The sequence below is a fragment of the Cryptomeria japonica genome, chromosome 2 (genome assembly GCF_030272615.1).
Source record: "Cryptomeria japonica chromosome 2, Sugi_1.0, whole genome shotgun sequence".
NCBI classification, from domain to species: Eukaryota; Viridiplantae; Streptophyta; class Pinopsida; order Cupressales; family Cupressaceae; genus Cryptomeria; species Cryptomeria japonica.
The window spans coordinates 175,467,059-175,611,237 of NC_081406.1; the positions used below are offsets into that span (position 1 = coordinate 175,467,059).

Genomic DNA, 144,179 nt, shown 5'->3' on the forward strand with positions numbered 1-144,179 from the left:
GAATTGAGTTTACACTTAGGAAATTTACCCACAAAATTATTAAGCATTGTAGGCATTTTCATATGAACCCTTTTAGGATATTAACACATTAGTTATAATTATAAAATATTTAGCAATTTTTTAACATAAAAACATCACATAGAAAATAAAGAACGAGAGAGATAGAAGGAAAATCAAGCAAACGAAAGAGAATGACATATACATACCTTGAAAAAAAATTATATAGATGTATTATTTAGCAACAATAAAATGCACTACAATACAATATTAGGCTCATGCCTCTATAGAGATCAACATCATCTTCCTCTAGTAGAAATACGAGATTGCAACGTTACAAAAACACCTCTTATGTCCTCTAACCCATGCCTCCAATATATAGACTTAAGGGATCCCAAAGAACCACCAAAAAGAAATACTATGGGCCCAAACTAGATCCAAAAATGTTATGGTATGAATTCTCAAACCCCTCACATGTGTGGAGACATTCATGAATAGAAAATGACTCATCCAAAAACACTTTTGATTTTCATTATGTAACTCCAAAACACTCCCTTGTGAAGCACTCATTACATCCCATGCTCAACTAATCATATAAAATGCCCTTACAAGTCCATTATGCTACCCTTTTATCAAGAGTATTATGTGCCATACCATATCTTTGTCATAGGTGTTCTTGCACATTCTTTATTACAAGATTTTCTTTAATAAACTTATTTACACACATAAATGCAAAAATAAATAAATAAATTACACATGGCAGAATGGCTAAGGAATAAAATTAATATCCCATTTTATGAGGACACATAAAATAATAAATAATTTATTATTTCAAACTTTAAGACTTGCAAGGTCTTTTAACACACCTAATCTGAATAGACCTTTTAGTTAAATTTTGGCTTTCACTGTAAACAATATTTCTACAATACACTACATATATTTATCCCTAGAATGCTTAAAATTTGTTCTAGTAGTAGATCGTTAGACTAGGGGTGACAACATTTGTGATTCTACTATTTATAATATTTAATTTGTGCAAAAAAATTGTAACAATTTCATTGTAGCCAAGTCTGAAGGTAGATAGAGATAATATTTGGCTACACTTTAGTGTCGAGATGAAATCTTATGCATTAGAAATTAATGCTTAATAAATGACGTAACGACTACTGTCTTGTTCCATTCTAATAAATGGCCAATCGACTAGAATTAAAAATTAATGTTTCTTTGATAGTGGTTATTGTAAAATTTAATGAAAAATAACCATCTCCACATAAAATGACAAACACATTTAAGAGTTATGAAAGAAACATGACCCTACTTTTTGTTTTTTAAATAACTAGACTACTTCCAAATGTATAACAACAACTTTTATTTGTTTCATTTAATTTTCACCACATATCTTAAGCTTGAACACATCTTACTTTTAATTCAAATTTTATACATTACATCAAATATCGTTTTTGAAATAGTTGGCACAAATTTTCTAGAATCCATAATATATTTACATAATGCTAAAAAGAAAACACATAATTTTTTCTAGAAACATTTTCTAAATAAATTCATTTTTAAAATGTCACTTTTGAATTTAATAGATCCATTATTTAAAAGAACATTGAATTAAAAAAAATTGAACCAAACATTGTGTTAAAAAATAAATCAAATATTATCGAGTTAAATCCCTCAGATAACAGATTATAAAACGAAATCAGATTATCTCCTACCGCAAATATATCTAAACTAATAATAAATAAAAAATAAATAATAATTTTATCTTTATCTCGTTCTGAATTCAATGTTTTTTATAAAGTAATATGTATCATGATATTCTGGACAATGAGAGAAGACGAGCATCTGAATATCTTCAAATCATCGATAGATTTTTTTTAAAATAAAACAATAGATTTTTTTTTAAATAAAACAAAAATTTCCTCGTTTACATTCCCAGAAGCCAATATCTGATTTAACTTTTCGATTTCAAGTAATTGTCTATTTGAACAAATCACCATATTCTAACGGTAACAGATTCCTAGTTTTTGGATTTTGGGCATTAATATTATATACCGCCAGCCCAACGCTACTCTTGGAGACCACTCTCTAAATTTGGATGCCTAGGACGGACTGAACGACGCCAGTTTGTCAGAAAGCTGCTCTAAATTGGGTGACTAACAAAAACGGGAACAACAAAGCCAGGGGCTACCAAACTCCCAACTATAAATTCCGAGCTTATCTTTGACCGCGGGTGAGGATCTATGATAGTCAGCAGCTTGTGCGGGGCGTCGAACTCGTGACGTATTCGAGCTTAAAGCTGCAGCTATTTCTTCGTTAGAACCCTTGGATGGCATAAAATTTTTAGGGCCTGCAACGAGAAAAATGATGTCCAAGGGTTTTTTTGGGTGGTCGCCACCGCACATACAGCCATTAACGCCTGTTTCAGAGGTCTCGGAGCCGCCTGAGTCGCCGTTGCCGAATTTTGTGGAGGGTGCACAGATCCCTGACGATGATGAGGGCCTCATTGATTTCACTGAAGAAGAAATGGACCCTCCCCCTGCGGCTGTGCCTTTCTTAAGGCTTTTTGCGCACGCCTCTGCCTTTGATTGGTTTCTTATGGTCCTCGGTTCACTGGTAAGTTTGTTTTCTAATTTAACATCTCTGTAAGCATTTTTTATATAATAAAATTGCACAGAGAAAGGTAGAAATAGCTTAATCTGCCATCTACTGACTTTTTTTTCTTTTCTTTTTTTCAAAAATAAAATGGAATTGAGGTTTTCTTGCTTGGTTTAAATCAACAGACCGGAAGCATCTTAAATTTCGCCTTACTTTTGTTTTTGGTATCAAATGTTATGAAGGTTCCTTTGGTTTAGTTAAATTTAGGCTTCTGTCGTTTGGTACGATGATTGAGATTTTTTGGTTTGGTTGGTATTGAGAGACGCAGAAGCATCTTAATCTACTGCTTGACCATCTCTTATAATTTTTTTGTAAAAGGAATTTGGAGCTTGTTTGGTTTGGTTGAATTGAGAAATGCAGACACAGCTTAAACTGCATGTCATATTCGTTTTATTAATGAAAAGGCATTTAGGCCTATTTGATTTGGTTGAATTGAGACACAGAAGCAGCTTAATCTACTACTTGGGCATCACTTATAATTTTTTCTGTGAAGGGAAATTGAAGCTTGTTTGGTTTGGTTGAGTTGAGAGATGTAGAAACAACTTAATCTGCCATTTTATCATCTCTTATGTATTTAGATGTTTTTGGTTTGGTAAAATCAAGAGACACAGACACATCTTTGGCTGCATCTCTTATGAAAAAGCATTAAGACAACTTAGGTTTGGCTAAATTGAGGTTTCTATGGCTACGTATGGTTCAGGGACATAGACACAGCTTAATCTGCATATCTTATACGTTGAGGCTTTTTGGTTTGGCTGAATTGAGATATGCAGAAACATATTAATTTGCTGCTTTATCATCTCATATGCATTTTGTTATGAAATTGCATTGAGGCCTCTTTGGCTTGATTTACTTAAGTGAGGCAGAAACAGTTTGGTCTGCAATTTAATCACCTCTTACACATTAAAAGGCGTTGATGCCTTTCTGGTTTGGTATGATTGAGAGATACATCAGATGCATATTTATGAGATTTTTAACTCATTTTGACAGGATACCATTTTTTACAGATCTCCATTTTCTTTATGAGCTATTTGTTGTAGGTAATACTTTTATTATTCAATTTTATACCATCTACATCTTTTTGTTAAAAATTTATCGAGGCCTCTTTGGATTGGTTTGATGGAGAGATGCACAAGCAGCTTATTCTGCTACTCAGTTACCATTTACTATTTTTTAAAACAAAAGGCAAGGAGTTTTCCTTGGTCGTGTAGAGTTTAGAGATGCATTGGAAAGCCTTTTTTGACATTTATAACACAATCTGGTAGGATACAATTTTGTACCAAATCTTGGTGGTTTTAATGAAACTACCTATTATGATATATTGAGTTTTTATGACTCACTTTTGTACCACCTCTTACATTTTTTATAGAAAAAATGATTCTTTGGTTTGTCACCATTGAGAGGCACAAACAGTATGCATTCTAATAAATAGGTATTGAGGCTTATTCAGTTTGAATGACTGAGAGATGCATTGTAAAGCCACACCTGACATTCTTAAATCAATTTGGCAGGATAATTATTTAGAGCCAGTTGTAGTAGATTGTGTTCTTTCTGATTCAATTTTCTAGGAACTCTTATATTTTTTATGTTAAAAATTATTGACAATTCTTTGGTTTGGTACTGTTGAGAGGCACAATGCAATTTTCTAGGAACCTAGCTATTTTTTATGCTTTTTTAGTAAAAAATTATTTAGGCTTTCTTTGGTTCAATACAATTAAGAGAGTTATTATATATAGCCACTTTCAAGATTTTTAACTTAATTTGGCAAGACACAATTTTGTACTTAGTATTTGTGTTTTTATGAGCTAATGAGCTAGTTGTATCAAGTTGTGTTTTTATGATTCAAAAATATACTATCATATGTTTAATTGAATGTTATTGAAGCTTCTTTGATTTTGTCATCATTGAAGGACATAGATGAAGCTTACCCTCCTTCCTAACTATTGCTTATGCTTTAATATATAAAAAGGCATTGAGGCATTTTTGATTTGGGACAATTGAGAGATTCATTATAAAGTTGCTCTGAAATGGTTAATTGAGAGATTCATTATAAAGTTGCTTTGAATGGTTAACTCAATTTGTCATGATACAATTCTGTACAAATTTTGTTCTTTATGAGCTAGTTGTAGTAGGTTGTGTTTTTTATGATTCAATTTTATACTCTCTTATAATGTTTTTATTAAAAGGTATTGAAGCTTCTTGGTTTTGGTATCATTGTGAGGCTTAGAAACAACTTACTCTTCTACCTAACTTCTTATGTTTTTTTAATAAAATGGTATTGAGGCCTATTTGGTTTTATACAATTGAGAGATTATTATAAATGCACTTTTGAGATTCTTCACTCTAATTTGGCAAGATACTTGTACTGAATCTTTGTGTTATTTATCATTTTTGTAATAGGTTTTGTTTTTATGGCTCAATTTAATATGATCTCTTACAAATTTTTTAATTAAAAGGCATGAAATTTTCTTTGGTTTGATACCATTGAGAGATAAAGATGCAACTTACTCTCCTTAACCATTTCTTATGCATTTGTTACAAGTTAGGGGTTTGGGTTTTAAGATATGTTTCTATGACAATTTTTTTGGAGTTGGGTTTGTTTTGGGTATGTTTGTACAAATAACATATAAAACCCATAAATATATGCATATTTTCAGCTTAAAATAAGAATTAGGTTTAGAGTACCACATAACATGTATACAATAAATAAAATTATTTTATAATTTAAAATTACTTCTTCATTGCCAAATTTTCAAACTTGAATTCTATGATAGATATTCATTGTTCGATATTAAAATAATAAAATCAACAATCAACATCATATGGGGTTTCATAAAGAGCATTATTATTATTATCATCATCATTCACATTTAATGATGTACGTAGTTTAGAAGAACCTCAAGGAGTTCTATTGGCATTTACACTAAAAGTATGCTAGCTTTTTCACTCCTCAAAAAATGAAGATTGTTGGGCTACAAAAAGCATTGAAAATAGCTTGTTTTGGCTTTTACATCTCGCAACTTCCTTGCCCCTTCTAGTCATTTTGTTTGTGCTAAAGAAGACATAAGCTAGAATGTGCGTAAACTAACCTGAGAAATTCTCTTGACCACCAAGACTTATTCAAACCAAAATGACTTAAGGTTCTTTGCTATCATCTCCCAATGCTCATGTGGATTGTCACAAGAAGACAGTGGAGTGTTTAGATGACCTTGGCAGAGAAGTGGAGATTGTTGGAGTTCAAAGACCAATATCCCTACGTATGATCTCTGCTATGCAACTTAAGCGGTGCATGATTCTTTGGTTTGGTACTGTTGAGAGGCACAATGCAATTTTCTAGGAACCTAGCTATTTTTTATGCTTTTTTAGTAAAAAATTATTTAGGCTTTCTTTGGTTCAATACAATTAAGAGAGTTATTATATATAGCCACTTTCAAGATTTTTAACTTAATTTGGCGAGACACAATTTTGTACTTAGTATTTGTGTTTTTATGAGCTAATGAGCTAGTTGTATCAAGTTGTGTTTTTATGATTCAAAAATATACTATCATATGTTTAATTGAATGTTATTGAAGCTTCTTTGATTTTGTCATCATTGAAGGACATAGATGAAGCTTACCCTCCTTCCTAACTATTGCTTATGCTTTAATATATAAAAAGGCATTGAGGCATTTTTGATTTGGGACAATTGAGAGATTCATTATAAAGTTGCTCTGAAATGGTTAATTGAGAGATTCATTATAAAGTTGCTTTGAATGGTTAACTCAATTTGTCATGATACAATTCTGTACAAATTTTGTTCTTTATGAGCTAGTTGTTGTAGGGAAGAGTTTAGCAAATGCTAGCTTGTACCCTTCATTGACTTTCAAATCTTTTTTATGGTGCAATCCTCCTTGGCAAAAGAAAGAATCTCAATGCTTTAGTATTTTGGATGCAATGCAAAGGCAAGATGTAATGGGGTGGTCATTTTGTTCCATCACTCAACAATACTTTGTGCAATTGTTTGAAGGATCTTCCCTTAGAATCTTGCTCATTCTCATTTAAGATGGTCTTCATCTTATCAATTATTGAGTTGATGCCATCATATACCTCTTGCAAGCATGACTTATATTGGGACTTGTTGATGTGTTTTTTAGGACACTTGGAACATAGAATAAAATTCTAAGTATTCTATACTCTCTTGAACAAAGAAACCTCACATGCTAAATAATATGATCAAGTTAGACAACTCCAAGGTTTACAATGCGAACAATGCAACTTTATGCTTGGGATAGACTCAGTGATGTATGATGTGATATTGCTGGAATCGCAAGGGACTTACGTTTATGAACATTGCTGGACTGTGGAATCCAACTCAACTTGGAAAATAAAAGACAAAAGAGAAATGGTTAGGGAATTTAATCTAGTCCTAAGAACAATGATGATATTGGATGATACTTTGATAGACAAATTCCTTCTGATCAAGCCTTGCTTCGTCACGATAACAACAACTATGCAAAATTGATGCAATCTTCTAAGGAAATGGAAGATTTTTACACTATGAAAACATCATCCAAATACCCAATGCTGGCGCAACTTGAACAAGTATCCACAATCGAACTTAGCACAATAATGAGGTTCAGGCTAACTTTACATTGTAGCTTACTATCAGCAAGCCACAAAAAGTATGAAGCAAGGGATTCATCACATATCATTGCATTTCTCCTTTAAGATCAATGAACTTAACTAAATTTGAGAAGCAACAAGAAACCATGCAAATTGTAGAAATAACACAAAGATCCATCATAGCATCAATGAAATCAAGTATTTATTTCAACAAGTCTTGGCAACAATCTCTAGTTTCCTCCTCCTACTCTATTGCTACTTCTAAGTGCTAATTATTAACTATTAACCTTTACAAATGAGAGGACTGAGCCTTATATAGAGGACTCATTACAATTCAAATGCTCATATTGATTCAAGGTCAATGACCGGGATTACAAAACCAAACCCTAATTAGGGTTAGTTACAACCAACTCGCTTTAACCAATGAGAATTCTACATTTTGGTGGACACATATCCTACATTGAATGTGGACCAATGAGAAAAGAAGGTAGGTAAGATAAACAATATTTGACGAAGTGACACATGTCACTTGCTCCTCCATTTGATGAATTAGGCTCACTAAACTTGGACATGTTGACTTGGAATCTCTTGATTGGTGTGGTGATGAATAGGATGCCACCTTATCACTCCTCGTGTAGATCATCACAAAGTGTTTGTGATCGAGGCATATCTCTTGATACTCAACATTATCCATTTGCTTGATGTGATGGAGTTTATTCCCAAATTGTATCATCATTGTGATCAAGCTGACTTTCTAACTTTGCTTAACTCTTCTGAAACTATCTAGCTTAATCACCCTTGAATTTCAATCCTCTTGGCATTTGGGAATCCACCTCTTTGGGTAGCATTTCAATCCCTGATCTCGAATCCTTTCACTTTGGAATGTATAGCTAGTCTTGAAATTTCCTTGATGTACTGACTTTAATCTTGGATTTCCGGAGGAAATTCAAGATTGTTGCAAAATATCCTTCATTGTAGAGTAATGTCTTGAACTTGAACGCTATGAATTTGATCATCTTCTATACCATTCTTGAAGTGTGAATCTTGTCCTTGCATGCATTATTAACTTGAAGTCTTCATGTTGTTGAGTCTTGATGCATCATCCTTCATCTTCTTGAACTCCTTGGCATCACCCTTGATTGTGATGCACAACCTCATCCCTTGCCTTGCAAATCTTGGTGCTCCCCTTCTATGATTAGGGTGGAATTGCCATTTAGTCTTGCAACTGTGCTCCTCTTGTATGAATTTTGCATGACACTGGTGAGATTGCACCCTCCTTGGGTGGGATTGCAAGCTTGTTGTTCAATTGCGCCCATACTTAGGTAGATTTTCTTGCTTCCATATTGGGGTGCATTTAATCTTGATTAAGTTTTGTGAGCAAGTTGTAGATTATACTTTTGTGATTTTTTACCAATTTGTACCAAATCTTTGTGCTTTATGGGCATGTTGTAGGTTATGCTTTTGATAGTTTTAGCCTAATTTGGTGGGAGACAATTTTTACCAATTCTATGTGCTTGTTATTTGCTTCTTGTGCTAGATTGTACTTTTGATATTTTGAATGTGATTTGGAAGGATATAATTCTATACTAAATATTTTTGTATTTGTGGGCTAGTTGTAATAATCAATGCTTTCAAGAGTTCGAATGTAATTTAGTAGCATATATTTTTGTTTGGATAATTTTTTTGCAAGCTAGTTCTAGTAAATTGTACTATTATAACCTTGTTACCATTTTGATTTTCCAAACAGGCTGCTGCTGCGCACGGTGCTGCTCTAGTCGTTTATCTTCACTTTTTTGGACAGATCATTGATTTGTTCACTCTTCTCGGCCCTCCCTTTGAAAGACATGAACTGTATCACAATTTTACCAAGGTTTTTCTCTTCTAAGATCCATTTGAAGCTATTTTTTTCCCTTCTATTTTCTTTACAATTCAAAGTAATACGTTGCATAACACTATAGCTATAGGTGAGATGAATTTATATCTGAATGCCTGTGTATATATATACAATTTCTTATAATGAAATGTAGTGTTTTGAACAATCTACCCAATTTAAATTTATTCCTATCTATAATTTCCAGCTGTCCTACTTGTGTATGGATTTGATTAAAAAATAAAAATAGTTAATCTGCTGTCATTAATGCCCTTACCATTTCTTCCTTGCTTAGAGAAATTGCCTCCAATTTCTATAAATAAATCACAAGTATTGTGTAGCTGTCAAGATGAACCAAGAGAGGATGGGATCTGGCAGGATATGCAGTGCATGCAAAACCACAAACAGTGACAATGCACTTCCTCGATGGATACAATCTGAATGTGCACAGAAAATTGTCATATGAAGATCAGAGTTCTAGAAATTGATGCTTTACATGGTGGATGTCTGTATCAAAGATTCAAAAGAGATGGTATTATGCTGTCAAAAGTGTTGAATCTTGTCATTGATGTCAATAATAGGAGTTTTGAAAGCATAGTTTTTGGTTGCCCTCCTTGCTTAAGAAGGAAATAAACAGAGGCAATGAAGCAAGAGGAGAGGATGCTAATCCTGAGAATGTGAAGAGTCCAAGTTAGAGTTTTGACGAAGTTCACTTAGAATCAGGAGCCATTGTTAATTGAGGAGGCAAATGATATTGGAGTTATAATCAGTTTGTTGAATTTCAAACTAGCCTGAGGAAGAGGAATGGAGATTGTAGTTTGAACGATAGGATGAGGTTCAACATGGCGTACATGGCTTTGACCTATGGATTCAACCATTGGAAGAAAAAGCCTAGTGGTCAAAACAATATCTTCATCATTGATCATGTGGCTATCTGGGGAGTGCGCAATGCTTCATTATCCATTTCCTTGATGTTTGTAGGAAATGAAGTAACAACATGGTTGTGTAAATGAAGTCAAGTCACGAGGTGGAACCATTGTAAGGTTACCCCTATTGTTCAATCAATAGTTGGAAAATGCTCATTATTTGCTTCACAAGATGGATCTGAAATACATTTTGTTGTCCTTGTTGATCATGAAGCTCTTGGTTAAGTTTTCCATGGGAACTTTGAGGGCTTGTTGAGCTATTCATTGCAACTGAGAGATCAGATTGACAGAAAATTGGCCAGCAGAAAATTTGCCAGAAATTCTACAACAGACTTCTAAAAACAGAGGTCTGAACTGTAAGAGATTTGGGGTACCAAATGTACTATTGTTGTATTAAAAGGTGAAGGATGAAGTTGCTACCCACGATGGAATCAGTTTGCAGAAATTTCAAATTTGAAAACAAAAAGAAAATTTCAAAAATGGGAAGGGCTTGATCATTAGCCTCTTGTACTATCTGCTATTACTCTATTTCTGAATATCTTCTTATGTAAGAGAAGCATGCAATATAAGTTAAAATTCTACCTTGCTTTTTAATGATTTTAATTATCTATCCACTTCAAATTATTCCTGTCCACCTTTGAATTTGTTTTTATCCGCCCTATCCTTCTATTCCAACTATTCCAACTATTCCAACTATTCTACTTGTATTACTATATATCACTATGTTTATATTACTAACTACATTAGACATCCTTATTAAAGGTGTAACGGAGGAAGGCTATCATAATTTTTTTAAGTGTCTTTGCCATTTGAAAAGTTTTGCCGTAAGATAGTCCCATGAAAACACAAAATTTTGTTACCCTGCTACAGTTTTATTTAATTTTCATCTCTTCTAAGACCTCTCTAAAATTCAGTTTGGTTTTATTTATATATATTTTAGCAATGAATGTTTGCTAGTTTCATCATTTCTTGAATAGTCCCCTAAGTTGTGAATAACTCAAGGGTTTCACACAATAGTCTCATGGAGGGTGCCAGGGTTTCAAGTGTTGGTGTTGAAAATAAGCCACACCCGGACCGACGATGGACTGGTCCAAGAGGGGCCAATAGCTCAGTGGTAGAGCACTCCAGCAGCGTATGGAAGGTCCTAGGTTCGAGTCCTAGCTGGTCCATGTCTCAACATGGTATCAGAGCCAGGTCTAGGCTAGGAGCCCCAAGCACACGAGAGGTGTGGCTTAAGGGGGGTGTTGGTGTTGAAAATAAGCCACACCTGGACCGACGATGGACTGGTCCAAGAGGGGCCAGTAGCTCAGTGGTAGAGCACTCCAGCAGCGTATGGAAGGTCCTAGGTTCGAGTCCTAGCTGGTCCATGTCTCAACATCAGGTGTTGCTACATTTTTAGCTATTTAATTGAGAGTTTTTAAACAAGTGATGTTTGCAAACTACATCATTTTGTAAATAATCCCCCAAGCTGTGTATAATGTATACTGTCAGGTCTAACTCCATGGTCTCATTGATGGGGGTTTAGGCCTATCATAGTTTCTCAACTGGTACTTCAAAGAAAAGTTTGAACCATTTGCAGCAAGAATGTCCCAGGAACACTTGAAGTTTGAGGTTTTGCCATAGTATCTGAAATATCTAATACTGCCATGTTGCAGAGTTCTTGTGAAAAATTCACCATAGACAGGCTGCTGTTTGGAGCTTCCACAGTCAATTTTGATTAGATTGTTAATTTGGGATTTTGATTTCTCTATATTAAGTCTTTTCTATGATGATCAATTTCCATCTGGGGTATCTCTTAGAAATGTTGTTTCAAATTTGTACCCATTAGGATATGTTCTCATGACCAGCGTGGCTGTAAAGTGGGGTTGGCTTTTTAATTTCAACCACCCTAGGAGGCATTTGACTAGAATTATACTTGGCCAATTACTCCCAGCATCACTGCTTTCCCAGAAGTCCAAGATTTGTGAAAATGGTGATTTAACATGCAACATACCTGTCTTAAATTTATTGGAAAAATTCAAAATGCCTTTTCAGTGGAAGTGAGTGAGATTCCAAAAGATGAAAAAACAACAATAATGTTATAGATAGGTGAATCTTCAATTTTCTTTATTTAAAAATAAATCTGAATTGATTGTAAATAGTTTGAAAACTAAGAATAACTTTCATGATATCGACAAAAAACCAAAGTTAGAGCAATATTGCAATAACATTACTTCAATGTGGGGATTTGAACTTGAACCCCTCCTTGTATGAATGCACTGCTTGACCACTCCAACAGAACATGAGACTTCTCTAGAGTGTTTTTGCAACCGTTCTAAGATTAATATAGACTATCAATTTAGTGAACTTAGTAAAAGGTAGATACTATTAGAGTAATATTAGTATATTTCTTATTTAATGGTCAATGTACTTCAGTTAATTTTAGCTAGTTTCTATTTCTGCATTTTGTTCATGATTGTTTTGTTTAGAAACATCGTCTTTGTAATTCTTTTAAATGGGGCTTTATTCTCCATCGTAAATACATCAATTACCATGGTATTAGAGCCATTTAAATCTTTTTTTGGCAATTTTTTTTTTCAAATAAAATTTGTGGGATATCCTAAATTTTTTGAAAGAATATTTTAGAAGTTTTTTGGTTTGATTTTTTTACAATAAAAATCAATGTTTTTCGAGTGGAAATCGCGGACGTGGGTTTCTGAAAATCGAGGGTTTTCTCTGTGGAAATCACGGATTTCCAATCATGTTCAAGGGTTTCTTGTTGACAATCGCGGGTCTGCGATCGCAGAAGGAGTTGTGTAGGGTTGTGTTATGGTGGTCTGAATATCATGTGGACTTTGCAATAGTTGCGACATTTTTTTTTGCTGTGCTTTTTTGTTTTCCCTGCAAATCTATGCGTTTGTAGTTTGTGGTCGCGTGTTGAAAGTCACGACAGGATTTTTCAAGGCTGATTGAAGGTTTTTTCTTCATTTTTAGCCGTGACAGGACGATTTTTCCTTGCGACCTTCGTCAGGTTTTGCGATGGGTTTTTTGAAGGTTTTCCAGTGTTATCCCCGTAACTTGGCTGTTGGTATTACAATCATGTGTTGCTTGCTGTTTAATCCTAGGGTTTTTAAACTGCGATCCAAGGGACAAATTTTTGGTGATGATTTCTGTGCACCCAATCTAGGGTTTCTTGCAATTTGAGTACCTATACTTGCGGCTAGGGTTTTCACAACCCATGGAATTTTAATTTTTATTGGAACTTCATTCTACATGCATCTTTTTGACTAATTTTTGGTACAAAAATCAAGGTTTTCTTCTCAGAGCAGCACCTCAAGATTTGTGCCTTGAAGTTAATGCTAGGGTTTTGACTGATTTTTTACCATAAAAATCAGCTGTGTTCGTTGTTGCTGCAGTGTTACCTTGTTTTTCATGCATTGGAATGCAGGAGGGATGGCGTCTTTGACCAATTTTATGTTGGAAAATGATCAATGTTTCAATGACAAAAAATACAACACATGGAAAAAGCGCATGCTCACAATCTTTGAATACCGATGTCTAGACCGGATTGTTCTGGGTAAGATTGCTCGTCCTTCAGCGGCAGGAAACGACCAGTACAAGTACGATCAGCGTAATTGGGAAGCAGTATTGGTCGCAAGATGGAGGAAGAAGACATGGTGGTGATCATTCTCAAGTGTTTACCATGCTCATATGAACATTTTATTGAGACGCTCAACAATACATGCACAAATGTTGACCTCAAGTTTCCTAAACTGTGCAATAAACTTCTACAACAAGAAAGGTGGAAACAACAATTTGGGAGCGACAATGAATCATCATCTGCAAAACAAGCCTTTACTGCCAAAGCCAAGGGCAAAGGCAAAGGCAGAGGCAAGTCCTTTCAGCCAAAAGGGCAGAGCAAACCTGAGAGAAGCTCCAAGAAGGTTATCACATGTCACTACTGTAGTAAGCTTGGCTACATGAAGAAGTAGTTCCACAAACGGTTGGTTGACGAGCAATCCATCCAGGGAGGGTCTTAGCAGAAGGCCCTTGTTGCAGAGCACAATGAGCAAAAGGAGTATGCTCTTTACGCTTTTATGGCGAAAAGACCAGCAAACCAACTTAAATCATTTGCCGGGTACATTGATTCTGGAGCTTCTCAACATTTCACACACAAAAGAGATTGTTTCATGGAGTACACGGCTTGCTCCAATTCAATGATCTTTGGAGGAGGTGTAGAGTATGGTTGTCGGCAAGGGCAACGTTTAGATAACATCTGGTGGGAGGAATCTCATATTCATTAACTTATACTATGTTCTAGGCATGGAGCTTAATCTGCTGTCTATTAGTTAGATGATGCGACATTGTCCAAAGTTGGATGTCATCTTCAGTGCACACAAATGCCACATCATTGATAAGGAGTCCAAAATGACAATTGCTATTGGCCTTGAGGATCATGGATTGTACAGATTGATTGATACTGACGAGTCTTAGGAGGTTGCAATGGTTGTGAAGAATTCTTCCATAAGCACTCTTTGGCGTCAATGGTATGGGCACCTCAACATATCATATCTCTCACAGTTGGCTTGAGAGAATTTGGTAGAAGGCTTACCTGACACTCAGCAACAAACACATGGTGTGTCTGGAGCTTGCCAAGTAGCGAAGCAACATCTCACTCCATTCTCCGATGGACAAGCTTAGAGAGCATCCAAGGTATTCCAGTTGGTTCATGCAGATGTTTGTGGACCAATGAATACGACATCGATCACTCATGCTAGGTATTTTCTTCTATTCGTAGATGATTTTAGTAGAAAAATGTGGGTATTTTTTTCTAAAAGCAAAATCAAATGTCTTTAATGAATTTCTGAAGTTTAAAGCATTAGTTGAAAAAGAATCAGGTCATCAGAGTGTAACTTTTAGCTTAGATAATGGGGGTGAGTTTTGTTCCACTGAAGTCACAAACTTTTGTGCTCAAAATGGCATCAAGCATCGATTCACCACACCCTATAGCCCTCAGCAAAATGTTGTTGTTGAGTGGAGGGACCGAACCATAACAAAGATAGCTTGGTGTATGATTGAAAACAAGAATGTGCCTAAGAAATTTTGGGCTGAAGTAGTCTACACTACAGTATACCTTCTAAATTGGTCTCCCACATAATCTGGGAGAAACCAAAAATCTAAGGCCTAAGAAAGTTGGATTCTAAGAGTTAGAAGTTGATGCTTACAAGCTACAGTGACAATCTAAGGCCTATCGGCTGATTGATGTGGACATTGACTATCTCACATTCGATAGAGATGTGGTTTTCGATGAAGATAGTGGGCTGTTTCAGCTCACTTCTTCCATCTAGCAACCTGAAGATCAACCTCTGCAGGAAATTGATATAGGTGTTAGGCTTCCACTAGCTTCACTTGAAGGAAGGGATTTTAATTATTTTGAACCTGAAGTTGTGGAATCACCAAGGCATGATATTGTACCGCCAGAGTTCCCTTAGGATAACCTAGATCAACGTCCAAATGAGTTTATTCTAGGCAGCCCAAGTCATGTTTCTACACCTGATTTGGAAGAAGATGGTTTTGCTCTCCATCCTAAGTGGTGGGAAAAGCTTATTGGCGATGTGCGTGATGATGAGCTTGTTGAGGGTAGATCTTCTAGAGCCAAGATCAAGAAGAAGAACATAGTCAACTTTGCTCTTATGGTGAATATTCAGTGTGTTTTTGAGCCCCATACTTATTCAGAGGCAAAAGGATCACCTGAATGGGAAAAGGCCATGGAAGTTGAATATCATAGTCTTCAGAACAATAACACTTGGGTTTTGTCAGATCTTCCACCTGGAAAGAAACCCATTGGCTGCAAATGGGTCTATAAAGTGAAGTAAAAAGCCGATGGAACACTTGATATATACAAAGCTTGGTTGGTGGCTAAAATCTTCTCACAGAAAGGAGTTGACTATGAGGAAACCTTTCCTTCCACAACAAAGACGAGCACCATCCGACGAGTTCTAGCCATAGCAGCTCAGTCTGGCTGGAAAGTCCATCAGATGGATGTAAAGAGTGCCTTCCTCAATGGTGGTTTGGAGGAAGAGGTTTATATGACCCTTCCTCAAGGTTTCAAGGTTGCAGGCAAAGAGCACTAGATATGTAGACTGGTAAAGGCTCTTTATGGTCTAAAACAAGCCCCCAAGGCATGGTACATTAAAATTGATCAATACTTGGTTGAATAGGGATTTTAGAGAAGTCCTTTAGATCCCAATTTGTATGTCAAGTGTGCTGGTAATGACACCGCTTTTTCTTGTCATCTATGTTGATGATATCATCAATACTAGTAGTGGAGAACACTTGCTTGAGCAAATCAAACTGAAGTTGTGTTAGGTGTTTGATATGACAGATTTGGGACTTTCGTATTATTGTCTCGGTGTAGAGGTTTGGTAGACAGGTGGCAACATTTTCATCTCTCAATCAAAGTATGCCAGGAGTTTACTGGAGAAGTTCAGGATGCAAGATTGCAATCCTTTATCTACACCTATGGAGAAAGAGCTGAAACTATCAGCCAAATTAGATTCACCTGTGGAGAATGGTCAGCATTCAGGCAACTAGTTGGCAGCCTTATCTACCTTATGACCACTAGAGCCGATCGCAGTCATGCTGTGAGCTACATATCTCGTTTCATGACAACCCCTAAAGCAAAACATTGGGTTGCAGATCATGTACTGAGATATGTGAAAGGGACACTTGACTTTGGCATTCTATATAGCAGAAGCAAAGATCCTCGACTGATTGGTTTTATAGACTCAGTTTGGGCAGGTTCTGTTGATGACAGGAAGTCTACTTCTAGGCATGTCTTCAGTCTTGGCACAGATGCAGTCACATGGACCAAAAATAAGAAGCACGTAGTAGCTTTGTCTTTGATAGAAGAAGAGTATGCATGTGAGTCAGTTTGGCTTCAGTGGATGCTTTTTGACATGAAAATGTCTCAAAAGTAGGGCCTTCACCCTTGAATTGTGACAATCAGGGGTTGCTAAAACTTGCCAAAAATCTATCTTCTGCTAGTGAACCAAACATGTGGAGCTTAATTGTCATTTCATTCATCAGCTTGTTGAAGATGGAACTGTGGTCTTGTAGTATGTTCCTACTGTGGACTAGACTGCAAACATTCTCACCAAGTCTCTGAGCTCGGATAAGTTTGTAAAATTTAGGGGGAAACTTGGTGTAGTTGATAGAATGACCATTAAGGGAGGGTATTAGAGTAATATTAGTGTATTTCTTATTTAATGGTCACTTAATGTACTTTAGTTAATTTAGCTAGTTTCTATTTTTGCATTTTGTTCATGATTGTTTCGTTTAGAAACATAGTCTTTGTAATTCCTTTAAATGGAGCGTTCTTCTCCATTGTAAATACATCAATCAATTACCATTTCAAATACAAACACAGAGTAGTTAGGACCTAGTTTCAAAAGTATAGAAAGAGCTAATTGATCATCTTTTTTCACTATTGCACATTCTTTCAATTGCAAACTTAGTGATTTGAACTTGGTGAAGAAGTCCTCTAGGGTGTCAAAGGAATTGGGACTCAAACTAATGAGTTCATTCTCCAACTCATGACCTCTCATTTTCATTTACCTTCCCAAAGAGTTTTTCTAATGCAAGCCAAACATCATTGGATGTTTTTGAGGCTTTAACATGAAAGAGGAGGTTGGGAGATATATTAAGATAGAAAAATCAAAAGGCTTGATCACATTTGTTAAACCATTTTTTTTTAGCTTCATCAGTTGTAGGCTCTTTTTCTGTGCCCATTGTTACCATATGGAACCCTTTATTTTTTAACACAAGTTGTGCTTTTGATTTCCAATTATAATAATTAATGGTTGTTAAAGGTGTGTGATGGATTTATTTGAATCCATGCTTGAAAAAATGAAAAAACTGAAGGAAATGTTTCGGAAGTGCACAAAACACAATATAGGAACATTCCCTTGATTCGGTTTGATATTCCCTCCCTTGAACTTGAAACTCTATAATTTTAGGGTACATTCCAATGCTGCTCATAGAACATTCAAAGACTTGTCAGATGTAAAAAAAAACATTCAAAGACTTGTCAGATGTAAAAAAAAACTATGATTGAAACAATTTGGTGCCCATCACAACATGCAACAACAAATAAACACACCAATCACAACATGCAACAACAAGCTGAAACAAATGAGTCGCAAAAAGGCATGCAGCCTTGGATCAAAGAAATTGTCCAAAAAGCATGTGGCCTTGGATGTTGGACTTGTGGATTGGGGTCAACTCATGACCTTTTCAAAAAAAGGTTCATGGTTAGCAAAAATCTCATGCCTCTTTCTGTTTGGGTGTACCCGTTTTTTGGGCTATCACATACAATATCAAAGACAACGTGACGACATGCACAATGAGATTTCAATGACTATTTGGATTGGCTTGGAATAACAATTGTCTTACCCTCAAATAGTAGTTGAATGGCTTGCAACAAGTCATTAATATATACACACCTTTTTTACCTTTTGATTTGCTGTTTTACCTGCTGCACTCTATGAATAGTGCCACACTCATTCAACATGGATGCATCCAACATGGGTTGGTCTCACCTTTGTTTGTTCATGGATTCGTGCCTACGAACAAGGTTTTGTGCCTTGCAATAGAGAATTAGGTGCCTTTCAAATAGGATTTTGGGCCTCATGCCCTCTCAATGAATCCGTTTGTGGCTTTTAAACACAAGATTCTACCCTTCCCAGAACAAATATCCCCTTTTAGACAACGAATCACACCCTTCTAGATTACAAGTAACCAAGTAACCAAGTGCCCTTCAATTGTCTCATGACCTCACAATTGCAGTTTACAAGTAACCAACGTAGATCTATAGCATCATTTGCCTCCCAATTGGGTTTTAACACTGGAAAATTGATGCTGTTCTCCCTTGCATGGTCTTCAACATTTGTAGACTGGCTGCGAAAAAGCCTTGATACACAACAAAATTGATCGGGCTTGAAATAAGGCTTGAATCGCCCTCTTCCCTATAGATCAGCTTTGATAGGTCTTCTACATGAGATGCACCACGACCTCTCTACCCCACTTGGAATGCTAGTTGATGGAATCACTAGTATGGCTTGCTTGAAGTGCGGCCATCTCATATTGTAATATTCTTACAAACAGTTAATAATTTGGTTCGACCTTCTATCATGCCCTTACAAATGAATACAATAGATCCCAACTTATCTAGACTCCTTTAATATAAAACCTGGGCGCTAGAGATTAATAAGAGCCGACCCTAAGCTGGGGTTTTCCTTCAAGATGTCATCCCTTATATTGAAGAGAAAATTAATCTATTTTGGCCGGCCCCCTTCATTGCAATATAGAGAACATGTATTTGGTCGACTCGACCAACTTTTTTTAATTTGTCTTTTTGGCTAGGTATATATGAAGGTGAAATTTGCATCTTATGGAATTGTTGATGTGTATTTTGTACACTATCAAACACATAATAAAATACCCAAGGGTACCTTATCCTCTCTTGAGTAAAGCCTCTGATTGCTGAAGATATCGTAGAAAAGGATCAATCAGGATGACTCCAAGGTTCTTCGTTGTAGGATCTCTACGTGTGGATAAGCTCTTTGTGGTATGATGTGATTTTGCTGGAATCACAAGGGGACTTACATTTGATGGTTGAACGTTTGATCTGCTTTGAATATTGCTGGAACACAGGCTCTTACTAGCTTTGATTTAAAAAAAAGGAAAAAATATGAGGGCGAGGAAAGGATCTAATCCTAATACTAAGAATGTAGGAGCAATGAATGATCTTTGATGAAATTCTAACTAAGTCTTGTTTTGATATCGCTGGACCATCTCCACAAGGTTAGTGCGATCTTCGAAGGAAAGCTTTATGATGTTCAAATCATCACTGCAGGCATAGACACCATCAGGTTGATGCATATCAATGAAGAAGCGATAATTGAAGTTGAGCTTAAGCTGAACGATTCCAGTTGACTACGCAAGGCAAGTCTGCAATCAACAAACTGCTAGTAGTATGGATATACGAATTTCACCATCAATCAAGCACATTTCTTCCACTCATCTAATAACACGAAATCAAATATGAGAAGTATAGAGACCATGCAAATTGTCGAATCGACCCATAAATTTCACCATTTCTTCAATGAAGTTACAAGTCTTTTACAACAACATCTTGGCAACAATCTTTGCCTTCTCTCTCTACTCTACTCTAATTGCTATTCTATCAACTAGCTAGCTACTCTCTATTCACTAACTCCTTTCTAACTCTCTAACTTACTATCTATTGCAAAATGAAGAGTCGGGGTTTATATAGTGCCCATAATACAATTCGATGGCTGAGATCAATTTGAGATCAATGGCCAAGATTCAATAATGAAAACCCTAATTAGGGTTTGTTACAACCATTACATAACATTTAATGCTTGACCAATGATAAAATTGTATCAATTGGACACATGTCTTCTCTGGAAAATTCAACCAAAGGATAGCTGGGGTAGGTACATCGAAGTTTGTGCCACCTTCCATGAGTTAGGTACATTGAATCTGGACATGCTGAGGTGGACCACATTGACTGGAGAAGTGATGACTAGGATGCTACCTGGTCTGACACTTGTAACTTGGTAGATATTCAACTTGATGTTGTTGAGAAGCTAGCTTTAATTAACTCTTCTGGAATTATCTGCTTCTTCAATGAACCCTTGTTCTGACTTCTCATGTCCTTGATTTGCAGGATGATGATGTACCTCGCCTTGGAATGCTAGATTGGAAGAGGTCGCCCTTGATGACGTTAGTCCAAAGAAGGGCCTCCTTGTCAATGCTAGACTGAAGAAGGTTGCCCTTGTCCTTGCTTGATCGTCTTGGAGGAGACTGTCCTTGATCTGGCTTGATTTTCCAACTCCGGGATCTCCATTTGATGCCTACACAAAATATTAAAGTTAGTCTTTTGAGCATCAAACCTCAAAGCATGAAATTTAAGACCTTTCAAAGGTAAAACTTAAGATATTAATTTGAAAAAAGTCATGATAAATCAAGAACTACACATTTTCAAATCAATCATGAATGGAATTTGGATTTTCAAGACTTAGATTTTACAAAATTGCAATGGGATCACAGTAAGTCTTGAATAAAAACTTCAAAAATGATAAGTCTTGAATAAGAACTTCAAAAATGATTCTTCATACCTCCTCTTTTGAGTTTTAAACTCTAAGAAATGATGTAAAAAAATATAGATTTCGCTAGGCAAAGTGTAGATCACAGCCTTCTCTTGAACAAATTGCGCCTCCTTTAGCTTGGAAAAGAATAAACTCCACTAGCCTCTTCAAAAATCTGGAAATTCGCCTTCAAATGTCTTCAAAAATCTGGAAATTATCCTCCAAACTAGCAAGAAATACGCCTCTCCAATAGCCTTCAAGATGAATTTCGCCCTCCTCAAATTGCTCTTCAAGTTCGCATGAGAGATAATGCAAGAATGATTTGAATTATGAAAAAAAACATCCAATATATAGAGCGCTCACCCCTTTGCCTCCAAGGCCGACTTGCCAACAAAAGGCTAAGAAAATAAATAAAATTGCAAAAAGGAGATGCCGACTTGATAAAATAATAAGAATAAGCCCTCAAGCGCTCCATTTTTAATTTTTAATTTCACAAAAATTAATTTTAAATGCGTTTATAATAGAAATTCGATTTTTTGAGGCCCAAAATTAATTTATTAAATGCCAATTTAATTAATTTTTTCAAATATTCCAAAGCTAGCAATTTGGCATCTAATGCGATTTGGAGGATATTAACGCCCAAATATGGTAAAAAATAATGAATGCCATTAACTTCGCTCTGGTCCCTTGGAGAGGGACAGGAGCACTTTTCTCAATCTAGGCCTTGCATTCCTCATTTTCACGTTCAAAACTTCATCTAGGCATTTAAAATGGCATTTTTGATTGGAGTCTTGCGTTTAATTCACTTGATCTTTAGAAGGAACGTGTCTTAGGACATTTTCGCCCTGGTCCCTCAGTGAGGGACAGGAGCACTTTTTCACTTTTGTCCTTAATCCTTCACCTTTCATTTGTCGATTCTCGTTGTGGAGTAAGCAATGATCTCTTTTGTCCACTCTATGCATGCTTAACTTGTTTTTGCAAGGTAAAATAGGCTCTCCCAAGATTTTCGCCCTGGTCCTCCAGTGAAGGACAGGAGCACTTTTTGTATTTTAGGCTAGAATTCTCAAATTTTGAAGTCAAATCTTTGTTCACCATGCTTTAGAAGATCCTTCCTATCTCGCACAACCTTGCCTTAGCATAATTTCGGAGGGAAATTGTTGATTTCATAAAAATCGCCCTGGTCCTTCAGTGAGGGACAGGAGCACTTTTTGTCACTTGGGTTGATTTACTCCTTTGTGGACCACTTAAATTATATTCAATGGATAAATCATGCTTCCCTTGACCTCTTCAAATCGTAAAATTGTCTTGATCTTGCAAAGGTAGTGCAAATTTGAAATTCAAGCTCCAGTCCTTCAGTGAGGGACAGGAGCACTTTTTGCCTTCTAAGCCAAATTGTCTCACTTTTCACCTCGAAATTCCTTTGCTAGGGAAGATTTCATCTTACTTCATGCTATGAATAAAAGTTAATGTCCAAGAAAGGTCTAAATTTGTGTATATAAAGAAAATCGCTCTGGTCCTTCAGTGAGGGACAGGAGCGCTTTTGACCTTCTAGGTGAAAACTTCATCATTTCTTTGTTTTTAATCAAGTCAGGATGCTTTATCATGTTCATTTCGTCCTCCACCATGCCTTTGATGTCTCAATTTGACCAAACAAGGTTAGGAATGACTCCAACAAGCCTTTTCACCCTGGTCCCTTGGTGAGGGACAGGAGTGCTTTTCGCTCTGGATCCTCAGTGAAGGACAGGGGCGCTTTTTGACTTTTTGAACTCTCTATCAGGATAATTTTTATGGAATATAACATTTAAGTATAACTTATACTTTAAGTTATATTCCATATATACTTTCAGGATGTTTGAGAGTGGTTTCAGACCTCCAGGAGTTATATTGCAAAATCTAATTTTTTGAGGTTTTTCAGTTTCCAGACTTAGTCAAATTTCAGGATCAGGACATTCCAGACTTAGCCAAATTTCAGGATCAGGACATCACAGACTTAGCCAAATTTCAGGATCAGGACATCACTCAAGCAGGACCTGCTATCCAGGTGATCCCCTTGGCGACACTCAAAATGCAAAGGCTAACAGACAAAACCCTAAAAGACCTAGAAAACAAACCCTAGAAAGCAAAAAGCAGGGGTCCCCATTTGCAATGGGGCGATGTGTGAAAATGTCACAACAGGAATCAATTTAGGCCATGCAAAATTGCGGTCTGCAAACCTTCCATAATTGGGACAAATCCTAGCTAGCATGCTCCCGCCTAGGTAATAATCTAAATCCTCTCTTAATTAACAATAAAGGGCAGCAGCCTATGGTTAACAATAGTGCACTTGTAAGCAAGCTTAGTTCTACATTTACAGCTCAAAGTTGGAAAAATAGTGGCATTTTTGGGGATACAGTCCTTGTCAAAAGGAATTTTGACCTTTTCTACTCTTAAGATTGTCCAATTATTGGTGACATATTTGTAATATCTTTTGGGAAATTTTTTAAATAATTGAACTACACCTTGAAACCCACCCAATGGGGAAGATAAGCAATCTATTTTACCGTTAGTGCCAAAAATAGATTGCCTCAAGAAAGTAAAATTGATTTTTTTGCCTTTGCAAGCCTATTTTGACCTTGGGATCATAGAAGCTAGTGTTAAGTTGTTGGTGTTTTCAAGTTTGTATGTCACTGGCAGACATTTTTCAGTGATTGCAGTTTGAATTATTAGTTTTTTTTGGCAGGGGGATCAATTGTCAAAAAAGTTAAGGTATGTGTTTGACTGTGCATTTTTGGAGTTACGATGTTATCTATTTCTTAATTAGATACAAGATTTAATATAAAATAATTGCATTTGTTGAAAATTTGTAAAATTTTCAGAAAACCCTTGTGTGACAGAAAACCTACCAAGACCCATAGTTTCAAAATGTAGGACAAGCTTCAATCATGGGCTACGAGTCATGGTATAGTGCCTTGTGATATAAATTACAAATGTCTTACATTCTTGATGCCCTCAAATTCGATCCTTTCAGTTCTAGGTGTTGATATTCACAATGTGAATGACTACTCTCTTAGATGACTCCAATGGTGATTTTGGGTAAATTCTTTGATGAAGAGATTGTTGAGCTGCTGCTCATGGAGTAGCTAGGACTTTCCATTTGCTGCTGGAGTGGTCTACCACTGAGCTACAGGCCCCTTTGTTGCTAGTCCATCATTGGTTTGGGTGTGGCTTATTTTCAACACCCCCCAAAGGCCACATTGCATGTGGTTGGTGTTCTCAGTGTACCCTGGTTCTGATACCATGTTGAGTTACTGGTGATGAGCTAGGGCTCAAACCTAGGACCACTGAGCTACTGCTATCTTTGTGGCCAGTCCATTGTTGGTACAAGTGTGGCTTATTTCCAACAGAGATCCATGCATTTTTTGCTCTTATAATTTAGAAAGGTTGACAGAAAATGATTTAGTCTCTACACATTTACTAGACTGGACATCTGAAGATGAAGTGGTCCTTTTTGCTTAGCTGGCATGTCTGCTGGCCTCTAGGTGGATGATGATGATGATTTCTTTCTATTATTAGGATTAATCAATAGTTTACTCTGCCAAATTGGATGGAAGTATTCTATACTGGACAGGAATGTAGTAGCGGTACTCTTGCCATTTTATGCTCTGGAAGTGCTTTATTTGTAAATGATGTATCAAATTCAATTTATGTTTTAACTCTGAAGGGATAAACATTATATTTCTATTGTTGTTTTATTTGCTTGCATTGGAAATGGTAATCAGAGTTGGGATTTTAAAACATCATTCATAAGTGTACCTGTGTTCAGAAACTTCCAACATTCACTTATAGAATACCTGATTTCTGTGCAGCATGCTCTGTATATTGTTTATATAGCTGCAGGCGTATTTGTTGTTGGGTGGATTGGTAAGCTTTCTTTTGCCCCCTCATTAATACATCATTGGTTGGATTTGGATCTTTGCCTTATTTTTTTAAAAATATTTGAAAGCTCCAGTTTTGTTTTAATCCAATAGCATCTGGTGATTAAATTTCGTTTATATCACGCTTTAAAGTTGTATCTGGCTTGAGGTCTTTGCTGTTAGTTTCTGGGTTACTTCTCATTTTGCAGATGCATCCCATTCTAACCTGATTTATGAAAACAGAGGTATCCTGCTGGATTCTAACTGCAGAGAGACAGACAGCTGTCATTAGAGCCAAGTATGTTCAAGTATTGTTAAATCAGGACATGAGTTTTTTTGATACTTATGGAAATAATGGAGACATTGTAAGCCAAGTGTTAGGGGATGTGCTTCTAATTCAATCTGCACTTAGTGAGAAGGTATATTTTCTTTTTTGGTTCTTCAATTACTATAATCTCTGAAGACATATATGTTGTGTAATTTTTTGCTAGTATTCAACTAGCACTTGAGTTTAAGCAAAATGAAATTGTAACAGGTTGGCAATTATGTCCATAACATGGCAACATTTTTTGGAGGCCTTGCTGTGGGATTTATAAATAGCTGGCAGATAGCTCTTTTGACATTAGCTACTGGTCCATTCATTGTGGCCGCTGGTGGAATATCAAATATTTTTCTCCATAGACTTGCTGAAAATATTCAAGATGCATATGCAGAAGCAGCCAGTATTGCAGAGCAGGTTAAATTTCTCTGCAGCATTTTGTTATGTAGTTTGTCTAGATGCATACATTTTGAAAAAAAGAGACAACTTCCTGTATATTTGTTCACAAAGATATACAGCAAATTTTATCACAGCCTCTGGTTTTGTACATTATTGGTTACTTTGAAAGGGTACTGTGTACTACATTTTACTATTATTTTACAGTAAGCTCCTCTTATGTATTCACACTCATTTTATGTTCAAATGACCACATATATATGAACAACTTTGATTTTGTTTGTGCCATTTGTTTTTTTTATTAGGAAAAGAATCATACTGAACATATTCAACAGTAAAAATGGGTGGCAAGCCTCTAGCAGATAATTATATGTTTCTCTTTATGTTGGTTTTTATAGAGATCATGGTATAAATGCAAAATTTGCTAAGTCCTTAGCGATAGAAAAATCCATCTAATTACCTATCTCAAGTGTTGACTTGGTGGTCAGCACCTCCTTGGGGACTTTTGACATGGCTTAACCGCCTCCCATGGGTCGGCTTAAATCTGGTGTTTGTATCGGCTGTTGATAGTTCGAGCTTTTGGCGCAATGGCAAACAATTCCAACAATTGTTATCAGAGCCTTGGGGACTCATGACATGGCTTAACTGCCTCCCGTGGGTCAGGTTAAATCTAGTGTTTGTATCAGGCATTGATAGTTCGAGCTTTTGGCATAAAGGCAAACGATTCCAACGTCAAGTTCTCAACAACAAGCTCAACATTGATTCTAATGTAACCTTCAATGAAAACATTTTTTTTGCTATTCAAATCCAGATTGGTGATAACATTTATGCAAATCACAAGGTTTACTTGCTTGTGCCACATTGTGATAACATAGCCTTGTACAAAATTTCACTTTGTGCACCTTTCACAAAGATTCTACTCTTGTACCAACCAAAACAATTTGAGCATGACAGGTCAAGGAGTAGAAACAAAGCCGACTACAGGCTATTGCAAATGGTCTGCGAAATAGGAATAGATCACTAGCGATCTTAGGAGTCAGGTCCCTTCATAGGATATTGTATATATATTGATTGTAAATCATATTTGGAAGATATCGATATACAGAGAAGCTTTTTATATGTATGAAAGCAAAGACTAAGACCTGCATTTTGATATGAAGTTATACTATAATAGAAGAAGATGATGGTTCTATACTTATGTGTTGTGATGAATGAATGCTTCTTTTGTTGATGATAAAGTATGGATTGTCCACTCTTTTAAGTCACTACTGCAAAAGCTTAATTCTCTTACTGTGTCCTCTAGGGTATAAATTGATGGATTGCCCAATCTTTTAAGTCACTACTGCAAATGATTAATTCTCTTACCGTGTCCTCTAGGGTATAAACGGATGGATTGTCCACTCTTTTAAGTCACTACCACAAATGCTTAATTCTCTTACTATGTCCTCTAGGGTATAAAATGACTACATAAGATACTTTGGGTAACAAATTTGTGGAATTGTACCCCCCCATTTTTTTTGCTAACATTAGTTCCTTTGCCGTGAATAGAGCATTAAAGAAACTATAAAGCATAAGGACGAAGGAAAAGTGGTAGAAAATTGATTATGCTAGACTGTAAGGGCCACCTTTGTGAGAGGGGTTTGTTAATTAGGGGATGGTAAATGGAAAGGGGGAGGGATCTAAAAGGACCTCTGAAAAGATTCGACTATTTAGATTCGAAGAGACCATGGACTATATGAAGACCTAAAGAATATCGAAGATGGATAAAGGAGATAGCAAAACCACAAGGGAAACCAGAGAATTGATTGAAGAAGCAATGGGCAAGAATAACGATGAAAGAAAAATGAGGCAAACTCAAGAAAGGAAGGAAAGAAACTGCAAGAGGGCGAAAGAGATAGAAAAGAAAGAAAAAGAACGAGTCGACAAAATGGCGGAAGAAAATTCAAAAGGTAGAAGGAAGCATGCCAAAGAAGGTGCAGTGTTGAGTGTGCTAACGTGGGTGCAGCCAAAGAAATAAAAGGAAAAAGAAAAGAATAAAAAACCACGAACATTTTGAAATAGAAAAGTAAAGATGCAGTGGAAATTAATCTTAATCTTGAGGAAGTACTAGCTGAATATAAATCAGTGCTACTTACCAATGAAATGTCATCTTTGGAAATGAAACGGTATGATGAACAAACATCAACCCTGGACCAAGAGCCATCCCCTATGCCAATTACATTGAAGACAAATACAAGTGAAGAATAATCGGAGGAAAGCACAAACAAAACATAATTGTGGACAACTTACATTGTGAATTGGGATAATCAAGGAAGTGATACTCAGACCGTCGACTAGGGAAATCAAGGAAGTAATATCTAGACTAATTCTAGAAGTCGATGAAGGAATACCTCCAAAGAAGAAGACAAAATGAGCAAGATGAGGAAGACGCCCATCTTGAAAAGGATACAAATGACGCTGCAAAACATATTTTCCTATTGGAATCCATATGGTAGAGCAGAAATGAGAACCATGACAGCACAAAATTGTTCGATGTCATTGGTTCCATAAGGAATGAACCATTAAAATGGTACCTCAAAACACCATTAAAATGGAACCGCAAAACATATCCACATAATGATAAGCAACGAGACGAGGTGCAGAAGGCATTTTTGGAAAATTTTGATGGCACATAATTCCCTATAGGAGTAAGCAAACTAAGGGAATCATCATAGCCGGAGGACGAACAATTATAAAATTTGACAGAAGACTCAAAAGAGGTAATGAGGAGGTTGGAAGAAACCCTAAATGACAAATAGAAGATGGAATGGTTCCTTTGTGTGGTAACATTGGAGTTGACGATGACTTTGATGGCAAAACTTAGAATTAGTAATGCTAGCCTATCAGATAGAGAACCAATCATGGCGTAAGGTAGAAAATGAAAGAGAAAATACAAGAGTCGAACAGTTAAAAATGGATATTGAATAGCTGCGATTAAGATAGGAACTCATGAAACAAGAATTGGGACCACATAGACCAAACATATGGTGCTCTTATTGCAACAAAGAGGGTCATATGCAAAACGAATGCCCTAAGGAAATTGGGGAGATAAAGGCAAACACACTAAAGGTAGGCCTCCTCTACATGGTTACCTTACCAAATTCACTATATTGCGGTATTTGCAGAGAATGAGATTGCCCATCTCAGAGGTTCCGGGTAAAAGAACTAAATTATGATAGAGGGACTGGCGGAAACCAAACTATATGCATAGGATAATGGATACAAAATACCACCATGGCAAGAGAACCATTGGAATGCCTCCTCTACATGGTTACCTTACCAAATTCACTATATTGTGGTATTTGCAGAGAATGAGATTGCCCATCTCAGAGGTTCCGGGTAAAAGAACTAAATTATGATAGAGGGACTGGCGGAAACCAAACTATATGCATAGGATAATGGATACAAAATACCACCATGGCAAGAGAACCATTGGAATGCAAATGCCATACAAATCTGGAACCCTAGAATAATGATGGCTGATTTTGGGGAGGAAGAGGTTGAGGCTGAGGAAGAGGAAGGTGAGCAAATGCTACTTGTTTCAATTACAACGAAACAAGCTATTACACAATTAAGTGTTGGGGAGAGAAAAGGAAACGGGTGGTTTTTGTGATTAGGAAGACCAATGACCTCTTTAATTGCAACAAGGCACACCAACATTACAAAAGTACAACATCTCAAACCCAAAATGATGATCCACAAAGCTTGAATGCAAATAGGGGAGCAAGGCTCCTTTGCTAAATGCCAAAGACTCTTTAGGAGGAACAAGGAGATGCCACAGAGTTGGGAAAGATGAAAATTATACTTCAAAAGAGAGCAAAACAAAAGAAGAAGAATACCACATCAAATTTAAACAAAAGGGAAAGAATAGCGAAACAATGGTAACTGGGCAAGGGACTTATATCAAAAAGCAGCCGGTGGTACCAACTGAAGAGGAAGCTCAGAAGAGGAAGAAAAGTTCTGCCCCACCAAGCAACAACATGTTAAAATTATGGAGCAGACTTAGAGGATGGTGGAGCAGGAATAGAACAAATAGAGGGAATAAAATAACTATTTTTTAGAACAAGAGGTAAGAGTCCTAAAATAGATGGCACAAATGGCAAGACAACATGACTTGTTGGTGAAATTGAAACAGATTAGCAAATATTGCAACAAGAAATCCGCTTTGCAAATCAGAATAGTATGTAGGCATTGGAAGCCCAGACAAATCATGATTGACCTCTGGATTCATCACAAAATGATTGCTAAAGCTATGGTCGATTTAGGGGCAGATATGAATTTGATCCCAAAAAGGATATGGGAATACTTGGGGAAACCAAACACTTGAGCCAACATCCTACAACATCAGTTTGGCAGATGGAACCAACATGAAAACACTGCGTCCTTGGAAACATTTAGAAGTTAATGTCAAGGGGGTAAAACATGACTTTGAGGTGGTGACAACCATAGAGACAAAAGGAGACCCCAAGGTGGTAAAAATAGGAGACTATTGGGATGAAAAGTGTTGGTGTTGGAAATAAGCCACACTCAGACTGACGATGAACTGGTCTAAGAAGGGCCAGTAGCTCAGTGGTAGAGCACTCCAGCAGTGATGGAAGGTCCTAGGTTCGAGTCCTAGTTGGTCCATGTCTCAACATGGTATCAGAGGCTGGTCCAAGCTAGGAGCCCCAAGCACACGAGAGGTGTGGCGTAAGGGGGGGTGTTGGTGTTGGAAATAAGCCACACTCGGACCGACAATGGATTGGTCCAAGAAGGGCCAGTAGCTCAGTGGTAGAGCACTCCAGCAGTGATGGAAGGTCCTAGGTTCGAGTCCTAGGTCATAGCTCAGGTAGTGGAGGCCCTCTTAGAGTTCCAAGATCTCTTTCCTATAATGTTTCAAATGTGAAAGGAATTAAGGAGGAAGTAGGGGTCATGAAAATCCAACTGAAGGAAGGAACTAAACTAGTTTGACACTAAACCCAAATAGGAAAAAGAATGTTAATAACTTAATAAAGAATTGGATTAGATGTTAGCTCCTAGAATCAACAAACTAGTGAAAGATGTTGAATGGGTAAGTCCCATGGTGATCCATAATAAGAAGACTAGAGAGATAAGGATTTGTGTAGATTTCAAGGAACTAAATAAAGCTTGCTTACATGACCCATTCCCTCTCCATTTATAGAAGAAATTTTGGAATTACTAGTAGGAAGAGAGATATATTCATTCATTTATGGCTTCTTCGGATATTACCAGGTCAAGATAAGGGAAGAAGACCAACCAAAAACCACTTTTGCGACAGAATGGGGGTCCTTATATCAATATAGTGATGCCATTTGGATTTAAGAATGTCCATGCGGTATTCAATAGGATAATGATCAACACATATAAGGATTTCATACATGATTTTTTGCAAGTCTACTTGGATGACTAGACGATCTATGAATTAGTCAAAGATCATATATATGTATTCCACATGATGCTGAATAGATGTAGAAGTATGCAAATATCATTGAATTTGAAGAAATGTATGTTTGTGTGGTACCCTTTGACACTCTGTTAGGCCACATTATATGCAAAGAGGGATTAATGGTAAACCTTATGAAGGTTTCTTGGATACTGAACTTACCACTGCCTAAGAACGCTCTAGAAGTTAAGACATTTTTGGGATATACTAGATACCAGAAAAAGTTAATAAGGGGATATGCCAGTATTACTGGGCCACTAGAACTCCTAAAGAAGAAGAATGTGTGGAGTATTGCTTGGAATGAAGAGGCTCAGAAAGAATTTGACACTTTAAAATAGAAGATTTCTGAAGCACCAATTCTTACATTTTCGGATTGGAATATTCCTTTTCATGTTCTTGTAGATGCTTTAGGTATCATCGTAGGAGCAGTGTTGGCCCGACCCAAAGGGAACAAAGACCATCGTATTGCCTTTGCCAATAGAGAATTGATTGCTGCAGAAAAAAATTACACTACAACTGAAAGGGAGGCATTGGCTATGGTCTATGTGCTTTAGAAATACAAACATTATTTGCTCTCCACAACATTTACATTCTTTATTTGTCATGAAGCACTAGTTATGCATGGCCGCATATGTAGATGGTTAATATTATTCCAAGAATTTGATATCAAGATTATGGTGAAACCGGGGAAAAACAATCAAGGGCATTTTACCTATCCTAAATTGAAACATGACAAGATCTAGAAGCTCAAGGCAAAGACGTCCTTGGCGCACATCTATTCCAGATCAACGTGGTACCAGAGGAACTACAGGACATTGCTATACTACTTTCTATCAAAGAATTTTTTAAAGATATCTCACCTCATGACAAACAATCGTTAGTGCGGAGGGCTGCGACATATACATTGGTTAAAGGAGAATTGCACCATCTAGGGAGGGATGATATCTTGAGATCGGTAGTGTAAAAACATGAAAGACATTCAATTCTCAAAGAAACACATGAAGGAATAGCAGGGAAACATAATTGCGAAGAAATCACTCCAATAAGAGTATAACTTGCAGGATTATGGTGGTCAAGTCTACATAAAGATGCTAAGGAGTATACAAAAGGAGGTGACATTTGTCAATGGGTGGGGAAACCTACCGCAAGGGATGAGATGCCTTTGAGACCGGTACAAGCACATAATCCATTTGATAAATGGGCCATAGACTTCATTGGACCTATTGATCGACCAACAAAGCATTTTAAGGCAAGATTCATTATAACAGAGTAGAGTACTTGACAAAGTGGGCGGAGGTAGAATTTCACAAGGGATTGTACTGCAAAGACCGTCACAAGGTTCTTGTATGAGAATATTGTTACAAGATATGGATGTCCATTGAGTATAGTAAGTGATCAAGGCAAACACTTTGTTAACAAGATGATAAAAGAACTACTACAGAGCTTTATGGTAGCCCACAACAAGAGTTCTTCGTATCACCCACAAGCTAATGGAGCTAGTGGAGCATTTGGGATATAAAAATATCTACGATATTGTGGGCATACCGCACTTCATATTATAGAACAAGTAAGTTCCTTCCATTTCAGCTAGTCTATGGCATTGATGCTATAGTTCCTTTGAACTTCATAATCCCTAATATATGCACCACACTCACTTTGCGGTTAGAGGATGACCAATTTCTGGCACAACAGATAGAAGTTTTGGATAAAATGGATGAACACAGGCAAATTGCAATGTATAATCATCAACTTGAGCAATAGAGGTAAAAAGCATGGCATGACAAAAACTTAAGGTTGAAAATATTTAGAATAGGGGACTTGGTACTACTTTATAATAGCAAATTTGAAAAAAAGGGGTAACTGAAGGTTCGTTGGCTAGGGCCATACTACATACATGACATCATTGAATCCAGAGCGGTAAAGATGAGACAGTTGGATGGCAATCTCATAATAGGACATATTAACGACACACGTATCAAGCATTACTACTTTTTGGTGGCATAAAAGCAAATCCTACAAAATCAAATCTTGTATATTATGTACCATAGTTCGAAAACCCGAAAACCAAAAAATTTAGAAACCCAAAAAGAAAAACATAAACTTTTAGGAATAAATGACAAGGAAAGCCCACATAATGGGAAGAACATTAAATGCACTACCTACTCACTCTCCTATCTAACACCTCACACTTCACTCATTCACTCACTTGACTTTTGTGCATTTTGCATTCCAAGGTCCATAGGCTATGTCCAAAACCCAGTCCTTCACCCTTTTTGCAAATTGTTCCGCTCAAAATCAATGGCCACCCCCACTGTGGTAAGTGGTTTTGAGAAACCCCGATGAAAGTACCAAAAGTATCCCTACAAAACCCTAGCAACTAATACAGAGGGCACATTCTCCCATATACCCCACCATGTAGTATACCTAGATGATGTCTGCAAGTACATTTACGAGCAGATAGTAGAAATTGACCACACCTGGTTTGAAGAACTCTGTCGAAACTCCTTAAGGATTATGGGACTGCATACAAGGATGAGTACCAAGAGATTGGCAAAAAGAAGCTCGATGTATGTAAAGACTATCCAGACTAATATGATGATGAACATGAATGGATGAAAATTGCTTTGAGCTGGGTTCATAACGAATCCATCTATCTAGATAAACCCCACAAGATAACAAAGGAGGCTATTCATGCAGTGACAGGGCTCAGTATGGTGGGCAGCATTCCAACAAAGAAGGCTATTAAAAATGAAGTGTAAGAGTTAAGTGGTGCAAACTTGACGACCAAAGCATGAATGTGAGGGCAATTGTTGGAGTCCGGTATGCCACCATGGGAATCACCTACAAAATCAATTATGCTAACCGGAAAGATTCAGCAATAGCTACCACATTTCACACAACATATCAAATACTGGTAGAAGGGAAGCACTATGATCTCTGCAAGGTCATGAGGGAGCAACTAGTGGAGAACATCAAAAAAATCAAGGGCTCAAAATACCATTTTTGGTATGGTACTTTGTGCATTTGTTTGATATTTTTTTTTCTCAATAAATTACCAAATTTCAAGGGCAAGATATCTCAAAGAGACTAGGCAGTTGTAGTGCAAATCAAATGCCATATGCAGCAATTCCTAGGCAATTCCTCCTATAAAGCTGCATATTGGGGGTTTTGCAAAACATTCTAGGAACAAATGCAAAATAGAAGGATTCCTTAGGAATGCACCACTTGATACACAACCACAATAACATTCATGGTGGACAAGGATTACACCTACATGGAGGATGTAGGGCCTTGCATAGTTTGGGTATCATGACTACCCTATGAGATCACCATGCAATAAGTAGATGCATATGCTACCACCCTCCTCAGGAAGCCCAAAGATCCCAAGGCAGAGCGGTTTGACATCTCAAGGAGGTGTGCAATAGAATCAAGAAATAGTCACACGAAAGGTTGGAGAAGAACAAAGATAAGATGCACGAATAATGGAGAATTTCAGGAGGAGGGTTTGCCCAGTTCTTTGCAATGATAGTACAGTGAGAGCCTACCACCATCAGAGGATCAGGGAGGCTCCACATTGCATCACTAGGGAAGTTCAAAGGTGCTACCTCCTTAGCGTAGACAATGTCCACATTGCAGAAAGGTAGAACACAAAAAACTTGGGGAGCCAGACCAAAGAAAATGGCTAAAAACCCACCAAAAATAATTGAGAAAGAGACAAAAGAAGTAGAAGATATAGATGTTGAAGACATTGGAGAAGAAGAGGCTGAACAACCTCCACAAAGGAGAAAAAGGAAATGATAGACCATGGAGGCCGCTTAGCAAGAAGAACAACAAGCTCAGAGCCCCCTCATGACCCCATAGATACTCTAGCGACTTACAATGCCATCTTACACCATGGGATGCTATTGTGACTTCTAAAATTGTATGTAGAGATGGATGTTGAGAGTAAAGACAAAACTATCCCCAATGCTTGGTGGAGTATGTCAATCATTCCAACAAAGCACTAGAGTGATGCACTAAAAGGAGTTTTTGGTAGAGATTTTGGCCGCAATAAGGGTGAAGAGGGTGAAGGCAATAGAAAGGGAAGAAGGAATAAGGGAAAAGTCAATCTCTAAAGTTAGCCCCAATATCACCGATGAGCAGAAGCAGACATTAGTCGAGGCGTAGGCCCAAGAGCTCTGCACAAAGCACAAAATTAACAAACTCATGGAGGAGGACCCGGAGAATTAAGATGAACTCCAAAAGGAGACAGTAGATGTAATTCAAAAGTTGTATGAGGAGATGCTCAAGACTAACGATGAAGAGGTAGAGGAGCCATTGCCACCGAGAACATTCCAATTGGAGAGGAAGATGACAAGGGCAAGGACACCACCTTCAGAGAAACATCCACTTCCATGGATACCATCTTTGCCATAAAGAATTTCTTGGCACAATACCAACATATCAAAATAGTACGATAATCAAAACTCCTACAAGTACCAATGGTCAGACAATAGGTGGACTTATCTAGCATTTCACCCTTTTAGAAGATTCAGTTAGGAGACATACTTCATGCCACTGCAAGAGATGAGTTATTGAGTGGACATGTACACAATGCGGACCAATTACAGGATGTGCTGGACACCCTCCAAAGTGCCTTTCCCCCACTTACCCCAGGATGCTGCACTTTACTTGCCCAACAACTCAAATAACTGGTGGATAATCTACAAGGAGATTTGGCCTTCAGCAAGGACAAAATAAGAAAAGAAGCCCAAGAGGAGATTTATACAATAGAAGACAAATGAATATCTTAAGAAGTGTGCTGCCACACAGACCAAATTAGAGGAGCAAATCAAGAACCTAAGTTTCAGTATCTCAAAGGTTGGGGTTATCTAGCAATTTTGTCTACAGTGTCCTACCACAACTAAGAAGCTGAGGGATGAAATGCAAAGGCTAGAAGACCGGATAGCACAAATAGCACAAACATACAACCCTCTACAAGATATAGATGGTGTGGTAAGAGCACAAGTGGATACTTTGCACAATCAGCTACAGCTCCACATCTAGAGGGAACAAGTCAAATAATAGATTACGTGGATGAGGGAGACCATCAACAGTCATATGGCCCGCCTATTAGGCATCATGGCGGAAGCAAAAGAGACAACCAAACAGATTTGGACCATTGGTAGGTTGATAGAAGCATAAACAACACTGTTTCAGATTCAAGGACAATACTCTGCGTTACAAGAAGTAGAATCACATTGGGAGAAATCAGTCAACCAACTAAAGGTGACTTATCAAGCCCTCCTCCCTAGCTAAGCATCATGTCTTGAGGACAAGACATCATTTTAAAAGGGGGGATGATGTTAGCAGGTCAAGGAGTAGAAATGGAGCCGACTACAGGCTACTACAAATGGTCTGCAGAATAGGAATAAATCACTAATCGACCTTAGGAGTCATGTCCCTTAATAGGATATTGCATACATATTGATTTTAATCATATATGAAAGATACCAATATAGAGAGATAAGAGATATATGTATGAAAGTAGACTAAGACCTGCATTTTGACAAGGGAGTAGGTCCTGGTTGAGACATTTGCATGTCTGCAAGCATCCTACGAAGCCAAATTGCCTCACATGCTGCCTTAATAGTTCCCCGATACTTTGCTTCGGTCGAGGAAAGAGCTATTGCCTGTTGCTTCTTGCTGGTCCATGTGACTGCACCTGTACCCAAGCTGAAAACATATCCAGAAGTTGACTTTCTGTCATGAACACAACCTGCCCAATCTGAGTCTATAAAACCAACCAGCCTAGGATCTTTGCTTCTGCTGTACAGAATGCCAAAATCATGAGTGCCCTTCACATATCTAAGCACACGCTTCACTGCAACCCAATGTTCAACTTTTGGGGCTGACATGAAGTGAGAAATATAGCTCACAGCATAACTGATGTCAGGTCTAGTGGCGGTGAGATAGATGAGGCTGCCCACTAGTTGCTTGAATGAAGACTCATCCACTATAGGTGAATCTGATTTGGCTGATAATTTGAGCCCTATCTCCATAGGTGTAGATGCAAGTTTACAATCTTGCATTTGAAACTTATCTAGTAGGCTCTTGGCATACTTTGACTGAGAAATGAATATGTGGCTATCAGTCTGCCAAACTTCTACACCGAGATAATAATGGAGAAGTCCCAAATCTGTCATATTTAAAAAATGCTGACACAAATTTTGTTTGACGTGCATGATTAGATGTGCTGCATTGCCAGTAATTATGAGATCATCAACATAGACTACTAGAAATAGAATATCATCACTAGTATGTTTGACATACAAATTGGGATCTGAAGGACTCCTCTGAAAGCCTTGATCAATCAAGTACTTATCAATTTTGATTTACCATGCACGAGGAGCCTGTTTGAGGCCATAGAGTTCTTTGACTAGTCTACATACCTGGTGTTCCTTACCGACAACCTTGAAACCTGGAGGCTGCATCATGTAGACTTCTTCCTGCAAATCACCATTGAGAAAGGCACTCTTGACGTCCATTTGATGGACTTTCCATCCAAGTTGAGCTGAGAGAGCGAGGACAAGTCTAATGGTACTCATCTTGGCTGTGGGAGCAAATGTCTCCTCATAGTCGATGCCATCCTTCTGTGAAAACCCTTTTGCCACCAATCGAACCTTGTACTTATCAAGCCTCCCATCAGCTTTATACTTTAAACACCCATTTGCAGCCAATGGGCTTCTTTCCTGGAGGAAGATCGGATGATACCCAAGTGTTGTTCTTCAGAAGACTATGTTGCTCCGCTGCCATAGCCTTTTCCCATTCAGGTACACCTTTAGCCTCTGCATATGTTTGAGGCTCATAAATACTATGAATGTTGGCCATAAGAGCAAAATTAACTGTGTGTTGCTTGCTCTTACCTCTAACTGATCTACCCTCAAGGAGCTCATCATCATGAAGATCACCAATGGTCTTGGCCCACCACTTAGGCCGAAGAGTAGAAGTACCAACATCTGCTGCAGGATGAAGAGTGCTTGGAATATCTGGAGCAAGCTCTTCTGGATGTGGATCAAGAAGATCCTGAGGAAAGTCAGGGGGTGCAATGTCATGCCTGGGAGACCCCACAACTTCAGAGTCAACTAAACCCCTCCCATCAAGTGGAGCTAAGGGAAGACGAACACCCATACTTACAGCGTTTGGAGGGTGATCCTCAGTGCTCAAATCAGGAGAGGAAGGCTAAAAAGGCCCTCTTTCTTCATCAAATACTACATCTCGACTGAATATGAGGTGATTAGTGTCTATATCAACCAGTCGATATGCCTTGTGGTTGTCACTGTAGCCAATGAACATCAATTTCTGACTCTTTGGATCCAGTTTGGTGCGCTTGGCATCTGGAATCCAAACATAAGCTGTAGAGCCAAAAACTTTCAAATCACTGATTTTGGGCTTCCTGCTAGACCAAGCTTCCTCTGGAGTCATCTTCTTAACGACCTTTGTGGGAGACCGGTTCAAAAGGTAGACTGTAGTGAAGATCGCTTCCGCCCAAAAGTGTTTTGGAACATTTCTATGCTCCAACATAGACCGAGCCATCTCAGTGACTGTACGGTTCTTGTGCTCAACAACACCGTTCTACTGTGGGGTGTAAGGTGTGGTAAGCTGATGCTTAATGCCATGTGATGCACAAAAGTTGGTGAACTTCGTAGAACAAAATTCCCCTCCATTGTCGGACCGAAGAGTGACTATCTAACAGCTAGACTCTTTTTTGACTAAGGCCTTAAACATTTACAACATGGTGAACACCTCTGATTTTTGCTGAAGAAAATAAACCCACATGCGTCTGCTGAAATCATCAACAAATAATAGAAAATACTTGCATCCAGTGACTGATGGAGTGTTCATGGGACCACAAATGTCTGCATGAATGAGTTGCAAGACCTTGGATGCCCTCCAAGCGTCTCCATCTGAAAACGGAGTCCTATGTTGCTTTCCAGCTTGACACGCTCCGCAAACTCCATGATTCTGAGTTTGAATCTCAGGTAATCCTACGACTAGATCCTCTCGAACCAACTGAGAGAGATAGTGGACATTGAGATACCCATATCGCTGATGCCAAAGAGTGCTGATGGAAGCACTCCTAGCTGCCATGGCGAGCTCCTGAGAACCAGTAGAATCAACAAGTCTATAAAGACCATGATCCTCAATACCAACTGCAACTGTAGTGTGAGTCTCCCTGTCAACAATGCTGCACTTGTGCAACCCGAAGACGACATCCAGCTGTGGTGAATGCTGCATATTTTGACTGACTGACAGTAGATTGAGCTTCATACCAGGTACAAAGTATACATTGAGGAATATTAAATCCCTCCCACCAGATGAAATCTGAACGTTGCCCTTGCCGACAACAGTATACTCTTTGCCTCCACCAAAGATCACTGAATCAGTGAAAGGCATGTACTCTGTAAACCAATCCCGATGATGTGTGAAATGTCGAGAGGCTCCAGAGTCAATGTACCAGGTTGATGATTGAACATCATCAGAGGAGGTTTGGGCCATGAACGCATAGAAGGCAGATTCCTTCTGATCAGGATGCGTGGCAGAATTGGCTTTCTGCTTGGACCCTCCCTGTTTGGATTGTTGGGATGCTATCAATTTCCAACAATCTTTCACCAAATGGCCATATATATGACAGTAGGAACACTGTAAGCTCTTCTTTTTGGAAGACTGCTTAGGTTGACCTTGACCTTGTCCTTTCTGCTGGAAGGACGGAGCTTTACCCTTGTACTTATGCGAAGTTGAGGTTGTGAAAGCCTGTTCAGTGGATGAACTAGCGGTGCTTCCAAACTACTTCTTCCATCGATCCTATTGTAGCAGCTTGTTGCAAAGATTAGGAAACTTCAAATCAACACTAGTAGAGGAGATATTGAGCGTATCAATGAAATGCTCGTAGGATCTGGGAAGGCTTTTCAGCGTGATCACTACCATATCCTCTTCCACCATGGTTCAACCTATAGCTTCTAACTGATCACGGATGTCCTTGATCTTTGTAAGATGTGCTTGGATAGATGACTTCTCATCCATCATGATAGAAAACAACATATTCTTCAGAAAGAAAGCTTGGCTCTTGTCGAATGTTTCATGAAGATACTTCAAAAGATCCCAGATCTCTTTTGCTGTTTTACCTGAAGGCACCTGTGGGAGTTGATCATCTGTGACGGAGAGTTTGATAAGCATGACAGCCTCTCGATTCTTCACATCATGTTACAACATGATGTTGGTTAATGATGCCATCACGGAAATCGAGGTTGATCAAGGTCAATTGAGTGAAAGCAAGAGATAGAAGAATCTGATTTAAATAAAAAATTAGAATAGAAGCAGCTGCTAAAAAAACTGGAACCCTGTAGGAGAATTCTGGCACAAATTTCGAGGTTTGGAAGAAACCCAAAAATTAGAATTTTCTGTACACTTAAAACAGCAAAAGTCCCAACATCCACAGAAATAGCAAAAATTGTGAACTGTTTTTTAAATTCCAAAGCAAATTTGCTGGCACAAAATTCGAGGTGTGAAAAACGAGGCACCCAGAAAAATATGAGACCAACCCAAAAAATTTCTTGAAAAACCCACCAAGAATTTGAAAACAGAATGCAGATTTGATGGCTCAAAATCGAGGCACAGAAAACGATGCACCCAAAAAATCTGACGATGACCCAGTTGAGTTCGCAAAAAACCCACCAAGAATTTGGAACCAGAATAAAATTTCGACTTGAACTGAAGGGTCAAAACCCTAATCGAAAATTGCAGAAACCCTAGGAAAATTTTCAACCTGCAAAAAAAGTCTGCCCAGGAAGAGAAAAAATGAAAACTGCTCTTTTTAAAAAAAAAATCTCTTCAAAAAAACTTAGAAAAATTTTAATAACGAAAAAATTCGAAATTTTTAATTTCCATGGTCTGATACCATGAAAAATAAATTGAATGAATGATTCAATAATCGGATGATTACATTGAACGTTATACACACGTATATATAGAGGTTACAAGACGATGTTCTATAATTAGAACACAATGTTAAAGTAAAAGATTAAAGAGCTAAAAGCTAAATTAAGCTTAAAAGCTAATTAACTAAAAAGAAAAAGTTAAATGCTAAATAAAGCTTAAAAGCTAATTAACTAAAAAGAAAAAGCTAAATGCTAAATAAAGCTTAAAAGCTAATTAACTAAAAAGCTAAATGACCATTAAACAAGGAACTAAATATAGGTGACTAAAATATAATTAAATATTCTAATAATATTGTATACATATTGATTTTAATCATATATGAAAGATACCAATATAGAGAGATAAGAGTTATATGTATGAAAGTAGACTAAGACCTGCATTTTGATATGAAGTTATACTATAATAGAAGAAGATGATGGTTCTATATTTATGTGTTGTGATGAATGAATGCTTCTTTTGTTGATGATAAACTATGGATTGCCCACTCTTTTGAGTCACACTATCACAAATGATTAATTCTCTTACTGTGTCCTCTGGTTTATAAACTGACTACATAAGATACCTTGGGGTACAGATCTACAGATTGTACAACCCCATTTTTGGTGCTAATAACCCTACATGGTTACAATTTCTATCTTCTATATCACTGTAGCGATTGAGGAGAATAAGGCATTAAGGTCAACAATTGTCACAAATTGGTCCATATTTATATATTTTAATTCTAACTGCTGGTTTGGGGAATCACTAAACTGCAACCAAAGGACGTTACATAACCGAATTATGCCTTTTTTTTCATTCACTAAAATGGCTCAATTTTTCCAGACGTAACTGTTGGTGTGAAAGGTGTGTTTTACCTAGCTAGTTCATCACCTAGGTACTCTTCACACATGTTACTTAAGTTTTCTTAGGGTACACATAGGCTAGTTATCACTTTATGTCTGAAGTCATAAGATTAAGACATTTCATAATCTTATGCAATCCTACATTCACGTTGGCCTATATAACCAAGGGGTCTCCTTTGTAAACTCATCTTGTTTTATCAATCTATCATTTGCATCATTTGATAGAATAGCATTTTTCCTCTATAGCCTATCTCTCTTGTGCTTTTATGAAGTTCCTAGATCATGGGTGACTACAATCTTTAGCCAAATCCTGCATAGTATAGAACATTCTATACCAACTCTTATAGTAACAACTTGAAATGATTTCTATTCAATTAGAAAGTTCCAAACAAATCTAAAAGCAAAAGAAAATTCAAAAAGATGTTCCAATAATTAGAAAGTTCCCAACAAATCTAACAGCAGAAAAAAATCAAAAAGATGTTCTAATAAAATTTTGATTACTTGAAATTATTTCTATTCAACTTAAACATGTGTAGGTGATAGTATAACATTTTTTGAAAACTAAATTGTGCTTTTTGTTTTTTTGGTTCACGAAAATTGCTCAATTTTCCAGATGTAACTGATTGAAATGATTTCTATTCAGTTAGACAGTTCTCAAAAATTTGTCAGCAAAAGAAAAATAAAAATATGTTCTAATAATTAGAAAGTTAGCAATACATCTAACATGAAAAGAAAAATAAAAAGTATGTTCCAATAAAGATTGATTACTTGAAATCAATGTTACTTGGAGATGCTGAACCCGTGGGATGTGTCTCCCATCCTAGAAAAGTTTCTGGAGTCAGCGGGATGCCCAAGGTTTGGGCGGATGACTCGTGAAGTCTCCTGTAAAAAACTGAAGTCTCTGACCAAAAATTAGGTTAAATGGCAGACAAAAACAAAAAAATGCAATGTCAAGTGAAATACAGGCACAAAATGGTGACGCAAGCAAACAAAAACGTGGGCACAAAAAGGTGATGTGACTAGACAAAAACGCTTTGCCGAGAGACATTTATTGGGGCTCCTTCTTTATAGACACTGCATTATTTTTTGATGAATTTCCACACCCAACCTGAAAACACGATGTGACCGATTCCTGTAGCTGCAAATACCTAAATTCAAACAAATTGCCATCTCACTAGAAAGACATAAGATAAATCATAATTTAATAATTTTTTCTTTCATATTTCATAATTTAATAATTTACTTTATCTTGCATTATTATTGGTATTTAGTTTTTTTATAATTTCATAATTTATTAGAGCATCGGTGTTAAATTATATACCATTATCTTATTTTTTTGATAAATTATTAAACTATTAAATTACATACCATTTCTAAGTTATTAAATTAGATACCATTGCTGAAAATTATTAAATTAAATTAAAAAAATTGCCGTCTCCAAGTACCCTTCCCCTATTTTTGAAAATTTGCCGTACTGGTACTGGTACCCGTCTCCAAAGTCTCCAAGTACCCCCAGCTCTTGGTAACTATGCTTGAAATGATTTCTATTCAATTTATACACTTGAACAGGCGAAAGTGATAATATAGCATTGTATCAAGGGCAGAATTAAAAGCATTGCTGATCCATGGTTGTAACTGGCAGCGATTATTATTATATTTTTAAGTATCACTTAATTTGTGAATATAATTTGTGAATATTGTAGTGGAAGTTTAAGGTACTGGCTAACTCCATAAAACTAAATCAGAAAGAATTGCAGAAGCTCTAAGGAAATTTAATCAGTAAGGGCATTCCCCTTTTCAATTTAATTTTTTATGGAAATTGTTATTCACAATCTTTTATTTGTCAAAGAAAAATAAAAGCTATAACAGTAGTGGTTTATAAGATTTGCATTCTCCCTTTATAGGTACCTCGAGCAGGATTTCTCTAGGTATCTTTTGTATAGATTTATCCAAGATAGGTATACTAGTAATATAGCATATGACATACATCTATGACTATTATATAATCTATATTAATGGAAACTATACACAACGACACCGAAAATTGAGTCATGAATCTCTAAGGTTGAAAATTTTGATAGTGAAATTCTCTTATATATGGGTCTCTCGTTCTACCGTCACAGTCAAATAATTTGGTGTTGCAATTTTAGGAGCCACAGTTGGTATTTCAACTAGAAAGTGGTAGTCTCTAATTTGTATATAATAATTACCAGTGTGATATTTGTCACAAGGCAACATATTTCTCTTTCATTTATGAGCTAAGCATTTCTTAACTTGCAAAGTAGCAAAAACCAACCCAGTTTGTGCTTGAAGGAATTGCCAATGCGCTATTCTGTTAACTTAGTTTTATTGATAATTGCTGTCTATTATTAAGATTTTGTCCAGGGATGCTTAACTGGTATTTACTGACGCTACGTAGTTGTTGGTTGGTGCAGGCAGTTGGATACATACGGACATTGTATGCCTTTACAAATGAGACATTAGGAAAACATTCATATGCAAATTCACTCCAGGCTACGTTGAGCTATGGTGTACAAATAAGTCTTGTGCAAGGGCTTGGACTTGGCTTCACATATGGGTTGGCTATATGTTCTTGTGCACTGCAGCTTTGGTTTGGAAGGCTTTTGATCTCAAAAGGGAAAGTGAGTGGTGGTGAGGTTATTGCAGCCCTTTTTGCAATAATTTTGAGTGGCCTGTAAGTTCTACACTTATGTCTATTTTTAAGGGTATTTTGAATCACCTCCCAGTCTTTCACATCGTTAATAAAATCTATTGAGCTATAATAATTTAATACATAGTTGAAGCTCACAATGTAGTATGCAAAATTGAAAAAGTCAAGTTTTCATGTCTTAGGTTTTGTTGTAATTGATACAGAGGTCTGAATCAAGCAGCTACAAACTTTTATTCATTTGAGCAAGGCAGGATTGCAGCACACAGACTTTTTGAGATGATAAGCCGGTCACCTGCAAGCAATAATCGAGATGGGAAAGTATTAAATGGTGTTCAAGGAGTTATTGAGTTCCGTAATGTCTACTTTAGTTATCTCTCTCGTCCTGATATCCCAATATTAAGTGGATTTTATCTCACTGTACCTGCCAAAAAAACTGTAGCCATTGTTGGCAGGAATGGTTCTGGTAAAAGTAGTATTATTCCATTGATGGAGAATTTTTATGATCCTACTTTGGGTGAGATTTCTGATTCTACAACTTGCCTCTGGGAATGTTACTTTTGATCATTTGATCTTTAAGACTTCACTGGACAATTTTGGACTAGTTAAATCCTTTGGTGTTGATAACAACTACGAAAATTGTGATTGCATGCCTCTACAGGAGAAATTCTGCTGGATGGAGAAAATATCAAAAATCTTAACATTGAGTGGTTACGAAAACAGATAGGATTAGTAACTCAGGAGCCTGCTCTTTTAAGTTTAAGCATCAAGGATAATATTATTTATGGACGGGCAAATGCAACTATGGATCAAGTTGAAGAGGCAGCGAAAATTGCACATGCTCACACATTCATTAGCTCACTTCCCAATGGATATGATACTCAGGTGGAGAAAATGTTAAAATAGGAATTGAATTTCCAGATTAGACATTGGTTTGCTTTGCATCTAGTGGCAACATACTTATAAATAGTCTTATTGCAGATTACCAGAAGTGGGCTATCTTTGACTGAGGAACAAAAAATAAAAATTGCTATTGCTAGAGCTGTGCTGTGCAATCCTTGCATTCTGCTGCTTGATGAAGTGACTGGTGAACTTGATATTGAGGCAGAACGTGCTGTTCAAGAAGCTTTAGACATACTGATGTTGGGGCGTTCAACTATTATCATAGCTCGTCGTCTTAGCCCAATTCGTAATTGTGATTATATAGCAGTTATGGAAGAGGGCCAGCTTGTTGAAATGGGCACACATGATGAATTGTGCACTGCTGATGGCTTATATGCTGAACTCATTCAATCTGAAGAGGTGGCCAAGCTTCCTAAAAGGTATTTTTTAGCTTCTTTGTAAGTATTCTCATTTTAGAAGTACTGCATTTTATGAGTTGTTATTTATGTTAATAATATTTACCTATGTTGATTTGCAAAGTAGTGTATGGCACTTGTCTTATGGCAGTTTGGTTGGCTTTGTTTTTTTGGTTAACACATTTGTTACTCAGGTTTACTTCCCATGCTTGGCTTTTTGTATCATTTATTACTTGATTATTTGTCATATCAAAGATTATTATTGATAGTGTTCAAATATTAAGAAAGTTAGTTCTGGCTTTTCTGTTATGAATTCAAATAATGAGATCTAAGGAAACAAACATGAAGTTTACATATGATGAAATTATTTAGTTGTGTATTTTCTATTCGATTAGTCCTAAGTTTCTGGTTCTGGCATGGGATCAGTTATGGGTACAGGATTTTGGTATGTTGGTATGGTAGTTTTTTTTCTTTCCTGGGCACAGTATGTTTGGCTACAGCATATATATATATATAGTGTGTGTGTGTGTGTGTGTGTGTGCATAGTGCACACACACACACTATACACACACTATACACACACACACAGATATATATGTGTGCATGTGTGGTATTATGTATACATATGTCTATATACATGTATATGTATAAGTATATAATAAATTGTATAGTTGATTCCTTAACACTTCATCCGACCAACAGTCTCATTATGGAAGGTAGAATATAACACATATAAGGGATGCGAGTAGCACAAGGTTGCATTCAGGTAGAGCAACCCCGAGTGGGGCCAAGAGGCCGAATGGCGGGTGTCTTTTTGTGCTCTTGGGCTTGATGGAAAAGGATAAGCTCGAGGTGTCTTATATGATGTTCTAGGGGACTCCATAATGAGGGTAGGTTGTAGGGGAAGTATTATTGCATCCCACATGCACATTATGTAACGATGATTAGGTCTCTCTTTTTAATATTGCTAATTATATGTTTCATCTTTCATAATGATCTACTTGGTTGTAAGGTCTTAATAGAGACATAAAGAGGCAAGTTGCACATCCCTAGTATAATTCATACCTCAATTGGTGTTCTAGGGCAAAATATCGGAATATCTCAAGAAGGGGACATTAGTATTACACAACAACTCTTTGACAACACACTTGGACCACCTTAGAGGTTCCCTAGGCTCTCCAAGCCTCGGCGAGCAGCTTTGGTGACCAAGAACTTCCCCTTTGGGGCCCTGGAAAGCCTGTTGCCAAACAACCAAAGACTATGGCACCCTAGGTGGACTTGGGTATTGTTGATGTGTATTTTGTACACGACCAAACACAGAATAAAATACCTAAAGGTACCTTATCCTCTCTTGAACAAAGTTCCCGACTGCTGAAGATCTCGCCGAAGGATCAGTCGAAGTAACTCCAAGGTTTTGTTATGTAGGATCTCTACTCGTGGATAAGCTCTTCGTGGTATGATGTGATTTTGCTGGAATCACAAGGTGACTTACACTTGACGATCTAAACGTCTGATTTGTTGGAATCACAGGATTTCACTAGCCTAGATTTTGAAAAAAAAGAAAAAAGGATGAGGGCGAGGGAAGGATCTAATTCTAACACTAAGAATGTAGGAGCAATGATTGATCTTTGATGAAATTCTAACTAAGTCTTGTCTTGACATCCTAGGACCATCTCCACAAGGTTAGTGCGATCTTCGGAGGAAAGCTTTATGATGTTCAGATCATTGCTACAGGCATAGACACCATCAGGCTGATGCATATCAATGAAGAAGCGACAATTGAAGTTAAGCTTAAGCTGAATGATTTCAGTTGACTACACAAGGCAAGTCTGCAATCAACAAACTGCTAGTAGTATGGATATACAAATTTCACCATCAATCAAACACATTTCTTCCACTCATCTAATAACATGAAATCAAATCTGAGAAGTATAAAGACCATGCAAATTGTTGAATTGACCCATAGATTTCACCATTTCTTCAATGAAGTTTTACAAGTCTTTTACAACATCATCTTGGCAACAATCTTTGCCTTCTCTCTCTATTCTACTTTAATTGCTATTCTATCAACTGACTATTCACTATTTCTAACTATTCACCGTCTAACTACTGACTAACTATTAACCTTTACAAATGAGGAGCCAGGGCTTATATAGCACCCTCAATACAATTCAATGGCTTAGATCACTTTGAGATCAATGGCCGAGATTTTACAATGAAACCCTAATTAGGGTTTGTTACAACAAACTTAATACTGACCAATGAAATAATTGCATTATTTGGACACATGTCTTCTCTGGAATATTCAACCAATGGATAGCCGAGGTAGGTACATCGAAGTTAGTGCCATCTTTGATGAGTCAGGTACATTGAATCTGGACATGCTGAAGTGTACCAACTCGACTAGAGGAGTGATGACTGAGATGCCACCTTTTCTTTCCTTCAAATGTTGGACTGGAAGAGGTCGTCCTTGATGAGGCTGGGCTGGAGAAGGTCGTCCTTGTTGATGCTGGGCTGGAAAAGGTTGTCCTTGTCCTGGCTTGGTCTTCTTTCATCTGCCAAAACAAACCAAAAGATGATTTAAGGACACATGATAAATTCATTTCAACATAGCATTTTCAACTTAAATCATCAACAAAAAAGATATTAAAATGAAGTTAGTTCAAGACTCTTTCCAGGGACAGGCCCTATAAGAATTTCGCCTTGGACCCTCTAGAAGGGTCAGGAGCGATTTTTGCATTCTTGGCTCATTTAGACCTCCTTTCAACGTTACCTCACAATTAGCTCCTCACCCGGCCCCAACAAGGTGAAAAATAGCAGTTTCAAAGGATTTCACCCTGGACCCTTTGGAAGGGTCAGGAGCGATTTTCTTGATTAGGCCTCAATTACCCCATTTTTTCACTCCAAAATCCTCCGAAAGGTCCGAAAGGTGAGCATATGCTTGTTTTAGCCTAATCAAAGTCTTGCATTTCAAATTTTGGTATTTCACATGAGGAATTTAGGTGAAAATGTGAATTTCGCCCTGGACCCTTTGGAAGGGTCAGGAGTGATTTTTACATTTTAGGTCAAAATTCACCTTAGTTTGATCATTAAACTCCTCCAAGGCAATCTCCAGGGTTCATTTATCTCCATCACTGGGTTAGCTCATCAAAATTTTGAAGGAAATATTGCATTTTTGGGAATTTCGCTCAGGACCCTCTGGAAGGGTCAGGAGCAATTTTCTGTCTTGAGCTCAAAATTCTTATTTTTGAAGGTCCAAAACCTCTCCAAGGCATTCCAGATGGGTTCTTTCACTAAAGTCTAGGCTTAGTTTCACTCAAATCTAGAAGAAAAAGGTGATTTTAGGGTTTTTTGCCCTGGACCCTTTGGAAGGGTCGAGCAAATTTTCTTGCTTGGGCTTACTCCTCCATCATCTTGTCTTCAATCCACTCCTCAAGGCTAGGCAATGGTCTTCTTCATTCACTCCACCCAAGCTTGGTTTGTTCTTGCAAGGCAAAATAGGGAATTTTGAGATTTTCGCCTTGTACCCTTTGGAAGGGTCAGGAGCGAAAATCTTCTTCTGACCTAGAATCATCGTTTATTGGAACAAACATCCACTTAAAGGTGGTCTCAAGGGCTTTTTCTAGCTTGGTCTAGCCTTGTCTTAGCACAAACTTGAAAGGAACTCATTGGTTTTAGGATTTTCGCCCTGGACCCTTTGGAAGGGTCAAGAGCGATTTTTAGGTTTTAGGGCAATTCCTTCATCCTTTCAACTTCAAAACATTTCCAAGGCATAGAACATCATGCCTTACTCCTCTTTGAGTCCTAAAAACCAAAGTCTTATCTTGAACTGCAAGGAAAATAGGAGGATTTGGAAATTTCGCCCTGGACCCTTTGGAAGGGTTAGGAGCGAATTTCCCTCTAGGCATCAAAATTTGCGTTCTTAGCAATCCAATTCCACTTCAAGGCAATTCAAATGCCTTCTCACACCCATGTCTAAGCTTAGCTTTGCCCAAAATTTGGAAGAAAGGATAGTTTTTAGGAATTTCGCTCTGGACCCTTTGGAAGGGTCAGGAGCGAAATTCACCATTTGGCTCAATTCCTTCACTTTTTAATGATCATTGGCAATTTGGAGTCATTCCTAAGGCCGCCTTTAATCATGATCCACACTAGACTTGGCATGAAACTAAAGGAAAAGATAGGTTTTGCACAATTTCGCCTTGGACCCTTTGGAAGGGTCAGGAGCAAATTTCCCTTTCTAGACCAAAATCATCATTCTTTCAATCCCAATCTTCTTTGCAAGGTAAACTCTCCTTTCTCTTCGCCCTAGGAACAAGGTCTAAGCTCAAGCAAGGTTAAAAAATATAGGCTTGTAAGGAATTTCGCTTTGGACCCTTTGGAAGGGTGAGGAGCGAAATTCACCTTCTTGGCTAGAATCCTTCATTTTTCAAAGCTTCCAAACATTTCCAACATCCAAACATGTCTACTCTTCCCTTCAAAATGCCTTGCAAATCAAAATTTGGTCAAATAAGGCCAGAAATGAGTCTTAGGTTGATTTTCGCTTTGGACCCTTTGGAAGGGTTAGGAGCGAAAATCTTGATTTAGGCTTTAATTGCTCATTTTTTCAAACTTCAAACCACTTCAAGAAGCAAACTTAGATCATTTTCCACCTGAGGAAGAAGGTTTCAAGGTCAAACAAGGTAGCAAATGAAGTTTATGATGAATTTCGCTTTGGACCCTTTGGAAGGGTCAGGAGCGAAATTCCTAATCTTGGCCAAAATCCTTCACATTTCTACGTTCCATCACCTCAAAAGGCAGAGACATGTTATTTCCTTCCCAAATTCGCCCATGGAACAAGGTTGGTATCCAAAACAAGGGAGCAAATGAGGCTTATGAAGAATTTCGCTCTGGACCCTTTGGAAGGGTCAGGAGTGAAATTCCTATTTTTGGACAAGATCCTCACTTTTCAAAACACTTCTCGAGGCAAGAACACATCAAGACCCACACACAATGCCTAGTAAACCAATGCCCATCCAAAGCAAGGAAGGAAAATGAGGTTTATAAGGATTTTCGCTCTGGACCCTTTGGAAGGGTCAGGAGCGAAATTCCTCTCCCAGGCTAGAATCCATCATCCCAAGGTCTAAAATCTCTTCTCCAAGGCAAAGTTGCATCAAACCTTCTCAATTATGTCTCAAAAGTCTACAAACTTGGTCAAGCTAAGGAGAAAAATAGAGGAAATATGAATTTCGCTCTGGACCCTTTGGAAGGGTCAGGAGTGAAAATCACCTTAGGCCATGATCCTGACTTCATTTTTTCGCATTTCTTCATTCAAACAAGTGCTTTTGCCTTCATTCAAGCCCGAGAATGCTTTAGTTCTAGGTTTTGGTCAAAGTAGAATGTCTTATGGAGAATTTCGCTCTGGACCCTTTGGAAGGGTTAGGAGTGAAATTCGCTTTGGACCCTTTGGAAGGGTCAGGAGCGAAATTTGACATTTTGAACTCTCCGTCAGGATCATTTTATGGAATATAACATTTAAGTATAAGTTTCTTATACTTTAAGTTATATTCCATGTATACTTTCAGGATGTTTGAGAGTGGTTTCGGACCTCCAGGAGTTATATTGCAAAATCTAGTTTTTGGAGGATTCTTCAGTTTTCCAGACTTAGTCAAATTTCAAGATCAGGACATTCCAGACTTAGCCAAATTTCAGGATCAGGACATTCCAGACTTAGCTAAATTTCAAGGCATTTGAAGATCAGGATGACATTTCAGACTTCATCACTCACCAACTCGACCTAGCTCGGACCTTCAAGAATGATATCCACTCACAAAGCAAGACACAATTAGCAACGAGAGCAAAACCAGGCCCTAAGGAAGACTCTCAAAGAAACCCTAATTCTGGGGCCCTGTGGACTCACCCTGGCTCAAGCAAAGCCTGTAATCCAACGATCCCCTCGACTGCACTCATCCTGCAAAGGCTAACAGACAAAACCCTAAAAGACCTAGAAAACAAACCCCAGAAAGCAAAAAGCAGGGGTCCCCATTTGCAATGGGGCGATGTGTGAATACGTCACAACATCTAGCGCCACCTTGAATAAATGTTCTTGAACATTTTAGAGATAAGGACTCAATTGACACTTAGAAGCTCCGGAAGATTCAACCCAACTTATCAGGTGACTAGAAAGTATACTCAAAGAAGAAGAAGAATCCCTAACCAGATCAAAATGCCTAGTCTTTGATTACGCATGTGTGTGCAAGTGTATTCATTCCTCTCGACAAGACAATTATGATCTCCAGGTTCCCCTGTGATTAGCTACATAGTTTATCTGAACCTCAAAAGCATCCTGGATAGAGCCTCGTTGCCAGTCAGACGTCCATAGTCCCGACGAGGTTATCGCCGCAAGCTCACGAACATTGCTCCATTGCCAGCCGGGCATCCATAGCCTCGATGGAGTTATCCGTATATTCCCATTAGCCAATTTTGATATTTCATTTCATTTTTTTCTTGATTTTTCTCTTTCATTTTCTCATTTTTTCCTTTTGATATTGCTTCTTCATTCCGTCAATTCCTTTGGCTCGTAAGCAATGAAGCTTACTAGGGTTTGAGGATTGCGGTGGCACTGAACTCAGATTTTAGATTTTTCACCAATCATAGCTTTGCCTGAAATCCATAATGACTCGGAGTCTATTAATGTCTGAAGATATAGTAATCAACAGATGTCGGCATCAAGATACAGAAAATGATTCCCTTCCAAGTCAAATACAAGTCTTGATTAGATGATAAAGCTGGAGAGGAACAACCTTAGATTCCGAGCACTTCATGAATAGATATCTAAGAAATGAGTCTAACATAAGATCCAGGATATTGCCAATGTGTGAGCAACAACACAGACGCCTTTCTCACAAGACAGAGGCTCCCACTCAAGACACCTAAACTAAAGCAAACGACCGACGGACTGACCCAAGGCAAACTAAGCTAAAGCGCACACCAAAAGCAAACTATCTAAAGAAGGCAAACAACTAAACTACCTGAGCCACACTAGATCATGAGTCAAATGACTCAAGGCAAATTAAGAACAAGGCTCAAAAAACTCTAAGCTAAGACACGTGAAAGGAAAACCTACTCTAAAAGCTATATACAAGAGTCCTAGACTTGACACGACTCAAAGAAGCAAAATATAGACATGACTTCACATGATTTCTCAGGTTGTGCAACAGGAGCATGGCAAACGTGATGGTTCTCAGTCGGGCAAATTCATCCTTAAACATAGAAAAGCAATCTCTCACCATGCATCTCTCATACTCAAGCAAGTTTTCACTCAAAATGATCAACCGAGGTAATTCGTTAGGACCATGATCAATCCAGATGCAAGTTGTTTTCCCAAAATCCCCATAATCAAAATCATAATAACTTTCAAAGCTAGGATTAAGGAAAGAGGCAACCTGGCACATTTCAGGCTCAGACGGAACTGTATTGTCGGAAGCGAGGTCACCAGCTGCTTCAGGAGGTCGCCATTGATGATGAACTATTCCACGAGCATCCACAACATGTTGATCTTGATTAGGAAGTTCCTCTTGAAACAAGCTTAGCGCCCCTTTGAATAGCTCAACATTCTTTGTTTTCATTGAAATATCTTGCATAAACTAGGCATTTTCATGAAATTTTATTAGCATATCCTCAAAAATGAGAGTCTCCTTGAGGGATTGATTTTCAAAGATCTCCTCTAGTTGATCAAAGATAATCTCAGGTGGCCTTTCTTCTTCAAGCATGGTCTCGGGAGGTCGGAGTTGATGATGGATCATATCACTCATAGAAACTTGCTTATCTTGAAAAAATTTGGGTAGTGATTCCACTTGTGCTTCCTCTACAAGATCTTTCAATGCTTCCTCAAATAGCATAATGGTGATGAAATCTTCAAGCGCCCCTTTGAATTGTTCTTCATACCTGGTCTCACGTATGATGATTTGTATTTCTTTGTTCAATATGTCAACTTGATTGTCTTCTTTAAGAATGCCATTTGAAACCTCCTGCAATTCAATCTTAAGGATCTCCTTTTGTAGCATAAATGAGAATTCCTCAAGGAATGAGTCATCTTCTTCTTTGATTGCTTGTTCAACTCCTGGATCTTCCTTTATCACTGCTGGAGTATCTTCAACTGATTCTTCAACTTTTGTTTCATGATATTCCTTTTCATGTGCAAGGCATGGCGGGCTATCCACTGTAATACATTGTTCCTTGGGTGCATTTGTATTGTCAACGTACAATTGATCCTTCTCACAATCAAATGCTGGAGCAATGTCCTGTTCATAGGTTCTCCTGAATTCAACTGCAAGATGTGCACTCCAAGATCTGTTAATAATACATTCTTCCTCGGACAAAGTTGGCATTCCAAACTGGTTTCTGACTTGATTGATAGCCATTTCACATACTGAGCAAGTAAATTCAGAGTGAGGTGAGTTGTGAATTCTACACCACAATGGTAGCAATATGTTTTCTAAACGCATTTCACCATTCAAAATGAGTTGACTCTCGATCATCCACAAGAAGCTTAGAAGAGGATCCTTGCTTTCTGGGACACTGAAGCTGCCTTCTTCTGTTTCTGGCCTGGGGACATCCCAAAAGAAGATCTTTCCCTGCACTGTCGATTCCATCCTTGATAAGTACTTCAAGCAATGCATTTCATCATGCTCCTCTGTCTCATGAACTCGACATTGCCCTGGTCTTGCAAACTCGGGCAATTTGCGTGGATAAAGCTGTGTATCTAATCTCCACCAAAGTTGAGGAAAATCAACTTGTTGCTCCTCGTGAAATTGTTGCCGCTCCATTGAGAAATCTTTTCTTTTTTGATTTTTTGATTTTTGATTTTTTTTGATTTTCTATTTTAACCTTTTTTTGGATTTTCTATTTTTCACTTTTTTTTTTTTGGATTTTTTGGTTTTTTCTCTTTTTTTGGATTTTCTGGAATAAGAGAGATCTTGAATATCTTAGATTCAACTTGAAAGCTCAACTAGTTCCAGCTTGCTTCCTTATTTTCGCAAGTCCAATTGATGATCCAACGATCACCTTCCTTCTTTGTATCACTTCCATCGAGTGTTGAAGATGACTTTCCACTGATCTTCCTTGGATTCAAGAGTTCGCATTCGCTCACCTTTCTACTTCAATTCTGTCGAGCGTGGAGGAGGGTAAAAAAAAGTCTTTAAGATTACTCCTGTAAACATGAATTGATATAATCTGAAGTCTAGCTGTTTAGGCATTCATTGTGATCATGCCCTCCTTCTAGCGCCAATTCTGTTGATGTGTATTTTGTACACGACCAAACACAGAATAAAATACCTAAAGGTACCTTATCCTCTCTTGAACAAAGTTCCCGATTGCTGAAGATCTCGCCGAAGGATTAGTCGAAGTAACTCCAAGGTTCTGTTATGTAGGATCTCTACTCGTGGATAAGCTCTTCGCGGTATGATGTGATTTTGCTGGAATCACAAGGGGACTTACACTTGATGACCTAAACGTCTGATTTGCTGGAATCACAGGATTTCACTAGCCTAGATTTTGAAAAAAAAGAAAAAAGGATGAGGGCGAGGGAAGGATCTAATTCTGACACTAAGAATGTAGGAGTAATGATTGATCTTTGATAGTGCCCAGGGAGGACACTAGTGTGCCACACTAGAGTCTTCTAGGTGATAGTGCCCCTGGCAACCTTGCACTCGTGTTGTCGTCCTTCGGATGTCTATCTGTCCTCACTAGTGGGCAAATTGAAGCTAGGGATTGGTCCCTCAGATGTCATAGATGCATTGGAGTTGACTAAAGGTACCTATGATTCTCTAGAAGCACAAAAATGCCAGAAAGGTTTTAGGTAGAAGAAGAAAGATCGATTCCCTTGAACAATGGACACCACTAACAAGCGAAGGGAAAGGATGGGGAGGTGCGTAATGACCTCACCAACATCCTAAACTCCTGCCCTAAGACAAAACAAACAAAGAATTTTGAATTATGACACATTTCCATGTTCTTAAGACTTTACAAGACGCTCCAAAAGGCCACAAATAGACCTAGAATGACTCAAAACAACACGAAATGCCACAAGAAGGTATGCCAACATCGGGAGAGTACTACAACACTCTCCAAGATGGCTCACAACACAACTAGGCTCATTTTAAGTCCAAAAGAAGATTCCTATTTACATGGCTTGATCAACATTAAGCATCATAAACAAATATTTAGCAGTAATGTTTGAACCCAACGCTGAGACACAATTGTGCTCGACTCCAATGCTAAGACACACAAATCAACTACATCCAATTGCATAATTCATCCAAACACATTTCCTCTCAATACAAGCTGGAGTGAATGCATTTCATTACATTTCTTACATAGCATAGGACTCCGACGTCCTTCAATTATACATTTTCACAAGTTGAAACTACAATAAACATGAAGGAAATGCATGAGAAGGATCCTTTGGGCATACTCAGTTAGATATCCTCTAGACCCCAACGATGGTATACACACCACTCTACCATGTGGAACCAAAAGTTCCACTCCTTCCTTGCTAGGAGATAATTACAAAGCATACAAGCACTCACACACACAGAGCAATGAAGAGAGATATAACACTGAATTCAAACATGTAGAGTTCAAAGTATCAAGGCATGATAATGCACAACATGCAAGCATGAGGGTATCACAACATCATAGGCCAACATACATATCAATCACATAGGCATTCATAAATCAACACCAACAAGGAAGGCATATCCATCTTCTAGGTGCTACTCAACTACAGGGCTAGCTGTTAGAGAACAAGAGCGGGGAGTATCATTGCATAGCTCGAAGGCAGAGCTGACTAGTCCTCTCATATAGACGAGGAGACGCAATCATACAAGTCCAACACTCATCCTGGAGGAGTGCACATGTCTTCCCAAGACATCCTTAGCCTTTACGAGCACTCAAGGCATGCAAGGGGCATCTACTTATCTTAGTTAATTTTTATTACCCGTGTTTTATTAGTTATCACTTGATTAAGTAACTCTCCACACCGTGATCAAGCCTACAAGCTACTTTGGGCTGGAGACAATTTGGTAGCCACCCCCATCATTGCCTCTAATACCTACCCTAGGCTCATCATGTTCCAACGAACGTGGAAATCAAAATCAAAGACAAATTGAAATAACTCACTCATTTAGAAATTTCACAATTTCACAACTATTCACATAATGAGAAAATTCTCACAATTCTCAATAGTATCATATGATGTGATCCAATTCAATCCAAAACAAAATGTCATATACTAAATCCATCATTCCACATAACATCCCATAAACTTAGGATAGGCTTGTTGCCTAGGGATATAGCAAACTATGTAGCAAGGAAGGGATGAGCTAGGGGCTATGAAATGGGTCTATATAAAGATATCTTAGATTGATAGTTAGAGGGCCAAGATGCTTGTGTACAATTATAGAGGAAAATATGAAGCAGGGGGAAGCAGTATGTTGCAAAGGAAAAGTTAAAAAAATGGAGTTCAATAAATTGCATTAAAATTCTTGGCGACTCATAGGGGCTTTTTTGCTTATGGAAAATGATGAACCCAAATGAAAAAGGCTGATCTTACTCCATTACACATGGACTTAGAAGGGAGGAACATTCTTGTTTAAGAAAGGAAGACTACTCCACACCACCTTTGCTTCTTCTTATGGGGATCAATAAAACAAAACAACTTATTTGCAGCTTTGGATCACCATGTACAAAAATTATCTAGCTGGAACCAAAACAAGTTTATTCCAAAGACAATAGGTTTTATAAACAAACATGCTTTATCGGTGGTTCCTTGCAAATAAGTTGCTTTGTAATAGTAATAGTTTTGTTGAATTGTCTAGTGGTCCCCAAGATGGTCTTGAATTTCATTAGGACCTCAAAAGATTGAATGCTTTTTTCATTTATTTTTGCTGAAAATGGCTTCCCACAAAGTTGCTTGGGAGACAATTTAGGATCCAACCTAAATGGTTTCTGTTCACTTGTACTCCATCTATGGTAAAATAAGGAATCTCTTCAAATAAGTCCACCACATCATCTAACCCACAACTCTAGAGATTTTTTTTTTCAAGAGCTCCTCCACAAGGTCTTCATCCTCGTTTAGGTGGCCATCAATCTCAATCAAGATCAGGAATTCATTAATCTTTGGCTCCAAGAGCTGCCCATCATCTATTATCTCATTTGGGGAGGGAAGCATGGCCTCCTCATTTTAAGTATTTCTCTCTAACTAGGAATATTTCATCTTTTATTATAAGAGTTTAATTTTTTATTATAGGGCTTGTAGCTTGAGGGAAGCACGGGTTAGTCTGGCTGTGCTGATTTTGGATGTGTTAGGGATTGTTGCAATTGGTTGAGTTTAGAGGAGTTTGATAGATAGGTTGTTTAGGTTGGCATTGAGTTGCAATCTACCTATTGAATACCACCAACTTGTTAGAAATTTTTGAAATAAGGTTTTTTACTTGAACCACCTTGTCTTATTCAAAGTGTTGCAAGGGGAGAGAAAGGGGAAGAGTTATAGGTTTCATTGGAAAATTTTGGATGGTGCAAAGTGAGGTTGGAAAACTTTGGGTGGTACAAGGGGAAGGGAGCAAGCGGACCGCAAGAAGAGGGGATATTTTCCTAGCTAGGATAAGGGCTTGCTTGGCTGATGTAACTAGCTGAAAAGCACTAGGGAGAGCCTTCCCACCTAGCATTTTAATTGTTAGAGTTAACTCATAATTCAACTCTTTTAAGAATTAGATAAAGAAAAACTTGGTGGAAGATCCATGTCAACTTTATCCTCTCCCAAGTCTTGTTGAATTTGGAATTGAGTCATCAATGGATTCCATTAAATATCTCTTTATATCTATCAAACATGAGCAGCCCACCTTTCCCTAGAACCAACTTTGTGCATTGTCCTTGAGAGATGCAACCAAAAGCTTGAGGGAAATATCTTTTTCTTTAATACCTTGAATCTCATGGAGTTTAATAATATCTTGCATTTGCTCTACAATTGATGCTGAGCCATCTCCAAAAAAGTGAGGGGGTGCTCTCAAAGTAGATTGTGGGATTTATTCTCTTTGTAATGGGAGTTTGTTGGTTGAAAATTTTGTACACTTGGGGAAATATACAAAATTGTGGTTTCAACCACAACGTGTGAGTAAAACTCTCCTAATTAAGGGAAGGTTCCCCCTATTTAACTACGACTTTGAAAATAAAATAGGATGAGACAACAATCTTTCTTCTTCTTTCAAGAAAGACAATATCCTTTTCTCTTCACAGAAAAGTGATAGCGATTTGATATAAAACAACAGTAACAACTTTCGAAATGAAATGAGAGAAAGGAAATGAAGTTTCCTGAAAGCTCAAAGACTTCCGTCACTTCCTTCGGGATGGGACAGCAATATCAAGCTCAAAGACTTGATTATATGAAGTCCTATCTACCCTTTTCTATACTAATTCTATCAAGAACAAATTATAACAGCTCAAAGACTGAAATATGTTATTCTTTTCTACTTAAAACAATGGGAAGTAGTATAAGCTCAAAGACTCACAGCTATTTCTCACAAAATCTGCTTCTAAACTTTCTTAAGAATAAGTGTAAGCACAAAGACTTACTACTTCTCTCAACAGAATATTTATTTTAATCTATATTAACCTCAAATACTTGCAGCACAAAGATGCAAATCAAATGCGATTAAGCTCTTTAAGAAACACTTGCAAGAAAGATAATATAGAACACAAACTTAAGTATGTAACACAAAGACTCAAAGCTTGAACAATTTCCTTCTATTCCTTTCAATTCCTTAATTCACACATGAAAGCTCAAAGACTTCTTTGCTGTAAATTTGGCAGAGTTTTTTGCTTGCTTTCCAAAAAGATAAATATTACAATAGACCCCTCAAGTATTTATAGAGGAGGAGCCTTGAGAAAAAGGTGGGAGGATTCTAACTTAACTTGAGAGATTCTCTCAACCACCAAGACTTATTCAATAACTAACTAAGACTTATTCCAACTACAGTCCTAACTGAACAACTTGTAGTTGCCTTACATGTAATTACAAAAGTGCAAGTAATGACTTAACTTGCATTTTACAAAAAGGCTTTTACATGTAACTTGTCAAAAGAAAAACTACAACTAAAGATTACAAATGTGGAAAAAGGCAACTAAGTGTTGAAAAACACTTAAGCCGTAGCACGTGAAGACATGAATCCTTCAAACTTGTGGATGATCATTTGTAGTTCATCGGGATCCGGTTCATGGGTGTTCTTGGCAACAACCATGGTCTTCACAATGGTATCATGGCATCGGAGGAGCGCAGAGCTGTTTTTCTCCTGGATGGAGTGGATTTCATGCAAAAGGATTTGGTGTTTCATCAACATTTGAATTGAAGCAACTGAGAATTGTTCGCTCCTCCATTCATTATGAATCCTCATCTGTAAATCAGCAAGAACTTCTTCTTCTGGAATCAGCTCTCCATCTTGACTTATTATGTTGCAAGAGGCCTTCTTACAATGAGAGACAATATCTTGGAAAACTTCTCCCCTTAATCTCATTGCATCACCAATCTCCCCAATGAGGGATTTAAGAACAAGGGCCTTATTTTCCAGAAGCTCTCCAAATTCCAAGTGCATGACCTTGGAAGAGATGATGGCATGCTCCTGTAGAACACTCAACTGTTGTTGGGGCATGGTACGTCAGATTGTCAAACTATCTTCAACACTTTCCAGATTCTTTTTAAAAGTATCGGAAGTCTAATCTAGTTTCTCTTCAACTGTTTCCAACTTAGACATCGTCTAAAAAATGTCTTTCATCACTTGTGCACATAGATCATAAAGTTGATCAACCCAGGAATCCAATGCTTGTACCTTTTGACCAGCCCTTTCCACTCCATGAATTGATTCTTGGGAACTAGAAGAACCTGTGGGATTACTCCCTTCAGCAGCAGGTTTTGTGATTTTATGAACAACTGCCATAAGTTGTCGGTTTTCCTCTTCTAGCTTGTCTTTCTTTGCTAGAAGTTGATCACACCGCTGTACCAGTGAAGCTACAGAAAACTGAGCATCATGTTTAATCACCTCATGCATTTGCTTACCCAATTCTATCCTTGTAACTTTGTAATCAGCAGCTGACATTTCTTCAAGTGGCTTATCTGCAATGGGTTAAACAATTTCAGCTACCTTCATCTTGTTGCTGTCAACAATTACTCTGGAGATAGTCTTGGCCTTTTTAGCAACCTTGGATCTAGACCGTTTAAGTTGCTGATAATCAAAGGCATTAGGTGAGATTTCTTGCTTCTTCCTTTTTGGAGTAAAAGAACTAAGCCATGGAGGTAAAGCCATCAACTCTCCTTCAGTAGCAGCTGTAGGCAAAGGAGAAGCAGTTTCTGTTTGAATAACCGTGGTCAGCCTGGGAGGAATATTCGTTTGGATGGCGACCACGGTTTGCTCAGTAACCAATGGGCATGAAGATTGCCTCATAAATTCTTCAAAACCAGAAGTGGAGGTATCAATTTCTGACAGTTGGATACAAGTAGGAGTATCTTCAGGAATTGCTAGCACACTCTCTTGTTGATGATCAGGAGGTGGCTCGTATGCCGAAATAGGAATGGCATTTTGAGGAGATTCATCCACAAGCAAGTCAGGAGGAGAAAGGGGCGTTCTCAATGGAAACTGGGGGAATGATCTCATGAGGCGAGTCCGATGCTGGAGACTTAGGAGCATCATCAAATTGCTTCCCTTCTTATTGATTGTCCAGATCGATCACCTGAACATGAAACCGTGACTTTTCCTTCCCACGAAGTGTCGCCTCCTCAGGAGGAAGCACTACTACTCGACTAACTCGCAATTTGATCCTTGTGCCCAAAGATGATGCGCCTTCGTTGTTGTCAATCTGAATTTCAGACTTACGTCCAAGAGGCCCCTTAGAATCATCTTCTTTTCCAATCTTGATTTTTATGAGTCTAACAACATTACTTTTCAGCCAAGCGTTGGTGTTAGCCAAGATAGGCTAAAATCTCTCAAGAATGGATATGCACTCCTTGTGTGACCATTGGATTAAAGGAAGTGGAGCTTCCTCAACCCTTCTTGAAATATATTCAGGATCAAGTATGTGCCCATCGTCAATCATCCCTTGTGGAATATCCACCAAGTTCAAATCAACAACTTGCTCAATAGTGAGCCTGCAATAATCCATCTTTAGAACCTCAACCTCTGTATGAAGATCTACCCATATATCCTCAATGCGATGCACGTGCACAAAGGATTTTTTGATCTTCTCCTTCATACCCCGGTAATCAAAATCAGCTCTGGACTTAAACCTTTTGAGCTTAATTTTCTACATTTCGGTCTGCATGGCCTTGGCTTTAACGGATGTGACAAGAGAATACCGGCTATTTTTTAATGGGTTTGTTGTAGAGATCCCCATTCCAACCTTATGTCTGACGGACTGATGAGCGTGGACAGCCATAATCTGTCTTCCCAACTCGATAAGAATGATCTTATCAGTTGGGTATCTAGGGAGCATATATGGTTGCTCACTATAGCATCCGATTCTCATATAGGTGAAGGTCAGGAACTGTAGAAACAAACATCCATACTCACTCACCCTTTCCCATGCCTCATCTGATACCCTTTTGTTCTTCAAAGTTCTGTCAAACTGACACATGAAGTACCTGAAGAATGCATCTTGGACTCTTCTGAAATGCAATCTGCTGGGTCTCAAAGGCAACTTATCATTATAATATTCCCAAACTGGTATAAGCGAGCGATCACCCTTGGTAGAAAGACTTGGAAAATGCCTAAGCGATGCTGCCAAGAACACCAAATATGAGTTCATGTAGAAAGTCACGGTGGAAGAGATTGCTGAAAGTTGTTCACACAAGGCATCGCTGATGACTTCTCCCCATGATATATGATGGGACTGTCTTATGAACATTATGAATTGGTATATCAAGGGCTCAAAAACATTAGAATGTTCAAGGCCCATTATCCTGTTGAGGAGGGTTATGATGTCTCCTATTTCCCATTTGAAGTCATAGCAGTACAACTTAGCCCACCTTGAGAAGGCGGCTTGTGGCTCATGGATCCACCTGTTGATATGACATTTGCAGTCTTTCTCCCTTTTCACATAATACTCAGCTGCACTCTCTTTGGAGATTTCCATGTAAACAGGTGTAGTAGATATTCTGAAGACTTTCTCAATTGTGTCTGCATCAAGGCGGATTGTTGCTTCGCCATCATCATTTTTAATGATTCTTGTTTCCTTGTCAAAGTGATGGGCGCAAGCAAGAACAAATTCAGGTTCTAGGGCAGCCACTGGGAAAGAAGATGCGTGATGGATATGGCTATCCAATTGCTGCTGCATATTGCTATCTTGTGTATCCTCAACCCTCTTGACAAACTCTGACATATCCACATGCCCTACTTCTGTATCTCTTATGCGATCCAAAAGAGAGGAAACTTGGGAAGGCGCAACTTCATTTTGGTACTTGTCATATTTGTACTTCATCTTTTTCGGAATTGGAGATGACAGCAAATCTGACATTGATGGATAGCCTAGAATACTGTGATGAAGACTTAAAAGTGTTAAGGCAACATCATTTTCAGCTGCAACTAACATTTTTCCTTCTTCAAATGGGAATAACTTTGACTCTTGTACTTCACGATTTTTGTGGGAGAAAGAGGGGAAATAAATGGGAATGGGGAAATCTTGATTTTGACCAATTTCGGATCTTGGGGAAATTTTTGCAAGTATACAAGTTGGAAAGAGCATACATGCAATCGGATTTTAAAACCCGAATGCAGGTACACTTGTAAATTTGCAAATGGAGAAATGGATGGAAAATGAGAATTAGACTTGCAGAAAATGACGAAAATGGAAACTACGGATATGGGTGACATGAATAGATAAAAATGGGAAGATCCGAGAATGTCATTTTCTTGAGAACGGGAAGAACTTCAAACATGTAATCTGGTTCTTAAAACCCGATTTTGGAAGGATGGGTATTTCACATCTTTTCAACTTGGAATTTTAACCAAAAATGGTTAAATTCTTTAACCGTAAGGGAAGAACAAAGATTTCCAGCCAACTTGTAATTGAGATTTAAAATCCCGAATACAAGTAAAGAGGGAAAATGGGGAAGAACAATGCAATCCAAAAATCGCTTATGAAGGGGGAAAATCTCTCTCACAAAATCGATTTTAGGGGCAAGAACAACATATTTACAAATTTACAACTAGAAAGGAAAATAAGAAAACAAGAAAACAAGAAAATGAAACAAGAAAGGAAAAGAAAACATACCTTGCTTTAATCTGAAATGCCTCTTCAAAAAGATGAAACAATCTTGGAATGAAGAAGACAATCCATTAAATAAAGACAATCCGCAATGCTAAACCCTTGCCGTGTTTTTACAAAAACGCCATTTGCATAAAAACGTGGCGACCAATGCAAATAAAATGGCACGAAAAGTGGCTAAATCTCCCTCTAACTCCAACGCATAAGCAAGAGATGCAAAAACAACTTGGGAGATTGCTGCTTCGTGGGGTAAAGATCCCTCAAAGAGTGGATTCAAGGAATCACGTGGTAGGTTTTGAAGGAGAAAAAACAGCAAACAAAAATCCCCAAATGGCGTGAAAGATGTCTACAATTGCATGAGAATAGGAAGGAATCCTAAATGCCTTCTACCTCCAAAATTTCTCCACAAAAATTTGCTTAAAATTCTCAAAAACGTTTTTCCTTGCTGATCGGGTTTTTTGGAAGGTATAACAAGTTCGAATTTGCATGAATTGGAGAAAATCGGGTTTTTGGGATGAAATAACAAGTTTAAAATTGCACTTTTTCATCAATAAGGCAAAATCGGGTTTTTTGGGCAATATAGCAAGTTTAAATTGCACTTTATCTCATTCCTAGGCAAAATCGGGTTTTTAAAATGCAATTACATATTTAAAATCTTTCAAAAATGCACTTTATAGAGAAAATCGAGTTTTGGAAAATTCTCTTGCACATATGTAATAGGGGTTTAAAATCCCTATTACAAGCAAAAACCATTAAAGTAGGGGTTTTAGAAAAGAATTACAAGTTTACTTGTAACTTAACCAAAAAATCCCTATGTTAACTGAAAAAGCCAAAAAGCATCAAGGGGGAAATAAAAAGCAAATTACAAGTTCTTATTTTTAATAAAGTGCACTTGTAATTAGCCTAAAATTTCCCTACAAAGACCAAAACAATGGAAATCATTAAAACTTGCAGTTCAAGGAAAATTCTCCACTTGTAGTCAGGGAGAAAAAACCCGAAATTGAAGGAAAGACATAGCAAATGAATCCAGAATGCGACGAAATTCGAAACGTGGTTCAAGGATGGACTGAGGATTAAGCCAGTCCAAGGATTAGTCGAAATTCTGCCTCGGGAACCGTGCCATAGAGTAAAATTTTCAATTTTTTTCACAAAATTTTAATGTAATGGTCCTTGATTTTTGAAAACAAAAATGAGGACAACAGAGTTGTAGGGGTTCATTGAAATTCTAGGTAGTGAATGGCAAATTTCTTGGCTAGCCATGGTGCCAAAAGACATTCTTAGACGGACCTAGAAGCCGAAATACAATAATGGTTTCCTCTGACCAATAGAGTCGCTAGGTGGAAGATATGTACTCATGGGAGCTAGTTTTCCTATGATTTACTACCAAAACATGGTAGATAGAACAAAATCTTGTTGTAGAATGAATAAAAAGATGAAGTTTTTAGAGTTGTCCAACTTGGCATGCTAGAAACTATTCTTGTTGAAAAAATGCAACCCCTTAATGTAATAGCCATGTGCTCTCACTACCAATGTTGTATGTAGATCAAAACAATGGGAAGCTTGTGAATGGTGTGAATTGAAACATAAGAAGTTTCTCTCCTTATAAGATATGTATTTAGCTCTTAGCGACTATTTTTAAAGAAAAAGGGGAAGTGGGGAATGCATAAATGGAGACCCTAATCTATAGGTGTGGTGATGCACTAATAGAAAGAGTTTTCTTTGTCATAGGAATTATAAGTATAACACAAGATTTGGTGTCAAGAGGAAAGGGGGAAAGACACATGCTACAATGAAAGGTAAGAGATTGTATTTGCATTGTCATTAGAAACTCACGGTTAGGATTTACTTATATGAGGTCATTGTATCCTGGACAAACAAATCAAGATACTTGGATGTAGATAGAAAACAAAAGGGAAGAAGATGGCTAGAGAAAGTTGAGGAACACAAAGAAGTTAAATTGCCAATAGAGGCATGCTTCAGAACAATGTGAAAGGCAAGGGGAATTCACACAATTTTATCATTATCAAGTTTCAAAAGCAAAAGAAATACAATGGGCCTTGGGCTCAAAATTGCAAAATAGTAGGGCTTCACCTAGAAATCTACTCACCTGTAGCTCATACATTACAATTATAGTCAAAGAAGAAATAATGGGAGAGAGAGTGAAGAAGGAATGCCATGGTCAAATCATGGCTTGCAACAAATCTAGTGGTAGAATATTGCTTCACCAATAGGGCAATTGTTACAATTGGAAGTATTGTGGCATTTTCAATTAAACTAGAGGAACAATGTCCTCTTGAACATTGAATTCTCTTCTAGAAGTTGGTACAAGCAAGTAGATGTAATTTTTTGTGTTGGCATAGGAAGATTTGACTTTGAATTAGATAGGGAGACGATTCTTTAATTATATTGGTCATTGTTAGCAACAACCTTCTTTATCAATCTTGAGGGACAAAGCCTTAATGGAAAAATGACCACTTGTGGCCTCTAGATTGAATTTTTGATTATCCCTATTTATACAATGCTATGCTCTTGGTTCTAGGTGATCAGATTGACCCGCAAGCCTTCATCATGTTGTTGACTACTTTCTGAAAACAAATCCTATCTCATCAAACTATGTAGATGTATCAAAGTTCATCCTACTCATTCAATCCTTGCTTCAATGCTTTTATTGGGGAGTGAAAACCAAATATGAGATGTATTTGAATCTAGAAACTCATGAGCACCTGGGCTTGGGAATTGTCTTTATGTGGGCTTGACTCTTTGAATGACCTAAAACATTGATTAATTAAATTGGATAGTTGATGGTAACTTCTCCTTAGGAACCATCTTAACTTTCATTGGCCATTAGATTAGAGATCTAGATTTAATGGTGTGTGGGACATTCAACATAAAGTTGCCTCCCCTCAATTCTATGTCTGGCCTATGAGTCATTCATCATCCCGCAAACAAGTTGAACACAATTGGAATTCCATGTTCATTGGGCTTGGAAATCTTTGGTATTGCATGAGAAAGCCTTGTTGGGGAAAACCTTTTTGGTTGGTTCAACTTTCAAGAGACTAGTGAAATTGATATTGTCTCCCAAGGGACCCTCCATATGAAAGCATTGACCCATATTAGGATTGAAATCAACAAAAAACTTTGCCTTTGCAAAGATTCCTAGTAGTTGTTGGATGAATGTAATGGTTGGTTGGTGGAGTCGAAACATGCTAGTAGGATAAAAGCTCACCAAGTTCCTCATATAATGAATGTGACCAATGGTGCACAAGAGTCAATATAGCCACTCAAGGAATTTCTCTCCGCAAAAGCTAGAGGTTCTTGTACCCATATAAAATTGTCTTATTGGGTTAAGTTTCAAAGCTAAAATCTTGTCTTTTTGTGTTTTAGTCAAGTTTAATAGTCATGATTCAAAGATTTGTATTGTTTGTCTATCTTTTGTTGTATTTCATTCTTCACTTTGTAGGAACATTGAAAACAAGTTTTCAAGTACGTTATTCAAAATATAAAAGAGGTCACATTGTTAAAATATTCGATGTTATTAAACAATAGAGCGAGAGCTCTATATAAAGAATTTATAAGAGATGATGTTTCTAAAAAAAACAATCGTAAACTAAAACTGAAAATAGAAACTAACGAAAGACCACTAAAATGACTAAGATGACCATTAAAGAAACATTACAATATTCTAATACCCTCCCGTTATGGTCATCGTTCTAACTACGCAGAGAAAAACAAAGAAGGCCGCTCCCTTCTTCTTAGAACGTTCTGCGACATGAGCCTATCATTGACCCTGTCACTAAGATGAGCTTACCACTGACCTTCCCAGAATCTGGAGAACTTATGGATAACACAAATTGTCCACAAACTTTTGCAGATGAGCATGATGCCCCAAAATAGTCTGCAAGAAGCCATGATTTTTGAGGAAAAAATCGCCAAACCTAGAAATTGACGTTTACAAAGTATCGTTTTTTTTTCCGAAAAAATGATAAAAACCCAAAGACAGGAACACCTGTATCCATGATTTTTGAGGATAAAATTAGGCAAAACCTAACACGATTTTGAGGCAAAAATCAAAGGAGAAAACTATAAACCTTGTAGAATAATTTTTAAGGTAAAAAATTATAAACCAAACAAAATAATTTTTTTAGGATAAAAATTATTAAAACCCTCCCAAAATTTTTTAAGGGAAAAAATTATTTAAACCCATCAAATTTTTTTTAAGGGAAAATTTTTATTAAAACCCATTAGAACATCTCTAGGTGACCAACAAAGAGGAAGATTGCGTGCCTTAGTCGCATTGTTGCAGGGAGATGAAGACATCGAACAAGGCCCAACTCCACAAATCCCTAGAGGGTAGGTATAGAGGATCTGAAAAAACACCACAATCGTGAATAAAAACCAGAAATCCGTGAGCACGAAAAAACAGAAGAAAACCTCCACGATCTTCAAACGTAACTTCCAAACTACCCACAAACATGTTAATTTTAGGATCAGACTGATAAATATAGATAGCAAAATCAAAGAATCAAATTATTGAACACAAAGAACACCAAAATACCCTGGGAAAACCTCCCTCTTGGAGATGAAAAACCCAGCCAACTGAATCCAGATCTTTATCAGACAAATCAGTATGAGACTTTACAACTGTACTTCAACACTTGAAGTATTCAGAACAGCAGGGTGAGCACAGTAGCATAACACAATAAGAACTTATTTGGAACACAACTTGCAGATCAAGGAGAATATTCGCTGTCTTTCAAGTTCGCTGACTCTAGAATGAAGTCGCTGTCATTAGGAATGACTTCGCTGTTCTTGATAGTATCTTTGCTGTCCTTAAGTATATCTTCGCTGACCTTGGAGTGGTGTTCGCTGACCTTAGGAGAAGGTTGCTGCTGAATGAAGAGTGTATTCGCTAAGTGTATATGGATACAATGACTAAGCCTTTGTATATATATGTGACTTAGCCTCCCAATTCACTCTAGGTCGGCCCTTTCAACTTGGGACCAAAACATAGGGTTAAAATTACAAGATACATAAGATAGGGCCTGCCCTATTCACAAGTTACAAGTTACATTCAATATAGAACCACAAGTTACATTGCTCAATTAGGGTCAAACCAAATTACATTTTACATTTATATAGGGCCCGTCCTATCCACAAGTTACATTATATATAGGTCTTGCCCAATATTCATAGCAAGATATAATTACAACTTGCATGTATTTGGGTCCAGCCCTAAGTGGTTCGGATTGCATGAGAGGTAATAACTAATTGTCATTGACAACATTAAAATTCAATAGTCAGGTATCCGAGCTAGCTACAATTTTCAACAGAGCACAGGTCCACTAACCCACAAAAATTTCAAATTATAGCTCCAAAAGAGCCCACAAAATTCTGCAAAGATTTCAACAAAACCTCATGATTTATAAAAAGTCGAAAAAACAAATTTCTGGAAAAAAATTCCAGACAAGAAGAGGTTACAATTTTTTTTTTCTCAAAACATTTGCCAAATTTTATGAAATCCCATTGGCCATACCATGTTAAAATATTCGATGTTATTAAACAACAGAGCAAGAGCTCTATATAAAGAATCTACGAGAGACGATGTTTCTAAAAGAAACAATCGTAAACTGAAGTTGAAAATAGAAACTAACTAAAGATGACTAAAATGACTAAGATGACCATTAAAAAAACATTACGATATTCTAATACACATGTAGGAAGTAAATATCAATCATTTCAATAGTTACAAGTGTTTTTAGGAAAGTTGCAAACTTAAGGAATGAAGATCAAATTCAGAAGTACAAAGATTATGTTTAGGTGCATAGGGAGAATGGTATTTTCAAATTTCAAAGATTGAAATTGCATAGCTAGGACATTGTAGTTGGCATAAAATGCTTATTGTTATGTTTGATAATATTTGTTATCTGGTAATGTATTAATTGTTTGTATTAAGTGGGTTGTTACTCTCAGGTAGTTATGTGTCCATTGGTTGACAGTTGTGTTCCTTTTGGCAACCGTCAGATCCTATAAATATGTTGTGTACTGCCAAGGAAGGTAGTATGGTATAGTCAGATGAATTGTGATCCTTGGCTGACCATCTCCGGTCTTCTCTGTAATAATTTCATGTGCGAAAAAAGATTCATTTTACTCTTGTATGTGGTATGCATTGTTATTTGTATTATTATTTCCTGTATTTAATATATCAGATATAGCAATAAACAGACATGCCTCAGTGAAGAGGTTCAACTTCATGAGTTTGAAATTGATTTCCATGAAGTCCCTACACGCCTAGAGTGCCTGATAAGGGAAGTATGTTTTAAATGAAAAATTATCATGGAATTATATAGTTGCATGCCCTAGTAAGGGTTGATTGGGAAGGAATGAACTTGCATATTTTGTGCATTTATCTTGTCATGTTGTCTATGATGAAGATAAAGAAACTTTCAAAAATTAAAAAAATGTGTCCTTGTGTATGATCATGTTCCCATGACAGAAAAATGGTGGCTTAGAACATTAAAAAAGTGCCTGTGAAACTAGTGAATTTATAATGTCCCCTAATTAGTTATACTTTACATTAACCTAAATTTGCCCAAATCTAAGATAGGTATTTAAGTTTATGGGAGTACCTTTGTATATTGTTTTCCTGCAACACAAAATTAGAGAACATATATTAAGTAATATTTATAAACTAAAACATATGCTAATGAATTAGATTGAGTGATATAAATTTTTAATGTATTGATTACCATTAGTATTATATAAAATCAGATTGTAGGTTAGTTGCCATTCTTTATTATCCAATTTCATAGTGCACTAGGGTAGGCTGGTTGGATAGGGTGTCCAAGAGACCCTCCACCCTAGGCCCAAGAGCAGATGCTACATCCCTCTTGGTTCCATGTGGTAGGTGTTAAGCATCCATCATGGAGTGGCGTGCCCAGTGAGGTGTCCTATCACTGTTCCCCCTTATCTCAACCACCTCCTCTCTTAAGCCCAAGAGCAAATGCTACATCCCCCTTGGCTCCATGTGGCAGGGGTTAGGCATCCACTATGGAGTGGCGTACTTGAGAGAGGGTCCCTCATATGTAATGAACCATTTTTGTTATTCCAATTATATTCATTATTTAATTCTATTATGATAATCATAGTTGTCACAAATCCTATTACATTATATTGTCATTAATGCTTACTGTTTGTATTAATTTGTATTAATCATTATCTGCCATTATTCCCTTACAATACGATAACAAATTGTGCAAACTAAATATGATTGCCTCATTCATCCTTGGGTTCATTGACAGAGATGTAAATATATATTGTGTTAAAACAGTGATATTATGTGAAATTGTCTTTAAATTGCTTCTTCATTTTAATGTTATTATTGCCATCAATTTAATTAACATTACATTCAGCAGTTCAGATTCAGGGATATACAAATATGATTATGATATGGAAGATGCTGTTTTATCATATTATAATATTAGATCAGAAAGTACCAAATACTTACCTGTCACTGCTTGCTCCTGTTTCCTATCCCTGCTGGCAGCCTTGATAATCTCCTCTATTGTTATTGCTTAGTTGTGTCAATCATTATTGGTTGTTTGTTTAAGGATCCTATCACTAATTTAACTAATCATTTTTCAATCTTATTGTTGGTCCTTAAGGCAGTGATACCTTAATTGCAATCATTATCGGTTGCTCTTAATAAAATGTGAATGTATTCAAAACTCCTCTAACCAGAATATTGGGGGGGGTAAGACAGTATGAACATTATAAGGTTTCGTAGTAAACATACATATTAAGCGCATTTCTATGCATACCACCAAGAACAAAGATGTAACTGCCTGTAACTTAATAACTATTCTGATATGAACTAATCGATGGTGATGTTACTGGATGCTTTGATTCCTTTCCTTCATATCTCTCAATGTGAGGGAGAGGTCACACCTCTTCATCATGTAGGCCCTTTGGCAAGAGACACAACCTTTCACAATCAGATCTGTACTTCTTATTTAAGTCAGTTCTGCACTTCTGATTCCCCCAAATTATCCCCTCTCAAATGAGGCTCTCCTCTCCCTTTTATACCTCATATTTGGGTGAGTCACAACTTATCATTTCATGCCTTTTGTCGATTCATTAACTTAATTAAATTTTTAATTCTATTTAATTCTATTCTTTTATATTTTCATTTTCATTTTAATTTTATTATTAATATTTACCATTAAATTCTATTTCAAATTAGGGACATTACAGAATTTCATGCAAAAATTGCAGAAAATAAAAATTGTGTCCAGGGCATGAGAAGCACACAGAATAATATAGTTATAAAATAGTTTTTTTTGGGGAAAGTTGCACCATATATAGGCTTGTTCATGAATGGTTTTTCTGGTCTTCAAACTTCTATGAAAAATTACACCATATAGTGGTGCATGTGGCATGAATAGTTGCAGGCATCGTATGGAAAACTTCATTTCAAAATCAGATTCAAAAAGTCAAATGTTAATTCACATGGAATAATGAGGTGCACCCTTTCAAAGCAGAGTTCAAATTTACCCAGTGCTCAAAGGTGCGTACATCTAAAAGCAACCGACTACTCTTGGAAAAGCCAAGGTTTATTATTTGTAAAGCAGATGACTCATCCCAGAAAAGACAATATTTGAAGATGAGTTGCTATTTGATAAGGAAAAGAAGTGACTTTTTAACGAAAAAATGATGTCATTTATAGGAGTGAAACTCTTTTCAGAAAGGTGATTTTCAAAAGGAAAAATCTTTATAAATAAGAATTTGGGCACAGTTTGGGAGGAAAATTATCTTTAAAGATTTTTTTTGCATATTCATTCCTTCATACCACAGCCAGGCGAGCAGCAGAGTGTTAGCAAACTTAGTCTTCTTTCTCTTTGCAAGTTTTTGTCTGTCTTATACAGTATCAAGGCACAACTTTTTGTAGGGAAATCAAGAGTGCTGCAAAATTCTATCATAAAAGCAGTCATTTTTGGCAAGGGGCAGAATATAATATAGCAGTGTCTTTCAGCAAGAACAGTCATACTGTCAGGGATATATGTCCTTGAAGAGGGTTTCAATTCATGGTACATACATGATCATTAATCATAACATCTGAGTTATGCATTCTCTGTTTCTTTTTGGCAAATTTCACATCAATATTCATTCAAATTGCAGTAGTGATTTTCTTTATTATTCCATGCAAGGTTTTATTAAAAAAATCAGGTTTTCAGATTAGAGAGAGTGTTTAGGTTGTTGATTTGGTTTTAGTTCTTGTGTTTCTTTTTTTGTCTCTTTTTTTCAAAGAATTCTGAAATACAATCACAATATCAGCTGTATGACAGAATTTACATCAGCTTATCAAGTGCAAACCTTCATTGTAAAGGTTTATTTTGGAAAACAAATAGTGAGAAATTGTGATTTGGAGTGTTTCAAGGTTTTTTGTTTATATTTATCAAAGGAGATTATCATAGAGGTTCAGTGTTGCTAAGTTTGTAAAGATGGCAGAAGATAGAAAAAGCTTTCAGATCCTTCAAGTCACAGATCCGAGTTTGGGTTTGGTGCAAAAGAGGGTATTTATATTCAAGACATTAAGAGAAGGTCAAAGTTTCATAGTGTCTTCAAAATTCTGCCATGATTAATATGGAGGGAAGCTTTGTAAGAATCAGTCAAGGCTGCATGTAAAGAGAAGTCTATCTTTAGTCTGCAATAAAATTAGCTTAGCCATTACTATTTTCAAGGAAAGAGCATATTTTGAGATGCAATATTTTCAGCTAGAGATATTCATTGCTTGTGATTTGTTTAGCTTTCATCTATTTTCAGCCTGGAGTCAGCTATTGGATCTTTTGTCATGTGAGTGATGTGAGTTCCAAGTGTGAGTTTGTAATGATTTTTAGCATCAGTCTAAAAGGAAATTACCTGATTATAGTTTTAGTTTGAGTGGATAGAATTTTGTAATAAGGATTGCATCGCATTCAATCTACTCAGTAACTAGTTTTCAAGTGCAATTAACCTTTTATTTATTTCATGCAGTAACTTTGGTAATGGTAATTTTCATGCTCACTTGTTCCTAAAATTACTATTCATCGACAAGATTTCTATTCTAGAATATGATATGCATCAATAGTATTTAGTACACCTATTTTCCTTCTAAATTATTGTTGAAGTGTTTTGTCTTATGTGTTATTGTGCTTTTAAGAGTTAAATATCACGTAGCAGTTATTGAAATCTCTATTATTTAGTTGGTTGATTACTTGTAACTTTGAATGCAATTATTGTGTTTAGGTTATAACTTTTGGTATGTGTTTAAGCATATTCAATCTTATTGTGTACTTGCATTGCTCATTTTTTGCTTTTAGTTGGACAATGTAAGTGCGTATTCAGAGGATTTATTTTCTGTCAAAGATTACAAAATTCTTTTGCTTTAAGTTGAAGATAATGTCAACCTTTTGGCCTAGGTGAATTCAAATATATATGCAATGACACAATAAATTTTAAGCAGCATGAGTGCGAACCACCCTAGAAAAACATTTTAATATTGTAAATAGCATATTGTTCATATTAGGTTAGTTTTTGTTTTATAGAGATCTTTCCCTTCTAATTCAAAGAGTAGTCCTACATCACACCTATTCTATTTTGGGTCACATTGAAAGGTGTGAATTAAAATGCTAACAAAACTATGAGAGACAGATCTGCTATAGAATAAACTTAGGATAGGCTTGCCGCCTATAAATAGAATAGATAATTCAATGGGGAATGGATGAGGCATGGGGTATGAAGAAGAGGGCCCTTATAAAAATAACTCAGACTCCTTGTAGGAACCAGGGAAAGCAAGATGGTGCAAGGGAAAAAGTTCAAAAAATGGAGTGCAATAAATTGTACTACAACGGTAATACTAATGCCATCATTTTTAGAACATTATATAAGGGTCCTTGGAGATAATATATTTTTAATCAATTGATAAAACATCAATGCATGCACACATCTTAAGCTTTATTATTGTTTTTTGTTGTTGTACTTTAGCTCTTCAGGATTTGATAACAAAAATATTTGTTAGGAAACTTATTAATTTTTAAGCAAAACATAGAAAGTTACAAGTCTATTAGTGTAATTTTTAGTTCTTTTAGCTTTTGTCAAAAGCATGTCAGCACTTTAGGAAAAGTCAGTATAATATATAGCATATATTTGAGAAACCTCTATGGGAAGTTTTCCAATTTTCGAGGGATCCTTCTAGGAGATGTATAGAGATTCTGAAATACTTCATCTGAAGTTTCCTAATATATAGCGAAGTCCTCATATGGGTCTCTCAGAGGTGGACACATTTTAGGTATGGTAGACAAGAACCAAGGGTGCTAGTGTAGGAGTCTCCTAGTAACTGTGGTACATATACATATACATATACATATACATATACATATAAATATACATATACATATACATATACATATACATATAGGTTTGTGTATTACACACATGTATACAAATACACCAAAATAATTTTCTCTGTATGTATTCATGTTTTTGTAAGTGTGTGTGTAATTCATAAATAGACAGTAACACATCACTACTGGATTAGGTCTACTGGCACCTGTGATGGTCCTACTTTTCATTATGGTTCCAATCCTCCCCAATAACAATGACTTTATGTTGATTGTAATTTCTTTTATATCAATGCCTGCTTCCTATGAATAAACTGTATCAAAATCTGAAAATGTTATTCTCTTAATGTCTTGGATTGGAAAAGTTTCTGCATTTGATTTAACTTATGAAATAGAGTTCCCGTCCAGATAATTGTGTTTTATATTGCATGATTGGTCAGGTAAAGCATCATTTATGTACAAGATAATTTGCATTGAACAGAAATCATAGTGGGAACTGTACAATTAAAAAGATAAATTGAATTGGAATTATTTGTGCAAAACCAGTTTTATTGAGCTTACTGTACTTAAGTGTTTTGTTTGACTCTGGGATTTTGATTAATCAACATGCTTGTGAACTTATTTGCTTGTTGGAGTAATTTTTGTGCCTAGGCAAGTTTTAATGTTCTCTAGTGAATTTTCTCAGGACTCCAGTCAGAAGTTATAAATTGGCAAGTTTTGAAATAGAAAAGGATATATCTGCTACTCAAAGCCAGGATCCATCTCCTGTAATGTCAAAGTCACCATCTGTTCAAAGATATAATGGAGACTATGGTTTAAGGCAGCCTGATGTGAATTCTGATGCATGCAATTCAGCAAAATTACAGGGTTCACCATCAGAGAAAACACAAGAAAATGTAGCTCTATCAGATGCACTCATGAGAATGCCTTCTGTGAGGAGACAAGATAGCTTTGGCATGTGTTTGCCATCATTACCTAGACTAGATATGCAGAAAATTCAATGCCAATCAACGAATAATTCAGATCCAGAGTCACCTGTTTCACCTCTTTTGTCATTCGATGCCAAAAAAGAACAATCACCCTCAAAGAGATGCAGAAAATCTTCTTCTTGCTTTGATCAATCAGGCGTCGAAGAGGAAACCTCAAAAAATTCCCAAATTCTTCAGCCACCATCTGTATGGAGACTTGCAAAATTAAGCTCTCCAGAATGGCTTTATGCTCTTCTTGGTAGTGTAGGAGCTGCCATTTTTGGATCTTTCAATCCGCTACTTGCATTGATTCTTGTTCAGATTGTGGAGGCATATTCAAGAATACATGGGAAGCATGCCAAACATGAGGTAGAAAAGTGGTGCTTGTTAATTACAAGTATGGGTGTGGCAACTGTGATAGCAAACTTTTTGCAACACTTTTACTTTGGTATAATGGGGGAGAAGATGACAGAACGCATTCGTAGAATGATGTTTTCAGGTAAATTTTTTGGAATTGGCAGATAGGTTGGGAGCATATTAATGTGTCTTTTTACTAGCTACATTGCTATTACAGAATCTATAAATAGAGTCAATTCTGATGTTCTGTTCCCTTGCAGCAATATTGCGAAATGAGGTTGGCTGGTTTGATGAAGAAGAAAACAATGCAGATTCATTGTCTATGCGATTGGCAAACGATGCCACCTTTGTTAGAGCAGCATTTAGCAATCGCATGTCAATTCTTGTCCAAGATGCTACATCCGTCATTGTTGCTATTGCCATTGGAGTGATGCTGGAGTGGCGCTTGGCACTTCTGGCATTGGCCACCTTACCCCTTATTTTGGTTTCAGCATTTGCACAGGTTTGCTTTCTGCTTGTTGAAGCTCATCTGATTTACTTATTTGCATGTACTGAAATAGTTTTCCATGATGCTATTTCAAATTAGCCTAATCTGCAGCTGATTTTGTAAGGTTGACTGACAAAAGATGGAATATTCCCGTTCCTTTGCACTTGTGAATACATACATGCTTCCCAAATCTATGTTTGAAACGTAATAAACATAGTTAAATTAGTTTAGTCTGTTGCACAAATTTACTTTATTTTACCTTGCTTCTGACAAACTGTATATGTAGAACACAGAAGTACTACTGAGGGGGGGGGTGAATCAGTAGTACAATAACTTTAATCCTTTCTAGTAACTTCAAACTTTTATCAAACTTTAATATGAAATTAAAAGATGTAAAACGTGTAACAACTGAAACTAGGAAAGGAACAACAGCAAAACCACAAGGCACAAGATTTTACGTGGAAACCCACTGTGGGAAAACCATGGTGAGAAATGCCACTAGGATCTCCTGTCCTAATCTGGCCTCACAGTTGAAAAGATTACAATCCTTTGGGCACCAACCCAATCAATCTTTGGGCACCAACCCAAATTATAAAGAGCACCAACTCTAGTTTTCAAATCAAACTTCCCTTTTTAGAATCAAATATACAGATTCACTTTATACAAAAATGAAATATCAATATATCCTCTGTGTGATTTGAAACTGTAAGCACTAAAAACTGAATTATGTATCAAATACTTTCAGTTTTTATCACATTTTAAATGCTTCTGTATATTTGGAAGACTATATTCTGAAGATAACAAATAAACCTTTTGTGTCTCTGCAAAACACACTCAGAGACAATAAAAAATTCTGTATCCTGGCAAGACACATTCTGAAAAGAATAAAGTTCTGAAGTTTGTAATCAAACTGCTGTTACCTTGTCTCAACTGCAAATGTCAATTACCCGTCTCATTACACTCAGAAAGACATTAATCTGCACTTTGTTAAACTGTCATAGTCATATAAAACTGATGATACTTCTGAAACGACAAATATAGTTACTTCAAAATAATATCATGAAACAATCTCACCAAAGAATCTGCAGGGCATATAAGAGTTTTGACGTGCTACACCACCTTCATTATCGCATCTATGAGATTTCTTGATACAGATTCATTTCCCTCAAATCACGTGTTCAGAGATGTCCAAAATCATTCTCAGAACAGAAGTCATGTATTCTTCTCATCACATGCATTACTCCCAAAAGAAGCACTCATTCTTCGAATAAATAAAGATGCCTAATCACCTAGTCGGTTACCAACAGTGTTCCACGGAAACACGTTTCCCCCCTCCAGGCCCAAGTCCCCTCGTCCCCGAAACCCATCCCCAAAACTTTTTCCCTTTGTCCCCCTGTCCCCAAAGCCCGTCCCTGCGTCCCCCTGTCTCCCTGTCCCCAACGGCCGTGGAACACTGGTTACCAACTGATTGAACTACCTCTAGTTAAGAACTAGTTAAAGAAATAGTTTGATATAGATTAGTTCTTCCTTCCCATTTTTGTTAAATAAAAAATCTGTACTTAAACCGACTTCAACCAAATGAACTAATAGATAACTGCCTTATGTTGTTTTAAATACAAATGACTAATTGCATATAGGCTTTTGCAAAGTGTGCTGAGAACCAAGGATCAATTACGGAACAATAGATTCCAATCTAAAACCCGTGTGATATCAGCACAGAATATGATCAAGTTCGGACTGAAACTCGAGAAGATTCTGAAAGAACCGATCTTAAAGCAATTGCCAAATGTCAGTTTCTGTAATTGTTTTCTGCACTTATCGCTGCAACACAATACTTTCTGTTTTTGACAACAACTCAGTGTAAATGATAGACATTATTCCGACTATGAATCTGTGCCTGTTGACAGAGACAGACATCACCATACAAGGCAGAAACCGTTTGATGACATCAATGGCAAAACAACTAACAGTATATTCTTTTCTGCTTTGTTTCCATGTAAATGTAAATATTTTATGAGCTATATTTGGTGTATATATTTACAAATTACAAAGAATTTCCTGAAAGTAGTCACTTTTTAATACAAAAGGAAAAATTAGAACAGCATTCATATATGTCAATTTCAGATGAGAAATTGATGACTGGGGTCTAGAGGGTAAGATGACAAAATGATGGGTTGATGTCAGTCGAGTGTAGAGTAGGAAATAGAGCAAGACACGGTCTGATAAGTAAAACGAGTGACATATACATATTTGATGAGTGCCAAATTCCAGAGTTTGTGAGAGGGCAATTGTAATGGCCCAGGTGGATCATGCTATGATACCCAGGTTCTTACCTTTTGAGACTTGTCATCATTTATATGTATCCAGACTGTGATTAACCTAACAATGTTGAATAAATCAGGTGGATATATTGGTAACCACCTAGATGGATGTTTAATTGTTTTAAAGTCTTATATGATGAGTTTCATTTTCCAGGAGGTTTGATGGTCTCTAAAGAATTTGCAAGCATATAATATTTGAGTCAAGGAAGCAATACACCTTTAAGAATAAAGGCCAAAATCTTGACATCTCTTTTCGCCCAAGGCAAGCCTACTCATTAATTTGAGTCCATATGGAAGACAAGCCTATATGTGGCTTCAAGATGAAAATACTAGGGAGAAAACTCAGCTTGGACAATTGTAATGAGGGATCTGTCATCTTCAATGGATCATACGTTGGATAACAATTATCTGTGCCTTATATATATAGAGTCAATACCATAGAGTTTAGTGGGTTTAATCATGATTTCAAAGAGTTTCATGTTCAAGCATCATAGTTACAAGACTTGGACTTGGTTTAGAGTACTTTAGACTCAAAAAGTTAGTTTTTGACTTGGACTTGGATTCCCTGCTCAGATTTGGCCAAGACTTGGCAAATTGAAAAAATATGAATTGTAGAGATGGTTTAGAGGATATAAAGCTTTTATCATACACCCTTCAATTAATCAACTTTAAAGACATAATAAACTTATAAACTAGAGGCTACTTTGATGACATATACAAGTATACATTGAGAAAATGAATACAAATGGATTTGAGTCGAAGGTGATATCATTTTTAATTATATAAATATTCTCAAGTGTTGTAAGTGTGTACAAAACTCATGGATTATATATCTTTGGCATAAAAACCAAAAACCACAATATAGAGTCATGAACTATGGTAGAGAGGAGCTGTTTTTGCTTAGCCCAACACCACTAGCTCTATGTGGGGTCATGCTTGTAGAACACAATTCTTCTACTGAAGGGGGAGAATGGCATGCAAAGCTTTCATTTAAAAAGATTGGGCACCAACCTAGATTACATATGTGGGCACCAACTTAAAGCTGTTAATGCATGGTAGCTTCGGTAAGATAAATGATTGAATGAGAGATAAATGAAGTCTCTCTTTCAATCATTTATCCTATCGATAAACCATCAAGAAAACTTAAAGCTATTTAATTTGATAATCCTTCCTCATTTATATATTAAATATACTTAGTCGATCAATATCGATAATCACATTATAGCATGGCATATTGGTGATCACCGATGGCTATTGGGTTAACCATGTATCACGATTTACATTGGATTTGTTCCCAGTGATAAACAAATAATGATTATCGAGTTGCTTTCGGGTGGCAAAGTATGCATCGCTTGACATATATAACCTTTAGTTAGTGATCGATGTCGGTTAACTTAGACACTGATTCACATCGGTTAATATGCCACGCAAACATCGTGAATACCGATTGGCATACACACTAAGTTACGTGGACCCCGATTAGTATTGGGCTGGTAATTAAAGAAACATTGATTGATAATATATATCAAAGGGTGCGATCAAGTAGTGTCTTGATCGGTCATGTCCATAAGACATGATCGGTCAAGGCACGGCTTGATCCTCCCCTCTTGCATATATATATCATTTGATATTTGTGAAGAGCATATTGAAATCGATAAATATTCCTCACCTGCCAAACAAAGAAGATAGTTAGAATTATAATAGAGATAGATAATACATAGATATAGAGAATACAAATTAGAATACATCTTGCATATTGAATTGAAAATTGAACAACATTTACATGGTATCAGAGCTATAGTTAAATCGAACCTGAGGTTGTTGAATTTTACGTAAAATTCAAATCAAGCATATATTCAACATCACAATTCTCTCAATGGCTAGCGCTATCAGATTTGAAGACAGACTCGGAGGAGGTGATGACTTCTCAGCATGGAAATTCAGAATTCAAATGATTCTAAAAGAAAATAAAGTCGAATCATTTGTAAAGACTGAAACTGCAGAACCTGAGACTGAACCTGACAAAGCAATTTGGAGAGAAGGAAATGATAAGGCTATTAAAATCATAGTTGATGGGGTAAGAAACAATATCATGCCCATAAGAAGGAAACATGAAACAACCTTCAACATGTTCAAAGCACTTGAAGATGCTTTTGAGATATCTAATGCCGATAGAACCTTGGCTTTAAAAAGAGAAATAAATCACATAGCCATGATAAAAGGAGAATCAGTCCATGCCTACTTCATGCGAATATCTACCCTAAGGGATGAACTGGCAACCCTTGGATATGAGATCCAAAATAAAGAATTAACCCTCATTGCTCTAGATGGGTTGCCTAGCATATGGGAAACATTCGTCCAAGGCATCAGTGCAAGGGATGAATTCCCAAAATTCGATAGGCTAAAGGCTGACTGTCTCCAAGAGGAATCAAGGCAAAATAAGAAAGGGATCAAACAGAAGAATATAGATGAAGATCTTCAAGTTCTAAATACGAACTCAAACAAGAAAAGCAAGCAGAAGCAATTCAGGAAGAGAAAAAGTCGTCACGACAAGAACGCCTTCAAGAAGGACCTTTCTCAAATTCAGTGTTACAAATGTGACAAATTTGGGCACTATGTTGCCAAATGTCCAGAAAGAGCTAAGCAAGCCACATTTGCCAAAACAGGAAAATCTAAAAGGGAAGATTACTCCGAGAAGTATGTACTCTATTTAGCACTCACAAACCAAGCATCAAACAAAGTGAACTCCTGGGTGATCGACAGTGGCTCATCCAGACACATTACAGGATTCAGAGAAGTACTGGACTCCATGAAAGAGGAGAATGATGAGGAAGTAACTATTGAAGATGACTCTACACATCCAGTCAAAGGAGTTGGAACTTGCACCATCAAACTAAAGTCGGGTGTATCATTACAACTTAGAGCAGTACTATATGTTCCAGGCATCAAGAGAAATCTAGTCTCAATATTAGCACTAGAGGACACTGGATACATAGTAACCTTCATGGACAACAAAGTATTGGCTTGGCCAAAGAACTCATCCATCAAGAAAGCTAAAACAATTGATCAAAGACAAGGCTACTTGTATGAGCTATGCACAAAGCCCAACTTAGCCCTATTCATGAAACTACAGATGCAAATGAAATCTGGTATAGAAGACTAGGCCACCTAAATTTTAGAGCTTTATCATCAATGGGAGACCTTGTCACAGGTCTACCTAAGTTAAAGCAATACCATTCAGGGCCATGCACAGGATGTGCCCTAGGTAAAAATACTAAGGGTGCTTTTCAGATAGTACTAGGAAAACAAGTAAAAATTTAGAGTTAGTTCATTCTGATGTATGTGGACCTATGTCTGTACCTTCATTGGGGGGATTTTTGTATTATGTAATATTTGTTGATGACTACTCTAGGAAAACTTGGATCTACTTTCTAAAATGTAAAGAATCAGAAGAGATCCTTAATAGGTTTAAAGAATTCAAATCACTAACAGAGAACTACACAGGAAATAAAATTAAAACCCTAAGAACTGATAATGGGGGGGGGGGAATACACATCAGAATTATTTAAAGAGTTTTGTAAAAATTCAGGGATTAAGAGGGAGTTAACAATACCTTATAACCCTCAACAAAATGGGATAGCTGAAAGGAAAAATAGGACAATCATTGAAGCTGCCAAAGCTATGATTCTTGATCAGAATCTAAATATCAATCTTTGGGCAGAAGCAATTAGCACTGCTGTATATATTCAAAACAGATTTCCCCACTCATCTTGAAGATAAGACCCCTGAGGAAGTCTTTACTAAATCAAAACCTGATATTAGCCACCTTAGGATATTTGGATGCCCTGTCTATATTCATGTACCTAAGGAGAAAATATTAAAATTAGAGCCTTCTGGAAAAAGGGGAATCTTTGTAGGATATAGTGAAACCTCCAAAGCTTACAGGATCTATATACCTGGTCAAAAGAATATTGAACTAAGCAGGGATGTGATCTTTGAAGAAGACTTAGCATTCAAAAGAGCCCAAAGCTCTCTAGACCCTGAAGTCTATATCCCCACCCCTAGCATAGATAGAGATCCTACTCCTGAGCTTCAGAGGAAGAATCCTGAGGAAACTATAAGTGAAACTCAAAGTCCACCTAGAGAAAACTTCAAGAAAAGACCACTATGGGCCACCAAGACTGTAGCAGAAGCTTAGAAGTTTGTTGCTCCTTCAGGGACATTCAGGGAAAGCAAAAGGCCTAACAAATTCACTAGCTATGTTGCCCTTATGAATGATCTCTCTAAAGCTGAACCAAACAATGTATCAGAGGCTCTTGAACATCAAGTATGGAAGGATGCCATGTCTGAAGAGTATCAATCTATTATGAAAAATGATGTTTGGGAGATTGTTCCTAGGCCAACAAAGAAATCTGTCGTTTCATCTAAATGGCTTTTTAAGATCAAACATGCTGCAGACGGTAGTATTGAAAAACACAAGGCTAGATTTGTAGCTAGAGGTTTCTCACAAAAGGAAGGAATAGATTATGAAGAAACTTTTGCACCTGTTGCCAGATATACATCAGTAAGAGCTGTATTAGCCATTGCAGCAGCAAAGGGATGGAAGGTACACCAGATGGATGTTAAGACAACATTTCTAAATGGTGAGATCTCAGAAGAAGTCTACCTAGAGCAACCTGAAGGGTTTGAAAATTATAATGCAGAGTCTCATGTGTGTAGACTCAAGAAAGCTCTCTTTGGGCTTAAACAGGCTCCCAAGGCTTGGTATGAAAGAATTGACACCTATCTCTCAGGACTAGGCTTCTCTAAAAATGATGTAGATCCTAATCTCTACTACAAAAGAAATAAAGGTGATATGCTAATGTTGATTTTATATGTTGATGACTTATTAATCACAGGAAATGATCATCTTATAGATCAATGCAAGAAAGATCTATCCAAAGAATTTGATATGAAGGACTTAGGACTCCTTCATTACTTCCTAGGATTGGAAGTATGGCAGAATTCTGACAACATTATACTAAAAACTAAGGAAAGTATACCTTGGATATTTTGAAGAGATTCAGAATGCTAAACTGTAAGCCCATGACCTCTCCTATGGAAACCAATTTACATAAACTTAAGGAAGCAGCAGCAGAGTCACAACCCACTGACTCTACTCAATACAAACAGATGATTGGGTCCCTGATGTACCTGGTGAATACAAGGCTAGATATCTGTTATGCAGTCAATGCCTTAAGTCAGTTCATGTGTGAACCTAAGGAGATACACCTGGTTGCAGTAAAGCACATCATGAGATACCTACAAGGTACCCTAAACCTTGGTCTCAAATATGAGAAAGTTGATATAGACCTACATGGATTTACAAATTCAGATTGGGCTGGAAGTGTAACTGACAAAAAAACGCACTTCAGGGTGTTGCTTCAGTCTAGGTTCAACCATGATATCTTGGATCAGCAGGAAGCAGTCCTCTGTAGCTCAAAGCTCCACCGAGGCAGAATACATTGCAGCTTCTATGGCTTCTCGAGAGGCAGTATGGCTTAGGAAGTTGCTTGTGGGGTTATTTGGAGAACCTATGAAACCCACTATTATACATTGTGACAATCAGAGCTGCATAAAACTTTCAGTTAATCCAGTGTTCCATGACAGATCAAGCATATTGAGATCCCATATCACTATGTATGAGATATGGTAGACATAAATGTGATTCAATTAGAATATGTCTGTACAGGAGATCAAACGACAGATATTTTGACCAAACCTCTTTCCAGAGTGAAGGTTGATCACTTCAGAAAAGGTTTAGGTATGATAGAAAGGTAATTTGCTTTGTAATCTGTATTTACATATCAATAAGATGTTTAATATGTAAACTTCTTTGTCATGATAGGACATTTTGGATTTTATCCCCTGGGTTCATATCTAAGAGGTGACGATCTCCCAAGATAATGAACATTTGTATGGAGACATTATAAGGTGACGATCTTATAATGTCCAAACCAGTTATCATGTTGGATTTCTGGTGTGTCATGGATGAGCCATGATTGTGTTGTGGTAAAACATTTATATGAGATGTTAGTGCACCTACCACAACTTGGATAAAGATGAGAATTGAATATTTTCTCATATGATTATCCTTAAGTATTGTGTGCTTAGGCATTACTGATGTCACATGCTAAGGTGATATCTTGTCATCACAAGATTGATGTGATAGAGATTTTGTATCACGTGTTTAGGTGATACTTCATATCATGTGATTAGGTGATATGATTTCCTAGAAAGTTGGATTGTGTAAAGAATGCTAACTATCATTTGAATTGTGATGCTTGATACACTGCTCTCATTTATCTTACCTAGCTAAGAGGGAGTGTTAATGCATGGTATCTTCAGAGAGATAAATGATTGAATGAGAGATAAATGAAGTCTCTCATTCAATCATTTATCCTATTGATAAACCATCAAGAAAACTTCAAGCTATTTCATTTGATAATCCTTCCTCATTTATATATTAAATATACTTAGTCGATCAATATCGATAATCATATTATAGCATGGCATATCGGTGATCACCGATGGCTATCGGGTTAACCATGTATCACAATTTACATTGGATTTGTTCCCAGCGATAAACAAATAATGATTATCAAGTTGCTTTCGGGTGGCAAAGTATGCACCGCTTGACATATATAACCTTTAGTTAGTGATCGATGTCGGTTAACTTAGACACTGATTCACATCGGTTAATATGCCACACAAATACCGATTGGCATACATCGTAAATACCGATTGACATACACACTAAGTTACGTGGACCCCGATTAGTATCGGGCTGGTAATTAAAGAAACACCGGTTGATAATATATATCAAAGGGTGGGATCAAGTAGTGTCTTGATTGGGGACATGACCGGTCAAGGCACTGCTTGATCCTCTCCTCTTGCATATATATATCATTTGATATTTGTGAAGAGGATATTGAAATTGATAAATATTCCTCTCACCTGCCAAACAAAGAAGATAGTCAGAATTATAATAGAGATAGATAATACATAGATATAGAGAATACAAATTAGAATACATCTTGCATATTGAATTGAAAATTGAACAACATTTACAACAGCACACACCAACACAAACCAGCTGAAGCACCAATTTCAGTAAAGAGCACCAACTCTTGGACAACAGAATCAATAAAAGTTTCTCAGAACTATTACAGCAATGCATACATTGTAAATCTCTTTCATAGAATGTTCAACCATCAAACTTTTTCTTCAAGCAAACACTACAGACACAAAAATTCACACAGCAATGAAAAGCTTGTCTAGCGTATCAATGCAAAAGGCAAATCTCCAATATGGACATCTTCAAAAATTCAATTCAGGAACCCATAGCATAAATGAAGAGAATATTTTTTGGACTGCCCTGCAAAAACATCCCTCAGTCTTCAAGAAAATTTTCAACTTGCTTAGTTCATATTCATGCTGTCACAGCTGACGTGCATCACTCAATAATTTTAATACACCCAAAAATGTCTGCTCTATTCAAATCATAACTACAGGCTGCCACTCTCATTATATTCTCTACTCCAAAAATTATGGCACTTTTTAAAGGTTTGAACATTGCAATTAAAAAGGAATCGCACCAGATGATTAATCCAACCCAAATATCGCACACCCTTACGCCTCTTCATAATAGCTCCTGCCAAACTTTTTAACTTTAAAAAAAAAAACAAAACGTAACTTGTGTGCTCCACAATCTCCACATACTTTTTATTTCCCAGCACATACTGCAGAAGTATTTCTATGCCGTTAAAAAACAACAACCTGCTATTGGAACACGTCCAGCTCCATGTCTCTCAAGTCGGCACACCCAAACAAGAGCTTGCCTGCAGATAACTTCACATTGATCATCTACAGAAGACAAGTATGCCAAAAACCGACACATTAAAAAACGGACCCCACACCCACACACAATTTGTACTTCACCAAAAATTTGAACATAGTGCACTCATCAGAAATGAGAACCATACTCTTCCTTTACCATGTTGGCTATTGAATAGGCTTCTTCCTCACTTCCGTTACCAACTCCAGCAAAAAGAATCAAAACCATACTCTTAATAAAAGCTTCAAACCATATTTTTGACCCACGATGTGGTTTCAAAGAGAATTGTGGCCATTAAAAGAGCCGACCATACACAGAAATTTCAGTTCATTTATATTAAAAAAACAAAAAACTTAAGCACACGTATTCCTCTTCCCACAACATATGAATGATGACTGCCCAAAAATAACTTTTTCAGCTCCATGACTCAAGGAGAAAAGTTGCCCCCCGTAAAAGAGGAGTTACCAAAAGAAAACTCTCCAGAAAAAGTCGACGAATTTGACAAATTCGAACTTAAACACAATCTGACCAAAATAAGAAATGGGCCTCATAGAATATTCAAAAACATGACTTGGCATAAAGTCTGATTTGTCACCACTGGAAGACAAGCAGTTGACAAGAACCAAGCAGGCACAGAGCTAGCTGAAGCAGACACACAAGCAGCTGAAGCAGGCATACAAGCACCTCAAGCTGCTCAACCAAGCACACAGGGAGCTCAACCAAGCACACAGGGAGCTCAACCAACCAGGCACACAGGGAGCTCAACCAAAATTCACATACAAACTCAATCCAGCCTTTGACATCAATGACAAATAATCCAACCTATATAAGTAGATTGTTACAAACTGAATATAATCATCCTTCAGATATTTGTGTACACTTTTTACACTTGACAAACTTAATAATCTGCAAACAAACTGTTAAAAACTGAGTACTGTCTGCAACCTTCAACAATCCTGTTCACACAAATCAGAACAAACTCATCAAAAAGGTTTCAAAATATCACTGTTAAAATTGATTTAATTCACACTTTGCAACATCTGAAATCTGCAAGTGTTTCCAAGATAAATCTTGTCAACTTCAGATATGCTGTTCAAATAATCTCACCAAATCATTCAGTAATATTTTGCTGCAAAATTACTTTTCCAGGCTCATAATGATTGATGCCATCCACACTCTAACTTTTCTCATTTGCAGAGATGTACTGCTGCAATCATTACATAAGGAAACTCTCAAAAAAAAACTTAATGCTCACTGAAATATGACTGCCATTTGATGCTTCAGAAAATATCTATCATCCAAAAAACTATGCCTCACACAACAAATATATAAACAACCTTCAAACCATCGATCAGGTATAGATGGTTATAGAAACAAGTTATAACTTCTTACAACTGTCCTCCCAATTATAACTGACAACTGCTTCACAACACATGTAATTCTTTGAACATTTTTATGAAAAGCGATATTCTTTATTTGTTATGGCAATGATATTCTGATGTAACTGCCAAAGACAGGTGGAATATTCATAACCGATATTAATCTTTGATAAATGCAGAAAAAACATATTAATACTCCTGTTCAAAACAATATAGTCTGATGAAAATAATGTGAACTGCAAAAGATGCCGTCTTTAGTAAAGAACAATATTAATCTCATGTGACTGTTTTTGATTGATTTAAAGAACAGAAGAATAGAAGACAAAGTTCACAGAAAGATCAAGGATGAAACAATGATTATTCATAAACATAGTATCAATGTCTGCAAACCTGACCTACCTTCATCAACCCTATATATCTGTATTTGTTTGTTCTTCAACAGCAACCCAATCTGCATTTACCAGACTAGAGTTTCTACAAAATTTGTTGATTTTATGGTAGTGCTCGTTAACCACAGGCAAACATCAGATCTGTTGCCTTCCCAACCATAGACGATAAGCTCTTATTGTTACCCCCGAGCACACTACATGTCCTTCATGTTATTCAATTCATGACCTTGCATATATATGAATCAATACCTCCTAATGGACCTCAAGTCGGCCATATACTTTTGGTGCCAAGGATAGGGTTAGACCTATATATTACAAGCTACATATGAGTCTCCCTTAGTTGCAAGTTACATTTAACTTAATCACAAGTTACACACAAGTGGTTTGCCCAAATAGGGCCTGCCCCAAATTAGACTCATACAACTGAGATATCCAAATGCCAAGGCCGACAGGCCACTTGGCATTTTGTGCACTAGGTCGGCCCTAGAAGGGATCCGACCTAGCTACACAACAACAAAATTTATTGAACTACTGCATCTTATCAATTTTTCTAATTTTGTACTTGACATCAATGAATTTTCTAACAATGCTAGTATCTCAGACAAGTCTATGAATGTTGCTACAGCCATAGAAGCATGACTTAGGATAGGGATTGACTTGGCAAACAAAAAGTGTATAAATGTGATTCAATCGCTTGGGATTTAATTGGGAAAAAGTAAAAATTAAAAAAAAGTGTTGCTTTTTCATCCAGCATCTTCCAAAATGATTTTAATTTTTTTTTTTAAAAACTATAGTGGGGTTTTGGAGGTGGCAGCTTGTAGAGGGGTTGGCGTGCTCCCTATCATGATACATGGGGAGTTGAGTGGTAGAGCCCTCACCACCAACCCTAAATTAAAGTCTTTAAGACCACATGGACCTTCATGGTACATGCCATTTTTTCATAACTTTATTGCTTTTGACCAACCTCAAAGAGTCCTTCCTTCAAACCTTTGAAAAAATTCCTGAATTTCACCCTTTTACATTTGAGTGTTTTCACTTTTTTATTCTTCTTCTTTTTTCCTCATTTTCACCCTTCAGTTGGCCGAGTCACAGCATGTAATGTCCCTCACCTAATTTGCCATAGAATCGTAATTGCAACAAATTAGGGTTAGGGTAACATCTTACCGAGTAAATATTCCTTTAATGATGAGAACCTGGATTTGAATCCTGCAATGATAATATATATATATATATATATATATATATATATATATATATCATTAGGGTTAGACAAGATCACATCACATTCATGTACTATCAACAATATTATACAAGCATATTGGGGTTTGGAGGAAGAGACATGATGGCTCCTCCTAAAGCCATTTCTACATTAAGCCCAAGAGTGGATGTCTTCCACAGCTCTCTTGCTTGCTTAGCGGCTTGTACCTGCTTTCCCCATCAATGCCTCATCTCCCTAAAGATGGGTGCCATCTTGTGGAGTTGGGCAGAGGTCATAAGTGGGTTCCTTGGCTCTTCTACGTAAGTGCCCTCTGGTCCTAAGAGCCAGTATGGTCAACTCTAGGATGGCCTACTTAGCCCTCTCAAACCCCTTTTGCTTACACCTCAGGCCCTTCCAACAAAATGGATTTCAGACAGTCAGGCATATCGTGTATTCTATCATATGAACATGCATTTAACATTTTCTGTTATGCATAAGCAACACACGCGCACATATATATACCAGAAATGAATACGGGAACGAGAGTGCTCAGAAGGACAATAATCTTGCACTGCTGAATAAAGTTTGATCTGAGATTAGTCCCTTTAGAATTCTGTGTGTCGACCATGGGTCTATTGGTTCTTATTGGAGAGCTTTGGTATTGCCTGCTGATTTTTGCAGTTCTCTATAGTTGTTTTTGCACTGAATATTTCCACTGAAGACTTGATGTAATATGCAATTCCTATATATAACTCCGTCTGATCTCTTATGTCTGATCTGTCTGATTGCTTGATTATTTCTCCTCTTGATTGATGCCTTCCATCTTATGGATATAATTCCTCTCCATCGATGTTCCTCGATTGCCTGTTGATTGCTGTTGATCTGTAGTATGTCTTTAGCAATAAATGTTCTTGCTGATTGCTGATGATCTGTATCTCTATTTCTTATCTTCGATTTCTTATTTCAGATCTGATTGAATTCCTGGATGAGTCCCATGCCCCCTGATCCCTTTCAATGCTTTGACTTATATATGCCTCAAGACGTAGCGAAGGGCTATGTCTTTTACCCGGTCACAATCCTTCCAAAAAGGCACGTCTTTGTAGAATTGTCTATTGACTTTTCATTTATAAACCGATGCTGTTTTATATTGTAGAAATTGCTGTCTCAGTGTAGTCGCTCCTCATCTCTGATTAATAATCACTCGTATGAGTATAAACATATTCTCTAGATCAACCCCAAGCCTCTTCATCCATCGTGGCTTGTTAGACATTGCTTTATTCCATGATTGGTTAAGACTAACAGATCGCTGATTAAAGGAATGAATATTAACAACTCTCACGTGTGACTGTTGGTCCCAATATAGAAAATGGTGTAGTCTTATTAATAAGACCATTTTCTTAAGCGTTGATACCTTCCTTATGGCGGGACATGACACAGCAACAAGACTCACTGGGTTCAGTGAGACTTGGTGAGTCTAGCCAGACTTATTAGATTCACTAGAATCACTAGGTATCTGGGTCCCAAGTCATTGGGCCTCGGTTCACTCTACCCGCCTTGGGACTTGCTGAGTTTGGGTGAGTCTTGTAACTATATCAGGAATATCCTGGAAATGTATTTGAAATTATAAACAAGGCTGCTACTAAGATACTAAATTAAGGGGATACCTTCGGAAGTATTGAAAATCATAATCAGCATGTCAGTAGGTAATTTAAAAGGGAACTGAAAGAAATGCAGGTTAAAGATAGTAAGCAGCATACTAGAAGCTGATTTTATGAAGCAGTTGGCTGAACAAATATCTACATAAACTTGGAACATATACTAGCCAAGCAAACTCCTAAGATTCAATAGTCGCATAATAAGTTAACCAAACTTGAAGCCTTTGAGAATGAAAGTGAATGAAATAAATTCGATTAAGGCTTACTAATGGAGTAAGCAGCAGATGCCACCATGTACATCTGAACCCCATCCTAGTACTTGACAGTGTCTGAAGGGACAACAAGTTTTAGAAAACGGATAAGGGTATGCAGATAAATTAACATTATAATTGTTAGTAAATGATACAATAAACCATTTTTTTTGGCATGGGAATAATTAAGTACGGAGTGACGTGCATGTGTGTTTGTCATTTAGTTTTTTTTCTTATCTGCATATAGGCAGTTGCCTTTGATTGATATGTCTATCATAGCCTGAACATACACTGATAGGAGCTCTCTTGTCCCTATTGGAGAACCTGTAAATTGCTGATGTGCATAAATGAAATTTTTCCTCTTTCTGCCAATTCTGTCTTATGAATCATGATTATGCAGTGTTACTCTGAATATACGATGCTATGATCTCAATCTTTATATAATAATATAGTTTGTATTAGTTTATTATTGTTTTTAAAGTTATAATTTGCATCTGTAAACAATGAATATATTGCACAGGAGAATAGTAGGCTTCATTATAATTGTCTCACGAAGACACAATTTCCAGTTGTTGGTCATTGTCTTGTGCATTCTTTATATCACATTTAGTATGGTTGCATACTTTGATCAAATTCTGCATCTTCCTTATGTCTGTTCTATATGGACTTTTACCATATTATGGAGCTCAATGCGGTTTCCCTCTTCTTCACAAACCCAAGCAAACATAATCACAGATTTTGTGATGGTGATTGGGTTTTGGCATTGTAAAAGAAAAAAGCTTTGAGTTCTGGGTTCCCTTTCTCACCAGGGTTTTCCCTGTCAATAAACAAACATTGACCAGTCTTCAGAGAGGCTATGAGAAACGCAGGCTGTCTGTTAAAATGTTTGATCTCTTTTGTTTGATCTTTGGGCAACAGTGTAAATCTTGACTTGTTCAATAAAGTTAGAATAGTCATTCTGTTAAAATTATGGTGGACTGAGTTTAATGCCCTGCAAAAAGAGAAAAAAAAAGACATCGCTTGTTTGTAATTTAACATCCCAATTGACCACCTTAATGGGATGGATCTGTCAGACGTCTGCAATAATTTTGAACTTTGATACCATTTTTACACAAGCCCATATTAGGTGTCAGTGTACTTAAATGTTATAACAGAAAAAAATCAATGGTCTTTCGAAGGAAATGCTTTTGTCTAAATTGAACTTGGTTATACAAAAGACATCTAAAAGAATTTTTATGTATTTTGAATCACAGTACACGAAAGCTATTTTAACAACTATTACCTAGACATAGAATACAGGACTAGGATTAACTTAATAAAGGGCATACTTAAATTCACAAAGCATTTGTATGAATGGATGATATACTACAACCGGGGGTGCTTGTATGCAACATGTATCTGCTAAGTCCAAGGAACTGGCCACCTCTCAACTGAGGCATTCTTACTCTTTGAATGCCGACACTATGTTGGGGGCAAAAATTTGATAATGGAACTGCAAGTTCTAGTTGTTGATTTTGGATCAGAATAATATAGGCAGAAGTACAGAATTAATATTTGTTAGATTTGAATTAATCTGAAGCAATATATATCAATATATTGAAGATATCGATTTTCTCTTCAAGTCCTAGATTTCTCCAATGTATTTAATTCGATTGTTTTCCAGTTTGCTGGGCGTTAATGACAGGCATATAAGATACCCAGCATATATATATATATATATATCATGAGCTTTGACTGTGTGCACATCATATAATTCACGCGCAATACAGCATGTAATTCTCATAGGTTTCACACACATAATAACCGCAGGTCATTCACTGATTGTTCCACAAACTATACAGCAGATCATTCACAGAGATTGCAGTATATGAACAGCATATAACTTTTAAAGATAATGCGAATATGCACAGCTATATTTTCACGGATATCACACAAATAGATACAGCATATTCTTTTGATGATTATGTATTCTCTAAAGCTCTGATTAAAGAAATACTATACCCGTCCAGGATATATGAAGGGACATGACCCCAATTGGGGTAACCTGTCAAAACAAGGGGGTGTGATATAACTAACACCTGATAGACAACTATACTTAATTATCTGATAACAAATGGATACAAACAGTCAGTCGTTTTAGTAAATGCAGATAAAAGACAGCGATGATTAGGGAATAAATAAGGTATTAATAATTGTTAAGATAGCAGTCAGGGGACAGATATCTCCTGCTGCTATAACATCAACACTAGTGTATTTTCTTACCAATCACCACATTTGACAACACCTCTGATTGTTGACATCAACCATTACAAGTCACAATATATAATAAAAAGAGCATTTACTAGAGAATTCTTTAATGAAACTTATCAAGGTTTCCTTTTTGGTCTCAATCAGATCGAGGTAAGATTACAGAAATATGCTTTGAAATACTGCTCTTTACATGCACATCAAATCTTATGCTCACTGTAAGTGACATGTTTTCAATAGAAATACTCTTAAGAGACATTTGGAGTTGTGGGGTTAAGTGGGGAAGTTTAAAGCAAATGAATTCCATGTTCAAAATTTGATTTACATGCTTTATAAGGAAATTCAGCATGCTTTAGTACTGGAATACATCTGGTTGAGTTGTGTACTTCACTTCCAGATGGTAACTCATTTAAATAGAGTATAGTTGCAGTTATTCTATATATTGGTACTTTTGTAATCTAGAGGCAATTTAACCCTTATCCTAATTTATTAATCTCTTAACCTCCTTTGCATCATATCTTGTGTTTTAAATTCGAAATACATGGACTAAAATAATGCAGGACAACACATTAAGTATTTAAAACCAATTATTTACACGACAACTACATATATGACCTGACCACAAAGTACTCAAACGATGACAATATATAATGTATTCTTGAAATGAGAATATTGTTTGGCAATGATTTGCAAGTTTTGGATTGTTAACAGACTGCCAAAATCTCTGAGGGTTTGTCCTAATTTTCTGTAATATCTCAGATAATTGTATGTACTATATTTTCATATATATTAAATGTGTTTTGTACTCTATTTTCTTACATGTTCCTATTCTTTATATTAAATGTATTAATCCATAGATTATGATGTTATTTGCAGTAAGCTAAAGTGTTTTTAGCCTGCTATTGTGCACAGAAAATGTGGCTTGCTGGATTCTCAGGGGGTATCCAAGAAATGCATAGGAAGGCTTCCTTAGTTCTGGAGGATGCAGTTAGAAATATTTATACTGTTGTTGCATTTTGTGCTGGAAAAAAGGTGATGAAACTCTATAAAGTACAGTTGGACTGTATTCTTACACAGAGCATTTATTATTCACAGCTAAAAGGAATTGCTTTTGGTGCATCACAATTTCTTCTTTTTGCATGTAATGCTTTTCTGCTATGGTATGCATCCATGGCTATCAAGAGGGGCCATGGTGACATTGCTAGAATCTTGAAAGAATACATGATACTTTCATTTGTATCTTTTGCACTGGTAGAACCTTTTGGATTAGCTCCATACATTTTGAAACGCCGCAAGTCACTTGTTTCAGTTTTTGGAATTATTGATCGGAAACCTAAGATTGATTCAGATGATGCATCTGGATTGAAGCTTCCTAATGTGTATGGAACAATTGAGCTGAAAAATGTTGATTTCCATTATCCAACCCGTCCAGAAGTGACAATTTTAAGTAATTTCAACCTCAAAGTGAATGGTGGTCAAACTGTTGCTGTAGTGGGAGCTTCTGGATCAGGTAAAAGCACATTAATTGCACTTCTTGAGCGCTTTTATGACCCGGTTGCTGGTCAAATTTTTCTGGATGGGAAAGATATCAGGACGTTAAACTTGCGCTGGCTTCGAAGTCATATGGGTCTTGTTCAACAAGAGCCTGTTCTCTTCTCTACTTCCATACGGGAAAATATAATTTATGCTAGACACAATGCAAGTGAAGCTGAGATGAAGGAAGCAGCGCGGATAGCAAATGCACATCACTTCATAAGCAGCTTGCCACATGGATATGATACCCATGTCGGTATGAGGGGCATTGATCTCACTCCTGGTCAGAAGCAAAGAATTGCTATTGCTAGAGTTGTTTTGAAGAATGCACCAATATTGCTGTTGGATGAGGCAAGCTCTAATGTGGAGTCAGAGTCTAGCCGTGTGGTGCAAGAAGCTTTAGGTACGTTGATACTGGGGAACAAGACAACACTTATCATTGCACATCATTTTGCAATGATGCGGCATGTAGACACAATTGTTGTATTAAATGATGGCCGTATTATTGAAGAGGGTACTCATGATTTTCTGATGGAAAAGAATGGTCTTTATGTGCGTCTGATGCAGCGTCATTTTGCTAAATCCCGTTGGCAACATAGATTGTTTTAGTGTTTGCAAGGAGAGTGGGAACAATTACATTCTATTTCTTCCAGAGCAGAGCCATTCTATTGCAAAACTGGCTATGTTAATTTCTGGCAAATATTTGTTACTAGGAACTGTGCTTCATATTCTCAAATGAGGTTAATCACTTTATCAGCTACTTTGTCATGAAGGACAGTTCCTCTTGGTTGAGGTGATCCTATGCTGAAAGATTCTGAAAAATATGGTTGAATATTTCAGATCCTTGTGATGACAATGCTCTCTGCTTTGGTTGGTAATTGTACACTCTTTTCTCTTCAGGTTGGCTAGAAGGAAACTGTCCTCCTTACTTCAGTGAAGAAAAGAACATGTTGGATTGAGATATTCAAATGTTGACAGAGATTTAATTGTTATTGAACTTTGCAACATTGGCTCTTTTGATGCATGATGCAAGTCATGGATCTAAGGTTCTCAAGTAGGGAGCAAATGAGTTATCTCTTGTCAATTTTGAGAGCCAAGGATACCTGGAATCTATCCTAGGCACCTAAGTGATGACATCCTCTCATGAAGTACATGGTGCATTGGATTCATTCCATGTATTTTCTCAAAAAGTCAGTATCTTCATTGGGATTTGTGGATTTAATTGAACTTGAAGTTGGCTCAACTCGTTTGGCTCTATGTTGTGTCAGCTTGTCTCTGCTAGTGATATTTTGTTGGCACCTAATTGGCGGCAACCCTTTATGGGGTACATGTACATGTACATGGTTGGTTGGATTTACTCCCATGTATCTTCTTAGAAATTTACCATGTTCATTGCGATTCTTGTATTTAATTGAACTTGACAGTGTAGGTCAATTCTTTTGGCCTCGTGTCAGCTTGCCTCTGCTGGCTGGATTTCATTGGCATGGATATCAGTATTATATTCTTGTACCAGATACAGCATTTTCTTCTCATGTAGCATACACCTCTCCCTGAAAGTTCAATCATTTTTTAATTCTGCTCGAGGATCAGCTTGCAAGCGAGTTCATGTCTGCTGGAAGAGGCATGCATGATTGTTGTGTCTGCAAAAACTGATTTAATTGCCTAAATATTCCATGACTTGTTTATGCAGGTTTATGGCATATTGAAACTACTGGGTGTAGTCAGTATATGGGAGGTTCAATGTTCATTACATGTTGAGGAAATTCAGCTCCAGTTCTACAAATTTTGATTCAATTATATCCTTTTGCTTGTTATTTCAAGAGAAATTTTAGTATTTTATGCAATTTTAACATTTCTGAGTTTGATGTAGAAGCAAATGGAAAGCTTGTGTAAAATATACCAGGGTAATGCAATTTGCCATCATATTAAACTAAGGTTTTTACCAATGGTATAGTGGCAAGGTCAGTATCTTTATGGTGGATCAGCTGGTGGATAAGTAATCATTTGTTTGGGCATGTTTCGAAGATCTGCATATTCAAATTCGCCAAGTTGAGTACCATTGCAAATATTGAGAAGACGTTTGTTATTATAGGAAAAAAACAGACTGGAATGTTTTATAACTGTTGTTTTCAAAACAAAGTTATCGTCAAATGCAGAGCTCAGATAAATCCTGAGAAACATTTTAGTATGGTTAATATCATCACAATTTTGAGGTTTAGAGCTGATGCTGATATATTCTGGAATATATTGTCACATTGTTATTATGGAGAAGATGTTTGTTATTATAGGAAAAAAACAGACTGGAATGTTTTTATAACTGTTGTTTTCAAAACAAAGTTATCGTCAAATGCAGAGCTCAGATAAATCCTTAGAAACATTTTAGTATGGTTAATATCATCACAATTTTGACGTTTAGAGCTGATGCTGATATATTCTGGAATATATTGTCATATTGTTAGAAGCAAAACCATGTTTATTGCAGAAGCTGCATTCTCGAAACACCTTGCCTGTAAATAATTAAAAAGGGCTTATAAAATATGTTTCCGTGTGTAATAGGATGATGGCCATATTTTGTAGTATCAAGTGTGCTTGCTGAAAGTGGTGTCTCTGATTTTGTTTTTTGTAGGAGGTAAGCACTTTTAAGGTCTTGTTACATCGTACTTTTTAATCTTTCGTGCATGTGAGATAAACATTTTGCATGTAATTCGCAATAAATTTTTCAAGGTTTGAGAAACGAGGAGATTCATCTTGTTGTATGTGCTATATAATGTGCATTCAGAGTCTTGCAAGAGTTATGAACACCAAAATTATTGGGAAATTGATCACGAGAAATATGGTACCTATCAAATAATTAAAAAAGGAATTCTAAATTATGTTATGAAAAGAATGCTCAACATTCAGTGACTGTACATACGTGTATCTTTGTGTACAAAGAAACGAGAAGTGGTTATATCCGAATAATCTTTGGTTTTCGATAGAAGGTTTATACTTTCCAGGTCTAGGATTTTTATCAGACATTTAATCCTTTGCATTTGAGACGGATATTCCACACATAATCTGCAATACAAAATAAAAAATATTTAAGGTTTTAGATACAAAATAAAATCAACTATCAACTTGAGAAATGAATAGGATCATTTTGTTATGGGCACTATATGATATGAATTCATGGTCGTTCAAGAGGGTATGATAACAGGAGTGGGAAATTATCACTAGGAGAATGGTGCACAGCTGGGGAAAGCATCAAAGCTTGTTACTTGATATTTGGACTGTTTGATTTTTTGTTTATGAATCGCTTGAAAGGTCTTGACGAAAGGAATACAATCAATAGAGGCATGGATGGATGATGTTCTGATAAAATTCAACTACTATATGTACGTTTATACGTGGACAGAAAATGTGAAACAAATAATTTGTAAACAATCTTTGGTTTTGGATGGTAAATAAATACTTTTCATGCATAGTCTTGAGGAAATGAGGAATAATAATTACTAAACAATCTTTAGTTTTGGATGGAAGGTAAAACTTTTCATGTCTAGCCTCATCACTGCTACTAATGTTTTGCACTCACGAAATACATCACACAATGTGCCTTACTAGCTCAAAAATATTCTAGGTTAGGTATATAACAAAATATTGACAGAAATCTGTGACTACAATAAAAATACAAAAATCCTTGGTACTCTGATAAAAAACAAAATATTGACGTATGAACAGTCATTTTGATGTATGTGCTATGTGATATGCTTTCATAGACTTGCAGGCGGTATGATAACCGAAGGATCGGAAAATTGATCCCTATTAGAATGGTGCTCGAGAAATGCAAGCATGGAAGCTTGTTATTTGTTGCATTTGTGAGTGTAGTGAGTTGTAATTTAACATTGGTATCGGTGTTCCTTGGGGGTGTATCCGAGGGTTGTAGATGCCAATTGAGGACATTTTGCAGGATCGGGAGGGGATACTCCCTTCATTCTCATTTCTCTTTTTTCTATCAACAAATGGGAATCACAACTATGATGGTTGAAGGATATTCGTCCACTTTATACCAACGACAAATGGGGTTGTCCTCGGACAGCTAAGGGATGTCATGATGTATTCTTGTTGCTATCTTCTCTAAATAAGCAAAATGAAGTGAATAAAGGTAAACCTAAAACACTTGTATCCTGAAAGGGGCTTACTAATGCTTCTTATTCCAGGAGAAACTTATAAAACCTATGCGCCTATTCCTATTTTGCAATCACTAAAGATAATAAAAATGAACAAAAGAAAAGAGGACGAGGCAGAGAAAGGGCCCCTTTTCCTAAATGAGGGCAGTAGGTTACTACATTGATTATTTTTTCTATTTTGCAAATGCCAAACTTAAAGCTTGCATTTTATTTTTCTTTTAGAACTTTTTTCTTAAGTAGCTTTTTGATTCAATATGGTTTTTCAACAAATTGAACCATTGGATAATGATTTATGTCATGGTTTGTTAAACAATTTTTTTTTGGTTAATTTATGAAAGGAAACAAGATTAGGGTCACACTAATTGAAAGATAAATGATGCAAGCAAAAACAAATCTATATTAATTTTAATTTATCAAGAACAAAAAGGATTCAATTTACAATGTATATCCAATGCATTAATTTGAAATGAGTTATTCCAATACAATATAGAGATAAGTGTTTTCAATCTTTGAATTTGGAGTCAAAACATGCACTTGCGATCAAGTTATCATTACAATCGCCTTCCTAAATTCTCAATTTATAGGCCAAGGAAATTTAGGAAACTACTAATGGATTTCCCAAATCATGGGCTCAAAAACATTGTCCAAGTCTGTGTCAACTAGATCAAGTTGGACTCGTGTGCCCCTCTTAAAGAATATTTAAATTAAAATAAAATGTAACTCCCTGATGAAGATCTTTGACCCTTATGACAAAGGGGGTCAAATGCAACTCCAAACACTCTATGTAGGAGCTCTAATTATATTTATTACTTACACGACTATATTTTGTTGATCAAAGATTCTACTTCGAGTCCATTTAGGAATATCCTATTCAATGACTTCTTGTAATTGTCATAAGATAAATGATAGGTGGTTTAATTTGCTAACTAATGAGTTGTGAGATTTCTTCAATATATGATGCCCCCATTCAATGAGGGACGGACATCACAACACTTCACAATAATTAAACAATGACTAACATTGTTGACGTGAGGTATACACCATTTAATTCTAACAAATGAGTTGTTGTCATGTACTTTGAATTTGTAGTCAGAAGAGCAACCTATTATTTGATCATCCAATCAATTTCTCCATCAAAGAGATCAATGATAAACGTTAGTAAACCTTTTGTTATGTACATATTTTGCTTAGTATGCATCTACAAATCTTTGTATATCCACTATATGACACATGTTAGTTTCTTAGTGGCAAATATAATACTTTGAAGGGGTGCAAAGCTATTTGAAGACTCTTATCTATAATAGAATCCTTATTGCTCGTGTTGACCATAAACCTGTTTGAGGGGTGTTTGGGAGGCTTTGTTCTTCAATTTACTATTTGTACTCTTCCAGTTAAAGCTCTTCTTGGAGAATTTGATGAAGGTGATGATAATGATGTGGGCACTGATTTTGGCAATGACAATGGTTGTTTCAAGCATTGGTGGTGTGAGATTTTACCAAGATCAAGGGCACAATGAAAAGTATAAAAATAGAGACAAAAGAATGATAAGAAAAAACTGTATTCTCATCAATATGAAAATGATCAACTAGATTCACCAATACAATGAATATAGGCCTTCTTATATAGGCAATGCCATATGGATGTACGAGCACACAATCATGACATGTGGCTCAATGAAAAACAAGGGTAGGTAAGAAATACTAGGGGTAGGTAGGAGAAATAATATAATATTCCACAAGAGGTGGATGACCCACCAAATGTGGAGTGTAACAACAAAACAAGACCACAAAAGGTGAAATTTCTCCTACAAGCTCTATCCCTATGTGCACACTTCTCTAAGTGTCTCAAATCCAAACTACGAAGAAATGCATTATCCTAAGTTAACTTAAGTAAAGTGTAATAATATCCATAATGAATATTTATTTACACCAACAACCCCCCTTAAGTGCAACTTAGGGGAATGAAGACTCAAGTCAACAATGCAAGATGGGTCCCGGCTACTAGGCCATGATAGGTACCCATGTACAATATGCAAATGCAAGCAAAACCATGCAATGCAATCTCTCACAAACGGAGAAAAGGAGAAAACCCAGTGGGAAAAAACTCCCCCCCAAAAGAGAGATGAAAGTACAAAAGACTCTCAAAGAAGAAGGACAAAACCTCAAAGAGGAAAAAGTCCCCCTGTAAGAGAGGAAGGAGAAGTTAGCTGACCCCCCCAATGACACATCCCGCACCCCCAAGAGAGCTCGTAACTGCTAGAACTTACTCTCAATGAAAGGTTTGGTGAATATGTCTGCAACCTGCTCTGCTGTAGGACAATATTGCAAATCAATGACCTACTCCTGAATCAACTCTCGGATATAGTGCATATGGATCTCGATGTGTTTGGTTCGCTGATGTTGGACCGAGTTCTTTAAGATAGCAATAGCACTCTGATTGTCACAATGTAGAACTGTCAGTCGTGGAGTGGTGAACCCAAACTCTGTGAGAATCTGTTGAAGCCAAATGGTCTTAGTCATTGCATTAATAGCGCCTCGATACTCAGCCTCAGTCGAAGAAAGAGCAATAGCATGCTGCTTCTTGCTCTGCCAACAAATGGGGCCTGAACCAAGGTGAAAATTGTAACCGGAAGTAGACTTACGATCATCAAGATCGCCAGCCCAATCAGAGTTTGTGTAACCAACCAAGTGAAGTCCTGTGCCTACTGCATAGTGAATCCCATAGTGATGTGTACCCTGGATGTAATGAAGGATGCGTTTGGCGGCTTTCCAATGAAGCTCATGTGGTTCCTGCATGAAGCGGGAAACCATGCCAACTGCAAATGAAATATCAGGGCGTGTATGGGTCAAGTAGATGAGACTACCCACAAGCTGACGATACAAAGTGGCATCAACTCGTGGAGAAGAACACTGAGCCTCAAGCTCGAATCCGGAAAGAAAGGGAGTTGGTGCAGGCTTACAACCAGCCATATGAAAGCGTGCAAGTAGATCAAGAGCATACTTGGGCTACGATAGTGTAATCCCAGAAGGTGACTGTGAAATCTCTATCCCGAAAAAGTAGTGCAAAAGACCCAAGTCAGTCATAGCAAATCTGTCATGCAAAGCAGATTTGACCCTACTAATGATGGATGCGGTACTCCCTGTAATGATCAAATCATCAACATAGAGCACAAGGATCAAGTGAGAGTCATCCTGTCGCAAAATATAGACATTCGGATCAGAATGACACCTGGTGAACCCTGCTGAGAGAAGAAAGGAATCCATCTTGGCATACCAAGCCCTGGGAGCCTGTTTAAGGCCATAGAGAGATTTCCTTAGTCTGCAAACCAAGGAAGTATCCTGAATGAAACCCTGCGGCTGCTCCATATAAATCTCCTCATCAAGGTCACCATGAAGAAAAGCACTCTTCACATCCATCTGATGTAGAACCCAACTATGAGCTACAGCAATAGCAAGTGTCAAGCGAATGGAGTTCATCTTGGCTACAAGTGCAAAGGTCTTAGTATAGTCAACACTTGCAACCTGAGAGAAACCTTTCGCAACAAGCCGAGCCTTATACTTACCCACACTACCACTAGTAGCATACTTGGTCCGATAGATCCACTTACATCGAACCATCTTTCTCCCCTTAGGGAGATGGACTAAATCCCACGTGTTGTTCCTCATCAAGGAACTATACTCTTCCTCCATAGCTTGGTCCCACTCAGGAACCCCTGATGCTTCCCGAAATGTCTGTGGATCAAAAGCAGTAGCAATGAATGCATGCGAAAGATCCTGATGTTGTGATCAAGTTCTCCATGTATCTGAAGGATCCCCAAAAAGAGAACCTGCGGACACAAGTGTCTGTCGAGCCCAACGAGGTCTAGGTGGAGGTGGAGAACGAGGCTCCTCAACTGCAAGTGGACCATGTGGAGGTGTAACCCTGCGAGTTGGAGTTGAAGGAGTCTCATCATCTGAATCACTAGCATCACTATCCACAATGGAGGAAGGTGGAGGAGGTAGAGAGGCTAAGCTAGGAGAGCTTTCCTCAAAGTGAACACTCCTCTCAATGAACACCTCATGTGTCTCGGGATCCATCAATCTATATGCCTGAACACCCTCAGGGCATCCAACAAATATGCAAGGCCGACTCTGAGGTTCCAATGCCTTGCGTTTCTGTGGAGGTATGCGAGCCCATGCTAGACACCCAAAGACTCTGAAATGTCTCACAATCAATTTCCTACCAGCCCAAGCCTCAAAAGGAGTAATACCTTGCAAAGCTTTGTGAGGAACCTGATTTTGGATGTGTGTGGCACAACTGATAGCCTCTGCCCAAAAGGCGGGATCAAGAGAACGTGCATGTATCATACAACTAGCCATTTCTTTGAGAGTTCTATTCTTGCATTCTGCAACTCCATTCTGCTGTGGAGTGTATGCGACAGAATGCTAAAGATCAATCCCCTCAAATGTACAAAAATCCTCAAGTCTTTTGTTCACATATTCCCTTCCATTATTTGTGCGAAGAATCTTCACCACTTTACCAGATTGCTTCTCCACACGAGTCTTGAAGTCCTGAAATCTGTCAAATACTTCACTCTTATGAATAAGAAAGTAGACTCAAGTGAAGCGGGAGTAGTCATCAATGAAGGTGAGGACATAGCAGGCCTTACTAAATGAAGGTGTTGGAAATGGACCTGCTACATCGCTGTGAACAAGTTGAAGAACTTCCAAATCTCTCCAAGATTTCCCTTTATCAAACTTTTCCTCGGGATGCTTGCCCATGGAACAACATGAACATACACCCTTTGAAAAACTGATTCGAGGTAGACCTGTGACCATGTCTTTAGTGCTGAGCTGTTGAAGATAGCGGTAGTTGAGGTGACCAAACCGCTCATGCCATAGCTTACTTTCTGAATTTGAATGAGTAAGCAAGGCCCTAGAAGGTGAACTTGGCACAAAGTGGGAGAATGAATAAAGCCTTGAGTTGTCATTGACTTGTCCCACTGCTACCAAGGCATCATCATCAAGTTCCTTTACCACAACTGAATCTAGTGTAAACTCAACCTTTTTCCCATTCCCATAGTGAGTGATTTGGTAGATAGAGAGAAGGTTGGTAGACAAGTTAGGAACATAGAGAACATTCTCAAATGTTCCATCATCCATGTCAACTAAACCTTTTCCTTCAACCTCTACTTGTGTATCATCACCTATGTAAATGTGAGGTACCTTAGATGGCTCCAATGAAGAAAACTGCTCCTTTGTAGAACCCATGTGATATGAGGCACCCGAGTCAAGTATCCACTGCTGTGAAGAACTTGTTGTAGCCACAAATGCTTGCCCTTTTCCCCTAGATTGTGAGGAAGAGGAAGGAGATGAATCCTTCTTTGTGTAGGCGGATGGCAAGTTGATGTTGTTTTTCTTAAGAAGATTAGTTAACTTATCAACTTGCTTTGTGTGGCATCGATGCTCATCATGACCATACTTCTTGCAATATGCACAAGTTGGCTTATCCTTCTTAGGTGGTGTCCCCTTCTTGGAAGAGGATGAAAAATCGCCTTGTGATGGAGAGGATGATTGTCCTTTTTCCTGTTGTGGCTGTGACTTAGATTGCTTCTTCTTGTTGTTGGAATCTTTGCCTTGACTTCCTTGATTCCCTTGATTAGCCACCAAAGCCTTGGACTTTGAAGACTTGAGAAACCCCATGTTCAACAACTTAGATTGTTCCAATATCAACATTTCTGTGAAAGCATCAAATGAAGGCATAACATAGGAACTCCCCACTGTCAAACGATGAGTTTGGAAGCTAGACACAAATGCTGCATATTCTGGTGCAAGCTTGTCCAACAAGTTGAATATCAATTGAGCATCCTTTTTGTCAATTCCACAATCCTTAAGCTTTGCTCTTAGCTCATTTGCTTTGGTGACATAATCTTGGATTGTATCAAAACTCTTGGGATCCAAGTTGGTGAGCTCATTGTCAATCTTATAACCTCTGATGTCATCAACTTGACCATACAATTTCTGAAACATATCCCAAGCATCTTTGATTGTAGTACACTTTTCAATATGAAAGATGAGGTCATTTGATACATACTTGCGCAAAGTTCCAAGAGCCATGCAATTCTTAGTGAGCCATTCTAATTGAGCATTAGGATTAGCCTTAGGATCAGGTGGTGTTGCTATTGTTCCATCTATGTAATGCGTGAGACCTTTTTCCATTAATTTGCTCCATACTTTAATTTTCCATGATGCATAATTATGTGGAGTTAAAGGTGGAAATTTATGAAGACTCATTGCAACAAAAATGAAAGAGAACAAGGAAAGAGAGGCACAATCACACAAGACACCCCCCCAAATTCACTCAATCAAAGAAGCCCCCCAAAAGTGATGATTTGACACTTTATACTTAGTGCATGTACAATGGGCCACTTGCAAAAAATGGCAAAGTGGACTTCTGATTTCAATTTTACAACTGCCTCAATAAGGCCAAAAGAGACTCAAACTAATAATGCAAGAGATCTAAACTAAGATCCAAGCAATTTACAAGTACCAAATAGGCCAAATAAGACCAATATCTGAAAGTACAATTTCTACTTAAAATCTCTGAAATCTGATCATAGATTATGAAAGTAGATGAAAAAAAATGTACTTTAAAAAAAAACGGCACCTGAAAAGGAGGTTGTATGAGCTCAAACGATGCCTTTGAAGTTGCAGAATTGAGGATTGGATAGGTACAACTGAGAGAATCTGAAAATTTTGAAAAACCTGTGCACCAAAACCAGAAAATAACCACACCACTGTGAAGAGCACAAAAAATTAGCCTAAATAAAAAAAAAATGCACCAAAAAAGGAGCAAAATTGAGCAAGTTATGGGCCTCCAAAGTTGACTCAAAATTCCAAACAGCTCAACGGAGAGGGGTCTAAAAATTTCCAAAGAAAATGCTGACTGGGTGCTGCTGACTGGGTGCTAACTGTGCGCTGCTGACTGGGCAGAAGGTACGGATCCCAAAAATTTTAAATTTTCAAACTGGAAAATAATTTTCAGAAAAAAAATAATCTTTTTTTTTTTTGAAAAAATCCAAAAATTCTGTACCGTACTGCCCGAATTGGGTAGAAAATTTCCTCCACACCTAAAAATCGATTTTCGACAAAATAGGTCGAATTTATACTCGATTTTTATGGAAATGGCCTCTCGGATGCAATGGTGAGGTCGAAAACGCTCCAAGATGTCTCCAAAAATTGCAATTCCTCAGATCCAAAAATAGAAGCCTTCCACGATGTCTCCAAAATCCAATCAATGAAGCCCCAATGACTCTGATACCATGTGAAATTTTGCCAAGATCAAGGGCACAATGAAAAGTATAAAAGTAGAGACAAAAGAATGACAAGAACAAACTATATTCTCATCAATATGAAAATGATCAACTGAATTCACCAATACAATGAATATAGGCCTTCTTATATAGGCAAGGCCATATGGATGTACGAGCACACAATTATGACATGTGGCTCAATGAGAAACAAGGGTAGGTAAGAAATACTAGGGGTAGGTAGGAGAAATAATATAATATTCCACATGAGGTGGATGACCCACCAAATGTGGAGTGTAACAACAAAACAAGACCACAAAAGGTGGAATTTCTCCTACAAGCTCTATCCCTATGTGCACACTTCTTTAAGTGTCTCAAATCCAAACTACGAAGAAATGCATTATCCTAAGTTAACTTAAGTAAAGTGTAATAATATCCATAATGAATATTTATTTACACTAACAGGTGGCAACCTTGGTGATGATAATGGTGGTGGGTTGGAGGTTGGGGAACTTCATCAATGTGTTCTTGGGGATGTGAAGGCTTTGCATTGAGCTTCAAGCTTTAATTTTGGTTACTTGTGGACCTATGTGGCCATAGTTAGGTTGGGGGATCTTGCTCGACCACCTTTATAGGAAAAAAAATTAATCCATTCCCCCCTCACAAACCTCTCCTATGTTGTGGTTTGAGAACTTGATGCGATTAGAAATGAAGGCTAATGAAGGCTTTTGTCTTCTCTAGGGTTTGGTTTGCAAATTTAAAGATTTTTGGTAATCTTTTCTTGATTTACACAATTGGGTTTGGAAATATTGGAAGTCTCTCATTGATGGTAAGATTAAGCTATATCATTGCGCTAGGGGCTTCTTCATAGTATCTTTTGACATATTAGAGAATAGAAATTTGGTGCTCGACAATAGGTTATGGATGTGGGGAGAGTAGTCCCATTTGGTCCTTAAGCTTTCTCCTCCAACCCCATCTCGAAACCTTTCAATATCAAATCACTTTTAAGTTAGGCAAATGAATCACTCTCCAATTGTGGGAAGATTCTTGCTATGAGGCCATTGCCAATGTAATTTGTCGCTTCTTGAAGGTTGATTTTACTTCCTTCATTATTCACTTCATGTGTGCTCCGATTGTAGTGGACATTGATGTCTTAAATGGGGATATTGTTTTAGTGGTGGGGGATAGGCCTTAGGCTCAACCACTTGTTTATAAGGGTCTACCCTTTAGATTTAGATGGTGTTTTGTCATCAACCAATTCACTTTTGATTGCCCACTCTCAAAGTGCAAGGGGGTGGCTACATGGTGGAAGAATCTCACAACAGTCACTTGATTATTATTGCCTTTGATTCTTTGGTTGATGTCCTTTAAGGATGATAAGTCTTCTCAAGATGTTGGGTCATCTCTTTTCGTTCTCCTTGTTATTCCCAATCGGGTTTCTCAAGGGGTTAGCATGACTCTAGAGACTTTTGCTCCTTTAGCTCCTTCTTATCCTAATGGTGAGTCCCATCAAGCCCCCGCTTTAGTTGTTTAGTAGATGACTTCCCCTATTAGAGGTTCCTTTATTTGTGTTGTCCCTATGGAAGGGACATCTAAGAGGTTATAACCCCTCTCCTAGGTTTAACAACTTAGATAACATTTCTTGGAAAATCGTTCAAAGGAGGGAGAAAAGTCTTACCAAATTTGTCTCTTAATTGAATACTAAAGTTAAGGGTGTGAGGTTGAATAAGATTGGATTTGGTATTTGCTTAGGATAAATCCTTGGGTACTATCTGGGTAAGTGCACCAAGATGTGGGACCAAAAGGGGGTCTTAAGATGCCACTTTTTTTTTTCCCCCTGGAATCAACAAAGTTTGAACTTCGACAAGAAAATGAAGATAGTTACTCTCAAAATTTGAAGATGCAAAAGAACAAGAGTTGTACTGCTTCAAGTCTACGTTCTAAACTACTTTTTTGTTTTCAAAATGGTGGAGATTAAGGGTTTTCAAAAGGGGGAGCACACAAAGTGGTCATGTTTGTTTTTAGAAAAACATAACATAGCATCTGTTGTGCTCCCCTAAAATGTCAACTTATTTTTATTTTTTTTAAATCTAATATTGTTTAGTGAGAATTTAGCTAACACCAGGTAGTTTTATTTTTGGCTAATTTTTTAATGAATATATGATTTTTTGCTAATTTTTAAAGTGGACACCTTGAAAAATAGAAATTTTAGTATGCGCCCTCTAATTTTTTTGAAAACTAATAAAAAATCAATTTTTTCCCAGTGTGTAGAATGGAGTCTAGAGTAAAAAATGTAATTTGTTTCAAAATTTGATAAATGAGTAAAAATCTATGCCCAAAATAGTACATGTTGGTTTTTGAGAAAATGAGACACATTAACAAAAAATTAGAGATGAAAACCTTAACATAATCAAAATGTGAAAATAATTATATGGCTGGATAGCTAAGAGAGAACTTAATGTCATCATGATGTTTATTTTTATTTGCATTGAAACACACGTAAATTTGATGGAGAGCATGACCAAAATAATGATAATTTTTTTTCATGGTGTTTATTTTTATTTGCATTGAAACGCATTTAAACTTGACGGAGAGCATGACCAAAAATATGATAATTTTTTTTCATCTTAAAAAAAACCACATCTTAGGCCTAAAATAGTCGTCCAAGCCTTTGGGTTGGATGCCCAAGGAATATCCAAGCCAAAGGCTCGGTGTTTTCCAAAGAAAACAATTTGGTATGTGCCAATGTTGCAAGCACCGCATTTGGTGCTTGCCAAACTAAAAAGATGCATTTTTTACATTTGGCGAGTGCCAAATCTCTCTCTCTCTCCCACTTTGACAAAGGCTTACTATTTATAGTTTATGATTGATAATGGATAGTTAAGGTTTTACATTCCACTCCCTCTCTTCTGATACTTCCTCCCCCCCCCTCTCTCTGTGTAGGTCTCATTACCCATTTATCTCTACCCCCTCCATGTATCTCAACCATCTCTCTTTCTCTTATCCATCTCTCTTCTTTCACACTTTGTTAAAGGTCATCTAGTGCTCGTCAAAGAGCTTGTACTTAAAAAAGTAAAAAGGAGTTGTTGACCCTTGATTCAAGCCCACATTCTCTAGTTCTATTTGGTTTCTACGTATTATTTGACAAAGAAACATTTTTTCATGGTGTTGAAATTTCACACAAGCATATTTTGTATATTCCATCACGATATATTCCATAACGATTTGACCAACTTTTTGTTTGTTTGACAACATAGAAGACAAAATTCTCAAAATTTTGGATCAATTTTTATTACGAGGTAATATTCTCATGTTTATAGAATTTAAATGTTTATTATCAGTTTTTTATTTAAATTTCACAATATAGACTTGTTCTTTTTAGGATTTTTACTAATACTATTAGATTTATACACGTGTGATGGATGAAAATGGAATCAAGTAGACTAAGACCTAATCCTACTCTCATGCACACTTTGGAATACGAAAGAGCCTAAGGAGATGATTCACTTTGACTACTTCTTGCAAGAGAGAGTCAAGGAATATCTTTAGGGTTTATATTCCTTGACTGCTATGAAGAGGAGATATGTAAAGTGCAATGCAATGATCTATGCTAGGATATAAACAAAGATGCGAATGTAAACTGAAAACATTAAAATTTGTAGATCTGAAACTAATATACTAAATACAGAGCAGGAAGGGGAATTCAAATGTGCACCTGTCACTGAAATTTGATGCTGATTGTGCAAGACCAGGGTGCCATGCCTTGGTCCCTAATACTGTACCCTGTTTTACTTCTGGAATATGGATCTTAAAAGTTTGCATTGTGGAACTGCCAAAAGAAGTTGAAAACCCTAGGGGACCAGGGTGCCATGCCTTGGTCCTAGACCAAGGCAGCACACCCTGGTCTCAGAAAAATGAGGTCTTCTTTTGAGACTGAGCCTATCCCTGTGTGATCTGTTGGTTTCAAATGTAATGCATCCGTTAGATTTTGGTACCTATGGTTGCAACTTGAAAAATGATGTCTAGGTGGCTATATAGGGTTTTTCTTTAGTCAAACCCTTTGCTTTGGTGATTTTCACCTCCAAAAATAGTCGATAATTTATTGAAAATGTGTGTGCAAGAATCTTGTGTGTGTGCAAGATCCTGAATGAACAAGAAAGTAAATCTCTGCTCTACCCTACGCTTGAGAGTAAACCCTAAATCAATGTAAATGTAAATGTAAATGCTTCAAATCACAAATGCAATAATGGATCTAAAGCATGAATGTGAATATGAAAATGATCATTATGAAGCTCATACAAAGACACGAAAATAACATGAATCCATACCAAACCCTAAGGGAGAGGTACATGCTAATCAACAGTCAGTGATCTCCTATTCTTAGATACAATATCTTCAAAGCTCCAATTGGTGATGAAAATGGTTGATGTAGAATTGATAGATGCTTGATTTATCAATGAAAACTTCACATAAACCTGCACTTTCACTTCACAAGAGGCTCCTTCAAAATTGCTTGTAGATGGATCCTTCAAATGAGGAAAGAAAAGGCTATATGTATGAAACCCTAACTTTGTTTTTGATCATAGGCCAATCTAGAATCAATATAATTTCACAATCCTTTGGATTTAAATATAAACATACCACTAAAACATGCTCCTGAAATTCAGGGAGAAAAAGTAAGGACGAGGAGACTGCGCCATGGCCCGACTGTCTTTTTTCCAAATTTTTAGGGAAGCAAGGTATCGTGATTCTAAAGTCAATTTCGGAACGATGCAACGATTCAAGGTGTTTAGATATGCGAAATCGGGCCTTGAAGGTCAAAATAAGACATAATCAAGGCTTTTGATGAATTAATTAATTGAAAGAATAAAATAAAAAGGGCACACTTAGGGTTAAGGGCCCAATTTTATGATGTGTAGTGTGATGAAAGAGGACGTTAGATTTAATTAAATTAATTAATTAAATGCTTAAAGAGAAATTGAAATGGAAGATGCAAACACACTAAGGCGTGTGCTAACCTAAGCGTGGAATTGTACCACCCAATTAAGGGTGTACAATTCACGATGCTACATTTAGCCCCCACTTTAGCGGTCATATGAGTAAATATTCATGAAAAGGGATATATCCATAAGATGTCGAATGAAGCCCCCAACAGTATTTGCAGTACATTGTTAGGAACCACACCCTACAAAACCACTTGTTTTATAAAATCACAAAATCACCTAAATGCGTAGTAAGGAAGTGATGAAATTAGAGGGTAGCTATATACCCCCCTGTTTTGGCTTGCTAATTAGTGAGTTGAAACAGGGTATCATGTTTACCACATCGAATTGTGAAAGAAAATTGATGAAAAATGCTCACAACAAGGTTTGATACAAGATAAAAGCTAATGGAGAATCATTTGGTAAGATAGATAACTAAACCACAATTTGAACACAACCAAGAGTGTGAGGATTGGAACTCTCTAACACAAGATGAAAGATTAAGCGGAAAAGTGAAGAATTAGGGTTTGGAAAAGAATTACCTTTTAAATTGTGAAGGAGGAAGAGATCATTATCCAAAGACATCCTCCTTTGAGAATAGAGGGAATATTTAATAAAGATAACATCTTTAGAGAGAAGGAAAAGAAGAATACACACCTTCTCTAATATTTAGGAAAAGATGATTCTTAGCAAAAGATTACACACTTTCACTAAGGAGAGGTCGTTCATGGAAGATGTATCATTTCAAATAGAGAATAGGTCCTAAATAAGGAATACACATATTCTATACGAGAGATAACATCAATTGAAAAATGAAACTCCACGAAGGAAAGGTGAATCATTGGAGAAAAGAATAGAGGATTGAAATATCATCCTTGGCCCCCAAGCATATAGGCAAGGACATAAAAGAGGGATCATTTATAAAAGAAACACTCTTCTAAAAGAAGGACATGGATCCTCATCAGGGATAAGCACGTTCGCAACATAGAAAGGTTCATTATAAAAGATACCACTCGATTTGATGAATGATTATAGACTTCCACATCAAGGAAGAGGTCCCAATTAAGGATATGTACTTAAGATCCTCATCAAGGATACTTTTTCAATATGAGAGAGGGAATTACCAATAGGAATATACACCTCTACAATCAATAAGAGATCCTTATAGAAGACACTATTTCACAAAGGGGGAAGTTTTGATCTTAAGAAGGAGAGATGTTTTGAAATCACTCTTGCTCCCATACATAGAGACAAGAGATGGGACATAAATAGGCTCTTATGTTTCTTCGAAAGTATGATTGCATGTGAAATTGTACTATCATGAATGACAATGAGCCCCTAACAAGTGAGCTACCAATGCCACATAATGATGAGCAACATAATAGTCATTAATGTTATTTGCAAATATGATAGATTGGATGAGGCATTTGAATATGACATGTTAAATGCTCTACCATCTGTGAGATTAAAAAGATGTATAAGATGATAAATCTTAAAGTCTTGATCAAGAGAGTAGTTTGTAGGAGAAGAATAGGCTACTAAGTCATGCTCCTCTTGCACACAAGAAACATTAGGAAAGGGACATGTATAACTCATTAGGGCGTTATTTCTAGAAGAGAGGATGATAGAATTAATATAAGATAAAGCCTCATAAGTGGGATTGGAAATCTCTTGGGGAGATTCATAAAGAGACTTTCCAATCACTATAATTTCCTTACGAGTGGGATGAGTGTTGAGAGATGTAGATGATGATTTAATTGAGATAAGGTCATCATCGCTACTAAATATAGCATTCAAATTGAGAGATGGTATTTTAGATGCTTTGGTGGGATTTGAAGGATTATATCCAAGTCCAAATGAAGCTTCACGTATTTTTTGTTCTAAAAGAACCTTAATCCCTTGTTCATTTGCACCACAACCATTGGAATTATATCCACTCTTACCTAAAATGTGAAAACCTGGACTATAAAGGAATGCCATATCAGAAAGAGATGGTGGGTCCTCATAGGTCTCAATACCATAATCAAAGGAATAAGAAGAAGATTTTGAAGAATTGTTTGAATTAGAAGCAGCCACAAAATTATTGCTTAGTTGTTTAGACAAAGTGGGTTGCTTTTTAGTTTCCACCCTATTATCTTCCTTCTTAATCTTAGGTTGTCTTGGAGGGACATTGTATTCCCCTACAAAGGTAGGTGTAAAGTATAAGTACCCCCAATCATCTTCCAAGAACACTTTTTTCGGTGAGAAGGTATCTTTAGGAGGTGATGGTGGTTCAATTTGAGTGGAAGAAGAATCGGGAGTACTTGAAGAAGCATGAGTACTTGAAGATGTAGGAGTATTTGAAGAATGATTAGAAGTAGTTGAATAAGAAGATGAGGTTTGCAATGGAGCTTGTAAATTGGTATCAACAAACAGAGTATACATCTTATTGTTGTAGATGAACCTAAGTTGCCTATGCAAAGTAGAAGAGACAACTTGCATACAATGAAGCCAAGGTCATCCTAATAGAAGGTTATAATTAAGATCATCACACATGACATGAATAGGTGTAGGTAAAATAAGAGGTCCCACCTTAATAGGCAAGGTTATAGTACCTAAAGAAGATCTAGCAACATTATCAAAGCCACAAATAGGAAGAGGATTTGGTTTAATAAGAGATGTATCCACCTTGATTTTATGCAATAATTTAATGCTACAAACAATAAGGCCAAAGCCATTGTCAACAAGGGTTCCTCTTATGGCATTACCATTGATAAGGACAAAAATCATAAGAGGATCATATTGATGTTGGGCATCATGAGAAGGCAACTCATCTTGTGTGAATACAATTTGAGCTTTGGGTGTCATCACAGAGTCAATCAAAGAAGGCATATTATTAGGTGTCACTGCGGGTGAGACATCTTAATTTTTTAAAGCATCTTGTAACAGTCCATGATGCATGGATGAATTTTGAATTAGATCCCAAAGGGAAATCTCGGCAGGAGTAGTTTTAAGCTATTTAATAAGGTCATACTCTTTACCAAGAGCTTCGGATATATGGGGTGTTGGTGGAAGAATAGGTTGAGAAGCAGGAAGTGAAAGGGATAACTAGAGGATGATTAGGTTGCCTATTTTTCCACGTATTATATGTGTGAGCAATTGAATTGTAACTCTCTTGGGTGATTTGTTTAACATACTAATAAGGGCTTTTAGTAGGATAACCTCCTTGCACAGTAATAACTAGTTTGTTAGGAGTGCAAAAGGAATCATTACTATAACCACCTTGAACCACAAAGAGATGCTTGTTTAGAGGTTGAGAATTTGGAGAAGGACTTCCACCTTGAACTGTGAAGAGGGGTTTATTAGGTGTTTCATAACCATTTACATGTATCATATTGATAGAATATGGTTTAGGAATATCAAATCCTTGTGACCTAAGATCATTCTCTTGCTCCAAGATACGCTTATGGATTTTAGAAGAAGGATGAAAATTATTCAAATGATAAAGATTATTGAAGGAAGTGTTGATAGTCTCTTCTTGCACCAAAATGTTATCATGGATAGGATCAATTTTGGGAGATAGACTAGAAGTAGGTATTAATGTTTCATCCCTAGAGGTAAAGTTATTGAAAGAGGGTATAGTGTCAGTAGCAAAGATCATATCATACTCTATCACCAAATAATCTACATGGGAGAGGCACACTCTAGGAGAAGGATCAACATTACTCATCAAAGCTTCATCCTTGAGAGGGAGATCTTTGAAAGAAATATTAACAATCTCTTCTTGGATTAGGGTATCCTCATCAGTAGAGCCAAGTGGAGGAGAGAGAAATGCTTCATATCACCCTTTGTTATCATAATGTCCTCTTTTTTGACCAAGGTAATCTTATGGGGGAAGGACATAGTAAGAGAGTAATCAACATCATTCTCCAAAGGTTCATCCCAAAAAGGGAGATCATTGAGAGAGGTGGTAAAAAATTATTTTTGCACCATGATGTCCCCATTGTTAAGGGCAATTTTGGAGAGGGAATAACACTATTTATTAATGCTTCATCCTTAGAAGGGAGAGAATTAATACATGTGTTGTTGAAATCATCCTCTTGCCTCAAAATGTCTTTAGTGGGTTCTTTAGGAGACAGAGCATTAAGAAAATTACTTATAATTTCATCTTCTTTCTCCAAGGTATATTCATAACTTATTAATGCTTTATCTCTAGTGGGAATTTTATTGAAATCAAAAGAGGGTATGCTATCACTAGGAAAAATAGAGACAATACCATCTATTTGCACCAAATGGTCCTCATGGGGGAAGTACTTTTTAGGAGAAAAATGAACACCCTTCTTCAAAGATTCACACTTAGGAAGGAGATCTTTAAAAAAAGTGTTCATAACCTCTTGTTGCACTAATATGCCACCATTGGTTAGACCAAATTTGGGAGAAGATGAATCAATGTCCATCAATAATTTTTCTCTAAGAGAAGTATCATGTATGGAAGGTAAGGTAACATTAAGAAAAGAAAGGTATTTATGATATCATCCTCTTCCTCTAAGATAGTTTCATGGGAGAGGCACATTTTAGGAGAAATATCAACATCGTTCTTCAAATCTTCATCCTTAGAACATGTGAGAGTTTTGAAGGAATTGTTAACAACTCTTCTTTGCACTAAAATGTCCTCATGGATAGGAGGATCTTTAAGAGAGGGGTAAATTGAAACAAGGGAGGCTAACCCATTACCACACCTATGAGATGATGCACTATGACAACAATTTTCCTTTTTCAAATGTTAGCATATGCGAAATAGAAAACAATGTCCAATTTTTATGATGTTTTCACCAATGCAAGAACTCTAAATTTATTTGATTTAGAAAATTAGATCTATGAGTGAAAAGTGTTCTAAAATCAAATCTAAAATAATTAATCCAAATTAAGCAACCCACAAGTTGATCAATTTGAAATTTAAAAATTAGGGTTTTAGTAAAATTAACCTCTATATTTTTAAAAAAATTGCAAGGAAATCAAACTTTTAAATGAAAACTTGAATTTTAAATTGCATAAACACTTAGATTTGAGAACATAAATCAAAATTAAAGGTGTTTCACGTCGGGTTCACCAAAATGTGATGGATGAAAATGGAATCAAGTAGACTAAGACCTAATCCCACTCTCATGCACACATTAGAATATGAAAGAGCCTAAGGAGATGATTCACTTTGACTACTTCTTGCAAGAGAGAGTCAAGGAATATCTTTAGGGTTTCTATTCCTTTACTTCTATGAAGAGGACATGTGCAAAGTGGAATGCAATGATCAACTATGCTAGGAGATAAATAAAGATGCGAATGTAAATTGAAAACATTGAAATTTGTAGATTTAAAACTAAGATACTAAATACAAAGAAGGAATGGGAATTCAAATGTGCACCTATCATTGAAATTTGATGTTGATTGTGCAGGATGAAGGTGCCATGCCTTGGTCCCTGATATTGTACCTTGTTGTACTTTTGGAATTTGGATCCTAGAAGTCTACACTATGGAACTACCAAAAGAAGTTAAAAAAAACTCAAGGGACTAGGGCGTGGTGCCCTGGTCTCAGAAAAGTAAGGTCTTCTTTTGAGATTGAGCCTATCCCTGTGTGATCTATCGGTTCTGAATGTCGTATGTTTGTCAAATTTCTGTACTTGCACCTACAACTTGAACAATGGTGTCTAGGTGGCTATATAGGGTCTTGCCTTAGTCAAACCCCTTTCTTTGGTGATTTCCACCTTTATAAATAACTGATAATATATTGAAAAGGTGTGTGCAAGATCTTAAATGAACAAGAAAGTAAATCTAGAGTTCTACCCTATGGAAATCTAAAGCATGAATGAAAATCTGAAAATGATCATTATGAAGCTCATACAAAGACATGAACATAACATGAAACCATACCAAACCCTAAGGGAGAGGTACATGCTAATCAACAGTCGGTGATCTCTTATTATTCTTCAATGTCTTCAAAGCTCCAATTGGTGATGAAAATGGTTGATGTATACTTCATAGATGATTGATTTGTTGATGAAAACTTCACATAAACCTGCACTTTCACTTCATAAGAGGCTCCTTCAAAATTGCTTGCAGATGGATCCTTCAAATGAGGAAAGAAAAGGCTATATGTATGAAACCCTAACTTTGTTTTTGATCATTGGCCGAACTAGAATCATTATAATTTAACAATCCTTTGGATTTAAACATAAAAATACCGTCAAAACATGTTCTCAAAATTAGGGGAGAAAAAGTAGGGACCAAGAGGCCGCGCCATGGTCTAACTAACTTTTTTCCAGATTTTTTAGGGAAGCAAGGTATCATGATTCTAAAGTGAATTCGAGAAGGATGTGATTATTCAAGGTGTTTATATATGCAGAATCAAGTCTTAAAGGTTGAAATAAGACATAATAAGGGCTTTTGATAAATTAATTAATTGAAAGAATAAAATAAAAAGAGGCACACGTAGGGTTAAGGGCCCAATTTTATGATGTGTAGAGTGATGAAATAAGACTTAAGATTTAATTAAATTAATTAATTAAATGCTTATAGAGAAATTGAAATGCAAGATGCAAACACACTAAGGCGAGTGCTAACCTAAGCGTGGAATTGTACCACCCAATTAAGGGCATACAATTTACGATGCTACAATAGGGTGCAACCATTTGAATGCAAGTGATCTTTTAATTGCACACGAGTGAAAAATACAAACTTAATATATAGACCAACCAAGATTATTACATAATAAATGAAGTTTCGAACATGCGAGCAATTATCTTCCCAAGAAAATACCCACAAATGAGCTTGCATTCATCTAAACTATCATATTTTAATCAAATTCTTGTTTATAGTCTCTTTGTTTACCCAAAGGATATATTTGATGATTTGAGGTAACATTTTCATGTTTCTTGAATACTAATGTTTATTATGAGGTTTTTTGTTTAAATGTTAGAATCTAGTCTTGTTCTTTTTTATATTTTTACTTGTATCCTATTAGAATTACTTAGAATTCAATGTGACATAATTTGCAAATTTTAATATTGAAATTCAAATTACTTAGGAGTTTGAAGATAAAATGAAAGAACATGACATAATTTGCAAATTGTAATATTCAATCTAAAATTTTAAGTTGCAATCTAAAAATTGTAGGCTATTGTGTATAATAAAATTGTCCCATTCAGAAAGAAATACCAACTTGAGGAATACAACCTTCAGATACTTTTATAGTGTTCTAAGAGTACATACATCAATTAGTGGGAGTCTCAAATGGATTAGAAATTCTTCTTGTGGAAGGAAATGAGTTCACTCCGAAGAATTTGCATCATTAACAAAACATCTTGTTTGGCTTCGCTAGGATAGTTTTCCTCTAAATAATCTTTCAACGTGGCTTACATTAAGACATTTAAGTGTTTTAGAGCTTCATGGTGCTTTTGAGTTGAAAGAATTGTTGGAGGACAATGTGGAAGTAAGTAGTTTGATTTCATGCTGTAGACACTTAAATTAATTGTTTTTAATTAATTAATTTAATTGCCTCACATAATTAATTTATTAATTATGATAATCCCTATTCTTTCTCAATATTAATTGAATTTAATTAATATTGTCACTATAGTCCAGTAATTGATTTATTTAATAAATCAATTTACTCTTATTCTTCCAAAATCCCCAAAATCAATTCTTCCTAAATCCCCCCTTTAATTAATTAATCTCTATTAATTAATTAATCCAGGTGAAATCACCTTTCCTAATCCATCATTGACCTAATTAATTCTTCTAGAAGCACCCCTAATCTCACTTATCATTATTCTTCTAATTTTTAATTCCCTCCACTCATTCTCTCTCCTAGTCAAATCCTCCTACAAATCCCACTTGCCCTAATCCCACTTAATCATTCTTCTAATCTATCCTCTAATGAGTTGCTAGTGGCTAATCCTCATGATTAGCCACAAAGTCAACTCCTTATCCCCTCACTCACCCACCTTCCTTAAATGCCTTTTTCCTAGGTGAATGTGAGATTTTCAAAATCTCACATTCCTCTAGGTATCCCTTCACCCAAGGAGTTTTTAATTCCTTTCTATTCCTCCAATCCCTATGAGCATTCTTTTAAGTAATTTTTAATTCTTTCTCCTCATCACTCAAGGAATATTTTATTCCCTTTCTCTTCCCTAGGTGCATTGGGAAGCCTTCCCAATGAACCTTGAGGAGTGTGGAGACAAGAAATGCCTTTGTGGCATATCTCTTTGACTCCACACTTGTCTTGTCAACTCCCCTTGGGCCATGTGTGGGATCACATGCAATCTTGACCCTCCATCTTGGATCAATCCTAACCCTTCATTTCCTCCCCTCTTCTTCTATAAATTGGAGACTCCACTCCTTCATTTGCCATCTCCAAAATTATCCAAGTTCATGCTGTCAATTTGAGCCTAGAAAACCATCCAAGTATCCAAACTCTAGCAAAATTTTCGTTCACCTATCACTTAGCCAATTTCCCATCCATTCCATCTCATCATCCAATACCTTGTGCACAATCTTGGAGAGCCAAGTACATCAAACAAAGGAGCACATCCAATCAGGTTGAAGACAAGGGCGCAAGTTCAACCTCATCAAGCTAAATCCGAAGGAGAAGGAGAATATATAAGGTATAATGGTCTTTTGATGTTTTTAATATTTTATTAGTTATTTCATTACATTTGATCATTATATCCTCTTTCCATCTTTCCCCCTCTTCACATGGTTAACTACTTAAAAGTCTATTAATATTTCTTTTTTTTCTTAATTGAATTATGTATAATAATGTTTTCTTGCAACCTCTTTTGTAATTAATAGAGCTTCTTATATCAGGTGTAATGAAATTGCAATGACTTCCAACCTCAATAGGACATTATAGCTAACTTTGCGCATCCACATATTCTAAACGGTACATCGGATGTATGCTCTTGCTCTTTCTAAAAGTCCCTTTGTGCTCTTGTGATAGAATTCCGAGAATGATATTAATGGTTGGGATATTTTTGATATTGAGCTCTCTTCAACTAGTTGACTTGGAGCCTTTGTTTCTGGTACTAACCCATTATTGTATCCTTTTGTTTACTTTGTTTGCCTTTTTGCCTTCTGTATGCAGGAAAAGTGGGTCGATAGAACTTGAAATGTGAAAAATGGAGTTCTAGGGAGCCTTGCTCACACACCCACAAGACTTCTTGGTGCAAGCTATGGAGTCATGAAGTATGGCTCAGCTTCCCAAGGTTGCTTCCATGGTTCTCTATCTCACAAGGTCCCTCAAACCAATTTCTTTGCTCTCAGATCACTGAGCAAAGTGGTTTAGGGATGACAAATGCAAGAACGAGGGATGCTTTTGGTTGATTTTAATATGGGATGCACCCTAAGCTATGCATGATGCTACAAATGCAATAAACTAGCTATAAGATGACAAGGTTAGTAAACAAAACTATCCTAGCATGCTATACTAGTCTATGATTAAGCTAAATGATAAGGAAAATACTCTAAACATGTATATTTAGATTAATTCCTATTGAAAAGAGAGGCTAAATGATGAGCACAAAATGATATATTAAAGCTTGGATGGATTTTAGTATAAGTGGGATACTAAAGACTTGGATATCTAAAAAATGGAGGAATGAGAGCTCTATTTATAGCAAAAATAGGGCAATGGATGGTTAGGATTGAAAGAGGCAATCAAGGGCCACGTTTGAAAGTTGGGAATCCATGTTTGTAATTGGCACCAATGAAATGGTGACAATTGTCAACATAAGGTTGGTTGAGAGGAGATGTAAGAAGCATTAAATGCTTGAGAAGACCTCATAGTTACCCTAGGGGTTAAGGGTTAAGGTTAAGTTAGGGTTATCCATTGGATAAAGCTTTTACCCAAAGGATTAACTCTTGTGCAAAGGTTTAAGGATAACCATGGTCAAATCAATAAATGCTTGATGAGACCCTTGGGTTACATGGAGGTTGAGTTTATGGAAATTCTTTAACCATGTAAGAGGGCTGAGTTAACCATTAATGGTTATGAAGACTTTGGGGACAAATTTGTAAGAGTCCTTCCAAATTTGGGGGTATTCAACAAGTTAGCTCGTTGAATGGATAAAGACTTTAATGCATTTTGAAGACTTTACTCCAAATTTGAGAAGTGACCTCCTCAAATTTAGGGAAAAGGGATAATGGATGGGTTTGGGTTAATTAATCAGGATTAGAAGAATCTAGAAGAGGTTAGAAAGAGGGTTAGGATGCAAGTGGGAGGTGTAGGATTTTGCAAGTGGATGGAGAGAAAATAGAATTAATTTAAAATAAATTGCTTTATTTCAATTTGGTTGCAAGTTGGGAAATTGAATAAATTAGATTTATTCAATTTGGGGTGGACTATTAATTAAATGTAAATTTAATTAAAAGTATCTAGAAAGGGGTTTAATTAAATATATTGATTTATTCAATTAAATGATGCGAAAGGGGCCTAGTGAATTTAATTTAAATAAATTGAGTAATTTACTTAAAATAGAGGAATGTGGGTGATTTAATTAAATTGGATTTAATTAAATATAGAAATGAACATAAAATATTCATTTATGAATATGGTCATTTTTATACGTCTACACCTTCTATTTTACTTTGTCTTGTCTTGTGTTCTGCGTATCTCGATTTAGATGTTTTTGAATGATTTAACATCCTTAGATTAGGGGCTTGCTTCCCTTGACTTAGTGATATCTTATCTCTTGTAAGTCTTGCTCTCAATTGCTCTCTCTCCTTTATCACGAGTATGAGTTTAGGTTCATACTCTGACTAAAGTGGGGGATAAATGTAGTGTAGTATATTATATTTCCTTTAAATATCATACTCTATTTTTGGCCATTGCTTTAGTGTTCTGTCTCCTAGCTCATTTAAAGCATATTTTGGTCCTATCTTACACAATTATTGTCATATGCCAATGTTATGAACAAATCCTATGTCCTAGGTCTTGATACTCTACACCAACATTTCTCTAGTCCCTCTTTGAGTGGACTAGGGCACCCAAGACCCTAGTATACGTGGACTAGGGTGCCCAAAACCTTTGTCCCTCCAAAAAGGGCCCAAATTCAAATGTGTGAGTGTCAGTTCTTTCCATTTGTGATTTGATCCTAATATTTTTATTTGACCATTGGGTATTAGCCAAAATTTATAATTACCTTGTGAATCTTATATAAATCAATCATTTATCATTCATAAAGTCTAAGAGGAGGAATTATCATTCCTATTGAGAAAGCACTATTGAGCAAGAATCTTCAGATTTGAGTATAAGGAGCAACAACCTATATTCAAGTATCATTTCATGATTGATTTTGTTATATCTTATCATGTTATTACATCAACACTTGAAGGACTTTTCTAAAGAAGAGAATTGCATCACTACCATTATCAATCCTAAGGTAATAACATTTCATTTCTACATTTCAATTATAATAAATAGCCTTTTTCCTCCTTAGGGAAAAGATCTCTTTTACATCATCATATAGCTATAGTTGAGGTAGAAACACCAACACAAATTTTGACTTAGGCAAGCCCCTATAACACAACATTTTCCCCTCTTCTCGTGTGTGCGGATACAAATCCAACTATAGAGGAGGATACAAGAGTGTATAGTATAATGAGATAGATAGCCCCAGACTTTGAACAAACATAAACCCCTAGACTAAATCGCCCAACTCTAATGTCCAACAATTTTTGATTATTTTTGAGGAGATAGATCTATAGAGCCTTATGATCTGAAAATTCTAAACCTTTTATTGATGAAGACACCCTCAAATAGGTTTCCATACTCCATAGTCTATCATATTTTGTTTGAAATTGTAGTTACAGGTTCCTCTCTATATCTTATTTTCAGATCTCTGCTACTGTCTTGGTTTCCAATTCTATATTTCACTATTTATGCTGAAAGTTATCATTTTTGATCATTTATCCTAATTCATTTGCATAAAGTTCACAATCTCAAAATCCATAGAAAATTAAAACTAGTCACAAAACTAACTTAGTGTTCAACTCTCCTATTAGAACTGTAGTTAAACCTAATTTTTGATTCCCCACTAATTTTTGATTCCCCAATGATATGCATCAATGGTGATTTAAGATGTTAGTTTATGTCCCTATGCTAGGATCTCATTTCCCCACATATCAAAAATTAAAAACACGCAATGAAAAAATTGGAGCTTCATTAAGCTCAAGTGAAAATGTTATTTGATAAGAAGGTAGACCCAAGAAATTTGAAGGAAGGAAAAATTATCCTCAATTTGGATGAGCTAAAAAGTAGACTTCTAAGGCATACTAAATTTGATTCCATGTGCAATGGACCTTATATGAATACTGATTGCAAACAACATAATGCCTTTCAACTATTTAAATTGGACATGGAGAGTAGCTACATATCTCAGTCAATGAGATACATCTCAAACATTGTTATTAAGGTGATTCTAGGAATTCTTGTACATAATAGGATTGAATTTTTAGGTTTAATAAGTTTTATTGTACATTGTTATAGTTTGTCCTTTCCTCGAAGTGCTAATGAAAAAGTAGTTAGTGTTGTTTTGAGTCATTTTTAGGTAGTTTTATATTTGTATTATGTTTTTGTGGCTATTCAAGAGGTGCTAACAATTATTGTTAGTTCTTGAGTATTCTTTTCTAAGTGTTTTAGGTCTCACATAACTCCTTTCCCAATGGATATCCGAGGCTAGTTGTTTTAGATGCCCAACAAGCAAGCATCCCACAAAGGTCACCAAAGATGTGAATGTTTTTGATAAAAAAAGCAGCGATAACAAGGGCACTGACCCAATACAAAGCTGAACGGAAAATTGAAAAAGAGGAACCAAGAAAGGGTGAAAACCCCAAACAAACAAGGTTAGACAGGGCAAACAAACCCACTGTCAAACCATCGACAAACCAACCTAGCTCAAGAGTGGGGAGGGTCCACACCTTGATGAAGGGGGGAAGATTTTCCTTTCCGCCTGCAACACACAACCGTCTAGGCGACACTATCATTAGGAATATTCAAAGACAAATCAGGCGGGGGAGACCCCTCAGATACACTGTCAGACTGCTACAACAAAACACTGGCAGCCTGATGCTGCAGAAACACAACAGACTGCTGCTGAAGAAAGACAAAATTACCAGTGGACGAGCGAAGCTGAGGATCAGGAGCAACAGGAGTAGGGGCCAAGGGGATGGAAGAGTCTACCACAGTAGTAGCCTCAGCAAAGGCATCATCAGCAGTAAGGGGCACCTCATCTCGAGAGGACTCAACCAAGACCTAGTCAGAAGCATTAATTATCAAGTGATCTTCAGTAGCATCCTTCCACCAAGTAGCAGTGCCTCTGTGGCGGGAGAGAGAGCAGGTTGAAGCCAAGTGTCTCGTTGAGAAGCATCGTCGACAGCGAAAGGGGAGGCCCTCATAATCCAGTGGTTGAGCCCAAGGCTTATCCCCAACCATAAGCACCACATCCTTGGGGAGGGCTAGAGATGTGTCAATGTCAATCAATAGGCGAGCAAAGGTAGAGTGAATATTTTTACATCACCAAAGATGTGAATGTTTTTATGTCACTTTGGCCAAATATTCACTAGGGAATTTAAGAAGGTTCACAACTACAAGGTCATTCTTTGTACAATTTAGGGCCTACAACATGGGTGAAGTAAATGAACACCTTGGAAAACCTCCACTTTTATGCATCATGTAAGATTTCCCTCCTATTTTGTAATGTGGGTGAGATGTATGTAAACAAGACACTGCTTCCACACTAAGGATGAAGGATGGTTCCTTGAATGCATTTCAACATGCCATGAATTCTATTTATTTGTTAGAATGTGGGTCAAACTCCTTGGACATCTTGAACATCATAAAAAAAACCTTAAAATTTATTGTAATTCCACAACCCTAAAAATTCTCAAAAGGGGAAAATTTTTAATCCTTCCCTCCAACATTAGCATGAAACTTGGTGGATATTAAAAAATGTTTTTCCTTTTTGTTGTTCAATATTTTTGCAAAATAAGAAAAACAAATTTTTAATACTCAACTTGTGTTAGGAAATAATGCTCTAAACCCACAATCATTTAATCCATTTCCTACATAACCTAGGAAAGAAAATAATGCATACAAGCTTACACAATCACCATTATGCAAAGATCAAATAGGAAAGCCACAAGATGACACAAGATATACCCTAGGAAAACCACCATGAGGTAAAAAAATCAGCCTCCAAAAGCATCTATACTCCATCATATTTGTCACTCATAAAACAATACAAAGCACTATCAACATGAATACCCTTGAACCATCAATCCCTCCAATGCATTCCCATATTCCAAGAATGAATCCACATATCCCATGCCATTCTCCACAAATGCAATCCTCCAAAGGACTCAATACAATGACAACCCAAAACACCAACCAATCTTAACCACTAAACATGTGCCTGTTTTTGTAGTCATAAGCTTACACAAATACAACTAGTGGTAGATTAACCATGTGCCACAAAACCAAGTGACTAAAACCGTGTGCTACCTAAGCATTAACTCCACATTTAATATTGGGTACTAAGTTTTCTCTTTTTCAATATCTTTACTTGATATTAAATAATTACAATATAATATTACAATCTTACAATACAACTCGTCAAGTAGCCCCAAGAATATTCCAACGGAATCTCTACATGTTACACGTCCATGTGCAACTCACATAATAAATAAAATTTACAGTTATAACATTATTATGCAAGGTTTACAACACCTTATTTCCCAATAATTTGCATTTGTGTATGCTATCAAATTAACATTTTTGCTTCTAAGACATCGTAGACAAAGGTTTGCTTCTTGCTTAGCCATGACACAAGACTATCTCTAAGAAATAATGCCCCACCACTAGTTCTCTTTCTATCATCAACACTTCTAGACCAATCTGCGTCTCTGTATGCTATCAAATTAAGAAAAATTCTTCTAGGATACCACAGGCCATAGTCCATAGTACCTTTTAAATATTCGAAAATCATTTTTATCGCCTTTACATGTGTCTCCTTAGGTGCTACTTGAAATCTTGCAACCATTTATACTACTTGCATAATGTTAAGAATAGATGCAATCACATACATAAAGCTTCCAATCATTGATATGTACAGAGTTATTTTCTTCAGATGATACATCATCCTTACTTAGCTTACACCCAATAACCTTAGGCATATTGACCGATTTTGTTAGAAAATAAGATCTTAGTATGCTAATCATTATAAACAAGATATAAATAAATAATATGGGAACCATACATGCATAAATGTACAAATTACACAGGATATACATGGGGAAAACCCTTTAGTGTAAAAAACCCCATAAAGCATCATTTTATTAAAACACTTACAAAATATAGTATATAACATGATAGACTTGAACTTGGGGATACTCCTCCAATACTTCCACATGACCAATAATACCTCTTGTGCATAGTGATACAACTCACCATAAAGCTCCAAATTCTCACGACTCTCAAATGAGAGAGACCCTCCTTAAATATAGGAGGAATGATGGCTTCACTAGTCACACCTTTTCAATAACCCCCATTCATAAAGAATTAATAATCTAATACTTATTAGATTATAATTATTTCAAATGGGATATGCTTATAATGCATATAATATATAAGGTTTTATAACCTTATATTAGAACATTATATATAAATATTGTTATGATGTGACCCCTAATAACATTATGGTCTAACACTCCCCCTTAATGTTAATAGGGGATCACATGTCAATTTCCATAAAAGAAAAAATGAAGTACCCTAGTAACGCAAGCCTTCTTTGACAGTGATAAACAGGGACACAAATATATGCCAACATGAAGATCATGCATTCTGGACAACATGAAAATCATCTTGTCATAATTTATAATCCTAGTGTTTTAAAAATGATGCTATGAGCTCTTAAAAAACTATAATGGAGCTGTGGTCTCCTCTAATTAGACTCTCCCCAGGTTCATTACATAGTACCCATAGGACTTAATACAGTGCTTTTACAAGTGGAAGATTTACAAGGAGAAGAATTTGCAATATGCCCGTAGGACTTAAGCACATATGTGCTATAGGACTTACTAATGGCTACCTGCAATATTTAAAAAAAAATGACTTACACATGCCTTTTTGCAGGCTTAAAGGACTTACTAATGCCTATATAGGTCAACTTACTAATGCCTATATAGGTCTCATTTCATACCTATTAGGACATATGCCTACCCGTAGGATTTAGCCACTAGGTGGTGTCATTGACATGCACACTTCCCCTCAATGGAATCACCTAAGGCCAAGCATTATTTGAATTTGGAGCATATAATGCCTAAAGGTCTTATGCCTGTTAGGTCTTATATCTCGGATTTAGCCACTAGGTGGTGTCATGTACACTCCCCCTTAATGACACCACCTAAAAGCCAATCACTGCACATAGGATTTCAAAGTTATAGTCTGTGCCCATGATCTTCAAAGTTTCCTTATTATAGAATTATTTCACTTGAGTGAGGCGCCCATGATCTTCAAGGTGTCTTTATTATAGTTCATGATTTCACTTGAGTGAGGTGCCCATGATCTTCATTGTTCATTTTAATCTTTAGAAATGATATTCTCTAGAAAGAGTAAATTAACTTCAAGTAATATGGTACTTTTACATTTATCCAAATGGAACTCTTCCATAAATCTTCAAGGCCATTTGGATTCTTCAGGAGCTACATTCATATTTTTCCCATTTGATTCAAAGACACATAGAAGATAGTTATTATTAAAATATTGTACCATCCATGTAATATAACTTGCACCATATGTTTTGAAGGAATAACTAAGATTTGTGGTATGGATTGTATGAATTTGCATAAATAAATTTTTCGTAAAGTTGAATGTATTTTTTAATATAACCAGTAAAAATAATTAGTATAGCCTAACCTGCTTTGATACCATGTTAGAAAATAGGATCTTGGGATACTAATCATTATAAAGAAGATATAAATAAATAAGATGAGAACCATACATGCATAAATGCACAAATTGCACAAGATATACATGGGGAAAACCCTTTCAAGTAAAGAACCCCATAAAGCATCATTTTATTAAAACACTTACAAATATATAGTCTATAAGATGATATAATTGAACCTGGGGATACTCCTCCAATACTTCCACATGGCCAATAATACCTCTTGTTCATAGTGATACAACTCACCTTAAAGCTCCAAATTCTAACAACTCTCAAATGAGAGAGAACCTCCTTAAATATAGGAGGAAGGGTGACTTCACTAGCCAAAACTTTTCAATAACCCCCCATTCATAAATAATTAATAATCTAATACTTATTAGATTATAATTATTTCAAATAGGATATGCTTATAATGCATATAATATGTAAGGTTTTATAACCTTATATTAGAACATTATATATAAATATTGTTAGGATGTGACCCCTAATAACATTATGTTCTAACAGATTTGCAATCCTGCATTTTGAACTTCTTCAACATCTCCTTGACAAATTTGGTTTTTGATATGAATATACCTCTTTCTAATTGAGAAATTTGTAAACCAAAGAAAAATGACAACTCACCAAGCATAGAAATTTCAAACTCTCTTTTCATTTCTTCAAAAAATCATTTGCACATCTCAAGTCACTACTATCACTAAAATTGATATCATCAACATAGACACCAACACTCAACTAATGTTCATCTTCAATTTTGATATAGGATTTGATTGAACATCATGGAAATCAAATTCCTTTCTATTGAGTTATTATATCCATCTCAAGGAAAATGCATGATAGAGAGAAAAATATCTCAAATTTTAACGAAGAGGGTAAACTACAAAATGTATACAATTCATTAATTTCAAGACACAAAATATGATAAAATATCAATTTGCTACATACAAAGATTAAAATTTGGCCCAATAATATCAAGGTTAAATTGCATCCAAATTTGATTAAATATCATGAAAAACAATTTTTTGTAATGAATTATAATATCTATATCAAGGAAAATTGTATGATAGAGATAGAAAAATCTATCAAATTTGGATGAAGAAGGTCAATTACAAAATTGATACAATTCAACAATTTCAAGACACAAAAATGATAAAAATATCATTTGGCGACATATGGCCACTAAAAAATTCTTTAGTTACAACTAACGCATTTGTGGATTTGGCACATAGCTATTGAACAACACATGCTATGTTAACCATATCTATAACATATATATATATATATATATATATATATATATATATATATATATATATATATATCTGTAGTTTATAGTTTTTACTTTTTGTTGTAATATTCATGGTAGTTCACATGCATATCAAAGTGGGCATAATTTATAGAGATAGAAAGTACAACACTTACACTTTTTCCTACTTGTTTTGGACTTACTTCAACCCTTTGTATATAATGTAATTATCTAGTGTTCAAATGCATATTCTTGTGTAAGAATTAGAAATCCTCTTGAACTAGAATTAGACCTAAACACATATTCCTTATGATCTAAGATCATCCAAGGTGTAAGAGAAATGACCTAGAAATAAGAAAAATATTCCTTCAACATTTGTTTGTTTTGTAGGTACTTTTGTAGTTTCTAGATGTTTTAGAGTAATTTGTGTATCAAGTTTTTATGCCCACAACTTTCTACAAGTTTACGTCTTCTTAGTTGAATTCGGATTATATGTTCTATCAATCATTCTTAATATAGCATCCAATTCTCATGTGATTTTGATCACTACATTCATGTTTTCCATCTTGAGTAGCTTAACTAGATCAATACTATTTAATTATAACTTATTTAAATGATGTGCCAAGTTTTTGAAATGTACAACAATTCCTAATGTTGCCTACTTCATTTTGGATCCTAAGAGAGGTCATGCATGGAACCACATCGAATTTAAATACTCATAGCTTGAAGTGCATCGAAGATGGAAATATTACACAACACTACAAAATGATGATGCAACAAATTCTAAGGATAAATGCAAATCAAATTATTTAATGTTGGGGCATTTGTTTGACTTATATATCCAACTATGGTGATGTACTTTATTTCCCAATTGATGCAGATCAATTCTTAATATAGAAGAGTTTGATGTGATGAGAGAGAGAGAGAGAGAGAGAGAGAGAGAGAGAGAGAGAGAGAGAGAGAGAGAGAGAGAGAGAGAGAGAGAGAGAGAGAGAGAGAGAGAGAGAGAGAGAGAGAGAGAGAGAGAATGTCTATCTCTAATCAAAATTTTAATTTGAAATAATAAATATTTAGTTCTTTATATGGTCTCTATTATTTCTCCTATAATCTTTATTTTGTGTTTTTATAATAGATCTAGATTCTATCCTTAATTTGCCTATTCCCAATCCTAGGTTAATACTATTTGTGTCATCTTGAACTTAGTTTAGGACCACAAGTATGGTCTTAACATTCATTTTTAAACGATATTCTACAACTGTTTCTACTAACAACTATTTCAATAACAACATGGCTCTCCCGCCTCCCTCCAACGACTCTCCTGCCTCCCTCTTTTTGAATGCCCTTGGTTTTGCTGTGGATGTGTGGGGCTCTGCTTTCCCCCCTTCCTTGCGTGAGGTCCACGGATCCTATGATCCATGCTACTGTTGTTTGGTCAGTGACCCCTTTGGTGGTTGTTGATGCGCTTGGCACTGCATCCACCCCCCGATTCCCTAGCTGTGGATCTTGCTATTATCGGCTCTCTGGCTTATGGGGAAACGACCTTGCCACCTATCATTGACGCCGCTGGTCCTTTTACCAAACATACTGGTAAGCATAGCTTTGCTCGTGTGGCCAGATCTTTCACCCAACCCTCTAAGGGGGTCCGTCCTCTCCCTTGTGTGAAATCCTCCCTTGTGGTGGTTTGCGGATAGGATGTTGTGGACAACATTGGGTTTTATTAGCGTTGTGCTTTGGTGTGCAGATTCTCTAGGTTCTGGCCTTCCCTACCAGACCTTCATAGCTAGGTAAGTGACTCCTGGCAGCCTTTGGTTTCTCTCAATATCAAGCTTTTTCCCTGTGCTAAAGGATTTTTCATTGCTTCCTTCACTTCTTCCACTGATAGGGATTTTATTTTGAGAAAGCTATGGGCTTGGGGAGTGCACTCCCTCTCTATCAAGCCTTGGACAACCTTTTTCAACCCTCTCACTGAACCACTTAATGTGCGTCTAGTTTGGGTTCAGTTCATCAATCTCCCTCTTCATTTCTGGGAGCACTCTTGCTATGAGGCGATCGATAACTCTATTGGTCGTTTCTTGAAGGTTGACGATGCTACGTCCTTAATGGAACACACTACCTTTGCCCGCATTCTTGTTGATATCAACATCTCTGCTTCTCTCCTAGGTGATGTGGTTCTTATGGTGGGGGATAGGTCTTGATCACAACTACTGGATTTTGAAGGCCTCCCCTTTCTCGGTGCTGCAGAAGATGCTTCTCTATTGGCCATCTTGCTTCGGGTTGCTCTTCTCCACAAAACAAAGGGGTTTCTACCTGGTGGAAGAATGCTACTGCTGACCACTTAACAGTTATTGCTACGGATTATGTGTTTCTTGGATCCTCCCATGACGATGATGTTGTGCCCCCCACGACTTCTGTTGCTCCTACTAATGTTTTTGTGGCCTCGTCTCCGGAGGCCCCTACTTCCGCTTCTTCTGTCCTGCAATCCTCCCCTGCTACTAGATCTGCTTCTGCTACTGGTGTTCAGTCACAACCTACTGCTGTTGTTGTTTTGCAACCCCCTATGGCCCTCTTCCAGCCTTTTGCTGTCATCGATGTTGTTGACCCTGCGGGGGCCCTTTCGGTGGATGTTAGCATTTCCTGGTTTGTGGTTGCTCACAGGCGTAAGGGGAAATATTCTCCCTTGCCCCATACCCCCCTAGTGGGGGTTTGGGTGGGCCGTTGCCCCCTTGAGTGGGGTTTGTTCTCTGGTTGGTTAGGTTTCCGTGTTTGTTCCTTTCCGTGTTTGGGATGTGGTTATCTTCCAACATCATCTCTTTTGATGTTGTTTTTTGTTAAGGGTCAGGTCCCTAGTTAACACTGCCTTTTTAATAAAAAACATTCATTTTTAAACATAAAATTTTAATCATGGCTCCAAGTAGACATGATACCAATTATCTATTACTTGTTGAATCATGCATGCAATATTAAAATTTGAATGCTAGGGTGTTTTATGAAAGGACAAAGCCGTAGATTATTTAGATAATGAAGTGATCATTGATAAGCATCATTGTTACACATATGTACTAAAATCAAGCATTGGATAAATACCAACATACATAAGGAAAAAATATAAGAATTTCATTTTTTTTTTTGGTTTCCTTCAATCTTTAAATATTGTTGAATTAACATATGATGCTTGACAATAATCAATACAAGTCATGGATTCTTCCACGAGATGACAGGTCTTATCAGTGCTTTTAAGCACCACCCAATCTAAATTTTTAGAAGTGAACAATTTTTTTAGAGCCATGTTCAAGGCCATGAATATCATGTTTAAGATTGGATGTAAGTCCAAGACTATGTTAAAAAATTCCAAATTGTGAATTTTATGATAGACCACTCTAAAATCCTTGAACCCTAACATAATACATATCATCTTGTAATCTATTAAAACTTAATTATGTATTAAATTATTTATCATCACACATAGAACTAAACATCTTTTATCTTCTTTATCAATTTTAATATAAAATTGTACACTTTATTTAAACTTAGCGGAAAGGACCCAATTATTGCCGATGTTCCAATAACTGTTCACTCCTTGGTTACCCAACCCCCTAATTACTAATTTTATAAAAACCAAAAAAAATGAGAATTAAAAGCCCATCAAGATATTTCACATGTACCAATAGTCACCAACTTATAATATTTAATTGGAGTTGTGCAACTTTATTGGTACTCATAGCACATGATTATTGAGGTACTCTGCATAAGTAATGGTAAAAACAATTTTTAGAGGAAAATGTATTGGTTATTAGAGGAATATGTATTGGATTAGTTGTGCAAATTTTGAGGTGGTTGTTGTTCACGGTTATTGGGACGTCTTTAAGTAGGTATTAGGTGTCACCTCTAAATGACCAATTTTTGACCCTTGTGTGCATAACGAATCATCATGCATTCTTTGCAACTTCTTAGAAGTTGAAACCATAGCTTTAAGCTCTTAAGTCACATACAAAGCCAACAAAAATATCACTAAAATCTGATGTACCATTCAAAAATTTAAGATAACAAAATTAACTATAACAACTACTGATGTTTTATCCTAATTATATTATAAAACAATCACTTTCTATTGTCAAATGTGAATTAGATTCAATTTTCAATTCTTTCCAAAAATGGGTTGAAAGATACTTTCGCTTGTTTGAACCACCATTTTATTGGATTCAATTTTCGAATCTTTCCAAAATGGGTTGAAAGCTACTTCACTTATTTGAACCACCATTTTCAATCTAACAAAGCAATTTTCCAGTCAACCACTGACCAAAATGGCAAAAAGTAGGAAAATAAGAAGGAAAGACTGAAGAGAAGCCACCTTAATCCCCAGCTGGAGGGAGTATCATGGAATACCAAGCATTTCAGTCTTGCCACTTGATTCCTCAAACTCCTTTCACACCTGTTACCTGTGAATAATCTATCTTTTTGACAGTTTTGATTTGATCGGAAAAGGATTTTGACCTAAATTTTGAATAATCTATCTGTTTGACATCTTTGGACCAACTCAACCAGTAAGAAAACTAAATAAACAATCATGACTACATTCAAAGAATTGACCAGAACAAATTCCTGGCAAGACCCTCTTATATACGTGCATCTTCCTCCTCACTTTCCTCAGAACTCATATCCAGTCCATTTCTATTTTTCTGAGGAGATAAAATGCCTTCCCCACAATCTAAGCAGACCTTCATAGCTGGGTAAGTGACTCCTGGCAGCCTTTGGTTTCTCTCAATATCAAGCTTTTCCCCTGTGCTAAAGGATTTTTCGTTGCTTCCTTCACTTCTTCCATTGATAGGGATTTTATTTTGAGAAAGCTATGGGCTTGGGGAGTGCACTCCCTCTCCGTCAAGCCTTGGACAACCTTTTTCAACCCTCTCACTAAACCACTTAATGTGCATCCAGTTTGGGTTCGGCTCATCAATCTCCCTCTTCATTTCTGGGAGCACTCTTGCTATGAGGCGATCGATAACTCTATTGGTCATTTCCTGAAGGTTGATGATGCTACATCCTAAATGGAACACACTACCTTTGCCTGCATTCTTGTTGATATCAACATCTTTGCTCCTCTCATGGGTGATGTGGTTCTTATGGTGGGGGATAGGCCTTGATCACAACTGCTGGATTTTGAAGGCCTCCCCTTTCTTGGTGATGCAAAAGATGCTTCTCTATTGGCCATCTTGCTTTGGGTTGCTCTTCTCCACAAAAAAAAGGGGTTTCTACCTGGTGGAAGAATGCTACTGTTGACCACTTAATAATTATTGCTACGGATTATGCGTTTCTTGGATCCTCCCATGAGGATGATGTCGTGCCCACCACGACTCCTGTTGCTCCTACTAATGTTTTTGTGGCCTCGTCTCTGGAGGCCCCCACTTCCGCTTCTCCTGTCCTGCAATCCTCCCCCGCTACTGGATCTGCTTCTGCTACTGGTGTTCAGTCACAACCTACTAATGTTGCTGTTCTGCAGCTCCCTATGGACCTCTTGTAGCCTTCTGCTGTCACCGGTGTTGTTGACCCTGCGGGGGCCCTTCCGGTGGATCTTAGCATTGCCTGGTCTGTGATTGCTCGCAGGCGTAAGGGGAAATCTTCTCCCTTGCCCCATACCCCCCCTAGTGGGGGTTTGGGTGGCCTGTTGCCCCCTTGAGTGGGGTTTGTTCCCTGGTTGGTTAGGTTTTTGTGTTTGTTTCTTTCCGCGTTTGGGCTATGGTTCTCTTCCAACATCATCTCTTTTGATGTTGCTTTTTGTTAAGGGCCAGGGCCCTAGTTAACACTGCTTTTTTAATTAAAAACATTCATTTTTAAACATAAAATTTTAATCATGGCTCCAAGTAGACATGATATCAGTTATCTATTACTTGTTGAATCATGCATGCAATATTAAAATTTGAATGCTAGGGTATTTTATGAAAGGACAAAGCCCTAGATTATTTGGATAATGAAGTGAACATTGATAAGCATCATTGTTACACATATGTACTAAAATCAAGCATTGGATAAATACCAACATACATAAGGAAAAAATATAAGAATTTCATTTTTTTGTGGTTTCCTTCAATCTTTAAATATTGTTGAATTAAGATATGATGCTTGACAATAATCAATACAAGTCATGGATTCTTCCACCAGATGGTAGGTCTTACCAGTGCTTTTAAGCACCACCCAATCTAGATTTACACAAGTGAACAATTTTTTTAGAGCCATGTTCAAGGCCATGAATATCATGTTTAAGGTTGGATGTAAGTCCAAGACTATGTTAAAAAATTCTAAATTGTGAATTTTATGATAGACTACTCTAAAATCCTTGAACCCTAACATAATACATAGCATCTTTTAATCTATTAAAACTTATTTATCATCACACATAGAACTAAACATCTTTTATCTTCTTTATCAATTTTAATATAAAATTGTACACTTTATTTAAGCTTAGGGGAAAGGACCCAATTATTGCCGATGTTCCAATAACTGTTCACTCCTTGGTTACCCAACCCCCTAATTACTAACTTTATAAAAACCGAAAAAAATGAGAATTAAAAGCCCATCAAGATATTTCACATGTACATTAGTCACCAAATTATAATACTTAATTAGAGTTGTGCAACTTTATTGGTACTCATAGCACATGATTATTGAGGTACTCTGCATAAGCATTGGTAAAAACAATTTTTAGAGGAAAATGTATTGGTTATTAGAGGAATATGTATTGGATTAGTTGTGCAAATTTTGAGGTGGTTGTTGTTCACGGTTATTGGGATGTCTTTAAGTATGTATCCAATTTTTGACCCTTGTGTGCATAACGAATCATCATGCATTCTTTGCAACTTCTTAGAAGCTGAAACCATAGCTTTAAGCTCTTAAGTCACATACAAAGCCAACAAAAATATCACTAAAATCTGATGTACCATTCAAAAATTTAAGATAAACAAAATTAACTATAACAACTACTGATATTCTCCTAATTATATTATAAAATAATCACTTTCTATTGTCAAATTGAATTGGATTCAATTTTCTATTATTTTATAGTCCATGATGCCAGCCATCTATGTATGGGTCTATAGATGGGTTAAAGCAGTATGAGACTACCTCGTACTCCTTGCTGGAGGTACCTTACTCGCTTGTGGGATTTGAACTTGTGACCATTTTATTGGATTCAATTTTCGATTCTTTCCAAAATAGGTTGAAAGCTACTTCACTTATTTGAACCACCATTTTCAATCTACCAAAGCAATTTTCCAGTCAACCACCGACCAAAATGGCAAAAAGTAGGAAAATAAGAAGGAAAGACTGAAGAGAAGCCGTCTTAATCCCCAGCTGGAGGGAGTATCATGGAATACCAAGCATTTCAGTCTTGCCACTTGATTCCTCAAACTCCTTTCACACCTGTTACCTGTGAATAATCTATCTTTTTGACAGTTTTGATTTGATCGGAAAAGGATTTTGACCTAAATTTTGAATAATCTATCTGTTTGACATCTTTGGACCCACTCAACCGGTAAGAAAACTAAATAAACAATCATGACTACATTCAAAGAACTGACCAGAACAAATTCCTGGCAAGACCCTCTTATATACGTGCATCTTCCTCACTTTCCGCAGAACTCATTTCCAGTCCATTTCTATTTTTCTGAGGAGATAAAATGCCTTCCCCACAATCTAATTTCAATCCTCCTGATAATGGAAGGCATATTCCCAAAAGAGGGAAGGTGATAAAATCCATTGCTTCATCTCTTGCTCACTTCATTAAGTCTTTCTTCTCATCCCTTTCTGCTCAAACTGCCTCTTGACACCACTTTGCTTCTCACTATTTTTCTTCTTCATTATCATCTTGTGTGTTGCAGAGCATTTGTATGGCAGTTACAGATCAGATATGGTGGCAGAATGTTCAAATCTGTGGGAGATAAAACAGAGCAGTAGCATGCTCCAAGCTTTGTAAAATGATCACATATTCTTGGGACTAAACAGCTATCTTTGTTCCACTATATATCAAGTTTGTTGTTGGTGTGGATGATTTTTGTTATAGAATTTTGTCTGTCTTTCTGCCATTACCTGGTTTTCATTGGCCACAAGGTGGGCTGATATTTTTCTCTTTTATTGAGTTTGTGAGTATGGTATATGAGGACGTTGATAGAGATTTGAAAAAATGTTTTCTCTTAAAGGGATGATCATTTTAGCCATTAAAAACCTCTGTTTTGTTATACAGAGCTTACTTTAAATGATATGATACTTGCATTAAAATTTGCTAGATAATTTAAACTGTATTTTTTTATTTGAGTTTCTGAAAGTCGTTATTATTTAAGAGAATGTTCATGGTTAAAAGAGAGTTGTGGGATTGTTTGAAAGTATAAATTGGAAATTTATTTTTTTCACAAGAGATCAGAACAAGACATCTTTGAATTTAGATGTCACGAATGTATATTGATCTATATAAAGTTGTTCATTATTTATGTTCTTGACTTGAAAATGTAAAGAAATACAATATTAAATGAAAATAATTTCTTCTTGTGCATATAAGAGTTGTTTTTTAAAGCTTAATTTATTTTGTAATTCAATTGAGATTAAGGATGATCTAATGCTATTCTTAAATGTTACTCTATTTTCATAAAGATTAATTTTGATCAATGAAAAAATAATATTTTTTACCATTTTCTGATATGGTTGAGGTGTAAATTTGTTGTTAAAATTTTGATTATTGAAACATATGATGTTTAAGCATTGCAATCTCTTTCTTATATCCTTGAAAACTAAAAAAAATAAATTAAAATAAAATTCACAAGTCTTATTATAAGCGAAAAAGTAACCTTGCAACAAATAAAACGAACTTTATTTAGGTAGATTATTGTATAAATGTGTAACTAATGCTAGATTTTAAAATATTAAATGTAAAGGGATTGTATACTTCACTCTGGATCTAAGAGTGAAATATAAGCATGGATGGCTAACAAAATTTTCTCACCATAGTATGGCAAATTAATGACCACAAAGTGATAACCATCTTGTGTTTTGTGTAGACCTATGATTTTTTTTAATGTTTATCTTATAGTTTGGGGTATTGCAACACATATACGATATTTGGGGTATCATTTTAATCTAGTTGATTGAATACTAGTTTGATCTAGTTCACCAAGATCCCTATTTTCTATTGACATGTAAGTACTATCATTATTTAAAAATATCTTTGAGATTATTGAATTCTGGGGTTTCATGTTTTTTATAGTCCACCTTGAAAGGCTAACGTAATGACCTTGAACAATTGTTGAAAAATAGCAAGAGAGAATGCAAGTAATCTAATTGAAAATTTCAATGAAAATACTATCATTTTAGTGCTCCAAATCTAATTTTTCCTACGAATGCTTATCAAGGCTTAAGATGTTCAAATTATTATCAAATATTGAACTAATATTCAAATGAATGCATTTAGATACTATCATACTAAATAGTCATATAATCATACATAGAGTTGAGTCTCAATAAATATGTGGATAGGGTGGGAGTCAACCATTTGAATTTTAGTTCAAATCATGTCGTATGAGGTTGCACTCACATGTTGTAGGATTGACTCAAGATGACTAACATCTTGGGATAAAAGTGGATATCCAAAACCCCAGGATAATAATAAGTTGAATTTATAGGAATAGTTGTAGATAGGACATGGATAAGGTTGAATGTATAGAAGTACATGTAGGTGAAATTAAATGTTGATGGATAAGGATCAAGAAAGAAACCAAACTTAGCATGAAAGTGTGCCACATGTTACTATCTAATTGTATTAATTCATTCGATTAAAATTGACCCAAAATTTAATGAGAATTAGCATAGGTACGTAAATTTCACTATTACACTTTTCCCCGACTTTAAGATGCATAAATGAATCCTAAAATGAATGTATGTGTTTCAAAATAGATGAGAACTCACAAAACATGCATAAAGAATTATAAATATTTAGACATAAAAAGATATGAGATATGTAAAATAATGGACTAACTCAATGATTTCATGTGTTTGTCCTCTCATCGACATGCACACTCAATAGGAACCAACAAGACAAATAAATTATATGCACTAAGCAGCTTCAATCACTAAGTGAAATAGCCAAAAAATACACTTGCTTTAATTGCCTAGGAAAACAAGGAAGTAGAAAGGTTAGGGGAAAAACCACTTGTAAAAAAGATTATGTTAATATAGTTTATCTTGTGTAGTAGTAGTAGAATGGTATGGAATATCTGACACTACCATGTCAAGTGATCTTGATATCCATCCAAGCATGGTGATGAGTCTGTTGGCAACCCATTTTGTTGTGTCTCATTTTTTCCTATTTTGCTCTATATAATTGTATCTTATGTTTAATTAGCCCAGGGTTATAATCAATATGAGAAATACTAAATGGGTCAATCATGCTTATTTTGTGCCTCTAGAAGTTGTTCAATTTACATCATGCCTTACTCAAATACCCAAGTTGAAAAATTAAAATTTGGCTAAGTGTTATCTTTGTCAATTTGTTAGGGTTTCAGTATTGTTCATGCTATTATGTCTTTCCTATTAGCCTCAACTCTTTGTCTTGAGGTGATGTACAAATAGTAAAGTGTTTTTTAATCAAATATTCAACCCATCAAAATATTCCTTACTTTGATGCCTCCTTAAACATCCTTTCCATGTTCTTCCCAATCCTCAGAGTCTGATGTGTATTTTGATTGAGTAACAATATTGTCAACTCATTAGACTTTTGAGCTTTCCTGTATCCTCCTACCTCTCCCACGTTTTATTGAATCCTTGACCCCAAAGTCTTAATGTGGTTGAGCATTGTTTTATAAACATATTAGAGTTTCGATCATTTTCATGTACCATTTTTGGTATGCATTTTCTTACATTCTAAATCCCTAAAGTTTAAAGCATATTCTTGGCCAAGTGTTATTGTCAATCTGTTGGGTTGTTTGTGGTTCCCTTATTCCCCTTCATCTTTAAGAATTCAATAGTCTTTCTTCTCAATCCCGGAAGCTTGAAATTATTCATAAGCCTAAGTCCTTATCTATTGGACTTTTCGACTTCTTCATCCACCTATCCTTTGGTACCTATTCCCTTGATTCCTTGAATCTTTAAATTTTAGACTTTCGAACTTTGACATCCCTCTTTACTTGTCTACCATGTCCTCAATTCCCCACAAGCCTAATGTCTCAATTCCTAGTACTTATTTCCCTTATCAGAGTTCAAAGCTTCCCATTTCCTTCTACTACTTTTAGCATATGTTAAGGCATATCATTGATCCCCAATTATTGACATCTTTTCTATAAATTTTTGAATTCTTATATCTTTCAAACTTCTAAGATTTCCTCTACCTTCTTGCCTTCTCTTCCATCCATGATTCCTTGATGTATGCCTTTCCTTTACCAATGCCATGATGACATCATCTCTCCTCAATAACTTTATCCATCCCAATAAATTCCCCTCCATGCTAACATCATCCTTATGTCATGTTACATCATCCTTTGGTGATGTCATCATCAAGGGTTGGACTTTCAGAGCATTTCTTCCCTTCTTTTTATGACAAGCAATTAGATGGATCCCCAAGGCCCTATGCTTGATGGATAAAGGCTTTGCCAGGGAATCAACAAATTTAGTAATCTTCTCCAGGTTAGAAAGGGTATGATGGTAAGAGAATTATTGACATTTCTTTGATAGCTATAGGATGACATCAACTCACATATTTTCATCCATCTATTGCTCTACAATGCTGTTAATTCCCTCCAACCACTAGATTCTAATCTAAAGAAGGTCAGCAAATGGTTTAAATGAATTTTGTCATGGATCCAAAAGAAATTGATGGTGCACATACCTTAATTATTATTTATTTTCATTGCATGTGATTCATAGAGGATTCAGATTTTAAATATGATTGAACATTGAAAAATAGGCATGGTCATCACCAAATTTTATAAGAAATTATGGATTTACAGGGTCCTCATCCAAATTTACACATTTCCATTTTTGGGTGACCTATATAAGGATATATGCATATTGAATTTCATTTGTAGAGGAGGATAATTTTTTTTTTGAATTGGAGAGGAGCATATTAGAAATAAATTACTTAATAGAATCATAAGGTTCATAGTTTCAAAGTCAAGGTATTGTAATTTTACAATTGTAATGTTCTAGGTTTATCCCAAATGTATAATAACTCATGTAACTATTGTATAAAAAATGGTTAAAGACAAATTCAACCTTTATTGAATGTCTCTTTATGCATGAAGCCCATTTCTTCACGTGTTTATGAATAGTTGGCCAACTAGATGACTATCAAATTTTTGTAAATATTTTCTAGGATATCTTCTTAGAAAAATAAAAGAAAATGTATGGGTATGTTTACGGATTATTAAGCAGACTCATTTAATAGTATACAACTATCAATTATTTTTTTAAATATATGTATAGAGCCTAGCTCACTTATGCATTTTAAAATGAATACCTTTGCTTGATATCTTGATTAAGATATCATCTTGGTTTCAATTATTGCATGTTTAAATGAATTTAGAGACTTTGTTCAACTAGATAAAGGCATCAATCCATTACATGAATTTTCTCCCCATCACCCTCTACACACTCATAATAAATTTAAAACATCTTTTAGTTTCAATAGTTTTAGTATGTTCTGAAGTTATCATGTGCAAGTGTCTGTAATATCTAAGGGGTTATCATAAAACACATTATCACACACTCATAAGGTAAATCATTTATTCTAATAAGGTGCTTAACCTTAATTTAGAAAAAAAAAACAATCTATAGACATGAAGTGACAACCAAAATAGGATTGTACAATACAATGGGTATGTTATGTCAGAGTGAATTTTGTGTTCTTATGATAATATCTATTGTAACACCTCAAAGAATGTGTTTGATTAAAAAATCAATGTTAATTAGGGTGTCGACCCTTAACATAGTCAGAGACTATAAAAAAAGACAAAACAAACCAAGGGAGAAAGCCCCTTTACAACAATCAGATAAAAAAACAAACAAGACCCAATTCAAGGAGGGGAAGAGACACCCAAGCCTTGAGAGGGAGAGGTTAGGACAAGGGGGGAAGACCTCCCCTTCCG

General features: G+C 36.6%; 1 protein-coding gene and 1 non-coding gene across 2 annotated transcripts; both read left to right on the forward strand.

The window, feature by feature from the left end:
* The first annotated feature begins 2,067 nt into the window (after positions 1-2,067).
* LOC131049973 (ABC transporter B family member 20) lies at positions 2,068-98,962 on the forward strand. Its single transcript, XM_057984090.2, has 12 exons — positions 2,068-2,619; positions 9,011-9,133; positions 25,058-25,112; positions 25,349-25,524; positions 25,641-25,841; positions 44,558-44,817; positions 44,997-45,307; positions 45,452-45,675; positions 45,772-46,112; positions 76,434-77,215; positions 77,334-77,575; positions 95,789-98,962. The coding sequence occupies exons 1-12, from the start codon at positions 2,368-2,370 to the stop codon at positions 97,016-97,018; spliced, it is 4,197 nt and encodes a 1,398-aa protein (XP_057840073.2). The 5' UTR covers positions 2,068-2,367; the 3' UTR covers positions 97,019-98,962.
* Positions 30,415-30,485, forward strand: TRNAT-AGU (transfer RNA threonine (anticodon AGU)). Its single transcript has one exon. It is a non-coding gene; the product is annotated as a tRNA-Thr (tRNA).
* Positions 98,963-144,179: the final 45,217 nt, after the last annotated feature.

Excerpts from the sequence above, each read along its gene's own strand:
- LOC131049973 (XM_057984090.2), top strand. The coding sequence starts at position 2,368 with ATGATGTCCAAGGGTTTTTTTGGGTGGTCGCCACCGCACATACAGCCA. Across the intron at positions 9,134-25,057 it reads TGTATCACAATTTTACCAAG|CATGCTCTGTATATTGTTTA; the intron begins GTTTTTCTCTTC and ends ATTTCTGTGCAG. Across the intron at positions 45,308-45,451 it reads TTTTTATGATCCTACTTTGG|GAGAAATTCTGCTGGATGGA; the intron begins GTGAGATTTCTG and ends ATGCCTCTACAG.